The sequence below is a fragment of the Hermetia illucens genome, chromosome 4, assembly GCF_905115235.1.
Source record: "Hermetia illucens chromosome 4, iHerIll2.2.curated.20191125, whole genome shotgun sequence".
NCBI classification, from domain to species: Eukaryota; Metazoa; Arthropoda; class Insecta; order Diptera; family Stratiomyidae; genus Hermetia; species Hermetia illucens.
This window is the reverse complement of record NC_051852.1, coordinates 100,989,425-101,133,603: the sequence shown is the minus strand read 5'-3', so window position 1 is coordinate 101,133,603 and position 144,179 is coordinate 100,989,425. Positions and strand designations below refer to the sequence as shown.

General features: G+C 40.8%; 8 protein-coding genes and 1 long non-coding RNA gene across 9 annotated transcripts in view; 4 read left to right on the top strand and 5 right to left on the bottom strand.

Annotated features, from left to right (window-relative positions):
* The window catches only part of LOC119654314 (inositol-3-phosphate synthase), a 22,882-nt gene extending 17,366 nt beyond the window's left edge, over positions 1–5,516 (top strand). The window contains exons 5-9 of the mRNA XM_038059637.1: positions 295–478; positions 542–784; positions 4,285–4,548; positions 4,614–4,814; positions 4,977–5,516. Coding sequence (XP_037915565.1) covers positions 295–478; positions 542–784; positions 4,285–4,548; positions 4,614–4,814; positions 4,977–5,165 — 1,081 coding nt within the window. The 3' untranslated portion in view covers positions 5,166–5,516. The remainder of the gene's footprint in view (positions 1–294; positions 479–541; positions 785–4,284; positions 4,549–4,613; positions 4,815–4,976) is intronic.
* Positions 5,517–30,775: 25,259 nt separating this feature from the next.
* LOC119653587 (dihydroceramide fatty acyl 2-hydroxylase FAH2) lies at positions 30,776–73,043 on the top strand. Its single transcript, XM_038058336.1, has 5 exons — positions 30,776–31,267; positions 54,167–54,533; positions 71,915–72,121; positions 72,179–72,331; positions 72,391–73,043. Exons 2-5 carry the CDS (start codon positions 54,192–54,194, stop codon positions 72,718–72,720), a joined length of 1,032 nt encoding a protein of 343 aa, XP_037914264.1. The 5' UTR covers positions 30,776–31,267; positions 54,167–54,191; the 3' UTR covers positions 72,721–73,043.
* LOC119654010 lies at positions 33,057–42,763 on the bottom strand. The gene is made up of 3 exons (XM_038059173.1): positions 42,744–42,763; positions 33,317–33,442; positions 33,057–33,264 (listed from the first exon to the last, which is right to left on the bottom strand). Exons 1-3 carry the CDS (start codon positions 42,761–42,763, stop codon positions 33,057–33,059), a joined length of 354 nt encoding a protein of 117 aa, XP_037915101.1.
* On the bottom strand, positions 66,450–67,955 carry LOC119653588. The gene is made up of 6 exons (XM_038058338.1): positions 67,822–67,955; positions 67,437–67,761; positions 67,291–67,378; positions 66,967–67,159; positions 66,736–66,894; positions 66,450–66,683 (listed from the first exon to the last, which is right to left on the bottom strand). The coding sequence occupies exons 1-6, from the start codon at positions 67,868–67,870 to the stop codon at positions 66,523–66,525; spliced, it is 975 nt and encodes a 324-aa protein (XP_037914266.1). The 5' UTR covers positions 67,871–67,955; the 3' UTR covers positions 66,450–66,522.
* Positions 73,044–75,558: 2,515 nt separating the features above from the next.
* Positions 75,559–82,096, bottom strand: LOC119653589 (NF-kappa-B inhibitor-interacting Ras-like protein). Its single transcript, XM_038058339.1, has 3 exons — positions 81,807–82,096; positions 81,644–81,742; positions 75,559–76,166 (listed from the first exon to the last, which is right to left on the bottom strand). The coding sequence occupies exons 1-3, from the start codon at positions 81,918–81,920 to the stop codon at positions 75,732–75,734; spliced, it is 648 nt and encodes a 215-aa protein (XP_037914267.1). The 5' UTR covers positions 81,921–82,096; the 3' UTR covers positions 75,559–75,731.
* A 39-nt stretch (positions 82,097–82,135) lies between these two features.
* On the top strand, positions 82,136–89,687 carry LOC119653586 (nucleolar protein 9). Its single transcript, XM_038058335.1, has 3 exons — positions 82,136–82,479; positions 82,540–83,407; positions 88,623–89,687. Exons 1-3 carry the CDS (start codon positions 82,254–82,256, stop codon positions 89,482–89,484), a joined length of 1,956 nt encoding a protein of 651 aa, XP_037914263.1. The 5' UTR covers positions 82,136–82,253; the 3' UTR covers positions 89,485–89,687.
* LOC119653590 lies at positions 89,472–92,384 on the bottom strand. The gene is made up of 4 exons (XR_005249725.1): positions 92,268–92,384; positions 92,087–92,205; positions 89,704–89,931; positions 89,472–89,635 (listed from the first exon to the last, which is right to left on the bottom strand). It is a non-coding gene; the product is annotated as an uncharacterized LOC119653590 (long non-coding RNA).
* A 7,590-nt stretch (positions 92,385–99,974) lies between these two features.
* LOC119655878 (H/ACA ribonucleoprotein complex non-core subunit NAF1) lies at positions 99,975–105,905 on the bottom strand. Its single transcript, XM_038062013.1, has 2 exons — positions 105,371–105,905; positions 99,975–101,748 (listed from the first exon to the last, which is right to left on the bottom strand). Exons 1-2 carry the CDS (start codon positions 105,744–105,746, stop codon positions 100,199–100,201), a joined length of 1,926 nt encoding a protein of 641 aa, XP_037917941.1. The 5' UTR covers positions 105,747–105,905; the 3' UTR covers positions 99,975–100,198.
* Positions 105,906–106,409: 504 nt separating this feature from the next.
* On the top strand, positions 106,410–143,826 carry LOC119654213 (mitochondrial 2-oxoglutarate/malate carrier protein). Its single transcript, XM_038059425.1, has 5 exons — positions 106,410–106,724; positions 141,710–141,946; positions 142,006–142,285; positions 142,342–142,466; positions 142,543–143,826. Exons 1-5 carry the CDS (start codon positions 106,636–106,638, stop codon positions 142,769–142,771), a joined length of 960 nt encoding a protein of 319 aa, XP_037915353.1. The 5' UTR covers positions 106,410–106,635; the 3' UTR covers positions 142,772–143,826.
* The last annotated feature ends 353 nt before the right edge of the window (positions 143,827–144,179 follow it).

The following is a 144,179-nucleotide window of genomic DNA, read 5'->3' as shown; positions in this document are numbered from 1 at the left end:
GTTGGGTTTTTGCTGGTGTCCTACAAAGATTGACCGGATCTTTAGTTAAGGTCTTCTGGAAGCGCGTTCTTCCTTACAATGTCATCGATCATTTCCTCACGATTTCCGCACAAATCTGTCTATGATATGGAAGCAATGGCTTACGGCATTAAGTTAGGGCGAAAATTCAGCACTAGGTGCTTGCTACCTATGTATAACCTAATTTCGGTTATGTACTAACTTATATTAATTTGAATTAGTATTTTCTTTGCTTTAAATCTCGACTTTCAATTTCTCTACATTTTTTTCTTACAGAGACTTCAAGAACAAGTCAGGAGTAGATAAAGTCATTGTCCTCTGGACAGCCAATACCGAACGTTTCTGTGATGTTAAACCTGGATTAAATACTACTACTAATGAATTGGTTAAGTCACTTAAAGAGAACAGATCCGAGATTTCACCGTCAACTATCTTCGCAATGGCCAGTATTGCAGAAGGAGTAAGTCTTCAATCAATGCGTTTTCTATGACGGACATAATTAAATTATCGTGTATTTTTTCAGTGCACCTATATCAATGGATCGCCACAAAATACATTTGTTCCTGGTGTAATTGAAATGGCCGAACAACACAAAGTTCATATTGCCGGAGATGATTTCAAGTCCGGTCAAACCAAACTCAAGTCAGTATTAGTAGATTTCTTAGTTGGAGCTGGTATCAAACCAGTTTCGATTGTGAGCTACAACCATTTAGGCAATAATGATGGAAAGAACTTATCAGCGCCAAAGCAGTTCCGATCGAAGGAGGTAAGTATCTAAAATTGTACATACATATATTTTCAACAATATTATAGTAAGGGGAATTAAGATTGTAATAGGGAGTGGCAGCAGCAATACTCTATTTCGTTTGATTTCCGAAGTTATAGATTATAACAATTTTCATGTATTTCATTATATTCTATGCAATCTCATGATGAGCTTACTTCAACTGAGATGTCGACCAGTTATAGACTTCTAGATTACATCATCTCCAGACGAGTTGTGAGTTGTATAAAAGTCCGGTGAGACTCGATGCCTCCGCTTGAGCGCGCAATACAGAGAGAGAGAGAGAGAGCTAAGAGCCCCATCCGGCAATTTGCAGCCTTCATGAATTTGTTTAGGTGGCACAAAACACCACGGACTCCAATTGTTAGTGAAAGGACTCTGATGGTCGAGTCATTGTGGTGTTGTCGAAGGGCAGCGAAGAAAAAAGTTATTGAGTATTTCCTCAATGTTTCTGACTAGGCAACTTCTAACGGCCTTCCCAATGGATCCCCACATCTGATACAATGATTTGGTTGCCCTTTATTAGTATTAGATCGAGTTTGACGAGCGTTTCATCTGCTGCTCGTCCATTAGGCTCTTCTGGCACTCTCCATTCTTGTCTGCGACCCTCGATTACCGCTCGTCTCAGAATGTAATCGTGACGGGCAACCCGCTGCTAATGCATAGTCGGGCTGTAGAATATGGCATAGCGTCTCGTTTTCAAAGCATTCTGCACGACTCTGGATTAGACGGGATGCTTATGCATGGCGGCAGATTTAGTCGAAGATGGATTGCCCCCACAAACATGCTTGATGATCACCAGGTGAGGTCTATCCTGTCGTTTGAGTGTTTGTCATTTGTGATTTTGACGCAGACTATTTCCTGCGAAGGACCACGTTCATCTACTTATTCCGTAGATCACAACGGGAAGACAGGTTTAGCCAGACGATTTTATTGAACCAACCTTGGTTCGATGTAGCTCTTTCAGTCGTGTTGGTATATGTTGAGTTATTTCCCATTTTGAGTTTATTATCTTATGAATTTCCGTTAATAATTGGAGTATCTCCAGGCCACTGTGTATGGTGCATATATGGCGAGGTTGTGGCAATGCGAATGTAAGTGCAGGGCTTCCCTTACCGCCGGACAGTTTAGGATCTTAAGTTTTATTCCCGCGACGGTGAAACCTTGGACGAAGCAGGGAATCGAGTTTATTTTAATTATGCTAAATTGTTATTCGGGCTTTAAAAGGCTCTCATGGCCAATAAGCTTAAATTGTACAGTGATCCATGTCTCGTAATTCGCTCGTAGGTCTCCTTTATTGATAGCGGTTTATTTGGAATATGTTCTTTTTCCCTGGGACGTCGATGCAATTCTTTCTTGGGGAAAGTTAAAAGGATTTTGACATCTTTCCCGTTTTCGGCAAGCAGCATGATGTCATCGGCGTATCATCATCAGTATCATAATCAATTCGACAAGGCCATAATCGAAGAGAGGCAGTGATGTTGGATCCCCTTTTTCAGTGCTCTGCATGTGTTCCGTGACATGCAATCCCTTGAAGCATACTGTAATTGTGGCAGTCATTACATTGGGCATTAGCAATTGGTACCTGTCGACAATGCCCTTCCTATCGATGTTCCTTGATATAGCCGAGTGCAGTATAGTGTCAATGGCTTTTCTGAGGTCAATAGATACAACGGGGAATGGTCTGCTGCGCCCCGTTCTGGATTTCAGGAAGTTCCTCAGATATATGGTGTTTGTTCAGTAACCATCAATTTATGTGAAGCCTGTCCACAATTCATTAATGAGGATTTCGGCCAAGCTTGTCGCCAGAATTCTGTTAAAAAGAATGGTGATGTGTCACCAGTTGTTGATGTCACTCAGCTCCTCCTCCTTTTTTGGGATGAGGATCATCTTGTTTCGATTGAGTATTAGAGGAATTCTGTTAGTTTGCGCGTTGCATAGTATAGTACAACCACGCCGTGCTAAGCCGGCCAGATGATTTAGGCTATGCGGCTTTAGTGTGCGTAGTCTGTTGTTGTGGGACGTCATTCACCTTAATGTTTTTCCCGTACCGATTAATGAGTGTTGCTGCCCCAGTCTTCAAAGACAGCTGTCGCGTCCGCCAAAGATGTAATTGTTAAGGCGCAGCATATGTCTGCATTAAAGTCCGCGAGCTCGCCCTCATCCAGTACGGATTTGAGCAAATTGTTTTAGCGGTTTTATTTGTACAGGGTTCCGCTGGAAAAGGCGTCTGGACATTCTTCGTAGCCTATCGCACCATCCTGACCCTTGGTCGATGCGGTCGGTGTAGGTGTCTATGTGTAACGACCGACCGCCGTCTACTATAGGAACAGGAGGCGGCTCTCGCAGATTGATGTTAAAAGCCGCTGATACTCGGGCTACTTTCTCTTGTCTTTAATCCCTTCAGTGGAGCGGGATTCGCAAACCTGTCTGTGTAGCTAGCCTCAGCTGTTGCCATACGATGTAGTTCTGAGTAGGTCTTTACAGTTTTCAGTAGGATAAATCACCGTAATTTCGGATCGGATACTATCACTTTAATGATAGGTATTGTAGCACATTCCCGCGCAGGCAAGCTTGCAAAAAGCACGTCCCTATTGGTTGGCTGTCAGTAAGAGAGTATGGGTACTTGCGCGGATGCTAAGATAATGAAAATAGGGTGATACAAGAAGACTATACACAGGAGATTCAACTTCCAGCACATTCTTTGGAATTTTATGGAGACGGAAAAGTCTTGCACACATTCGACCGCGCATAAAAGTTGGCGTTAGTGTCGCGCATGTGATGCAGTGCATTAATGTGCGCCCACGTGGTTGCAAGCACATCCCGCTGGAATGTGGGAAGTCGCACCACCAAAGGCAGAACTTCTTTAAAGATTCTTTTCGGGTTAATGTAATGAATCTTCATGGAATTAGTGAGCGAATGATGCTTCAAAATTTCTCTATGGGAAGCCTGGTGGAAGCAAGCAATCGGAACATTCTCAGCAATAGATCCATGTTTGCTCTCCTAGGAAGTGAAGACGAAAAAAGTAGATGCATCCATCTACTTATTTTATCAAACAGATCAATCTTTCGGATGCATCCGTTTCATGCAGGGATAAGATGAAGAAACACGCACACAAGAAAATCATCTAGGCGACATCGATACACCGACATACTAATATCTACCTCGCTCCTACTCGAAAGGTGCACATCGAGATTTCGTGCCCCTATGCCGCTGCAATTTTTTCTCCTGTGTATAGTTTTCGTAGAGTGATAACATACTTTATCGACTCTCTGTTTTAACAAAACAAGGAATCGTCTACTTAATCGGTAACCTTTTCAAGTTAGCGCGAGAAGGATTCTCTATATGGATCGATGATATATAAATCCGCTGTTTCGAACCCGATATAATTGTTCTTCAGCAGGACTGAATTAATTCATTAGCTTTTTTCCGAAATAATCATTTCGTAGACGTAATAAAAATTTCGTTTTTTTCACTTTCAGATCTCAAAAAGCAACGTTGTTGACGACATGGTTGACTCGAATGATATTCTTTATAAGCCAAACGAACATCCGGATCATGTTGTTGTAATTAAATATGTGCCATACGTTGGTGATAGCAAGCGAGCAATGGATGAATACACAAGTGAAATTATGATGGGTGGTCACAATACGTTGGTCATCCACAACACTTGTGAGGACTCTTTGTTAGCCACACCACTGATTTTAGATTTAGTAATCTTGGGGGAGTTGTGCTCGCGAATTGAGGTAACCTAACGATTTACAATCCTTTATCAATCAAAATTGCTTAACATATTTTTTTCTACTTTTAGATTAAGAGAAATGAGGCTGAAACCGAATGGGTTTCATTCAAATCAGTACTATCGCTTCTAAGTTATTTATGCAAGGCTCCGCTCGTGCCGAAAGGTGCACAAGTTGTCAACTCTTTGTTCCGACAACGGGCAGCCATTGAAAATGTACTGCGTGCATGTATTGGTCTCCCACCGAATTCCCACCTCGCATTGGAGCAGAGAGTAAGTAAATTTTAAAAAAGACATGAGAAATATTAATCTTCTAGTTGGTTCAGATAAATTTTACCAACAAAAATTTTGATAGCTATACGAATTTTAATTGTCGATAATTGATCAGCCACTGTCCTAAGCAACGCATTTTACTAAGGACTCCTTCCTTTACAGTTCGACTTCACTAAAATCAGTTCAACCCCTGGCATGAAAATCAAATCGATAAATGGAGCCGTAATGAATGGTAGCATGCATGGTGCAATGAATGGAACCATCAATGGAACCGTGAACGGTTGTGCCAAGGGTAAGGAGCACAATGGAGTGAGCAACGGTGTGGCGAATGGTGTAGCAGTGGACCACTAATTTGTGAGATTCACTTGGTTATCCAACGAGAACATCCTAAATCATCTCATCATTCCTTATTCACACAAATGCAATGGACAGGAAGTATTTCTAATGAATGAGAAATGTACGTTGTAAGTTGTTTTATCCTAGCCCCATCACTGGCTTCATTATCCTTTGAAGCCTTTATACAAATCTCTCTGTATTCCATATTTGTTTAAGTGTACCGTATATATAAGGCACCCAACAAAGAAGAAATTATTGAAGAGAAATATATATTTGGAATAAATAACTATTATGTGATAAGTTAAGATAAAAGCAATGCTATGAAAAATTTTATTTTAATAAAGAAAAACTTGTGAAAAAGCTAAATCCTTTAAATCCTTTCTCCCTTTATTTGCTTTTTCGTGGATTCGATTGAGACCGTATAGTTAGTGTTAAAACTCATTATGTGAACCACGCATATTTGGATGGAACAAATATATATTTCGATTCGATTGCGTCCGAGTGAAGTAAGAGGAGATGGAATCAGTGTTAGTCTGAACGGCCCAACATTTTCAAATTCAACGAATCAATTGCTGGTCGTGCGGTTTAACAAAATAAGTAAGAGTTCAGAGAGCTCCGTACAGCCAGGACACCTGATACCACCTTGGACTTCAATTAGACAATGAGAAAATCCTAGAAAACGGATTATAAATGCAAAATAACAGGAAGAATGCGCTGTGATATACTGTGGGCTCTTACATGGCAGTTTCATGCTGAAACGACAAGGGCTGTTTTGTTTCCGATTAATAACACCGTTATACCCCAGGAACATTTTACAGTCGATTGAAATCAAGAATTTTTTAAAAAGATAAATTGAAAAATTTTAGTTGAGCAACTTCCCAATTGGTGTGAACTCACCTCTTGGAGTGGTTGAAAAGTGGAGACGTTCTAACAATATACCACAGTCCAGGTAACGCATGTAAGATCTCTACCAATGTCGACAGTTTAAATATTAGTCGACCTACTCGGCTCTCCTCTTCGGTTATTTGTTTTTCTTCACCTACCCAAATGTTCTTGCGGGGCATTAAACTGGCATTGCACCAGTCACCAGTCATCCAATCTACAATCAGAGATTTCCTTGAAGTTCTCAAAGAATTTACCTTGCGTTCGCAGCCTGGATAATAGTAAAAAAGTGCTGCTCGTCCCCTTCCCCCCCATGGCTTCGAGTATACAAAATGGAGGCTATGCCGAGTGTGGCGGCATAGTCTCTTATAGTCGAGTACCACGTGCAAATCACCGTAAATCTGTCAGATCCTCCTTGAATTAGCGTTGGTTGTGGGCCTTCTTCATCTCAAGCCAACAGGCGTCGCTATCGAGGTAACATCAACAGCCAAGTCCAAAGTGGTCAGTCTATTTGTCTGCTCATTTCCCTTGATGTTCCTATGACCGGGAACCGAGAGTTACTTTGAGCCTGTCGCCCAGGCTGTTCAGTGTGTCCCTGTTTGTACTGTTAGGCTAGGGGCTCGGAACATAGCATCTCGTACAACTCGGTCCTAGAATACTCTCGCTTTGACTTCACAGATCATCTACGCCATGAGGCAGGCCCGTCAACAACTGCGTGCCCATGGCTGACGAGGTCTCCCGTGACACGTTAATTCAGGCGGGTCAGCTGCAGGTCTGCTACATCATTAACAGCAACCGTTTCTAAGTTGGCAAAGGTAGTCGATACTTTGCGTTGTTTTTTTCAAAAATACCACAATATTACTACCGAGCGTAATCTCTCTACATCCGTTAAGCATTACATTATTGGCTTCTCTATCTTTTCCAAAGTGCGTCTATTACCACCGTAGAAACTTGCAGTTTGGCAGAAGGAGTTCGAAGAACTTTTTAAACATTGTCTTTCCAGACTTTCAGACAACTGCTGGTATGACGAATGGCGACCTTCTGGCGATTATAGACGTTTAAATGTCTAGACGATTTCGGACCGATACCGCCGTATTTTATAGACCATGGACTTAACCAAGGTTTATGATTAAATCCATGGAGCTCCCGAAGACATTCCGAAAACAGCAAAATGCACAACTTTTAGATACTTCGAGCTCACTAGGACTGTGCAATGCGACGAAAATCTTTTGGAGATTCATCCATTCTGTGCTCTGAAACTTCCACTATTGTTTCGTTTGTTTGGATGATGTTCTGGTCGCGTCTTCGTCTGAATCTGAGTATTTAAAGCAACTCGAGTGCTTTGCTTAGAAACAGAAGTCCTATAAAGCACCTCCTCGCCAACTTCGGTACTTGAGTTCTGTGAGGATAACGTAATTGCTGATTCATTGTCACATGTTCATAAAAATGAAGATCCCCGCTACTGTTGATTTCATGGTAATCGCAAATACGCAAATGGACGACTTCGAATACACATTTAGCTAGTTTCCTATCTGCGGTTCAACGGCTAGTATAGACTGCGAGAACCTCAAGCGAACGACCAAGACCATATATGTCGCCTGATTTCTGTAAGGAAGTAATTCACGCCGTTTACGATCTTGTGCACCCAGACGGACAACGAATCGGTTAGACGCCGCAAAGTATCTTTATGCGTCCATGAAGGATATTAATTCTTGGACCAGACAGTGTATCGCATGTCAAAAGTAGAAAACTGCAAAACATGTCAGCAAAAAAATAGGGGTGTTCCCTCGGCCCATTAAGCGCTTTTACAAAACCGACATAACCGGTCGGTTTCAAATATTGGACAGGTTCACACAATGGACTGAGGCGATATCTCTGAAAGACATGTTTGCACCATCTTCTGCCGAGGCCATCCTTAGAGAGTCGATTAGGGAACGCAGTTTGAGTCCTCCCTTTTCTCGGAGTTAAAAACTTCGGCTTCACCGAGCAACCGCTTCCTACCCGCTGTGCAATGAGCTGCCCCAAAAATGGGGCAGGACGTTGAAGGCCACAACAATGGCCCAAGATCCTTCTTGGTTGTAAATCCTACGACTCGTTCAACATGGCCTCCGGATAACTAATTGTGAAGAGTTTACTGTAAGCTTCGCTGATCTGGTATACAAGATGAACCTAAGACTTCCCGGTGACCCTGTAGTTGACATTGAGTCGAGCCTTAGCTCCATCATGTGTTCAAGGGCGCAGTACGGAAGCTGAAGCCGCCACCATGCGCTAACCCTGCGAAAAACGTGGCCAATGTGCCAAGGAATCTCAACTTCTGCATTAACGCAGCAATGAATAAATCTGCAGGGAGACCGTCAAGTCCAGCGACTTCATTCCGTTTAAGTGCATGGATGGCCAAGATGATTTCTCTTCTGCTTGGAGCAGTAGTCCGCATCCGCATCTTACTAGTCTAGTCTTTTCATTCACAAGAAGAGAAACTGGATATGACACGATTAAAAATTATGGTGAAGTGTTCTTTCCATTCCTCCAGTTGCTCGTCATCCCGGATGAGAAGTCGACCGTTAACGGTCTTTTCCAGGACCATTGAAAGCTTTGTGGTCACGTTCTTTTGTGATCTGGTAAACACTACTGAAATCATTGCGTTCTGCTGCATCTTGCGCTTCCCTGACCAGCGCAATAGAAAATTTCCTTTTATCACGGCACATGCTATGCTGAACTTCCCGGGATTTTACATCGTAACGCAGTTCAAGCGCGTCACACTCGCCATTATTCGCAGCGATTAATAGACTGTTCTCTGATATCACCTTGGCACTCAGGTCACCCATCATGAACACAATTGCATCTTTAGGAAACCTCTCGTGAACTGCGTGTAATTGTTCGTAGAAAGCATCCTTCTCTACTATATCGGAAATTTCTGTTGGTGCATAGTATTGCACAATTCTCATGCTCTATAACCTGGACCTGAATCTTACAGTCAGAATCAGAAACCGGCTCTAAGGTCAAGAAAGCTCGCCTTGCACAAGCCAGCAGAAGTAACCTGACACTGGATTCGCGTCTGGTACCACTCTGCTTTCCAGAATACATAAGTATGGCAAGAGAGAGCGGAATACTCTCCGCTTAGGCCCAGAATGTCTACGTTATATCGTTGAAATTGCCGTTCAAGTTGTAGAAAGCGGGCATTCTGAGTATTCTCGCTACCGTTGTCGAGGAGCGTCCGCACATTTTAGAAACCGCTGAGCGCTGAGGTCACTTCCCATCCGAGACGTTGTTCACGTTTCGGTAGCAATAGAATTTCAAAATTTATGTTTTTAGAACACAAATTTCTATTGCTTGGTCGCGCTAACGACAAGCAGGGGAGATGTTGCGTGTATTCTTAAGGCCCAACTCAAAAAACAACATTTAGTTAATAACTGCGATCAATACCGTGATTATTTTGGATCACTTTAAAAAAGAACTATGGAAAAGTTGGGAAAGTGTAGTCTATGATTACGCCTTCTAATATTTCTATTCCAATAGCCGCTAAACTCACCCTGTAACTATATGTAGAAAGAAAGTGTTGGGCACTACTGCTCAGAAGTATTACTCATTGTGGCTTCTAAATTTTTTCATTAGTGATACAATCTCAAACAAATAAAAGTCAAGCATTCCAATTTCTAGATATTTTTATAGTTTTCTATTAGAAACCGTTTTACCTGAATTCAATAAAATTTACAACCTCTAATCCAAACGCCTAACGATAACTGGGAACATTTGTAAGATACGATGTTGGTGCTGTTTTAATTGGGATATTTTTAATTGAATGATAGCCTTCGATAGGTTAGTGTAGCAATAAGATAAGAAAATCTAAAAACGACAATATATAGCTCCTTTATGATAACACTTCACATCTATCTTTACCAGAAATAACATCTAAACGAATTTATTTCACGGCTGTATGCACAACACGATGCGCGTAAAAAAGATAGCACACTTGAAAATTTCCGACTACTTTCTAATAATTTAGTTAGTTGGTAAACTTTTCTATAATTAATGTAGTTAGAAAAAGACACATGTCTCTTCACAAATAACGATAATAAAGATTGCAATATCTATGGTAGAAAAAGAAGACGAAGCAGGCCTTGCCTGAGATGGAGCGATACCATAGGTCAGGATGCCAGACAGTTTTTAGGCATATCGAACTGGTGGACTTCGGCGCAAAGCCGGGATGTCTGGAGTTCCTTAGGCAGGCCTAGACCGGATACCGGTTATTGTGCTGTTGATGATGATGATGAACTAACATTCGAGTGAAATATTAAAATTTCATTTATGAAAAATATACTTCACCCCAGCCCTTTTTAAGGTTTTATGTAAAATAAAGCCCTATTAAAATTGGTTTACTATCTGTTTGTCACACGCACTTTTCGTCTTGCGCATAATATTGTAATAGGTGTTGGATAAAATGCATTCACTTTTGCAATACGTTCTGATTATCGGATCCCCATGCATTTACTTGGAGACACAAAGTTATCCTCAAACGCAGAGAAAACAGGGGCGAATCAGAAGAATGCGTGGCAGAATGCACAACGATGGTTGCTATCAAACACTAGGAATAAGCTAGACGTCAAACTTTTCCTGTCAGAATCAAGCAAAAATGCCAAGTTTGACCTGTTGAAAACCAGAAAAACTTGCAAAAGTATAGTATATGGGTTGAGTACTTTGATGAACTACTGAACAACCAGAACATCGGCGAGTTGGAGGTCCCGCAAACTGAAGACGACGGGCAAATACGGCCACCACCAAGTATAGAAGAAACAGTCCGTGCAATTCATCCGCTTAAAAATCATAACTCGCCTGGAGCTGATAGAATTACAGCCGAATTGGTTAAATATGGAGGCGACCAATTACAGCAAGTGGTTCATCAATTTATACTCAAGGTGTGGGACAGCGAATCAATGCCTGACGACTGGCAAAGAGGCATTATCTGTTCCATACATAAAAAGGGAGATATCACGCAGTGCAGAAATTATAGAGGTATCACGTTGCTAAGTACCATCTATAAGATATTCTCCGCTATCTTGCTAGGCCGGATAGCCCCATACGCCCAGAACATGATTGGCCATACCAAAGAGGCTTCACTTCAGGCAAATCAGCAACAGATCAGATTTTCTCTCTGCAGCAAGCGATGGAAAAACTGTTGTAATATGGACATCACTTGCCATGAGAGAGTTCGGTATCCCAACGAAATTGATAAGACTGACTAGGCTGACCCTGACCAATGTGCGAGGCCAGATAAAAGCAACAGGATCACTCTTAAGACCATTCGACATCAACAACGGTCTAAGACAATGGAATGCTCTATCATGCTTTCTTTTTAACCTCGCCCTGGAAAAAGTGATCCGCGATACTGAGATAAATGCGAAGGGTACCATCCTCTTTAAGACCATCCAATTACTGGCCTATGCTGAAGATATCGACATCATGAGAAAAACGATCCGAGACGTGCAAACTGCTTTCATCCAGATCGAGCAGGCGGAGCAAGATTTGGGGCTGCACATCAATGAAGGCAAGACAAAATATGTAATGACAAAGTCAGCACCAAAAACCAACCAACTAATAACATCAAACCGCACTGGTCAAACGGGAAGAATAAGGATAGGAGACTAAAACTAAAAATATATGGTGGCAACGTCAGCACCGAAGACGAATCAACCAACAACATCAAATCGCACTGGTCAAACAGGAAGAATAGAGATAGGAGAATACAACTTTGAGACCGTTGATAATTTCTCCTATCTAGGGTCGAAAATCACAACCGATAACAGCTACGATGATGAAATCCGCGCACGGTTGTTAGCAGCTAACAGAGCCTATTTCAGCTTACAAAAACTGTTCCGTTCGAAACGTCTCACCATAGGATCAAAGCTCTTACTGTACAAGACAATGATTTTGCCAGTCCTCGGAAACTTGGGTTCTTAGCAAGAAAAATTGCAAACTCTTGGCCGCGTTCGCGAGAAGAATCCTCCGAAGAATTTTTGGCCCCCTACATGAGGATGGACGATTCCGTAGCCTACACAATGACGAAATCTATGAGCGATAACATGACCGTCCGGTTGTGGATAAAATCCGGCTCAATAGGCTACGTATGTATGAGGATGATCCAACACGAAAAGTCTATAAGGGCAATATCTATGGTAGAAAAAGAAGACGAGGCAGACCCTGCTTGAGATGGAACGATGGCGTAAGTCAGGATGCCAGGCAACTTTTAGGGATATTGAATTGGTGAACTACGGCGCAAAACCGGGATGTCTGGAGTTCCTTGTTAGGTCAGGCCTAGACCGGATACCGATTGTTGCGCCGTTGATGATGATGACAAGATGATACGTGTCCATCGTGTAATACACAAACAGACAATGGGAGTAGGATTGGTGTTAGTACTAGGTATATAATGCAGTGAATTGGTGTGCGCGGACGTGACACATAAGCTGAGAAAACACACATGAAAACCATCTAAACGCTATCGGCACATCGATACACCACACACCAATGCATTAACCACATACTTCAAACATACATAATGAAATTCTGCACCCATTTGCCGCCGGATTTTCTGGTCTTGTGTATAGTCTTCTTGCTTTAGATCAATCAATTAAAAACATTGTGCGGAAGGTACTAATTAAGCCCTCTCATTTCAAATCCCACATGACTATATCCTGCGAAAAAAATGTTAGATCCCTTTCACAGTTAGGGAGAGAGTTTAAAAATGTCCTCTATAATAGGATGACGGAGGAAAAGCCGAAGCCTGCTGACCGAACAGTCTCATATACGATTCAAATGATACTAAATCCCACGGCCAAATAACAGAGTGGCGAGACAGTGACGGGGAACTTCTAGAGGATCAACAGACACCTAAAAGGAAAAAGACATTCTGGTCGGTCCAATAAACGGAACTAAAAGTTCAGAACAGGGAAAGCATACGCCTTAAGTGCGAATGTCAACCGGTAAAGCGGGATTCAAAAGAAATAAAAACGGTGTACGGACCAAGGTCAAAAGCAGAAAAGAAAACAGGGGAATTCTATTGTACGCGAAGATACTAAAGAGGGTAAAAGCTGACCCCGATCCCGATGTGGGAAAAGTGGACGGCTTTCGCAACTAAGTTACAAATTCGTTTGGGAAGAATGTCGCGGTACTTTGCTAAAAACATAAGCTCCATATAGAATGCAAAGATTTTGATGAAGTGACATCTTAAAAAGAAATCTGCACTGTCTTGAACAACAATTAAAGTTGGAGCAATTTGGAAGAGAATCTATACTGAGTCTGAGAAAATCTCGTGGAGGTATCCAAAAGCCACAATGCGGAAGCCAGTGGACGCAGTGCAGCAGGCGTTGGTCATAGGAAAAGTTGGAATTGAATGAGTTGCTTGCCGACTAATAGCGCAGATCTCCCTAATGAGGTGTTTCAAACGCCTTATATTTGGATACTTTTTGAAGGCGTCCCGCAACGGCTTGATTGCTCCAATCAATACAGACATCCTGCCAAGGAATAGAATAGGAACCCCAAATGCATTTTATGTAAAGGAAAGGAAGATGAGATAACCGACATATCGCCGGAAGTTGTAAATGTTGTAAATGTGTAAGACAATCTTGTTTTTTATGCAAAGGGGCCAAGTTCAAGAGTGATGCAGGTGACTTTAATGCATGGCCCCTCAAGTGGGAAGCAAAGAGACAAACGCAAGGTGCGTTGTTTATTATAAGTATTTGTCCAGTTATCTATAGTATCGACTATTAAATGTTAAATGAATACCTGTCGAAAAGGATGGCCTGCTTGAATTGTAGATCTGACTTTTACCGGTTATGCGCTGAACCATAATATGTTTCAAGCGCTACCAGCGACCTCTGAATTTGGCAGCAATTCCGCGTGCCAACAAAGACGAGCTGTTGGAGATCTGTGGTAGAATAGGCGACAATAAAACAACGGATCTGGGCAGCATACCTATCGTATGTTCCTCAAGATCGGCGATAAATCCGGATCGGGCATATTCGCTGAGTTATTCGAGATGTGCATGTCCGAGGGGATATTTTCTGCACCATGGAAGCGGCAGAAGCTTGTACTTCTGCCTAAGGCTGGTAAACCTCCAGGTGGAACATCCTCCTATATCCCATGTGCTTTCTAGATACTATGGGGGAAATGTTAGAGTGGGAAATTTCCAATAGTTAACTCCCGGTTGTTGAGCGAGGGCGAACGAAAAGGGCACCACCACCACCCATTAGAATCGGGATTTATATTATCACTTCTAAGCCGGCCATCAAATACTTAGGAGGGAAGCCAGATGCAAAGCTCAGGTTTAATCAGCACATAGAGCAACCTCGGAGAAAAGCATCCACCACGAGTATGGCTCTGGCAAGAATGATGTCGAATTTAGGTGGGCGCAGCATACTTGCAAGCTGCTAATAGCCAGGGTGGTGAGTTCCATGCAGTGTATGCAGTGCATTCTATAGAAGAACCAAAGGTATATTCTCCCCCCGGAACTGCCTCAAATGATCCGACATTCGTCATCTCAGGAATGTTGCAGAATCAAATCCTGTTAGACGAGATAGCGTTTATATACATATGTATAACGTTAAGTCCATCTCTCTCTCTTTATCCGCATGGAAAAGGTTTGTAGGTAGATGGTAACAGCAATGGGATCGACTACTCAAAACACGGTTGTTAGACACACAGGTTGATCCATGCCATCAGGGAGTGACTGGAGAAAAGGCATAGGTAAATCAATTATGATCTGACCCAGTGTACAGTTTTAAAGTGGACATTTCACCTGATTTTCCAAACTGCGGTGGGATCCTGAAGGACCCAGTGCACGTCTTCTTTCATTGTCCGAAATTCGTTGAAGAAAGCAGAAACTTAGGAGGAATTCTAGGTGAAATTCCATCTTGCCCCGAGAATGCTAATATACGAGGAGGATTGCGAAGCGGTCGATGATCACATTGATCTAAAGTAAATTGTGAAAAATAGAGCAGGTTAGGAAGCCGCGGTTACGAAGGCGGTGCATAGAAGGAAGGAGAGCTAGCTCCAGGCGTATCCAGGCTAGTGTCTTTTGAAGATTTTCAAAAACAAAACAATATGGGCAGACATGGAACAGATTTTAATAAGGTTTTGTTTCACACAAAACCTTTAAAAAGAGAAAATGTGGATTCACCTCGAAGCGATCATCATTTTCAGCATGGACAGCGTGTCCTAGCCAGACATACTAAGATTAAGTATAAACTGTCCCGAACTTTAAATTTATTGGAAAATGTCGGCATGATCAGAAAGAGCCAAAAAGTGAGTTGATGCTGAAAGGTCCAGGGAGAGCAAAATCAAATGCTTCCGCAGTCAAGGGAAAAATTTATTTTGGTAGAACTTTATTATGCAGTGTAAGGCGAAGTCACTTCTCAGACAAAAATCAGCATTGGCTGCAGTTTAAGCTGGAACTCTTACAGGAGGCACTTGCCTACGACACCGGAGGCGGTGCACGAGATTTTGGGAAGATACTGGATGTCTTTTTGAAACGATATTTCAAACGCTTTCCATACATACAGTCAATCGGCTTTGTATCCATACAAATATATTCTTCCAAGCTTCATGTTGTATGGGTTCGAGGACATGTTGGACAGCTTGGTCTTGAACGCAAAAGGGCGGAAACAAAAAGTCATTGCTGGAGGCCCTAATGCGTGGGATATGGAATGAGAAATTTCGCTGACGAATACAATTAAGCACAGCTTTTACCGCAGTTATAATAGAAATCATATGGGGAAACGATGGTCAGATTAATATCTGATGGTAAGGGGGGTCCAGTTCGTTTGTAGACCTGAGTTCTCTTAGTTCTTCACTAGCTTAACGATATTCTCTGGAATGTCAGTGAACACCGCACGCACCTTGAACAATCCAAGCATTTGGGGACCTACGCGTCTAAGGTGAAGGAGCGTATCTGCAAGTCGGATCAACAAGCAAGCACAAGAAACCTCATGCTAGTTATACGGTAAAGCAAGAGGGACTGCTTCTAATAACTCTATGTAGAAGCAGATATGATAAACCCTTGGAAAACCACCTACAAGATTGCAATGGGAAGATACAAAAAGTCAGAGAGCTTCGCAACTTATATGTCCCGATCTTCTCCTGAAAATGATTGAGGGTGTATTTCTTCATAAGTGTGGTCTCCAGAGACCTTTGGACGTGGTAGCAATAACCGCAGCAACGACGAAAAAGTACTAAAAATTTGCACCGGCATACATACATATACACACCTGGCTCCAAGAACATAAGCAAAAATAAACATTATCCATACGTATAGTATATACCTGAATAGCTCACTGGTTGAATATTAGGCACATAGATGAATTCCTGCCGATCTTTCTAACCAATTGAAACCAGGTGGATAAGATCGATTGTGTAATTAATAAATACTAAATACTTTGTAAGAAACCTTTTTATCAAGTATTATCTATAATCACATATTCAGGTGTGTAATCCAAGGTTAGCGAACTAAAAAAAGAAAAACAAAACCAACTCATAAGTATAGCCCACACGTAGTCATCACACCTGTCCAGTATCAGGTATTTTTCGCACTTTTATATCTTTCAGTGTACACATCGTACTTATACATATGTATGGAGAAAGATTTCCTGTTTCTGAGTTGTAATTTTGAATAAGAAACATTAACCCGATAGGACTTCTATGCTTAAGTCAGCGCTTTTAATCACTTCGATTGATGGTAGGACCATGCGTACGAAGTATCCCCTATTGAGTCATTCACTATCTGTTGTCGAAAAAGTAATTCACCCACAATCCACAATGGGCTAAGATAATACCGGTTTTGATGTGCTCAATAAAGTGCTGGGATATGATTCACGCAAGCAGAGGTTCACATCATTTCACGAGCGATTAATCACCAACCAACCTGAGATAATGATAATGATGCTTACGTTCGATCCGCTGTATTGATAGGGTAGGCAATAAAATTACTCTAGTACTAGCTCTTCATGCTAGAATGCACGTACAGTGAACACCTTTTGATAGGGGAAACTGGTCAGTGACGGTTGGTTTTAGAATTTTATGGGGTTGCTTTTACGTGCTCAATCGATGACAAGTGACCAGACAGCTGTCGACAAAAACAGGTAGATCCTAAGGGCCTATTACCTAACCAAATATTCACTAGTTATTGGTGGCTTCACGGAAAGCATACTGCCAATCTGATATACTCCCTAGTCCCTCAGTAGCCGAGAGAAAAATGTCTTTCATACTCAATAAGGGGGATGTATGGATCTACTAGAATTTTCGCTCAAAACAGTTAGTTGCTAGCTTCTTTATACATTTTTATAAGGACCGGCTGGTTTCATTTATCGAATCTCTATCTAAATCTCATAAACTGATGTCCTTACAAGGTTGACTTGGAGTCTGTCGAAGTTCTTGGTAATGTGCATTCTCAGATGTTTTTAATTGATTTGACTGATAAATAAAATTACAATAGATTATGTTTAGTAATAAATTTATGATACTTACCCCCACCCCACCCAAAATTTGCGTTGTCTCGCTGGTAGTCGTGAATTACCCTATGCGTTACGAGACTCAAAATAGGTTTTTGTAATTCATGTAGATTGAATTGTTTGTTCAGTGTAGCAGCGCAGATTGTGCTACAAATATGACTTCTTCAAGGAACTTTACGATGTATAGTCTAAGAGCTGCTACATGAAAATTTACATGACTCGATGCATGAAAAATTTTAACTGGAAATGGTTGGAATGTTGTCGGCGAAGTAACAGCCGAACAGTCAGAAGGTCTACTGGAAGACTAAGGCTTGGGTGGACTGTCAAACTTGTCAAATTTTGGAATCAAATTGACTCCAGGACGGCAAAATTTTTGCATTCATATAGAGTGAAAACCCACAAATACAGAACAATAATATCAAAAGGCTAAGTGGAAGATAAAAGGCTGTCAGAAGGCTTAAAGTTGCAAGAAACGCGTAAAATTTGAATATTCAAAAGTACTTTGATAATTCGCATTTTGAAGGTGTTTCAAAATTACCAAACAAACTGTATTTCAACCGATTTCTCATGTAATTCTAAGCAAAAAAATATTGAGTTATTTTTTTTTCGATTTCTTAACCTTCTTCTTAAGCTTCCACAGGCATTTTAATTTCTAAAAAAAGTAGCCGTTGAGACTCGCTTGCTTACTTCCTTGCCAGTTAGTTCGGGAAAATAGTTCGGGCCCTTTGACACTTTGCTCCTTCATATTTCATGAGCCTTCACTCCAACGTATCTGAAGTTGCTTCGGGGAGGCCTCTACCACCCACCACCAATAAAACCGTCAAAGTCAATATAAAACGACAGAAGTTATATTTATAATTGGTTTAACATTACTGTTTCACCGTAGCCGGTACTAAGCTTGTTTGTGAAAGGCGGAGGGATGGATAGCTTCAATCTGAATGGCTGTAGGCCACCGCAACGTCTCAGGGGGTAGGTGAGGGAAGTGCAGGAACTCTGTAGTTTTGCACAGTACTCACTCACGAAGCTATCACTACAATTGGTAGTTAAGTATCAAATGCAAATCCATTCAATGAGAAGTGGGCTGAGAAAATGAAATCCTTTGTCATCCGCACTTACTACGAAATAACGGCAGGAGCCGAGTGAGGGTTGTTCGAAATACGCTAACATAACTCTGCAGTGGGTTGCAGACAATTACCGCTTTATTACTGGCAGCGACACAATCCGGGCCATTGTCAGGGAGTTTGTTTGACTTGAGGTCAACGTGGCAACTGGTGACCAAGAATCGATACGGCAGAGGCGGCGGCATCAGCAACACCACACCACACAGCAGGCAACAGTTTTAGTACTCACCGAAGCACTTTTCTTCACTGTCCGGCTAAAGTCTCCGGCTGAGGTTTGGGACGAATTCCAAAGAGGGTGTATAGAATTTTCGGAAATTGATCCTGTGCATGGACCAGGTATTCGCAGGATCTATGCATCTCTAGCAATTCCGAGAATTCTATTTCAAATCAATGATGAGTTTGCGCCTAGGCTGCTGCATCTACAATCACTGTGTATTGTAGTGCAATTATGGCTATCAGATGGCACAGTCAGAAGATACGTTTGCATGCTATTGGTTTTCGTGACCAAAGAGATCCACCATGGAAAATTCTTCTGGAACATCGGCGTGACTAATTATAGCAGGACATTGCTAGGCTAATTAAAATTACAATGAATCTCAACAGAGCGCCTAGACAGCGCAGTTTTCGGTAACGGAAGCGAAAAAATATTGAAGTGGACTTTGGGCGTTACCCGCCCAGCATACTGAGCATGCTGATTAGATTACTGATAAAGGCACCCTCGTGTAGCCACACCTGGCATGAATTTTGTGGATGTTACCGAAGAAGAGTTTCTTTGAGCGGCTCGAAGAACTGGAGGGGTTCAGGTCTGGATTGTATGCAGAATTTCTGGTATAAAAAGTTCAGTTTAGGCGCAATCACTGTCAGTGGCAGTGGCCTGCCCCGAATTGACCGATCTAAATATCTCGGGTCTATCTGCTATCAGGCAATGGAGAACTCCGTTATGAAATTGCTTCGCGCATTAGCTCAACCTGGATGAAATAGCGCTCCATAACTGGTGTTCTTTGTGATCGACGTGACAACGAACGTCTCAAATCTATAATAAAAACTGTATGGTTCTAAGTGTTGGCCGATTATCAACCCCACGGATATCATCGTAGTGAAGGTATTTCGAGAATATTTCAGATGTTCTAGTGAGTGTAGCCGCCAACGATAATATAAGACAATAATTCAAATCAGGGCTTTAGGAATGTGGAGACATTAACATTTGCATCGAAACAGCATATTTTTGGTAATAAGGAAAATCGCTATCAAATTGTTCACTAATCTTAATTACATCAAGAATAACCCGCTGTTCGGTGCGTCATCGGAGCATACTTCTTCAAAAATGTTCTTCACGAGGTATAATTCTGAATGGATTTTCACCCCAGGACAAGTGCCCTGAAATACCCGGAGCAGGTAATTGATCCATTCAGGAGAAGCTCATCAATTTGAAGATCGCTAATGCTAAAAACGGCAAAGAATAAAGCTCAGGGAAGTTTAACAAATGCTAGCAGCGAATAAAGCACTGATCCAGAAAAACTGCATTTCACAGAGCTTAGAGCAAAAATAGTTAAGCTGTCCGAGTTTATCAAGGAAAAGCACAACGTGCACTAAAATACCGTGAGAGCTATAAGGATCCTTTATAATTGATAGAAGGAAAGAGGTCAGAAGAAAAAGCGGAAACTTGCTGTCCGAGACAAAGAGGAGAACCCTCCAGAGAATCAACTGGCGCCTAAAAGTAGTATTAGTAGTTGGATCTAGGTGTTAATGAAACGATGATCTCATATTTGAAATGAAAAAACCAGTATGGGAAAAACAGACGAGATTTGGTAAGTAGGTTATAAACTCGCCTGGGGAGAATGTCACGGTATGTTCCAAAACATGTGATCCATATACAGTGCAACGATCTCGATGAGATGACATCCTGAGAAAAAATCTGCACTGCCTTGAAACAACAATTTGAGTTGGAGGAATTTGGAAAAGAATTCATTATGAGTCTGACAAAAATTTCAAAACGTTTTGGGCTTCTACTTCGCACGCAAAGGGACCAAAGTGATTGCCGCCGACTTTAATGCGTGACCCCTCGAGTGGGGGAGCAGAAAGACTAACTCAAGACTAACTGGTTGATTTGCACACACGAATGCTTGGATAGTGGAGTAGGGAAGTCAGGAAACAAATGAAAGAGGAAGAATTCTACTCTAGGTGATTTCCTGCTTCAACATCACCCTGCATCAATGCCGAAGAAATACCCCAAACAAAAAAATATCGAGTATAAACATACGTACATCACGAGAAGTAAAAAGTACTGCTTCAAGTTACTCTGTGATGAGGAAGGCTCTGATCCATGAGGAGATTCGTACAAGAGAGTTATGTCGGCAATAATAACCCTAGATTGCTGTGGGAGATGGTTTCGTCATTGTTTATCATGCATCTTTAAATACCAACAACACCAACGAGCGTCGAAGATATCCCACCAGTAACCGCAGACGGATTTCTGGGCGCAATGAAAAAGGTTCGGGATACCGCAGCCCGGGTATTTATAGAATTCCCAACCAGTACTAAAACAGGCAATTAGAATGACACCACGCACCACAAGTATACACAGGCTGCCTTAAGGGGATCATCCCGTGTTAACGCCGGTTTTTTTGGCTTTTTTTTAGAATTTTTTTGTGAAGAACTGGATAAAGATACAAATACGAATACGAATAATTTTTCCAGCCCGATCGCATAGTTCGTTATTGAAATACAGAGCAATTTATACACCCATCACCAAAAAAAGTCTGTTGCCACGCTAGAGGGCACTGCGATCATCTTAAAGAAAAAAGTAAACAGCATTTTAACTACAGCCCGCAAACTAGGATTATTAAAAAATATTAAGAGGTAAATTTTTGGGGCCGTGTTAAACTTTTTTTTGAGAATTTTGATGTTTTTCACGGCTTCTTCAATGAATAAAAAAAGCTACTGAATGAATTGCAATTATCCTAGTTTGCGGACCGTAGAAATATGTTCTGAATAAATCGTGAAAATTTCAAAACATTTCGTTGGATAGATTTTGGGCTATGGTGGCAGCCGATTTCAATTGCAGTTTCGAGAAAAACGCATTTAAAAAATTAAAATTAAATTTAAAACCTTAACTGATCACTAATCTGCTATGCCTAATCCATAAACTTTAGGTTTCTTGAAGAAACACATGTATAACCTTGACTTCATCTTGTCCTTTTAGCGAAGTCATTCGAACGTCATTCGGACCGATAAATACACGCTTTATTAGGGCGATCGACATAAATCTGGCATGTGACTTATCAACACACTTAACACTGTAATTTCCGAACAACTCCGAATATCAAAAAATCACTTTGTCCATATATTCTACACTATATCTAAATACAATTGATGCCAAAATTCGATTACACAGATCCGACACACGGGATGATCCCCTTAAAGAAGGGTCTTTCCCTGCAGAATGGAAATTACAAAAACTTGTATTCATCCTGAAGCCATTTACGCCGATTTGTGAACCAACATCCTATAGACCTATCTGTTTTCTGAATACAGTAGGCAAGATCCTCGATCGGATAATCTATAACCGACTATATCCAATAATTGATAGTTGAGATTATTTAGCAATAAGGATATAACGGCAGGAGTTCCGCACGGGTTTGTTTTGGCCCCTGCACTATGGAACTTAATGTATGATGACGTTCTAAGCAAGCCGTTCTTGTCGTAATTGCAGATAACGTCGGAGTATTCACAACAACCAATCGCCCCGACGATGTAGAGATTCATGCGAACGAGACTACATGGAAGCCTTGGCTTGTAGACTTCTGAAGTTTCTGAAAACACGACAGAATTGGTTGGAGCATGGAACCAGGCGAAAAATGGGGACACACAGGCTGATCCCAAGTATGTGAATTACGCGAAACTACGATGGGGCGAGATACGATTTCACTCAGTTTTTAACCGGGCGCGGTGAGTACATGAAGCATTTCTATAGGTTCGGTTACGATAAATTACTCGATTGTCCCATCTGAAGATGCAAAACACCTTTTCTTTATCTGCCCAAAATTTGAAAGTTTCGCCTACCTGAAAACAGAGCTACATATCGGTTTAACGGTGGAAAATCATTTGACGCGGTAATTGTAATGGTGAAACGGATCCACCAGCGGCTAAAAGATGCACAAGCGGACTGCAACCATTGAAGAGAACCTACCGCAAATAAGAACAGATAGGAACTAAACAGCCCCGCGAAGCAATACTAGAAAGATGGTCCCGCGGGGGAAGTACGGAGAAAATATGGGAGGTTTTAGTCGGTAAGAATCCTTCATACGGGTCCTAGATTCCAGATGATAGATTTCCGCAGGCTAGAAGGTGAACCCATTTTAATAATGTTTTGTTTTCAACAAAGCCTTAAAAACGAAGAACTTCATAAAACCGCAACCTTGGCAGCAATATTGACGATATTAAGGGCATGATGATGGGTATGATCATCACCAGGAACTTTAACTTTACCTTAATAGTAAAAGACTGGTGGTGAAGGGATTTTCGATGAGAGAGAACAACACGGAATCAGACCCTCCTGTGTCTAGTAATTTTTTCCTTCTTATTTTTTTGCCAGCGAAGAGTGCGTGTATACATATATGAAGTAGCATATTAAGTTTTTCATATTTCAGTTAACTATGTAGTTGTGAGCATTAAAGGGTTGGTGTCACAATAATGATAATTGTATTTCAATATCCATTGATGGGGTATACTATGTGTTTAAGTTTTCTATAGAATTGGCGGTACTTAAGCTTTACTGATCAGCAACCGTGTCTACATGATTGCTAATCAGTTTCATTTAATAATCTTATTTATGCAACAAATGCATAACTCTCTAGTCTAACAAGCGGTTAACCGTGAACCTCAACCTACACTTTTGCCATTGAATTTTCTTCTTAGTTTGAATTAAAACTCGTTTTTCCTCTGAATCGTTCGCTGGAAGTCATTAAATTTTGTTCGTTATGTACTATGGAAGTTGTGCCTTAATGACAAATTCTGAAAAACTAATAAATACTTTCCCCGAGTGATAATTTTTCAGGTGAGATAAGTTAATGTGCAATTGTACGTAGTTTTACTTCACTGCAGCGTGGGTCGAACAAATTTTTCAGAAGACAGGATGAATTTATCCTGTACCAAAACCCCCTTTTCAAGGAAGGACAACTTCTTTCCGATCTCATTTATCATCTTCGATGTTTTAATATATTTAGTTATGGTTGCAAAAAGAACCAGCTACATTTTATATAGTTCGTTTTTAATTTGGGTTTGGATTCATTGTATTTTCTGGGGAGCGTCAATATCAATAAACTATTTCTGATTTTTTAGTCCACGCTACGGAGTTACATATACGCTCTGTTATATGCAACATAATTGACGTTCTCAACTAAGAACACATATCTTGAGCCGATTACAGTAGACTATCATATTAGGCATTCCCGATTACGGGGCTGAAAATGAATTGATTAGGCACGAACTGCAAAACCTTTCAGTGATGGGGCAAGAAGTCACTTACGTGTTGCGCTGGCAGATGGGAATGTTGCTAGAGGAAACCTGGCGCCGGAGGTGTGGACCAGCGTTGAGGCCAGGCTATTGGAGATGGTCATCGAGCATCTCCTGGACGGCAAAGGGGAACAAGGGGGATTCATCCCCTGCTTCGATTCTTCTCCGTGGTTTCCATATTATAGCATGCGAGGACCAACTCTTCAGGGACTTTCTCGGTTTGTGCATCGTTATGATCAGCGATGCCTGGTAGGGCGTAAACTCCAAAGTCGTCCCGAGCGAGATCTACAATTCGATACTCCTAAAAACTTTCTGGCATCCTGGTCTACGCCAGCGCTCCATCTTAGGCAGGGTTGGCCTCGTCGTCTCTTCCAACCACAGATATTTCCCTTACAGACTTTCTGGACTGGATCATCCCCACCTATATGGATTAGGTGACCCGCCCGCCGACACTTGTTCAGGCAAATTTTATCCACAACCAAGCGGTCGTGGCATCGTTCATAAATTTCGTCGTTATGGAATCGTCCATCCACATGTAGGGGCCAAAAACTCTTTGAGGATTCTTCTTCTCTCGAGCGCGACCCAAGACTCCGCGGAATGCATAAGGATCATTTCTTTGCACAGTAAGAGTTTTGATTCTATGGTCAGACATTTCCAGTGGAACAGTTTTTGTAAGCTGAAATGGGCTCTGTTGGCTGCGAATAACCGTGCGTGGATTTCATCGCCGCAGCTGTCATCGGTTGTTATTTTCGACCCTAGTTACAGTTTCCTCCGGTCCCAAAGTTACCGTCTCCTATCTTTATTGTTCTTATTTGGCCAGTGCGATTTGATGTTGTCACTTTTTTGTTGTTTGGTACTGACCACCATGTGCTTTGTTTGGCCTCCATTGATGTGAAGCCCAAAATGTCGCGCCGTCTGCTTGATCTGGATGAAAGCAGCTTGTACTTCTCGGGTTGTTCTTTCCATGATATCAATATCGTCAGCATAGGCCAGTAGTTGGGTGGACTTGAAGAGGATGGTGCCTGGTGCATTTTTTTTTTTTTTTTTTTTTTTTTTTTTTTTTTTTTTTTTTTTTTTTTTGGGTAGGGTAGGTGAATGCATTTACGCACACAGTGCCTGGTGCATTAACATCACTTTTGATCACTTTTTCCAGGGTCAGGTTAAAGAGGACGAATGACAGGGTATCCCCTTGCTTAGATCATTGTTGATGTTGAATGAATGATTGGTCGTTGTTCTTTGTTGGTTGGTTGAATGAAGGTCATATTCCAACAGTTTTTCCATGCATTCCACAGAGAGAAAATCTAATGTTACTGATTTGCCTGGAGTGAAGCCTCTTTGGTAGCAGATAGGGAAAGCGCGATGACTTGTCAGACTGAGAACCTTGGTTTTGTTGAGGTTTATTTTCGGTCCAACTCGACTTGCTCCTCTTTCCAAATCCAGAGCCATTTGGTCAAGTTCCATGACCCGGTGAGAGAGCAAACAGATGTCATCATCGCAGTCAAGGTACTTTAGGAAAGATGTCATCGCCCATTGAATTCCTGTACGTCTTCCGGATAGGACAGCATGAAGACCGTCAACAATAACAAGAAGAAATAATATCAGTGGCAGGATGCAACCGTGGCTAGCTCCGCTTTGGACCTCAAAATCCTCCGAGATTTTACTTCGGAACAATACTTGACATTTTGCGCCATCATATGTCGTTCCGATAATAGCTATTAGCTTCTCCGGAATGCCTAGGTAGAACACTCCCGTTACACTTACTCACTCACTACATGCTATTCACGCTATAAAAAGCTTTCTCGAAATCGATTAAGAGCAGGTGCAGTGAAGAACTAGATTCCGCGCACTGTTTCAAAATAATCTGTAGGGTGTTGATGCGGTCGATGCAGGAGGATCCAGGGCGAAAACCAGCCTGCTCTCTATCTTTGCCACGCCAGGGAATTGGCAGATACCCCTCCAATTGTCACACTCTAAATGGGTCTCCTTTTTAGGGATCTTGACGATCATCCCCTTCTTTCACTCTCTAGGAAAGGTCTCGGATTCCCAAGATTTCTGTACGAGTAGGCTGGATCATCCACATCCATACAGATTAACACGGTAACCTAATGAGCCGGATTTTATCCACAACCGGACGGTCATGGTATCACTCATAGATTTCGTCGTTATGTAGGTTAAGGAATTGTCCATCCTCATGTAGGGGCCAAAAATTCTTCGGAGGATTCTTCTCTCGAACGCGGCCTAGTCGTGGCTGTTATCGGTTGGGATTTTCGACCCGAGATAGGAGAAATTATCAACGGTCTCAAAGTTGTAGTCTCCTATCTTTATTTTTCCCGTTTGACCAGTGCGGTTTGATGTTGGTTGGTTGGTTTTCGATGGTTGGTTGGTTGGTTTTCGGTGGTTGGTTGGTTTTCGGTGCTTGCTACCATATATTTTGTATTGCCTTCATTGATATGCAACCCAAGATCTCGCGCCGCCTGCTCGATCTGGATAAAAGCAGTTTATACGTCTCGGGTCGTTTTTCCCATGATATCGATATCATCAGCATAGGCGAGTAGTTGGGTGGACTTAAAGAGGATCATGCCCCTCGCAATTACCTCAGCATCACGGATCACTTTCTCGAGGGCCAGATTAAAGAGGACGCATGATAGAACATCCCCTTGTTTTAGACGATTGTTGATGTCGAATGGTCTAGAGAGTGATCCTGTTGTTTTTATCTGGCCTCGCACATTGATCAGAGTCAGCCTAGTCAGTCTTATCAATTTCGTCGGGATACCGAATTCTCTCATGGCCGAGTACAATTTTACCCTGGCTATTGTATCTTAAGCGGCTTTAAAGTCGATGAAGAGATGGTGCAATTGATGCTCATATTCCAACAGTTTCTCCATCGCTTGCCGCAGAGAGAAAATCTGATCTGTTGCTGATTTGCCTGGAGTGAAGCCTCTTTGGTATGGGCCAATGATGTTCTGGCCGTATGGGGCTATCCGACCTAGCAAGATATAGGAGTATATAAAAATAAAACTAGGTAGCTTGCTCCTACTACAATATATTTGAATAGTTAGTAAATACGTATTTCGAAAGCTACTTACTTTCTTCCTCAGTACTTAAGTACTTAAGTACTTATTTCGAAATACGTATTTAGTACTTAAGTACTTAAGTACTGAGGAAGAAAGTAAGTAGCTTTCGAAATACGTATTTACTAACTATTCAAATATATTGTAGTAGGAGCAAGCTACCTAGTTTTATTTTTATTTAGAAGAACGACAAGCATCGGAACGATAACTATTTTATAGGAGTATATCTTATAGATGGTACTAAGCAACGTGATACCTCTATAATTTCTGTACAGTGTGATGTCTCCCTTTTTATGTATGAGACAGATAAGGCATCTTTACCAGTCATCAAGCATTGATTCGCTGTCCCACAACTTGAGTTGATGAACCACTTGGTGTAATTGGTCGCCGATGTTCTGGTTGTTCAGTAGTCCATCAAAGTACTCAGCCCATCGCTCCAATATGCCCATTCTGTCGGAAATCAGATTTCCCTCTTTGTCTCGACAGGATGAGCGTTGAAGTGTGTAAGGCTTCATCCTGCTGATTTGCTGGTAAAATTTCCGCGCCTGGTGCGGTTGCTCCCTGTACTTCTCGAGTTCACAGACTTGTTGGTTCATCCAGACTTCCTTTTGCGTCTGCGAAGTCGCTTCTCCGCTCGCCGGAGTTCGTGATAAGTCTCCGCGCGTGCCCGCATCCCTTGAGAATTACTCGAGGAACATTACTCGGTATGCGGCATTCTTCCGTTCCGTTGCCTGCTTACATTCATCGTCAAACTAGCTATTCCGACACTTTTTGCGGGGGGTTAAGTATGTTTGTGGCCTTATTTATGATAATGTTCTTCAGGTGATTTTGAAGATCATTTGTTGATGCTTCATCTCCAGGATCTCTGTTGACTGCAGTTATTGTGGCATCCATTTTCCTTTTCGGTCATATCAACCAACTTTAATCCGCTTGATGCACTCAAGGCCGATGGCCAAGATGATTTCTCTTCTGCTTGGGGGAACAGTCCGTGTCATCCACAACAGGAGGCTTACTGGAAACAATACGGTTAAGAACCACGGTGAAGTGTTCTTCCCTTATATTCAGTTATTCATTATTGTAGATGAGGAGTCGACGGGGGACGTACTTCACAAGAAAGATTTACGACAACATGCAAATCCTTTCGTGATGCTGGATAATAATAATAATCGTTGGTGCAACAAACCAATTGGATCAGGGACTTGAAGTGTGTAAGAGCACTTCATTCAAGACCGTAATGGTACAGCATAGAAATCCAGTAGACTATAGAAGGCAATGTGGTCAGCATTGCGCTCGCCCGAGATTATTACCCTGATTTGACTCAGGTACTCATTCACAGCTGAGTGTCCGACTTCAAATCATCATACAAATCCCACTGCCACCAGGGAGATTTGAACCGCGACCTTCCGTTCGACAGCCTTGTGTTCTAATCACTCAGCTATCCGGACAGTGATGCGGTATACAGTTCTGAAATCATTGTGATCTGCGGCATCTTCCGCTTGCATGACCAGAGCAATAGCAAATTCTCTTTTGTCACGGCGTACGTTACACTGAACTTCTCGGGATTTCGCTCGGTATCAGTGTTCGAGTGCATCATGCCCGCCATCACTCACCATTAGCGATCAGTAGGTCCTTCAAGCCTTTCCGTTCATCAATCCGCTTCCACGGATGTAGGCGACGATCTGTGCAGCACCCAAGAAGAGCATTGTTGATGGCGGCCCAATACTCATCGATATTCTCAGGAGCGTTAATCATCTGTTCGATCAGCAAAATAGCTCTCCGACTGTCGAGCGACAGCTCGAACCGGCCCCCAAGTGGAGAGAGCGCGCCTTGTGGTAGCCGACAAAGGCTAATAACAAACCAGACACCGGATTCGCGTCTGCTATCACTTGGTTTTTAAGAGTACCAAAGCACATTGTCATAAGTATGACAAGCCGGAGAAGAGTACTTTCCAGAGTCGCACAATCTTACTTCGCTTAGGCCCAAAATGTGCAATTTATATCGCTGGAACTCCCCCCCAAGTTGGAGAAAGCGAGCATTCTTTACCGGGGAGCGTGCGCACATTGCAGAAACCAATCATAGTCCGTTTTCGATAGCCAAAAGTCATTGCCGTGAGCTCAGTCCCTATCCGAAGCGTTGTTGACATTTTCGTAACAGTAGAGTTTCAAAATGTACAGGTTGCTTGCCCACAAATTTCTATCTATTTAGTCGTCCCTTACGACAAACAGGAAAGGCTTTGACTGTACTCTTAAGCTATAACTCACAGGGCGGATATATAATATTATGTGAGAATAGCCACTTTTGGGTGATACTGAAATTCAAAGCCTTGAATTTGCACAGAGCTGACAACTTTGACCTATCATAACCTTGTTAGTAATATTGCACCAAACTTAGTAGGATTATGCTCCATATTATAGCCTACATTACTGCTAAATTTCTTGATACTAAGATTAACTAAAGACCTTGAACAGGAAAATTTAAAGACAATGGACTAACATGGTTGACTGGGAGAGCGTGACAGTGATTTACGTCTTAAACCAGCAATTGATTATTGGTACACTGACGGACTCCTCACAACAAAGGGATCGGGCCCAGAAGTCATAAGCATATAAGCATGTTCTAGGCGGAGATATATATATGCCACTTTCAACCTCCAAAGGAGCTATAGGGGGAAGAAGTGAACTCTAAATTGGTATCAAAATGCCTTAATAGAATATTCTCGGCTCTCACAATAAGGTCTGGAGCCCAGAGGAGTAGAGTATAAGGCAGCGGGTGAGCTGGCCAGGAAGGGAGCAAGAACGCTGCTCTACAGACCAGGACCCTTCTGTAAGGAGAGCATACAGCATATTTGCAAAGTAGGTTAAGGTACCTAGCAGAATACTTAATACCTAGATGCTAGGCTGAAACACGTAGAAGTAGAAAACATCTTGAAATTCCTCTCGGCTGTAGTGACCATTTAAGCAGCACAATAGTTCCTTTAGAATGTGGTGCAACTTCCCTAAATATTATTATTATGGGCTACTTTTTTCGATGTGCTAACATCGCTTTCCTTACCTTGATAGTAATTTGGAAATCTTTCCCGGGCATCCATTCATTACAATTTCTTAATCATTGATCAATCTGTAAATCCATTCATTACAATTTCTTAATCATTGATCAATCTGTAAAGACGGCCCAGAATTTTTATAGTCAGCTTCAAACCCATTTTTCTTAGGCCTCACTCCTCTATTTTAATTCAATTGCTATAGAAAGTGCGGTGACAATTGTTTTCGAATGAGCACTAAATAGTCTCCAAATTGCTCATACTATTCACTAATGACGAAAGCTCGGAGAGAATTCGTATAAGCAATTGATAAGCAAAGTACGTGAAAATCATAGTATTTCCGTTAACACACTACACCCAGGTCGCACCCCGACATTGCAGATACTTGAGACTTCCACCTGTCTGTAGCGAAAACTACACAGGTTCATCTGTTCTCAGCTGCTATTCTAGTAGAATCAATAGTCGCACAAAAAATATTACAATGATAGTTGCGTTTTGGTGCTTAAATAGCTGACAGGCACCGCTCACCCAAGCATCGCGCAATCCATTTCCCTATCTAACCCCATATATCAGTTGTTAGTAAATAGAAAATCTGTTATCATATTTGAATTTTTCACGGCCGATATGAACACGTTGATAAAGGTATTAAATCGTATATGGGATGACTTAATCAATGCCTGTATTCAGTCAAACGGTAACATTCACCGGCCGCGGTGTTCTGGCGCGAATTTTTGAATTACTCGACGCGTTTTCACAGTTATTAGATTAGCTTTCTGGGAGATTTTTGTGGTTTTCGTGGTGTCCAACCAGTGGAAAAAGGAGGATTAATAAATGTGTTGGGAACACCCGGAAATACAATAGAAATTGAATAAAGAAAGTGCTCTAAACTGGCTGATACTTTCCAGTTTTCGATGTTGGCTTTGTGAACTTCTTCAGATGTTACTGGCTCACACTATCTTTAAAAACTATACTCGATTGTACTGAACTTAAGGTACGTATGCATAGCGTTGGAAACACCCAGATCCAATGTCATTGCGCATGCAAATACTAATTGCAGAACTATCAGATTGCGAAATTCCCGATGCCTAGCCTCACGTAGAACTTACAAAGTCGTCTCCGTATCTGTAACACATCAGACCAGCTTAAAATCACTACCCACCCGTGTCGACAGTGGTCCGGATGCGTAGTACATAGTAAAGGCTAGTCAATTGAATTATAATAGAATCAATTCTATCGTCATATTAAAATTAACCCAATTCACACTTGATATCAGAAGGAATTCGATTACTCTTTATGAGTGCGCTCTAATTGACACGGGCCATAGTGCGTATTCTCACTTACGATGAATATTAGGAGAGACAAACGTCGCTATGAAAGAATTTCAAATGACGTAGAGATAAAATATTTTTGATTCAGGATAGAAGATCGGAACGTCCTGCAATTCGGAAGGTAGTAAGATCGCAGAAAATTGTTTGGTAAAAAATCGGAGAAGTACATTGTGGGTCGGAATCAAAAAGGGCGATGACCAGTGGAGTCGTTAAAAAGTAATTCCAGAGCAGGATCACACCCTTGAGAGCCCAATTCTAAAGAGGGGGAGACAATTGAAAGTAAGAAACCAAAAAAAAATTTGGGGAAATTATACGCTGTTAAACGACGTTTTATCTGCCGTGAAGCTGAAGAATGCGTGGAGTAAGTTCACCAGAATTAGTTATCTAGTTGAGACTAAGTGATGTAAAAGATACAGCCCAAACTGAATGGAATGCGATAAAAAATAGAGGGTGTAATTCGCGTATTACACAATGTAAATCATACATCAATGAAGTGAATCTAATCAACGTTTTGAGTTCGCAGAAAAATATCTTTTGAAAGATAAAACATTTATATTGCGGAAACTCAGCACAGAATTTGAACATAAAAGTCTAGAATTAACGATGGCGATGGCGGTAGAAGTGTGATGGTACATATAGGGTTATTGCAGGGTGACTGAATTGGGAAATTTGGTTTCAATTGGAGGTACTATGGATGCTGAAATGTATATCAACATCCTAAAAGATAAACTCAAAAATTGGACAAGCGACATACATTCAAGATGTGTCGTGGAAAATGACTCGAAGTGTGGACATGTGGTTACTTAGTAATTGCTTCAAAGTTTTGGATATCCCTCCACAATCCCCCGATTGCAATACTATCCAGAACCCCTGGGTTCTATTACGAGCCAGAAAGATTTATCGAAGAATGGGCTAAAATTCCAACCGAGTATATGCAATGTTTGGTTCAATCAATGTCAAGTAGGTTGAAGGTTATTTAGAGGTCAAGGGCTTACATACTAAGTACTAACTCTAGTCATTTTTGGAGACTTTTACGTTATTTTTAACATTTTTCTTCCTAACCGGATTTTAAATTTGCGAAGAAAATCCATCTTTTCAATATTTTGTTTGTTGTCGCGATTTACATTTGTTTTGATTTGATATTTTTCTTTTGGATATGTCTTCCTTGCAGTGCATTTTTTTCTTAATAAGATAAACTATGCAAAAATTGTTTAATTTCGCTCACTATACTCATTATACATACATAAAGAACCTCGTAGTATTATCTGAAAATGTGCGAAAATATAACGAAAGGAATTCCCAGAATGAATGGATTTTTGAAAGCCAAGCAAAATAAGATATTGCAGATGAAAAGTCGAAACAACCGCGAGATAAATATTTATTAGCAAAACAAACAAAGATATACGAATTTCAAAAATAGCCCGAGAAAATGCATAACCCGTCGAGAGCGATTTATATATTGGCTACGAAGTCGTCCTTCCTCCTGTAGGGAGCCAAAAATTCTTCAAAGGATTCTTCCTTAAATGCGGGCAAGAGTTCGCAATTTTTCTTGCTAAGAACCAAAGTTTCCGAGAAATTTGTGATGACTGGGAGGAACATTGCCTTGTACACTATGAGTTTTGATCTTATCGTAACGTCACGGGCGGAACAGTTTTTGTAGCTGAAAAGTATATCAGTTAGTATGTTTCGCTCAGATTTTCGACTTAACATACCAGAAATTATTAACGGTTCCAAAGATGAACTCTCTTATCCTTATCGCTTTGTGTTGATCAGTATGACTGGATGTTATGTCTGCCTTCGTTTTTGGTTTAACGTTGCCACCGTGTGTTTCGTGTTGCCTTCACTAATATGTAGTCTAAAATCCCGCACTAATCGCTGCCTGTTCGATCATGGTGAACATCTTCGGTTGCTCTTCTCATTTTGTCAATGGTGCCAATACGCCAGCGCCAGAACTTTAAGAGAATGGTGCATCGCGCATTAACATCAGCATCACGGATCATTTTTCCCAGGGCCAGGTTAAAAAGGATGCATGATAAGCCAACTCCCCCCCCCCCCCCCCCTATCTTACACCGTCGTTCATGGTGAAAGGTCTCGAGAGGGATCCTGCCATTTTTTTTGGCCTCGCACATCGGTCAGGGTCGATCTAGTCGATCACTTTAGTGGGGATACCGAATTCTCTCTTAGCCGCGTCCAATTTTACTCCGGCTTTGCCGGGAGTCTTGAACTCCATGAACCGATGGCCAATAGTTTTTTTTCGATTGTCACATGGAGAAAATCTGACTTGTCCCTGATTTACCTAGAGTGAAGGCTTTTTAATATGGCCGAATGGTATTCTGGATGCATCGAGTTATCTGAACTAGTAAGGTTGCGGAGAATATTTCATAGATGATACTCAGCAACGTGATACCCCTATATTGTTGCATTGGATTCTTTTTATGTTTAGGACAGGTAACATCAGATATTGATTCACTGTCCCATAAGTATAAGGTAATGACCTTTTCACTGTAATTTGTCGCCTACATATTTAACTGACATCCACGACCAATGGGAGTCAAACCTAGTCAACGAGATCGAGTTAGCTACCGTTTTTGTAGTTGCTGAGCAACTCATCAAAATATTCAATATATCGGTTGGAAATCGGAAATCTTTCTTCTCCATGCCTGCTTCGGTTACTTAATGTACTTCTCGAGCTCTCAAGTTTTATGGTTCGGTGAGAAAGCAAACAGATTTCACCAGCATCGCCGGGGAGGAAATATGACATCCATTGAACCGCTACACGCCTGCGTCATCCACAGAACCCTTACAAGTTCTTCAGTCGAAGTCAGTGAAGAACAGGTGAAGCAGACATTTAAACTCCGCACGCTGTTCTAAAGTGATCGGAAATGTATTGGTACGATTAGTGCAGGATTATCCAGGACAAAAACTAGTTTTAGCTTCTTTTTGGAGAAGCAGTCACGTAACATCCGAATACGGGCATGTTATAATAGCTTTTCATATTATCCATAAGAGATGGAACTCCCCGCAACCCCCCTCTTTTCCACCATGGGTTAATGCAATGGTGGAATTCGTTTAGCATGGCATCCACTACACTACGCCATCTTTTTCGGGCAAGTGCAATCCGTCGCGCTCATTCCCCCTATAGTTGTTAGCTTTTTACATTCATAGGTTCACCTTAAGAGTTTCGCAGTTAACCGTATTGTGGCGTCTTTTTGGGTCTCTGACGTTGACAGCTACCTCATGTAGCAGAGACCAATGCAGTTTTAATGATGGCCCGGGGTTCATCAATATCCTCGGGCAGTAAAATTTTCAAGGATTACAGTATTGTTATTGAACATAATTACTGAGAAATAAGCGGGCCTGAATAATTTTCCCCGTAGACACGTATAATTTTCTCCCCATCAAATAAAAAGTCTCGATTAATTCTTTTCAGAGCGGATATTTGTTTTGATATTGGAGTGCAGGAGTCCAAAAGGGGTTAATTACTTCAAGGACCCGTTTTCAGAAATAACACAACTGGAAAACTGAAAAAAATTATGGCAGTCTATGCACATGGTATCTAAGCCTTAAAATACTCTCCAAGGCAATATCTGCTCAAATCAAGTTAATAATAGTATATTATCATATTTTGAAAGTTTTCTGGGAACCCCTTTAAATTCGTCCTGGATCCCTAAAATAGCGGTAGCAAAGGTTTCATTAAGAACCATCTTACTGGAAAGTTTGGTGGAAATTTTAATATTATTAACAAAGCTCTAGTACGTCAAAATTGGCTCTATCTCGCCAAATTGCTACCCTCTAAGAGGTAAAATGTCAGTACCACATCGAAATGAACGTCAAGTATATATACATATGGTACAAGCTATGTATAAATGGAACCATCATGTCCTCAAATTTTCTTGCATAAAAAATCAAGAAAACCTTTCGTGCCTGAAGATGGACGGTTCCGTAGCCTATATAACGATGAAATTTATAAGCGATACCAGGTTGTGGATAAAATCGGGCTCAATAGGTTGCGATGGGCGGATTTCTTAATCCGCATGGATGAGAATGATCCAGCCCGGAAAGTCTTTAAGGGCAATATCTGTGGTAGAAAAAGAAGCCGAGGCTGACGCTACCTCAGATGGGGCAATAGCGTAGGTCAGGATACCCAACAGCTTTTAGGGATATCCAATTTGTGGGCCTTGGCGCAAAGCAGGATGTCAGTATCCTCACTTAGGCGGGCCTAGACCGGTTGTTGCCCCGTTGATGATGAAGTGAATTCTCGTTAGTGCGAATTGCATGACCATACCTCTCTCTCTCAAAATTAGCTTTGCTGTTAAATGCTAGGAAAGCATCATCTGCATAAAACACTATATAGGGCGCTGGACGTTGGATGTTCCGTGTGACAGCGCCCATAATAAGAATAAAGAGGAGTAGTGATAGTGCGCTTCCTTGATAAACACCGGCAGAGGTGTGACGCCGTTTTGAGATACCCGCCACACTTCGAACTTTTGGGATCGTGGTAGAGCGATTTAATTCAGCGCACGGATTCTTCTGGCACTAGTTGCTGCCGCAGAGAATACTAGACGAGCATATGTAGCACACGGTCAAGCGCCTTCTCTAGATCAAGAAGTGCAATGTAAAGATGGCGATACTTCTCACGATATTGCCTCAGTAGTTCGGCAGTTCTTGACAAACCAGGCTTGATTCAATGTTATTTGAACGATGTCACAAATACGGCTGTCATGGATATGTTGAAAAATATTCATAGTGAATGATATCATTTTACGTCGAATTTAAGGGGTTTGAATTTGAGGACCTTGCATTCTGGATAAAGCTAATAGATGAATTTCGGAAAGATCAACTAAATTAAATTTCTTCCGGGGAGATGAAATGAAAATATTGATTCATAGAATTTAAAAAACACCCAAATGAAGTAAAATCACACCCTTTACTTACAATACAAAAAGGATTATATTATTACATCCGAAATGACAATGAAACATAAAAAAGAATGAAGGAGCAACACCTCTTTTTTTAGATGAAACAAGAGGACGACGCATCCGAGATAAGAGATGAAGTAGTACAATTATCTGTTACAACAAATTCTTGATTAACCAAAGCTGTTACTCCCAATTCGGTGATTCGATTGATGTTTACAGAATATAAAAGTTGATTGCAATCTTAACAAGTCTTCCCGGACGATAAAATCGAACCTATATTATTACTACACCGGAAATTCTTTGTATATTAGCTTTACTCCATCCTATTGGAACGAGATAGGACAAAAAATAATGATAATAATAATCGTTGGCGCAACAATCCATATTGCATCAGGGCCTTGAAGTGTGTTAGAGCACTTCATTCAAGACCGTAGCGGTACACTACAGAACAGTGTAGGAGGCAATGTGGCGAGCATTGCGCTCGCCCGAGATTATTACCCTGATTTGACTCAGGTACTCATTCACAGCTGAGTCGACTGGTGTCCGACGTCAAGTCACGATACAAATCCCACTGCCACCAGCGAGATTTGAACCGCCGCCTTCCGTATGGCAACCCAGTGCTCTAACCACTGAGCTATCCGGACACCATAAAGATAGCACAAAGAAAAACATAAATATCCCTTCCCTTCACCCATTAAAAAGATGAATATGCTTATATCGTTGGTCCAGTTATTCGATTCAAAAGTGCTTTTGTATTATCTTGTACTCCGTAATTTCTAGTACTTAGTCTGAACTTATCTTGGTTCGTCCAACCTGCTCTGTCCCTCTTTGATCTGAATGGCGCACCGTATTATCGACTATTATCGTCTAAGCGCAGTTCTAGTAGAGGCGTTCTTCTTGCTGTTAGATCCCTTTCCCGTGTCGAATCCTTCTTTTCCTCCTTCACTCCCATTCAACGCTCAAATTTTCAGTCTCAACTCTCAACTCACTTTGAAACTTTACGAACTTCAGTAAGTTTGGTGATAACTAAGTATGGCCTGTGTTGAGATTGTCTTGATACACGAAAACTTCTACCCCTTCTGAGCTAACATGCATCAAGCCCTCTTCCCCTTTCATCAAGTTCATCAAGTGATTTCTAAGATTTTGTTGAAAGAAAAACCTTATTAAAATCGATTTACTGTTTGTCTGTCCACCTGTCTATCTGTCACACGGACTTTTTTTCATAAATTGCTACACCCATTGTCATAAAATTTGGTAAAAAAGTTGGAACTGTCAATCCTGCGCGGTGAATTACATTGTCCCTCGTTAAACTTAGTGGTGGGATAATGAAGTAAGAGTGTACGTATATACACTACGAGCTAAGTATAAAAGGGAAAATCGACAAAACCGTTCATTCCTGAAGTGCCAAGCTTCCAGTTTCTGACTTGTTTATGGTTTTATTCCCTCGTCCTCAGTGTACCACAAGGATCCCTTCTAAGTCTATTACTAACTTTATTCTTCATTAATCATCTTTCCTTCTTATTTTCTCCTCGTTGCTTGACGCCAACAACTTTAAGTTGAGACTACATTTCATCAAAGACCACTTGATGTACTACTTGCTTAAACCTTACCTCCCTCGTATCTTTTGGCGAACCTCATTCATCATATCTGATTACCATCAAAAATCTCAAAATAATCTTCAATAATAAGCTCCACTTCCGTAGGCAATGTTTTGCTTCCCTAAGAGGGTAGACAACTAACCTAATGTGGACTTCTCCTACTTCGAGGAGCTTGTAGGGAAGTCGTATAGTCTCCATCGTATCACACAAGATCATATCCAATAGATGCCTTTTGTAACGGCGTTCTATGGCTTGATTAAATTGGGCTCGGGCGCTAAATAGAACGCGCCTATAGTATCTGGCTGGAAATTGACATAAGGTAGATATTATTGACGCACAAGGCCCTATTTAAAAGTTTTCAACAAACTACTTACTTTAGCTTATATGTACTACTTAGTATATAATGAAAATAGTTCAGGAGGCAAAAGGTTTGCTTGGCCGATTACTATAACGATAACGAAACAAACGTTTACGCAGTTGATGACTTCATTTAAAATTTAACAATTTGCTGAAAGCCAACATTTCCTTACTTAAAGAAATCATTAAATTTCATTTTCTGTTTGCACACCGCATAATATGAAAATCATAAAATCAATTTGTTGCGTGCATTTTTGTAGGATGAGAATGAAACTACATATTTATTTATAAGCACAGGAAAATGAGCAACAATTTTAACCGGTCAAGGTAAACCATTTGCAACACAGGCAACAACTAGAGCCAGAATATACTTCTTAGCCATAAAAAATATAATCATAGTCTCATTAAGGAATTATCATTATTTACCATTGTTGGAATATGAAATTTAAGGAAGTCACGAAAAAGATTGTCAACAAGTAAACAGCACTATTCCATGGAGGGCATTCTTGGAGTCATTCTTCGTAGGTTCTTAATGATTCCGTGTGGAAGCCTCATGGGGAATTTTAAAGAGGAATTCAGTGGAACTTGCAGATACAAATTCATAATGATTGTTCATGCCATCATTCATTTTTGCTTTAGATAGTGTGAAATTAAGGTCGTAGAAAAGATATAAGCAGCATAACATTGGATTTTCTACTGTGCCAACTGAAAATGATAAAAGTAGATACTCTTATCGGGCAATTATGTATTGAGTTTAAAGTTCTACACTACATCGGTTTTACGATATCGGATTCTAGATATAAATAAGTGTAAAATTAAGTTGTCGTGTTTTCTTTGAAATTAAAAACATTTGTTAAATAGTCGGTCGTAACCTATATTTATTAAAAGTAATTTCCATTGAAAGTTGTTCATGTATTGCCTGCTGTCACACGGGCTTTTCTCATCTATTGAAACGAAATTTGGTGAAAAGATTGGAAATGTGAACCCTCATGCATCGAGTGAATAGCGACATCGTTCAATAATGAGCTTGGAGGAAGGCAGTCCCCTAAATATAATCATGGATATTAAATGAAGGGTCTCGATTGGTACCTTCTAGAGAATCAGCTGTAAATGGGGAAAGGAGAGGGGTTTAGAGAGTGATTACTTAAATCAAAGCCCATTCTCAGAAACGACCCATTGAAAACACTGAAAAAAAAAATCAGGGGGATCTCTGTGATTGAAAACACTAAAAAAAAATCAGGGGGATCTCTGTATATTATATCAATGGCGCAAAATGTTCTCTATCCCAATATTTGTTAAAATGATGTTAATGATATTATATTACCACATTTTGTAAACGTACTGGTTTTACGTCAATTTACTGCACTTTAAAGCATCATATTTAGACTGTCAGTATCATATTTAAATTAATAGGCGAATATGCTCAATGCATATATACTACGGACTATGTACAAACGAAAAATCTACAAAGTTGTTCATACCTATATATGGTTGCCATTTATTCTTGGGTGGGGTATAGTGCGTCAACCACATCTACGCATCATTGCTGAAATACGCTTCAGTTCCATCCAGAACTTCCCAAGATGTATGAACTCCCCCTTTACTGTTCTGCGCCAAGTGCCCTTGGGAGAGTGGGTTCCACTACTACAACGGGAGTTGTCACCCCTCCTTAATATATTACCTATCCACTGCCACTTCCACCTTCTGATCACATCGCGTACGGGTAACAGGTCTGTTCGCTGATTAAACTCTACATTTGAATATCAGTTTCAAACCAGCGCCCTTCGGTGATACGTCACAGACAGGTATTCATGAAACCGTAGAGCTTTCGAGTGACAAGGTGGTCATTGTCCATATGCTACTCCGCACAGAAAGAACACTAACAGAGAGCAGCCTCAATTTAATCTGGATATTGAGATAATTGCATTTCCAGATTTTAGACAAAGCAGCGAAAGTGGATCTAGCGCTGTTATCGCATCGGGTGACATTCTGTTCGTTGCCACCGTCGGCAGCATCCACACTCTCCAGATGTACAAATTGGTCGACACTTTCGCTGCTCTGCCCACTAATGCAGATAGAGAGAGTGCGATGACCTGTCAGACTGAAAACCTTGGTTGTTGAGGTTTATCTGAAGTCCAACTCTACTTGCCTCTCTTTACAATTCCAGAGTCATTTGGTCAAAGTCCATGACCCGATGAGAAGCATAAACAGATGTCATCAGCGAAGTCGAGGTATTTGTAACGTCCTTGTCCACTGAACTCCTCCATGTCCTTCGAACAAGGCAACAATCAGAACGTCACCGATAACAAAGAGAAATAATATCGGTGATAATATGCAACCCTGGCGGACTCCGCTTTGAACTTCATATTCCTCTGAGATTTTATCCGGTGCAGGACGTGATATTTTGCGCCATTATATAACATGTCGCTCTGATAATAGCTATTAGTTTCTCTGATATGCCCCCTACGTAGAGCACATGCAACACGCCCCATATTAACGCTGTCAAAACTATTCTGGAACTTAATGAAAAGCAAGTGAAGCAAGGATATAAACTCCGCGCACTGTTTGCAAATGATCCGAATAATGTTGATGCAATGCAGAAGGATCCGTTGCGGAAACTAGCCTTCCCTCTGCCGATCGAACTTTCGAGATGTTCTTTGATGCGTTTCAGTTTTATTATCTTTGCAACGATAGGGAGCATGCATGCATAGCCCTCCAATTGCCACACTCAAAACGGGTGCCCCTCTTTACACTCTTCCACTCTCTGCGATTTCTAGGATTTCCGTACGAGTGGAAGTAGCAGATCTGCAGTAACTGCAGGTGCAGCGATAAATAATTCTGCGGGGAGACCGTCAGGCTCAGTAGCTTTACTCCATTTGAGCTCACTGATAGCCGAAATGATTTCTCTCCTCCTTGGAAAGCCATTTCTTTCTCAAGAGGCGGAACTTCAACACCACCTCTTCAGCTGCTCCTCATCGTGGATCCTTCACCATGGGAAAGTTTATTACAATATATAAATTTTTCCCTGATGCGGTATACAATTCTGTATCAATCATCACGTTTTACGGCATCTCCGGCTTCCCAGACCAGCGCAATAAAAAATTTGTCACGGTGTACATAATGCTGAACTTTCCGAGATTTTGTTCGGTATTGGAGCTCGAACGCATCAGACCTCCCATCACTCGAAGCGGTCAATCATCATCATCATCATCATCATCAACCGGTATCGGGTCTAGGCCTGCCTTAATAAGGAACTCCAGACATCCCGGTTTTGCGCCCAGGGCCACCAATTCGACATCCCTAAAATCTGTCTGGCGGCCAATAGAGCCTTCAATCCCTTCCTTTCATCATCAGGTCAGCCAGATCTTTTCTCCTTTGAGATTTGAACCGCGACCTTCCGCTAGAACAGCTCAGCGCTCTAACCACTTGAGCCATCCGGACAGGCCCGGAATGCTCAGCTTATATCACTGGAATTCTCGCTCGAGCTTAAGAATGCAGGTGTTCTGGGAACCCTGAATACTTTTGTCGAGGATCATGCGTACATTCCAGAGGGAACTTATTAGCCACTTTCTATAATCAAAGGTCGTAGCCGTCAGGTCAGTTTCTATCCAAAGTATTGTTGACGTGTCGTTAGTAGTAAAGTTTGGAAATTTACGGGTGACTGCCCCACAAATTTCTGTCCCTTGACCTTTTACGAACCGCAGAGAATACTTTGATTGTATTCGTAAACCACAACTTACAGCTAATTCTTCCACCCAATGTACTGGCACTTCATAATTCTGAGGATGTAGGTTTTGAACATTGTCTCATCTAAAAAAGCACAGACTTATTGACCCACTCCTAAACCATCAGAAGCAAATACATTCTATTGTCATTTCTCGACTAGTTTTCTGTCGTAGTTGTACATAATGTAAATGTGTTTAATCAGTGAACTACAGTGAGCTTCATTACTCTTTTTGTATGCAATCAAATTCACAATTATCTTGGATCAAAAACTTATCCACGCATTGTCTAGTTATGGTTCTAGCTAAGGATATGATATTGTTCGCTATATCCCTTCATCTACTCAATATAATAATTTCAATGGCTTAGTTTCACTAGACATGTAAGAAACCTTACTCAAATTTGCTTTCCCCTGGATTAGTCCACGTTATCCACTGTCTTAACATTTTCAGATAACATTTGATATCCAACCAGCATTTCCTACATTAGTGGTTCATTTTCGACAGATTAAAAAGCTTATAAACATTATCTAGGCAGCATACCTGATAACATTATCTGCCATATTTCTAGCATGACGACGATAGCAATTGGGTATGTAATAATTAAAGAGTTTACGTAGTAGGTAAGTTCGAGAATACACTCCAGATGACTAACAGTTGAAAGTCTGTTAATAACTTTTGGAACGGAGCTAAAAAGAGGGCGGGTACTTATTTATGGGAAACCAGTACTAGTCAGATTTTTCTTTCATCTCATGTTAGTATAGTTCAGGATAAAAAATGTTCATGGTAGGGTAATGTAGATATCACTTACAGGCAGAGAGCATTGCATACTCGTATACATAGCGTGTGATAACATTCAATTACTAAATAACTTGTTGTCAATGGTCGTAGGAAACATTCTATCATATCCTGAACAAGTGACACTAATCAGAAAGTTTATCTTCAAGTGAGCTTTTCTCTGATAAGCGTTTTCTTTTCAATATAAGAAAGTGTGATTCATTTGGTTTTTACCAGTATGCTATCAAAAAGAATTCATGAATAAATATTTCAGAAGTGTCAAAATAATGGGATAATATGGAATGGCAAAATTATCAATCACCCTGGCTACAAGTTCTCTCGATGGCCCTGGAAATACTTAAATAAATACGATATGAAATCACTTCGATTACGATTAGATAGTTATCGATGTACTCTAGTGATTCTAGCACTTTTCCAATGTTCCTAATTGTGTTATCTTTAATGCGAATGACTTTGCAAGTTTGCGTACTACCTAGCAAGCAGACGGCGCCGTTCAGACCAAGGGTAATTTGATACGCTAACACCGCCCTATCAAACAATCAATATCCGCCCAATGCACTTGCTTGCATCACTGTTAATAACTTTGCAGCCTTTTATACAACCGGTGAATGTGCGTACTTAGAATGGCGGTATCATCTGCAAAGTTTGAATTTAGTTTGAGTCTAGGATACTACTTTTGAGAACTTCAAGCTATTATATTTCATACAGACTCTATTGGAACTAATGTTTACCATCAAAAAGGACTGATTTTATTTTAAAAACCAGTAATTTTTCAAAAATGTTTCATAGGCTAGTGAGTAGACTTATGGGCCTATGAGCCTGATCCTTTCGGTTTTTTTTAAAAAACAGCTATTGAGCTGACATTTAAGAAACGCTAATAAAAGAGATACACCAACCGGCAATTGAACCTTCTTGCTACCAAAACGCTAAGAACGATTGACTAACGACTACGATATCATAAATGGTATGTGCACGCTTCTCGACAACAGTATTGACCAGAGAAAGCTCTCTTTTCCCAAAGTGAGCAAGAACTCCAGCCATATACAAGTGTAATGATGAACTCTGAAGAGTACTCCCCTTCCTCTTGCGGTAGTATGATTTTGTACTCTGGAAAGCCCAGGGTAGACCCGAATCCGGTGTCTGCTATTGAAGACTACTGCACTTAGGAGTTAGCTCTTGGCAAGATCTTGGCTACTAACTTCCGACTTTAAAACCACCTATGATAGCATAGCCAGAGTAAAACTGTACAGGGCCATGAGGGAATTCGGTATCCCGACGAAATTGATAATACTTACTAGGCTGACCCTGAGCAATGTGCGAGGCCAGATAAAAGCAGCAGGATCACTCTCAAGACCATTCGACATCAACAATGGTCTACGACAAGGGGATGCGTCATGCGTCCTCTTTAACCTGGCCCTGGAGGAAGTGATCCGTGATGCTGAGGTAAATGCAAGAGGTACGATCCTCTTTAAGTCCATCCAACTACTGGCCTATGCTGACGATATCGACATCATGGGAAGAACCACCCGAGACGTATAAACTGCCTTCATCCAGATCGAGCAGGCGACAATTAACGCGAGATCTTGGGCTGCACATCAATGAAAGCAAGACAAAATATATGGTGGCAAAGTCAGCACCGAAAACCAACCAACCAATAATAAAGATAGGAGAATACAACTTTGAGACCGTGATTATTTCTCCTATCTAGGGTCGAAAATCATAACCGATAATAGCTACGATGAGGAAATTCGCACATGGTTGTTGTCAGCCAACAGAGCCTATTTCAACTTACAAAAACTGTTCCGCTCGAAACGTCTCACCATAGGGTCAAGGCTCTTACTGTACAAGACTATGATCTTGCCAGTCCTCATGTATTCCTCGAAGACTTGGGTTCTTAGCAACAAGAATTGCGAACTCTTGGCCGCGTTCGAGAGAAGAATCCTCCGACGAATTTTTGACCCCCTACATGAGGATGGACGATTTCGTAGCCTACATAACGACGAAATCTATGAGCGATACCCTGACCGTCCGGTTGTGGATGAAATCCGGCTTAATAGGTTACGGTGGGCGGGTCACTTAACCCGGAAAGTCTATAAGGGCAATATCTATGGTAGGTAAAAAAAAAGAAATGGTGGACCTTGGCGCAAAACCGGGATGTCTGGAGTACCTTATTAAGGCAGGCCTAGACCGGATACCGGTTGTTGCGCCGTTGATGATGATGAACTTCTGATCCAGACTAAGGAGCAGCACAATTGTGCAGTCCTAGGCCGCACCTACAGAGATTTTCGATATAGCGGAGAAGGATGCTTTTCTTGAACAATTACACGCAGTAGAGGCTTCCTAAGAATGAGATCGTGAAAGCGATGGGTGATCTGTGTTTATATATTTTTATACATTTCATAACCATCGTTGGCAATAGAGCCGGGAGTTGTCTTCCAAATGTGTAGAACAAAAAAGGTGCTATGTCAGCACCAAGGGGACCTTCAGCTAATGGTTGCTTACTTCACTGGTTACTACTCAAATTAAATGTAGACGGTCTCTATGATCCGACTGTCGCCCAGCAGTATGAAAATCCTTCATTTACGTAAACGATACCAACTCTAAGCAGTTGAACTGAGCTCTGCTGAATTTTAAATGGTGTCTTACTAATTGTATAATCGAAAACTTCTAGACGCAGAGTAGAGAACATTGTATTGCATGGGAAATTTCTCCACTTCCCTTTTGGTTTTTAAATAAATATTCATTTTTAGGTTCATTAGAATAAACTTTTACTTCGTCTCCTTTGTTCTACGGTACACTCGAGAAAGATAAAAAATGATTAGCAGCAATAGAAATGTTTGACCTAATAATTCGTCGCCAAGGATATACAGCCCATTTTGGGACTTGCTTTCAATATGTTCTTTCTTCAAATATCTCGATCCATCGATCACCTCCTCCAATTTTGAAACCCGAGTAGCGGTGCGTTGTGTTCGTCAACAAAATCTGTCTAGCTTTTAGCTCTTTGTACTTCTGTCTTCCCTTCGTCTTAAGTATCCGAGTGTCATCCATTCACTGGACATGGTCAGTCTATTGAAACTTCTGAAGTTTGATTAATTTGGAAATTTAATGGCGATTCGCCATCGTCATCCTCTCGTTTAGCTCCTATTATTCTCCTCAAGACCCTCCTTTCGCAGGTATTGACAAGTGTTTTGCAAGTTTGTTTTAGGGTCCATATTTCACATCCATTGCATAGTACAGGTCTCATTGTCGTTTTCGTATACTCGGAGCTTTACTGTCCTATGTATGCGGCTGGCTTTTAAAATCATTAGAACTCAGTAGGAGGGTTTGTTTCCGAGCTGAATTCGTCGTTTTATTTCGTCAAGTCCATTTCCGGCGATTTAGAGGACTTATAGAGCAACTTTCTTTTAAACTGCTCTAATACCAGATTGAATAGTAGATGTGCCAGCCCATCTCGCTTATTAATCCAACGTTTGTTTCAAACGCATATTTTGAACGACATTGAAGTTGAAAACCCCAGCATTTTTGTAGCACCTGTTTGACCGTAAATAGCGGGTCAATGGTCGGCATATAGTCTAATTCTTCTCTCTAGAACATTTTTGAAGATTTTATAGGACGTAGAATACAAATTAGTGAGATAGATTTGTAGATAGGTCACAGCACACTTTTTGACCATTTTTGGAGAGAATCGAAATATGGATAGCCTTAATGGTCCACGGGTCACCCGACTTGGTGAGTGCAGCTGGGATGATATCTATACCCGGCGCCTTCCTCATATTTTGATATTTAATTTGCGACTCTATTTACTCCAGTGTTGGCGGTTCAATATTTCGATTATTCTCGACCACAATCCTTGTGAATTCTGGTAAACCCGCTCCTTTCTTATGCGATTGACTTTCATCTCCAATAATTGATAGTTTTAGATTGATATTCACTCCTCAGCCTCTACTTTGTAGACTTGTCTTACGTTGCCGCTTGCTATGTTGTCGTCAATTTTCTTTAATTTTTTGGCAAAATGTTTTCGCTCGTTTTGCTCTAATACTCTATTAGCTGCTCGGAGATTTTCGTAATTTTCTCTCTACGTCCTTGTTTTTCTTTCTATATGGTGTCTGTATGCGTCGTTTCCCTTGTCAAGCGCTTCCCGGCATTCATCGTCAAACCAATCATTTCTCCGGCCCGTACCTGCATTCATATCTTCCGCTATTAATTTTATAGCGCGTTTTAAGTCATACGAAGTGTCATCTATAGGCTTCCCCTTGAGAGTTTTGAGAATGGGACATAATCGTTCTTCCAGTTTTGCCTTGTACTGTATCGCTGTTAAATTATTTTTTAGTTTTCTAATCTCAATTGGAAATGGGTTGGTCTTTATTTCGAGAGTCTTAGCAACTCACAAACTTCAAAGTCGACTAAATTATAAAGGAGTGTTATCGACGCCTCGAATAGAAATCTTTCGATAATGAACCTTTGGTTATTGAACACAGAGGATGATTGGTTTTTACAATGTGCGAACCCTCCTCAATCACAGCACACGATACCTCAACGTGAACTCCCGTGACCTGAGTACCGGTTAGGATAAGATTGTAACTACAAGATTTCGATTCAGATTAAAGAATATTATAATAGTACAGCGCTATATGCTTTATATTGGAAACGACAGAAAGACGAGGAAAGCCTTCCTAAAGATGAAATTTTGATCATGATGGATGCTCTAATAACACCTTGATCGAACATATGATGGAAACACATGACCGTGGTGATGCGGTGAAGCATCACTGGATTTAAATAACTCTCACCGCATCATTGTCTACACGAGATAGTTCCATCACAGATTTTGTCATAAGATTATGATGGTTCTTCTATTTGTCGTCGAGGCACTAGCCCTTGCTCCAACCATCTCGATCCATCGATTGCCTCCTCCCATTTTGAAATCCGAACAGTGATGCGCTGTCTTCGTCAACAGAGTCTGCCCAGCGCTTTCGAGATTTTCTACTATTTTTCGTCCTTCTGCCCTCCCTTCGAGTATCCGTTTAGGTATCCTAATGTCGCCCATACGCTGAACGCTTCTATTCTCTTTTGGCCAATTCAAACAGAAATCCCTGGCGATGATTAGTGTTCAAACCTATCTCACTGCCATTTTGAATAGCTACTTGCGAGAACGAATGCTCTGGTATGAAACCGATGATGGGCCTTATACTTCCAGTTCCGAAGGATGCCACGGTGGTAGAGTACGGCGTCGACATTGCACTGGTTGTGTTTGCATAGCGTCTCGAAAATGCTGAGTTGCACTCATGCGAAGTACCGCCGGCAGAGAAATCTAGCACGCATTAGAATTGGGAGTCATCCCACCACTTCCAAGTCGTCCATCCTATACTTTGTCGTGATGATAAATGCAAAACTCAATTTTAAGCAGCACGTGGAATATACTTGCGAAAAGACATTCAATGCCAGTATGGCTCTGACAAGAATGATACCGAAATCAGGCAGACCGAAGCATACTTGCAGGCTGCTTGTAGCCAAAGTGGGAAGTTCCACTTGCTTTATGCAGTCCCAATTTGAGGAACAGCGCAAAATATTCTATGTAACACACATAAACTGAGTGCAGTCTACAGAAGAACAGCCCTAAGTTTGCGTTCGGCCTTCCAGATCGTTTCAGATGATGTGGCGTTTGTGATCTCAGGAATGGTGCCGATTGACATTTTGGTAAACGAGATGTCGGATCGGAAACAAAAAAAAGTCGAAAGGGACACGTCTATTACCGTCTATTCTCAACCGCCATGGAGGATACCGTCAATACCTGTTCCAATTGGACACCTTACCTGATTGTCAAAACTGTGGTTCAAACGATGGTGTTCCGGAAACCCATCAAGTTCGAAAAGGAAGAAAAGGAGGAACTTAGAGGAAACTCCAGATGAAATGCTATCACCGGAAAATTTTTTCCGGAGAATGGTAGCTTGCCAGGAGGACTCCATGATTCCAACGATTCACGGTAAACTGCGAAAAGTGGAAAAGATCAGGAAGGCGCGATTAAAAACGCCGCGCATAATAGAACAGAAACCTAGCTAAAATAAGCCAACTGCGCCCCGTGATATAATGAGGCTCCACGGTTCAGGGGGAAGTCGGGGGTGGTTTTAGTGGGAAAAATGTCACAAAATCCCAGAACAGTGTCTTTTGAAGATTTCCACAGCCTTCAAAAAGAGATAGACCGATAGTCAGGCAGTGAACTGATTTTAATAAGGTTTTGTTGAAAACAGAAGTGATTACTGACTGACCCACTCGCTAATCACCTTTATTATGTGTTACATGAAGCATAACAATAACATTGAATGGTATACCCAGCAAGGTGATTAGCGAGTGAGTCGCCTTGAGAACATGCGGTCTAAAACAATGGAAGATGGCGCCACTTCAATAGGTTTGCATTCAAACTAATTACGAACCAAAGCATTGATGCACTAAGATGACATCAAGCTGAATGCTGGCGAGTCTCTTGGCACAAACTTTAAACAATCCGCCCTAGAATATTAAGGAGCACTTGGCTATCGTTAAAAGTGCCTTTGTTTCTAGTACGGGCGAAGTTGTCGGCCATGTCCCAAGAGGACGTTACAAGGCATTCCACAATTGCGCTGGTGATGGTAGCAGAAGCTTGCGTAGTTAGTAACGATTTCACCACCGTATTCCACATAACGAAAGAGCTCGAAAGGTGTCGTAGCATATGGATACGGACTGACCCTCAAAACAAGAATGAAGCTATTATATCAACGCCATCAACGCACTCAAATGGGGTATCTTGACAAAACTCTTCCGTGCAGTTCACAGTTGATTTCACTCATTTATAAATGTTGGGAATGTGATATTTTTCCCAGCGGATGGAAAAATGGGATAATTGTTAAGATTTTGAAAAAGGGCAACCGTTTTGTGTGCGATAACTGGCGGAGTATTTGTGTGTTCCGTGTTGTTGCGAAGACAATAACTGGAACACATCAAGGCACATTTCGAAAGCTTGATCGGCGGAAAGCAGGCGGGTTTTAGTTTTGGATCCTGCTGCGTTCAACACATCAACGCTCTGAAGATGATTTTGGACCAATGCTCGGAGTTCGGATCCCCGTTTCACGTGCTCCATATCAATTTTGAAAAGGCTTTTGACAGCGTGAGCAGGGAGTGCATTTTGAATGCTCTAAACCGGAAGAGCATTCCATGGAAACTGATAGATCGGACTAGTGACAACATAAAATATCTCGTATTGCATGGAAATAAAGTTTCAGAGATACTTGAAATCCAAAGCGCAGTCCACCAGGGTTGCATCCTGCCATGAATATTTTTTCTTTTATTATCGGTCCGGAGGACGTGGAGCGCTTCACCTTTTATCAAACACCTCGAATGCGCTGATAACATTTGTTTGTTATCTCACCGAGTCACAAAGATTAGCCAAATGGCTCTGAATTTGAAGCAGCGGGCAAATAGAATTAGACTGAAAATAAACACCCGCGAAACCAAGGTTTTTAGTTTGACGGATCATCGCACTTTTTCCTATTTGCATTAATGGGTCGAGCGTCGAAGGCATTGATCAATTTATATATTTCGAAAGCATTATTTCTGACGACGGGGGCACTGAACTTAATGTCACATTAACATTTTTTTGTTGCATAGAATCAGTGAATGCGTTTATGCACAGAGTATGGATACGTCGAACTAGCCTGGAATATTTTGGCACATTCCTTTGGGCTAGCCGTCCCGCTCTCCCACCTTAGAAAATCAGGGAATCCCTTTCACCAACGGGGAAGGAAGTTCAATGAACTCCCTACCATTCGACCCCTTTACCGATCGAGTTCTTCTTCTTCGCTACATGAAGAGTCCAAACGCAATATAGCTCCTCAGCGCCTCTTTGACAGTGTTGAAATTAGCGGCCGCCTTCTAGCGAGAAAAATGCCCTCTTCCAAATAAACTTTGAATATGCCCAGTAGTTGGTCTGACCTATTGTGGAACACCAGTTTGAATAACTCTGCCGGTTGCCAGTTTATAACCGAGTCCCCATGAATTCCCATTAACCTCGTCGATTAGGTCCTATCAGCAGCGAGCATTGCTTCTGTTAATTGCGCTACGGAGTTTCCTTTTAACTGATCTATACACTAACATTGTACCTTCACTCGATCGTTTGAACATTGTGTTAAACTCCGGAGCTTATACACTCAAATACGTAGAAGGTTTGCAACGTTTCGGTGCCTTCCTGTACATGGAAGCTCCGCAATTGGTCGTTACCAGGTTATAGTTGAATATTCGACAGTGTCAGCCGCGGCAGCACTACCCCCAGAGTGTCCTCCAGAGCGACTCCACCTGCTCCGAGAGCTGCGACGAATCTCGCGGTGCTCACCTCCTTAATGTGTGACCTATCTGTTGCAACTTCCGTCTTCGGATCACAGTGCGTATGAGTGCCTGTACGCCCACCAAGTTCTTCGTTTGAGAGAGTGTCAGGCCAGTGTACTCCGATAATACGACTCAGACTTGTATTGACGAAAACTTGGAACTCTTGAGTGACAGTGGAGTTCACTTTCTACGTACTACTCCCATATAGCAATATAGAAAGGACATTAGCACAGAACGGCCTCAACTTGATCTTGATTTAGACATAGCAGCGAAAGCCACTACGTCCAGTTCGGTGGTACCATGGGCCGAAACCACGCTTTCTAGATATACAAATTGATCGACGCCTTCGATGCTCTGCCTATTAATGCAGATGGAGCGAGCGCGAGGACCCGTCAGACTGACAACCTTAGTTTTGTTGATGTTTCGGTCCAACTAGCCTCTCTTTCCAAATCCATGTCCATGACCCGATGAGAGAGTACCTATATGTCATCAGCGTAGTCGTGGTGTTTGAGGAAAGATGTCATCTTCCTTTAAATTCCTCCACGTCCTATGGACAAGGGACATGAAGAATGTCATCGATAACAAAAAGTAATAATATCGGTGACAGGATTTAATCCTGACGAACTCCGCTTTGTACTTCATAATCCTCTGATCTTACCTCGGTGCAGCACACGACATTTCGCATCATCATATGTCACTCTGATAACAGCTATTAGTTTCTCTGGAATGTTCTTCTCGTATAGAGCATTCCAGATACACTCCAAGTTTACTTTAACGAAAGCTTTCTCAAAATCGATGAAAAGCAGCTGCAGTGAAGATCTAAACGCTGCGCAGTGTTCCAAAACGATCCGTGAAGTGTTGATGTGGTCAATGCAGGAGGATCTCGAAACGAAACCAACCTGCTCTCTGCCGGTCAAACTTTCGAGATGCTCTTTGATGCGTTCCAGAATTATTTTAGCTATTATCTTTGCAGTGGCAGGGAGCACGCAAATACCTCTCCAATTGTCACACTCAAAACGGGTCCTCTTGTTAGGTATCTTGACGATCATCCCCATTTTCCACTCTCTGGGAAAGGTTGCGGATTCCGAAGGTTTCTGTATGAGCGGAAGCAGTAGATCTACAGTAACTACACGTACAGCCATAAATAACTTTGTGAGGCGACTGCTTTACTCCGATTGAGAATGATTTCTCTTCTGCTTAGAGGAACAGTCCGTATGCGTATAAGTTACGGTAACTAGCCATTTCTTCCGCAAGAGAAGGAAGCTCATCGGATGTGATACGATTAAGAACCACGGTGAAGTGTTCTTTCCACTTCTTCAGTTCATTTTGAACGAGAAGTCGACCGCTCACGTCCTTCACAGGACCATCGAAAGATTTGCGACCACATGTAAGAACTTTCGTGATGTGCTTTTACACTACACTACACTTCTGAAATCATTGCGATCTGCGGCATCTTCCACTTCCTTGGCCAGTGCAATAGTAAATTCTCCCTTGACGCGGCATCGGAATCGAAATTCGAGCGCATCATGCCAGTCATTACTCGCAGCGGTCAGTAGAGCCTTCAGCCCCTTCCTTTCATCGGCAGACTCTGCGCTCGAACAATTTGCCATCAATGACGAGGCGGTGAAAGTTGCAGAAATCCAAGAACCACCCACCATTACCGTTGCGGTCGCCAAGACCGTGTTTCAGCACCACATGCCCCAGCAAAACGTTGTTAACGTTTTAAAATTTACACGTTGCTAGCCCAGAAACCTCTATCCCTTTCAGTCGCCTCTTACGACAAGCAGGGACTTTGAGTGTATTCTAAAGCCCGAACTCACAGGGCTGAATGCACTAGATCAACTTTTATCCCCTCAGCGAACTCCGCTAGCAACTTATGAGTAGATCGGTGCATGTTGATCTGTAAAATGCGGATTTCCAATTCTGCTCTGAAGAGTGAACACTGCGCAGTCGCACAATGATCCCTGTAGAGAACGAAATCCTCCGTTTCATTGCACGTCTTCGCCTTGTGACCTACCTACCGTAATGATCTTCTCTAACATGTACAAAATATCACAATATTCTTCCCCGGGCAAATTGATGCAAACAAGTCGCAATTGAGGGCACCTTCGATATCGCCTTCTTAATTTTTGCTGTTACCTTGTCTCCGTGACCGTGACCCTTGTCTAGTAGGTATAGGCACATAGAGAAATAGGTAGATTTACCGGATTTGGGAATAAAGATTGGAACATAAGCGTGCGGCGAATGCCAACTTAATTATTATCCCTTCAATATTTTGAAGATATGCAAAATCCACTAGCCTCACAGATATTGCTTGTTGCCTAATGTTAATTTGACGCTTCGGCCCAGCATACTAAGATACTTAGATTTGCCTAAAGTTATTCAATCTTCCTATCCTTAAATATAACTTCGGATCTATCAAATCTAATCAAAACGACTCATTTACAAATAATTCTCCAATAATAAATAAAAAGGGATACAACACTTGTTGATCAATTGATAAATTGTATATTACAAACTGATCAATATCGAGCGGGCATAGTATTCGATTATCGGCGAATTACTAAACAATTCCAAAATTGTTAGATAACATTCGCTGGCATTCGGGCTACGTGCTTGCATTCATGTTTATCACACTTAAAACCGCGAAAAAACCTTTAACGATTGAATAAAATTGCGAAAACTTCACACAAATTCCATTGCAATAAATCAAACGGTAATAAATCATCATATGCACTCCTGTACCGCATACTTCAAATTAAATGAGTACGGTATCACCTCGGGTAATTCTTACATTTGACTGTTTATTTCAGGATACACATACGTCGCCTTGGGACCATGAATGCCAAAATGGGGGACCAGTTTCTAGTGAAATATCGCAACGAAATGTACGACATCACTAACTTCGTACATAAGCATCCAGGCGGTGTGAACACTTTGAAAGGCTTGGAAAACCGAGATATGACTGAGAGATTCATGAAGGCTCCTCCACACTCAGACGCCGCCATGTACCTGATGAGGGAATATAAACGAACAGACTTGCAGCCAGCGAAAGGACACAACGGACATCGGAAATACACCGAGTACGTCAATGGAAACTGCAACGGATACAGTCCTGATCAAGATCAAATCGATGGCGTCGACCCGAGGAGGATCATTGCAACGGATGAAAGTATGGAGGTAAGTCGCTCGCATATTATTCTGCAGGAACAGTTCCTATATCGTCAGACAAAATGTTACTTGTGCTGAGTCCTATTACACAAGATCTACTGATTCACTCATTGCAACGGAATAAACTTTGTTACTCATCGATTGGGATCGAGTCCCACCTTCACCTATATGAACATGAATATGACCACTGTACGTAGATAATAATAGTTCGTATGTACCATATATATAGGTTAATTTAATCTCTTTTGCTACTAAGCACATGTCGTTACATAAGGAAAGCAATAAACATGTGCGTTAGCAACATTTCCTAGATAATGTTTACATTGGCTTCACACTCCACCTGATTAGATAGCGAAACCTCGATTGTTGCAGCCATTATGAGAATTTGTACCTGAGAAGTTGATGATTCCGAACTCATTTTCCAATGACAACGATAAATACTGTGAACTGCACACTGTGCGTATTTAAATAATCTTTTAGGGGAGCTTATGCAGTAGACGTAGGCGTGGGGAACGAAATCTGCAAATTCAACTAGCGTCTTCTTGATTAAACGAATGATTTTATTTCCATGCTGATAAGCAGAGAAGATGCATGAGTAGAAGGATTTCCGTATTATTCATGTGGATAAATATAATTCGCAGAATTATAATAAAACTATAAAGTCGTCTACTCAGGTATAAGTCGATAAAAAATAATAGTAATAAATAATACAACACGTGCGACAATTTTACTTTAGGAGACGTCAAAGGTCAGGATATCGGTATTGGGTAATGTTGCAAAAACTTTCAGACTAAAGAAAGGATTTAATAAGTAATTGCAGGCATCCGGAGGCTGCGTTATTAAAAACGTGCAAAGCTTATATGTACATATATCTAAAACTTATCGATAAGTCAGCTCTTGATTAGCTTCGCTAGCTAGTTTAGGGAGCGAGCCCATCCTATTCACATTCTTTCAGTGTTTCCCATAGTTCCAACTACTCTTGCGGAAATTTCGACATATATATAAATTGCAAACTTCGATTAGGAGAGGGAGGACTTCCTACGTTTGAAGGAGACCTCTTTGCTGAGTAAAAAAAATTTCATAGTACCAGTTGGGATGAAAAGCTCGTAGGCCAACACAGATGGCGCTACTCGTAATAAATCCATATGATTTTTAGTTAACCTTAACATTCAAAAGACGCGTGTAAATTTGAAAGCTGACAGCGAGCTGATAATCGTCCAAAAACAATAACGAGTTGACGATTCTGAACAGTGCTTGAGGCTCTTCCTCCGTAGAAAACCCGAATTTATGTGTTAATATGTTATAAAGGACGAAACATAGCTCCATTATTTCACATCAGAATCAAGATGATCGTCATCTGAGTGTAAACCGACTCCAAAGCGTGCCAAGACGCAACAGTCGGCTGGCAAGGCTATGGCATCAGCATTTTGGGATTCGAATGGTACTATATTCATGGACTATTATATAGCGTTATTGATGCATTTGAAGAATGAAATCGCGGAAAAACAGCACCATTTGAAGAAAAAGAAAGTGCCGTTTAATCAAGACAATGCACCGTGTTACATATCAATGAAAACAGCGGCAAAATTTCACGAATTGAAATTTAGTGTCAATGAAGAGGCAATCGCCGAAACTGAGGCCAATTTTGAGGCTAAAGGTGACAGTAGAGCAGTAAAGTTTAAGATATTTCGTGTTATTTAAGATGGAAAACCACTCTAGAACTTTCAGTATCTTAAAAACGCGTAGCAAAGTTTCATCAATCAAAAGCTGGAATTGCGAGTGTGTTTTTCGTTGTTCCATACGTATAAAGTTTAAGGGGGCCGCCCCTTTTCTTCCTACGGCTCCCGATCTTAATCTCTATTCTATTTTATAGTTTCTAAACTACCGAATCGATCGAACGTATTTTTATTTTATTTTGTTCATAACGATTTCCTAAATATTTTGGTATTAATTGATATTTAAATAGATTCGTTTAAACTCATAGAATATGCAAATATGTCTTAGAAAATTCGCTTTTCGGTATATTTTTCTCAGAAAGTGCCGCATGGGATTGATAGAAAGGCAAAGATTTTCTCGTGAGTTTATTCAATAAGTAAACTGGTTAAAAAAAATAATACAGTGTAAAAATTTGTGAAAAATTTCCACTTTTTTTCTCAAAATCTACTAGGATTTTCCAAAAAAGAGCCCAAGACAATCAACCATTAAAAAATGTAATTTTTCGGGAAAGGGTTTTTTAGTTCATGTTCATATTTTGCCGCCTTTTGTTATTCTATCGGTGGAAATCCATTGCTAGGTCTAGTAGAAGAGAGGGAATATTGTTACTTTGCAGAAATACCTTACTGATGTTGCCCATTGGTTAGTTTTCAGCGTTTCATTTCTGCTCCGGCCAAGTCGAAAAACCAGAAGCTGGATGTTTCAGATATGAATGGTTTTGTGTATTTCTTATATAAAAACATTTGAATGAACATTTGTATCGTTAATACCTAGCACGTTACGTATAGCATATATCATGTCAGAATATTCACTTTCGCGTGTTACTGACATTTAAACTCTTAGAATTTGCACTAAAGCGACAACTTGGACCTATTATAACTTTGTTAAGAATAGTGCGATTTTCACCAAACTTTGTTGGATTACGCTCTATATTATAGTCTACTATTACTGATTGTAGAATGTTAATTAGTAAAAATTGTAGTAATATACTATTATTAACTACCTTTGAGAAGATATCGGCATGGAAGGTACTTAGACGAATATCCATATAAAAGCAGCTTCTTCAAATTTTTCCGGTTGCGCATGGGTGAGTTTTAGAAATGGGCCCGTGAAAGAAATGACCACTTTTCAATACCCGACCTTCCCCCTTGTGCATTAAATGTCACAACTGAGACCAGCTTTGAAAAGTACTAATCGAGACCTTTCATTTGATCCTCCACATGACTATATTTAGTGAAAAATACCTCCTTTTGTATGTATGGAAACAAGTTTTACACAAAACCTTAAAACGGAAAACTTGCGCAAAAAAAGTGGAAAAGACCTTTACTTCATATAGTGCTGGAAAATTTTAATCTTTATATATTCATTACAAATTATAAAATTGTTGTATAATTACAGTTTTTTACTAACATAATAATCAACTATGTAAGTGTGAAGAGTCGAAAGCGCAAAATTATTTCTGAATTAATATGCTTACCAGCGTGGAAAGTAATGTGAGTCTGCTCTTTACCCTTTGGTTTCAAAGATACAGAACGAAAGGCTGAAAAGCGAGTACGCGATGGGGATGTTCGTGGATATTGAAGGGGCGTTTGGCGGAAGCTCCAGCTTCGGGTATAAAGGTTTTGTGTTCATCTTTGAAAGAAACTTAAACGCACATTTTTCTATCCGTATATAGCTCCAAATCCAACATAATCCTTCATAATTTTCTAAACTACAAGTAATACGTACATATTACAGACATAGAAATGATTCTCACCCTAAACAAATCAACTGCCTATTTCCGAATACTGGACATATATATGCACGTATATAAATCGTGCCCATATTTCCGATTCACTCACACTTGCGCAAAAAGCATAAATATGTGCATATATAGTACGTATATTAAATACGGCTGGTTTAATGTACAATAGTATCTATCTGAATTAGATACTACCCGCAAACTTCATTAGCACGCATGTACTATATACCTACATACATTCACACATGCCTGTTTGGAGTAATTGATATTCATATACAAATGACTAAAAAACTAAAACAAAATAATTCCTTACGACACCATTCATATAAACTCACTTCGTTGTGGTATTGACGAATTGATATGTGATGACGACGTCATGCACGCTGTAGGATGCACAAAATTCACAAAAAATGGCAAGGTTTCATCCGCTATAACTTTGTTAATAATATGATATGTATGTATATGTTAATATTATGATATGTACTTTTGATATGGACTTAAGGGGGGTTGCCGGTAAAATTTCTAAAATATGGAAATATACTATTATTAACTTTATTTGTGCAAATATTGGAAACCGGATGCATTTTGAGGCCTAGATTTCGTAGAGATGGACTACTGTGATTTTTTCAGATTTTTCGGTTGGATAGGTTCTGAGAACGAGACCTGTTATACTTTTTGATGCACATATTTTGAGCCCTCACTCCCCTATGTTTCCTCCGATATCAAATATGGAACCAGTTTCGAAAAGTACTAATTGAACCCTTTCATTTGATACACCACATGGCCACATTTTAAGAAAAAAAAATTTTGCACCCTCCATTCCCATGTATGGGGGTCCCCCTTAAACTTAATACAAAATGGCGCCACTTGCTGCATGTAAAGGGAACAGATCACGTTTTCGTAACAATCGGTCCAGCCACCTTAAAAAAGAAACACAATGTCATTATTTGCAAAAAAAGGAGGAAACTGAAGAGTCTGCCTTCCAAAGATGAGACATACAACCCTTAATATCTTCGAAGAAGCCAAATATATGGAAGTTATTATAGACAAAAAGCTTCTTTGGAACAAACATGTAGAGGTAACGATAAAACAAGGTCTCACAGCTTATAAGCTGTGTAAGCGGATCTTTGCCTCGACATGAGGACTTATGCCTCAGATAGTAATGTGGATAAATGTTGCTATCATTAGGCCGATGTTCGCTTATACATCCAGAATGTGGTGGGTTAAGGTGAAACCAAAGAGTTTTTGCCGTAAACTAGCCACACTGTCGAGAACTGTGTGTCTGAGTATTACCGGTGCCATGAGCACGGCATCTGGTGCACCTCTAAGTGCATTACTCAATTTACAGCCTTTGGATTTGTTTATTTGAAGCACTGCAATGAGAGCAGCTCATAAATTAACTCAATTAGATCTATGGGGAAACTAAGGGCGTGGGGGGCACAAAACTTTGGTGATTCTCATCAACAAGCCAGACAAACCTTTTTTCGACAGACTGATATGCCTTCTAAATAATACTTACAAATTATTTGAACGAATAATCTACAACCGATTACTTCCGGTTGACGAAAAGGAAGGAAGTATCTCTGAAAACCAGTTCGGATTCCGAAAGAAAAGGTCTACGACCGATGCGATTAACTTGGACACTAACATAGCCAAAGCCGCTCTCGAAGAGGACAAGTGCTGTGCATTGATAACACTTGACGAGCAGAATGTCTTCAATTCTGCAAGATGGAGCAAAATACTAGAGGCCCTAAATTAGGAGGGCCGAAGTGCCTGGTGCGAGTTATTGGCGACTTTTTAATTGATAAGCTGCTGTACTACGATTCAATTGAAGGATTTAAATTCTAAGTGTAATCTCGCGGTGTTTCTAGCGATTAAATTATTTGAAATAATTAGGACTCGCCCTTTCTTTTCGGTAGTACTAATTATTAATCTTGCAAATACCCATATTTCGGGAACCACCAACAATGCTACACCTTTCTATAAGGCTTCTAGCACTGATGAAGGGACCTAGCGCAAGTTTTGAGCTGATACGCAACTTATCGATTTGGGCATGACAAGTCACCATATTGTCCAATATGCCCGAGCATTGCAGAGGACGCAGAACAAGTGCTATTTTAATGCCCGAGGTTCGCAGTTAAAAAAAGCTGCATTGGAAGCTGAAGCTGGGGAGTACTTCACTACGGCAAACGTGATGAATCATATGTTGAAATCGAATGGGATATGGGCTGCAATCGATATGGAGAGTATTTTGAGACCTAAGTACCATGCGTGTCGACCAAAATATTTCTTTTCAGATATTTGGGTTGGGGAGTTTCTGAGAAACTGTGTCCGGATGGTTCAAGTGGTTGGAGTAATGGGCTGTCGTATTAAAAGGTCGCGGTTCAAATCACACTGGCAGAGGGATTTGTTATCGTGACTGGAAGTCGGATACCAGTCGACTGAGCTGTGAATGAGTACCTGAGTCAAATCAAATGCCTCCTACAGTGTATTGTAGTGTATCGTTACGGTATTGAAGGAAGTGCTCTACCATACTTCAAGACCTTGATCCAATATGGATTGTTGCGCCAAAGGTTATTATTATTGTTAGTTTAGTGGAACAAGAACAGGTCTTCGAAGTAACTCACACTTTTACGGACTTCCGGCCTTCTACTTTTTGCAACCAATGTCAAAACTAATATCGGCTTCGGAAAGTACTAACTATGATAAGACCTCTAATTTCATATCGCACATGATTATATTTGGTGAAGAAAAATTTAGACCCTCTGTTGCATGTGTTTGAGTAATGCAGAAAAGTAAAGTAGAGGAAATGGTCTTACAGTAGCTGAGTGGCGTTTTCATAAGCAGTTCCGGAAGTTCCTTTGAATTCTATGGAAAGTTCGTTGAGTTTCGAAGACGATAAATCTTAGAACTTGCAGATTTTGAAGGAGTAGAGTGCAACGAATGAGCAGATGATGTTCAGTCTCCACAGGGGTTGAATTCGTTTGTTCCAGAAAGAATAACAGAAATTTTCGAGAATATTATCCAGATGAGGTTCGACGGAAGTATAATTAAGTGGTCCCTGAAATTTAATGATGTTCCGCTTTAAAATAATTCCATAGGAAATCAGAGATACATAACATCTTCTCTAGTGCAATTGTTATGCACTGGGTTTTATTGCACTCCTGTTAGTTAACGTTGGGGATGGGAGAAAATGAAGATAGTCTCATCTACTGTTCAAAATACCAGGCTTGTAAAGAAAGTGCACTCGATTCGTGTAGGTTTCAAAAAACCTTTCAATTATTTAAAAAAACTACTTGGATACATTTGTACGTATGTATGTTATTTTTCAACATAGTCGCTATCCATTCCGACCTAGATGGTGAGGCGGAGGATAAATTTCTTGACACCACCTCGAAAAAAACTCCCGTCAGCTCTCTCTCTCACTCACATTTTCACCTCCCCCTTCACTTCTTCGTTCGTCAGAAACCTTTTTCCACCCATGTATACCAGGTAGTGAATAGATGGTAATCTGAAGATACGAAATCAAGGGAATGCAGAAGGTGGTTCAAAGCGTCCTATCTAAACGACTTTAGGAGCTGCCTCAACAATGTTTTCGTTCAGTCGGCTAAGTTTCAGGGGCAACTGGTGGCAACTCCATACCAACTGGCTTGATATATTGTTGCTATTTTGTGCAGATAACGCTGCTTGAATGTCAGACCAGATGCGAATTATGCGACCCCTCCCCAATTTTCTTGAAAACTTTCTTCTGATGGCAATAAAAGAGCATGTATTTCCACCGGGGATATGTACTAAAAATTTATTCCTTTCTTTGTTTGTTCGCTGTGGTTTTCGGGACAGACAAAGCACTAGAGATACTCTACTATATATTGAAAAATATTTTAAACACACTTTTAAGCACTTTAGAACAGTATAATAATGCAAAATATATGTTTTTCTAGGACTTAAAAACAAAACGTGCTTAGCAATAACAATTATTTTCCTTGCAAAGATGTGAAGTTAGCTTTGATTTACAATGTTCTTTGATACTCGGACTCAACTAACTAGTAGACTAGACGTAGACGTCTTTCAATTAACTATTTCGAGTCTATATTCACTTTGATAATACTCGGGTTTTCCGAGAAAATCCCTAATCCCGATCCGTCTTCCATGGGTGTCTCGCCGGTGAATATTATTAAGTTTGTAGTCCCAAGAAATTCGAGACCATTTAACCCACGATAAAATATCTCTTCTCGAAGACAAATCTGAAAACCATATGATTAGCAGGCATCAGAGCCAAGGGATTTTCAGATCGACGCATTACCGTATTAGGGGCTTGCCCACGCGCCAATGCTATCATATAAATGTGTCGTTAGCGGTTTTCTGTTTCACCTCCAAATAAATGGGTAGGTAGATTTAGGACAGCTTCGAGCCTTTGAGTTTGTGCTTGGAGTTGAAAAGTAGTCATAAATACTCGACTATTGGATTTCCAGCCCCTGATAACGTAGGTAGCGTGCAGCTGCCTGAGTCCGTCTTAAAAAGTCTAATATCTAGATTGTATATAGTTGGCAATAGTTATTGTAAAGTTTGAATAGACGAAACGCTGCTCGATATGCAAGTCATCGAATGTTTACCAAAATACGATAAAACACCACTTTAGAATATTACCGCTTATCTAGTAGAGATAAGATCTACAATTCGAATTAAATATTTTCTTTGATTATAGAAAGTTTATTGGATATGGAAAAGAGCTTTGAGAGTAAGCTATTTGCCCCTTGAGATGATGAGTCGACAGGTTTAATATCGAATGAATCAGCAATCCGGCAATGATTTAGCGGAATTGTTTCCTGTCTTGACGGCACAAAATCACGTTCGATAAAAGAATACTCGGTTATCACCAAAACAAATTCGTTTCCTTCTAGTCGGCCACAGTTCTAGATGCCCTTGATTTATCAATAAACATAAGAAATGAAGATACAAATTGGAACTTTGAGTGTGGTCGAGACACCCTTTAACTAGGCTACCATGGCGAACTGCGAGAAAGATAATGTTATGTGCGCCTGCATAAAGGGAATATTGATCTTATGTAGAGTCGTAGAAATTAAATTCTAGCCCGGAGTACAAACGGTACCCTCTCGACAGTCGTGTTAATGACCGTGTAGTTCATTTACCAAAGTTGCATTTTTTCGGATACGTACCGCATTCCTGGAGATGGGCGCCCGTGGTTTTTTTTTAGTGAAAGCGGCCATGAGTTCCCAAAGGCCTTTCGACGAATCTGCCGTTTGAAAGATCCTAGAGCGCGTTCTGGATATCCACTATCGCTGCACTACATCCCAGCTGCCTACCTGAATACAAAGGGAGCAGTCAACAACGTTTGTACCAAGACCATCAAGGATAACACCCACACTGAGGAAGAGAACAAGTTGTTCCCGAAATATCGATATATGCGAAATTAAAAATACTGCTAGCGATGGACACGGTGTTGCGTTTTTATCCATTAAGGAACCTCTAACCAAACTAAGATTGGAGGGTTGTCTTGCGCATTGCTAAGAATCGGAATAATCCAATCTGATCTGGGAAATTGCCACTTCACCAGATCTGTGAGCTTAGGGACGACATCTCTCCGGTGCTCCAGGTAATAATGAAGGACGAAATACTATATATATTGGACAAGAGTGGAATGAAGGTGGAGACGTAGGCAAAGTGTGCGTGTATGTCGAAAGACGCAAACCCAACATAAATCCAACCAAACCGAAGCTGATGCTATTTACCACCAAGACAAGGATAGCCGAATGCCAATTCCGGTGGCTAAATGAACAAACTTTGAATCAATCCGCTAGTATAAAGTATTTAGGTGTGATCCTAGATCCTAAGTTAAATTGGAGATTGGACATAGAACTGACGGTTAAAGAAGGCATGTGTAGCATTTTACGTCTGCAAGAGGTACTATGCGAAGAAATGGGGTCTTCGACCCAGAGTCGTCCTCTGGATGTACACAACTGTGGTTCGTACCATCTTAACGTACTGTTCTATTGTGTGGTAGGAGACGCTGAGCATAAAGTATAATAGAACCTGAAGCATCCTCCAGGTTGTTAGGGGAGTGCAAGAACGCGCTGAACAACCTGGGGGGCTCGCTACCTTCCTCTGGCAATAGGAGCGTAGAGGCGAATTAACGGATTGGCGAAGTGGAGCTTGGCAGTCCCTCGAGGGGTATCGTCTGCGGCCCGATGGCGACTCTCAAAGGCGGCATATTCTCGTACCAATTAGCAGTCGCTGACTTCAGATGGCAAAGGCTCACCACCTGCACCGGCCATCTTGGGAGAATGGATTCTACTGCATGACATAGCCCGCAATGGAATTGGCGTCCCTTCTTAATGTGTGATCTATCCACTGCCACTTCCGCCTTCCAATCACACCGCCTGCGGCCTGTGCGCCGAGCAAATTCTCCGTTTGAAATAGTTTCAAGCCAGCGTACGCCGATGATATGTCGCAGACAGCCGTCCACTTGAAACACTTGAAGCTTTCCAGTGACAGTGAAGAGTCATTTTGCATGTGCTATTCCCATATAGCAACACAGGAGGGACATGAGCACAGAACACATGATTGACCTTGGTGTTGAGATAATTGCTTTTCCAGATTTTAGGCAAGGCGGTGAAAACAAATTTGTTTCTACTGAGTTGGGCGAGAGGGCAAATAGATGTCATCCGCGTAGTCGAGGTGTTTGTGAAAAGAATGCAACATGAAGAAAGTCAACAATAACAAAAAGAAATTATTTCGGTGAAAAGATGCAGCCCAGGTGAATTCCGCTTGGAATTTCAAATTCCTCTGAGATTTTATCTCGATGCGGCACGTGACATTTCGCGCCATCATATGTCGTTCTGATAATAATCATTCGTTACTCCGGAATGCCCCTCCTGCGCAGATCACACCAGATAGACTCCCTGTTCACACTGTCGAAAGCTTTTTTGAAATCGACAGCAGATAAAACGAAGATCCAAATTCCGCGCACTGTTCCAAAATGATATGTAGGGTGTTGATGTGGTCACTGCAGGGGATCTGGAGCGGAAACTTGCCTTCTCTCCAGCAGCCACGCGTTTAAACGGTTTTTTGATACTTTCCAAGATGATTTTAGCTATTATCTTTGCGACGGCAGGGAGCACGCAGAAATCCTTCCAATTGTCACACTCGCAGTTCCCCGGTGAACGCAGCACACAAGCGGACGTAAGCGATTATCCGATGGTGATTTTTTTGAGGCCGATGTCAGTACCCCTCTTGTCACACATGCCCAGGAGGCAGCTTTTAAATATGCTACTAATTGTAAAGTCGTCACTCCGATTACTCGTACAGTATCGGTCAGTTGAAACCTAACTGACCCTATGGAATGTGCCAACAATGAGGAGGCGGTGGAAGTGGTAGAAATTTATGAACCTCCCGACATTATGGTCCCCATCACATATTCGAGCAAGGTGTTGTCAGATCCCACGTTGTCATTCAAATCACCTATCACCTCCCCTGAACTGCGTTTAATTGTTCGTAGAAAGCATCCTTCTCTACCTTATCAGAAACTCTCCGTTGGTGTATAGCATTGTACAATTGCGATGCTCCTTAACCTAGACCGGAATCTTGCACTTGGAAGTCTGTCAGAAACCGGCTTCCAGGTGAAGAGAGTGCGAATTGCGGTAGCCGTTAGAAGCAACTCGACACCGGATTCGCGTCTCGCACCACTTGACTTTCCAGTGTACAAAAGCACATTACCATAAGTGTAACAAGAGGGATTACTCCGCTTAAGCTCAGAATGTCCAGCGAGCATTTGGAGGGCCCTCGCTAGCGTTGCCGAGGAACGTGCGGGCATTCCAGGAACCAATCATTGTCGGTTTTCGATAACAATGGGTGTTCGACGTAAGGTCAGTCCCTATCCGAGTCTCGAAATTTGCAAGTTGGGGATGGAGTAGTGACCTACCCCGTTCAGTGTTTTTTTACGGCAAGCAGATTAGACTTTAGAGTATATTTTTAGGCCCAAACTCACAGGCCACAAAGAAGAAGTAGGGATTATTTAAACAGGTATAATTTCAGTTGCGTTGCTTCATCGCAAGATGTTTTGTGAAAAAATGCAAGGTCGACGACGGTTTTATTATAGACATTAGCCATAAACTAAACAATGCTCTTTTAGCGGCGTCCACATGAATAATTTTAAGAACTAATGAGAAAGAACGAAATCTTCTCTACTCACCGGTACGCCTGCCAAAGTAGTCACCATATCTGAACGCAAGCTGCAAGTAAAAACCAATAACTGCCTAGCGGTCTCACGAATAGCCCACATATTGCTTTCTCTTCCTGGCGATGTCCCCACCAGTCACCAAATTAGAAGTCAATGCATGCTCTTGAGCAGCATCTAGGGTTTAATGTTAGATTTGAAAGTTTTTGCTCTTTATTCTGTTATTTGTCACTTAGCAGACTCAAATAAAAAGTTCTCACTTAAGGTAACAAGGGTGTGAAGTGCGATAAAACAATTTTATATTTCCATTAAAACTCTAGAGCAATAAAACCCAAATAGACATAAAACACTCATTTCTCGTCTTTCACGTACACCTTCGATTTAGAGAAGTTTCGTATTGTGTTCTCCAAATCGATCAAAGCCTTTTCAATTTCCATTTTTCTGTTACGTATTCGCAGTGTTTCCCCACTCATCGGCATCCGATTGAGCTCGTTGACAAGCTGTCGGAATTCTGAAAATGGAGACTTAGCAAGCGAATAAAAACAAGACAAATGACCACTTACTATTTTCAGCTGCTGTAAGCGCAGCTTTCCGATCATCCTCGCTGAGGACATAGTGTCCGGCGGGGCAGTTGGGGTCTTTCTCCATTTCACGTATTCGCTGTAATTCTTTCTCGCGTTTTTCACGTTCGAGATATTTTGGAATTCGGATTTCCCTACGACCTGGAAAGGGGTACATGCCCAAATATTAGTCTCAGCAAAAGAACGAAATGTGCTGGAGAAACGTGAACTCACTTCGTAGATCTGATCGGTTGGAGATCCTTTGTTGGCCTTTGTTATTATTGCCGTCGTCGAGAAGCTTCTCGTCCAAATCGTGCCTTGAGTGCGATTTACGTAAAATGGGCTCCTGCGTTTCCGACAAATGATTGTCATCGTTTATTTGCGATAAGTCTACGTTCAGGTTGTTTTCGTAGGATAGGGTCATGCGCTGAATTGGAAGAAAGCAAGTAGTTTTGAATTGTTATTAAACTTTCAAAGGATCTAACACGTTGTGATACCAAACAAATCGTAAAGGTGGATATGACACGAGAAGCGAAAGCTCTGTCTTCATATTCTTACCTCGAGATGAGGAATATCATCAATGGTGTCGCTAATAAAGTTCCCGTTTCCTAGGTCTCCGTGGTCCCTTTGGTTTCTAGTCGAGCACCTGTCCGAACAGAAAACGTTAGAAGATCATTCCCCAAGCAAATCGTTCTGGGACTCACCGTCTCAAGGCATCAGCAAGGAATGCTTCGTCGTCAATATCATCAGTTTGAATGCTTTTATCACAATTCACAGATCTTCTCCGGGATGGAGGTTGCACACTAGCCATTGAGCTTTCTGTCTGCTTCGAGGCGCAAGAACATCCTGAGGGGATGCGATGAGCAGGTATCGAACGCGAACGCACCGGCGCTTGTGGCTGCCGCACATGCGAGCGCCTTGTACCAAATTCATCTTGTTCACTATTTTCTCCCCGTGGACATGAAAATCTCTGCACGGCTCTTAACTTTTGCTTATTTTCCCTGATAAAATCACGTTTTGGAGGTGGCTCTACAACGAATCGGTTACAAATGGGAATGTAGATCTCAGATTGAATGATTTGGAACTTACTCGGCAATGGAAACACTCCCTTTAGGGTGGGTAGGTTTTTGATTGACATCACAGATTGCAAATCGAAATTACATTGGTCAAAATTAAGGCACAGAAGTAAACTTTATTGAGCAAAGAATGCACATTCGTCACAAGTAGTCCATAAACAATACAACTTGACGGAAAGTAAACAAATCGTTTTCTTATCAAATTTGTATTCGTTCAATGCTGAGACATAAATTAGGGTGCGTACTGAAATAAGAAGATGTCGGTTAAATGATAAATTTGAATAGATTTGTTTGCCGGGTATAATGCAAATAATCTTTTCATATGTTACATAAAAACATAAAAGACATTAATTAATAGTTCATTTTTGCCTGGTCGCACATACAAGAGTATGGATGGCTGTGTATCCAGAAAACTTATTGCTTCAAACCAGACTCCCATGGAAAAGCTACTCATGGTTGCATTGCTGCTGTTTAATTGTAAAAATAAAATTCAAGTATGAGCTCTTCGAAAGTTTCCTCATTTATCACTAAGGAGCAGTAGAGATGTATTGATGGCATTTCTAATGCTATTCAATAAAACATTACCTTTGTTGCAGATGCATGACTGATATATAATTTGTGCACGTTTAAATAAATCTTTGTATTTGTATATTAATTACTTATTTTACATTTTTGTTATTTTTACAAAAATAATACGCCGCACATAGGGGTGTTTGTCCCAAAATTCCGGACAAAATTATTTTCTGATCTAAAATAACTTATAACTACAAATAATTGTATTGAGGCAAATACAACAAAGAAAGATACAAAGCTCTCAAATAAAATGACAGTTTTTACGAAAATTTGTTTATTTTCCATTTTAAATAAGAAAAAACTGTATTTTACAAGAAAAAAATTTTAAATAAGAAAAAATCATATTCCAATACAATTATTATTATTATTTCGATGGCGATAACTACAGTGCATCCGAAGATTCTTTTACGAGGTCTTCAACAACATCATCATCTACTTTTTCACTCTGCGCTTTAGTGGGCAAAAGCAAGGTTTTGTCCTTTTCAAGTGCAAGCCTCAGCAGCCTCTTCCGACATCATACCAATGAGTAACAAAGCTTTTTCAATCACAATGGGTTTAGTAATATTATATGGAGAGTAGGCGCCATTGGATGCCAAGGATATAGTTCCACATACAATTTACTTGTGTCTGAACAAAAGGATGCGAATTTTTCACTGCTCATTTTGTGACGCTTGATATAGATTCTAAAATCGCTCCGCTTAAATCTTGTTTGCTGCAATCCACCACTACCCCGCTTGTACATTAAAATAAATTTGTTATTTTTTTCACCAACTAAGGGGTGGATGATATCTATCAAAAGCAGTCGCTGAGCAGTATTTTTTAATACATCCTGAAGATTACTTTCTGCACAAGTTACTGTAACTCTATAAAATTTTTCGATGATAGCAATCTTTTTTAACTTTTCGCCAAATTGAATAACATGGATAATAATCAGTGTTTTTATTAAAGCTTCGAATGATTTTGCGGCGGCACATCGAGGCATGAACCACGCCTGCATTGCCGTGGTGAATTCGCCTCCACCGACGCACTCTACTGCCGCTTCCATGGCTAGCGGCTTGATACGAGGCCGGCGCGCACCTCAACTGTTGAATCTTTTCTATAAATAGGCCATTATAGACGGTTGGTTGAGGAGAAGAATATGATCAGTATAATGGTATGTTTTTTAGTGCTTTACTCCTTTTAAGGAGATGGAAGATGACAGAAAGCATAGCAAAGAAAGCTGATTAGAACCAATGTAGCTGGGTCAAACAAGTTGAAGTCTCCAATAACAAATCTCATTGTTTTCAACGGATAATTTACCAACCCGTCGATGATACGAAAAACAAGTGGTCATAGATGACAGCGGATATTTTTACAAGTTAGTTAATCGGTGAGGACAAGAATCATCATCATCAACGGGGCAACAACCGGTATCCGGTCTAGGACTGCCTTAATAAGGAACTCCAGATATCCCGGTTTTGCGCCGAGGTCCACCAATTCGATATCCCTAAAAGCTGTCTGTCGTCCTGGCCTACGCCATCGCTCCATTTTAGGCAAGGTCTGCCTCGTCTTCTTTTTCTACCATAGATATTGCCCTTATAGACTTTCCGGGCGGGATCATCCTCATCCATACGGATTAAATGACCCGCCCACCGTAACCTATTGAGCCGGATTTTATCCACAACCTGACGGTCATGGTATCGTGTGTAGGCTACGGAATCGTCCATTCTCATGTAGGGGGCCAAAAATTCTTCGGAGGATTCTTCTCTCGAACGCGGCCAAGAGTTCGCAATTTTTCTTACTAAAAACCCAAGTTTCCAAGGAATACATGAGGACTGGCAAGATCATAAGTCTTGTACAGTAAGAGCTTTGACCCTATGGTGAGACGTTTCGAGCGGAACAGTTTTTGTAAGCTGAAATAGGCTCCGTTGGCTGACAACAACCGTGCGCGGATTTCATCATCGGAGCTGTTATCGGTTGTGATTTTCGACCTTAGATAGGAGAAATTGAGGACAAGAATATGATGGGTAAACTTCAATCAAAGACTCATGGGAATTATCAGAACTTCTAAATGCCTTACCAAAAGCGTAGGTTAAAAAAGTTCTGTAACTTTTGGAAAGTCAAAAAAATTGGAGCCGGTACTCAAGTTGTCACGCCTATCATAATTACAAATTATTGCATTCGAGAAATTTGAGTGGTATGGCTTACTGTACTGTACTGCGTCCAGATTGAAGACAATCCCTGATAACTAATATTCTTAGTGTTCCCTGTTCACCCCTTGGTGAAGTATAGAGCATCCACACAGTCAGATTGTGCTTCAATTCCACCATCATCGCACTCAACGTCGTACAAGTAATAGGCTATGAAAATTTCATAGATACAAAAAAAAAAGAAAAAAAACTTAATGGCGCAAGGTAACAGAATAGTAAAAATAAAAATATTTCTTTAGTTATTATATGAATCTACTGCATGCACCTTAATTTGTCCATACATTTTGAATTTGGCAGTTTTGGAGGCTTTTCAACAGAGCGTTACCGATTTCTGCCGTGTTTCTCATTGGAAAAGAGCTAACAAATTTCCAAAATTAAATGTATTCGTCTAATTTTAGGTGAATACAGTAGATAATTATACCATAAGTGTGAAAACAAAGAGCATAATATTTACGTCTGTAATACGGCACGTATATCTTTTAGTTTGAAAACAATATGGAGACATATTTTGGGTTTTTAGCCATATTCGAATATAAAAATGTGCGTAGGAAGTTTCTCATAAATATGAAAACAAAACCTTTATACCTGAAGCACCAACTTTCGGTATTTCGACTTCTTTGTATCTATTATAGGTTGCCTTCTCTATATTTGTTGATAATATTGAACTCCTAGTGTGAAGCATATGAGGTTGACTGCTATCAAAAAAGTGCTTTTCAGATCAAATTATTTGGGTAAAAATATAGAGGGCAATTGAATTTTTAACTATGTACACACGGAACTGTCATGTACTTATCATTCCTCACATAGGAAAACCTTTTACACGTGAACCGTCTTCACGCTTCCGCTTCCGGTTTCCAGACTCGTTATATTTATTATTCTTGTTCTAATCATGGGTGTGAAAGATTTAGAAATAACTAAGAATGTCAAGCTAAATAATTTAGAGCTTGTCAGAAAACTTTCACCATATATTGTATATTAGAACTTTTAATATGTTAGACTTTCAACTTCAATTTGACACGACATCATATGACCTCTTGGCGCGCAATAAATTCACATAAAAATGACAATTTTGATTTTCCATAACTTTGATACTGGCGGTAGTCGTCAGTACAGGAAAGGAGCCTTAGGTAAGCTATCTCCACCTCTTTTTATAATACATTATGGAGGTGGTCCCACGAAGAAAGGAAAAGAGGGGAGAGTGGTTTTAAATAATACGATCAAAAGGGCGTATGAGGATGAAAAATTTGGAACTGTTTATGGGAGTCCACGTAACATTTCATATAAAGATATGATTCCCTTAATTACAAACAATTCAGCTCATTTAGAATTTTTGTTTCGTTTCAGCACCTTGTGGATTGGTCCAAACCTATGTTAGCGCAGATTGGCAGTCTCAAAGATAAGTATTCAGACTGGGTGAATAAACCAGTAGACAGACCATTGAGATTATTCGGCCCGTGGTATTTAGAAATTCTAACAAAAACACCATGGTGGGTGGTGCCATCATTCTGGGTTCCAGTTATTTTATATATACTCTACAACGAAACAGCAGATGTAAGCTACCATAAGTTTGCAATTGTTTTTTTCAACTCACCTACTGATTTCTGCTAGTTTCAAACCAAAGCCATAAATACAATCATAGGAGCCTTTATTTGGACACTTCTGGAGTACTCGCTTCACCGATGGGTGTTCCACGTGGAGACCAGAAATGCAGGTCGATGGCTGTGTACGTTTCATTTTTTGATGCATGGTCTTCATCATAAGGTAAGTTATTACAATGGTAAACATGATGAATTTTAAATTTATCAAAAATTTCCTTTCAGACGCCTTTCGACCCATATCGGCTAGTCTTCCCTCCATTTCCTGCTCTCATTATAGCCATGATAATTTATGCACCGATATCTGTTATTGCAACTTACCCGCGAGTATTACTTGCTGGCGGTCTACTGGGGTATCTTGCCTACGATATGATTCATTATTACTTACATTACGGCAATCCACGCCTTTGGCACTTGTACCAAATGAAGAGGTATCATTACCAACATCACTTCGTGCATCATCAACTCGGATTTGGCATTAGCAGTCCGCTATGGGATTTTATTTTTGGGACACCAATCCACTTGAGGAAATTGAAATATCTTCTGAAATGGTAGAACCTTTAGTGAAAATACATACACAATAAAAGATCAGCATATTTTACCTCCATGACAAAAAACAAGCTTGAGTTTATGGAGTTTTTTTAATGTAGGATAAGGATTTGTACATGCTTCAAAAACTATTTTTAATTTATTCTAAGTATTTTGGATTCCGTGTAAACTGTGAATAGGCGCTATGTTACCTGACAACACACTAAAAGTATTTTTGTATGTATTTATATACGTGGACAGAGTCCATTGAATTGATGTGCATAAAGCTAGTCCGAGCTCAAATGGTAACTTGCTTGCATAAAAAGAAAATAAAATTTTCAGAAGGATTACTGCTTTGCCTTTTATTTTAATTGAATCTTACAGAAAACATCCTGATCCTTACAATATTATGCGGTTTGTCAGGTTCGAACATTTCTGAAAATATTTTTTTTAGGGGGAAATTTCCATTGGTTGATGAGATAGAGGTAATAATAATGTGGCTACAATATTACCCATAAATTTGCACTCGGTATTTGCCGTTTTCAAAATTATTTTATCACTTGCCTCTATATTATTCCTAAAACTAGAGGACAGCAAAACTCAAACCCAACAGAGCTGAAAAGGATTTTTTGTTTCCCATATATCGATATATCGAGGACTAGTTGTCGTTTTCCTTAGTGAATCTTAGTCTCACTTACTTGCATTATAGCTTGTCCTTTAAATACTTTAATCTTAATTATTTATTTATTTATTTTCTTATAGTCCAAGAGCTGGCTACATGAAAACTAATATGACTCGTTGCACGGGCGCTCTGTTAAATATGTCAAATTTTCGTCAAAAAACTAACTTCTAGCACGGTGGAATTTTTGCGTATTCGGCAACAACGGAGTCAAGAAAAAAGGGAGCAGCGTAGATTACAATATGAGAGGAGAATGCTCTCAAATCCGGACTCAGCCAGGAGATAATTCCGTGTAGGTCAAAAGTAGGAGCCTGAATTACAGGTTTGACAGCATGTGCGCAGGGGGAAACCATAGAGAGATATTTCGGAGGATACATTGGGTGGAAGCCCCATCGAGATGCCTGAAGAAGCCCAGGACACTTTAGAGGTTGAAAGGACAGGCCCGAACAGAACTTCTCAGGAAACGACACCCGAATCCCACCGGAATTAGTTGACAGACTGGCTTAATTATGCGAGACCAAGGTGCTTCTCCATGGCTGAAATGGCGGATACTAGCCAAGGTACAAAAATGCACAAATAAAGTGTAGGAACGCGATTAAGGAAACAAAACGAAACAGCTCTACGGAATTCTGTGAAGAGATTGAACAAACTATAGGAGCATTCAGGTTAGCCTGGAGTGAAAGACGGCAATATATTCTATCTGTCTGGTGAAGGAAGATGGTACATTTATCGAGAATGAGGAGAATATTGTACATCTGCTTCTCAGAACACATTTCCTAACCTATTCCTGCCTGAAACCCCAAGAACAAATACAACGGGAAACAAGTCGGAATACCGGAAGTTGGTGCTTCGGGTATTAAGGTTTTGTGTTCATCTTTGTGAGAAACTTTCTACGCACACTCGTATATCGTTAAAAACCCGAAATATTTCCTCATATTCAAACTACAAGTCATACGTACATATTGCAGACGTAAAAATTATGCTCTCTAAATAAACAAATATTGCCTATTACCGAATACTGTATTTATACATGCACATATATAAATTGATCGTACACATATTTCCGATTTACTTCGTGCACAAAAGCTTACATATGACAAATACAGTACGTATACTAAATACCCCTGGTTTAATGTGCAAATATATCTATCTGAATTAGGAACTACCCCAGGGCTTTATTAGCATATGCATAAGTACATATAAACACATCCAAAATGTTTCCCTGCGAATGACCAGTGAATATTCCCACTATAATCCGGAAGCTCTTCTTGGTGATCTAGTCGGGCCAAATACCTGGGATACCTGGGAAAAGGCATTTGGACGGACAGATGACCAGAGCAAGAACTTTACTCTGGCTTTTAAACAAGCACTCTATTCTTAAATTGGGACATATAGGATCCAGTTATGGAGTTCTGTGAGCATATCTAATATAGAGCTATTGGAACAGGCGCAATCCAGAATTCTGCGTACAATTACAGCGGCGTCTTGGTTTGAAAAATAACCAGCTTCACAGAGAACTGCAGACTTTTTCCAATCATATCTGGGAACTTTGGTGCACTGGTAATCTGTAAATGAGCCTCTTTAAACTCTGTAGTCTTAGAAAACCAACTGAATTCCTAATTAGAAACAATCTTGTTAGCAGTGAAACAAATCCGGTAAAGTATTACCAAATCATCACAACGAGCATTATTAAAACTTCATAAGCCGCTTATGAAACCCCACAGGAATTTTAAAAGCACAATCTATGATGGGCCGACTTATATATCTTTTAAAGATAAGCTTAGAACTTCGGATCCTCGGCACTGTTGATTTGATAGTGAGCTTGAAAAGCACACAGCAGAAATATTGCATCACACATATTTTATTTATGAAACTCAAATCATTTTATTACAAAGGGATTTAAAACGTAAACTCCACAAAATATGACGAGAATATTGAAACTCCTTTAAAGATCAGATGAGGATTACAACACTTGGCAAAACGAAAGTATTCCTTTTCCTCGCTAAAGTCGTTAAGTCGAATAATCCATAATAGTTGGATGAAAAGCCAGTTTCTTTGAACTTGGAAAACAGCAGCATGGTGTACGGAAAATATTAGCGTGTAATTGCTTGTACAGAATTTTGGTTGGTAGTGGTTAATAGATTGGAAAATAAAAAGTACAAGTGGATCACAAATTCGAAAGACAATTTAAATAATTCGTATTATATTAATGCGTATTAATAAGCGATTAAATATAGTTTTAAGTACATTTGATAAATGAATAATGCACAATAATTTATATTTGTTTGAGTAAAATGTTTAGGAATAAAATGATACGTAATTAAGTACATATTGTTTAGTATCTTCAATATTGGAATTCCTAACTATCACTTTTCTGACTTTTTTGCATAACTTGACGTAATTGCGGAAACGCGCTTTTTGTTTGTGGAGGATGCAGACGTGCAGTTAGACTTATGAATGGTTCATAGAGAGATGCTCGCTCCATCGCATTTACTGTGTAGTGTTTTATCCGTTCACGAGCACACCAGTTATTGGCACGACTCAGAACGACTTCTACAGGATCCGGTTGATTAGTAGCTACTGGTGAAGTCACTGGAGATTCGGGTTTCTTCGTAGCGGCTTTCGATCGCATATTAGCCAGGACAATAATACAAACTTCTTTCTTTTCTTTGTTTTTATCGATGTCAGCCTTGATATCTGCAAGCATGTCTAGACTAGATGTATCGGTCGGATCGTAAACAAGGATGTATCCATCGGGGAAGTAGAGATAGTGACGCGGTAGTTGTGCTTTGCCCTGCGATAAGATTATAGAATAATGATATGATTTCTGAATCTTACCCTAAAATAAAATTTTAATGAAAAAAAAACAAATATCATATAATAAACCTCTCCTGTGCGAGTGAAATTTTCGGCCACGTCCCAAACGGACGTTACAAAATTTTCGTAATCGATAAGCTTAAGCAGTTGGGATATCTGTCGATCGCTGCGAGCGGGGGTTGGACACAATGCATTGGAGTTTCGTTACTATGATAAAGTATGAAGTAGCAATTCTGCTATTGTATTGGTCAGGGAAGTAGAAGCTGTCACAAATAGCAACGATTGCTCTACTGTATACCTCATCACGAAAAAACTTGCAGGTTGCCGTAAGCTTTCGATGGTGCCGCAAGGCACGATAACGGTAAGCTTCTCATTCACGATGAAAAACAGCTGAAAAGACGGAAGGAGCACTTCACCCCCATTCTCAACCATATAACATCCGTTGAAAACCCAAAGTTGTGAATAGTATGCCAACCCACTGTAGCACGCGGATAGAGCTTGTTCCTCCAAGCGAAAGCGAAATTTTCAGAGTAAAACCGTCGGTCTTGACGGTCTCCTTGCAGAAATTTTTCATGCAGTTCGTTTTTGGAAGGAACCGTTAAGCCTTTTCTCTTTTGTTTTCATTGGGATGTGGTCCATGAACGAGGGCTCTGCGCATATAAGTGGCACAGCAAGTTGCTCTGCACTAAAGGCAGTCCATGCAAATTGATGATGGGCTTAGCACTCCACAAATCCCCTAATAAAATAAATCCAAATTTAATTTCGGATAATTGCATTAAAGGCAGGAAGAGATTGCAAGTTGTCAAAGCGAAGTAGAAAGTACTTCGCCTGTTCAATCGACTTGAGAAGACGCCGAGGTTCAAACAGAGTAAGTTAATATTCGGGCGAAAGTACGTTTGTTTCGCTAATTTTCCATGGATTTAGTTTTCAAAGTGATGAATCATTGATGCAAAAACCAAGCACTACCACAAAGGCCCACTGTGATGTACCTAGCTGTGTTTCACACGCTCCGTGCTGGATAGGCTACGCTTATTGCTTTTAAATATGAATATTTACATAGTGAATATTATTGTGTCTGACACGCCCCGTGTTGGACACGTTACATACTGATAAAGACGAATAACTTTTGCCTATGTTGTGTCCGACTGGGTCCGTGTTGGGCACTCTACATGCTGATAAGTATGAATATAGCTTTTTAGTTAAACCAAATTCAAATCAATCGAAAATTGCAGCCAGTTCAAGGAATATTTTGAGTGGCTCATGGGGGGAGTTCATGGGACCGATAAACTGAACAATACAGAAAAATATTAACTATTGAATTCTGTGACCAGTGACGTAGTTAAATTTTTGAAGCGTTTATGATCAGTGACGACAACTACCATCAATCTTAAATAGTGGAAGTGATCCATAGTTCTCATAATGTATTCAAGGCACAGCAACCAACTCTGGGTCTGCACAACGCGTCTGCAAGTGAATCCGTCTTGCATGACAGACTCCAACAGTGACTTAAGGACACTGGCTGACACATTACGTAAATTTTGGGAAACGGAAGAAGTAACTATGACCAAAAACTGACTATCATTTGAAGAACAGGAATTCAGACGTCGTGTGACTTCCGTTGTGTCGATTGAATGCCGCCACCTCTCAGTCTTGATGAATGTCAGAACATATAAGGGGGCATTATCTCGTTGGCATAGTGTTCCGGACTCAAATAACAACACCATCTTGAATGCACTCTGAGAATCAGGTGAGAGTGAACATTGAAGCCATCCACAACAAAGCGGGAGAAATGGATGCCGCAATAACCGCAATTAACAGATGTCATGAAGCATTAACAAGTGATCTTCACAACCACGTGAAGAGCGTTATCATTGACACGGCCACAAACATACTTGGCCTCAGTCGCAAAAAATTTCGGCCCGACTGCATACCGGGCAATGCTGCACTCTTGGCCGCAGAGAGCTATCATGAACTCGTGGAGAAGCGACTTCACAAGACAGAAAAAAGAAAGTCTGAGAGAACCAATAAGCCTGTGAACTCGAGAAGTTCAGGGAGCAACCGCATCAGGCGCGATGCGCGTTGTTTTACCAACATGTCAGCAGAATGAAATCTTATAGGTATACACCCCGATGGTCTTCCTACTGTGATAAAGAGGAAATGGGCATATTAGAGCGGGGGGCGTTGAGTACTTTGATGAACTGCTCAGCAACCAAAATATCGGTAAATTGGAGGTCCTGCCAACTGGAGACGACAGGCAAATGCTGCCGCCACCAACCATGGAAGAAACAGTCCGTGCAATTCATCGGTTTGCAAAATCATTTAAAAGTCCATAGGAGCTGAATTGGTTATATATGGACACAACCAACACTACACGGACTGATGCTCAAAATGTGGGACAGCGAATCAATGTGATGATCGGCAACGAGGCATTATCTGTCCCATATATAAAAAGGGGGATATCACATAGTGCAGCAATTATAACGATTAGTAATGGGAAGTATGACCCTTTTCGATGAGTTAACTCATTTTGACTCATTCACTTAGCTGAGTTAACTCAAAAAAATAAGCATTATTTTCACTTCGCCTAAAGCACTATGAGGAAAATTTCGTATTGAAAACTTAAAACTCAGCTTAAAATGCATCTAAATTAATTTCAGAACAAACAGTTTGCCTAACATTTTGTGATTTCTGTTTCCTGGGATTCAGAAATTACAAAGTCTTGAAAAACAATAGATTTATTTTTTGAATAAATTTATAAAAGTCCGGGTGTCTGGAGTTATATAGAACTTAACACATTCCTATCTCGGCCCCAATAGATACACTCTTCAAGTCAGCACTTACTCATAACTCACCCCATAAAGTCAAGAAGCGCACATCCCTCAATTCCCAGAGTAATATTTCCTAATTCTACCGACATACATACAATCACTCGATCTAATTCCATACTCCAAAGACGAATTTGGAGATTTTTACGGCGATCGAATACCGTCTAGGGTATCAAATTTGCCTAAAATGCAACATTTATGTGGGGAACGAACTATTTAAACGCACACCTGTACATTATCGCTGCGGGATAATATTTGAATTAACAAGGGAAATTGTAATTAGTTGCATACAAACCGTGAATAAGAAAAGATTCAATTCAAAAGTGGTAGCAGACGCGAATCCGGTGTCGGGTTGCTTCACAATTGTACAATGCTACGCACCAACGGAGAATTCCGATATAGTGGAGCTTTCTACGAGCAATTAAACGCAGTTTAGGGGAGGCTTCCTAAAGGTGAAATTGTGATCGTGATGGGTGATCGGAATGCCAAGGTAGGATCTGACAACACCTTGCTCGGATGTGATGGGAAATGGGATTTCTGCAACTTCTTTCGCCTTGTCTTTGGTGGCAAATAGTTCGAGCACAGAGCCTCCCATAAGGCCATTCGGGTTTCAACTGACCGACGTCGTACGAGCAATCAAATCGACCACTTCGCGAGCAGTAGTAGATTTTGTAGTTGTTTGTTGGAAGTGCGTAACAAGAGAGGCGCTGACATCGGGTTCGAAAGGGATCACCATCTGATGATCGCTTACGTTCGCTTGCTTCCGCTACTTCCTACAGAGTTGGAGAGCTGCGGTCCACTAAGTTCAACATCGACTACTTGTATGGCCTAACTGATCGAAAGGCAATTATACTGAGTAACCCACCTGAGAATATCGATGACCCACTATTAAAAGTGCTCTTTTTTCGGCGCCGCAGTCATAATGATTTTAGGAATGTATACTGCATCACAAAAGAGCTCGTTCGATGGTCCTGTGAAGGATGTCAACAGTCGACTTCTCATTCACAATGATGAACAACTGAATATGTGGAAAGAACACTTCACCGTGGTTCTTAACTGTATTACTTCTGGCGAGCCTTCTCTTGTGGATGAAACAACTACTCACCGTAAAATGAGGATATGGATTGTTCCTCCAAGCAGAACAAAAATCATTTCGGCCATCAATGCACTCAAACGAAGTAAAGCCGGTGGGCTTGACGGTTTCTCCACAGAGTTATTTACCGCTGCACCTGCAGTTACTACCGACTCGCTGCTTCCACTCGTATAGAAATCTTGGGAATCCGAGACCTTTTCCAGAGAGTGGAAAAAGGGAATGATCATGAAGCTCCCAAAGGAGACCCGTTTTGAATTTGACAATTGGAGGGGTACCTACGTGCTCCTTGCCGTCCTGTGCTCTACACAGGAGAGACATTCCAGAGAAACTAATAGCTATTATCAGAGCATCATATGATGGTGCAAAGTGTGATTTTGAAGTTCAAATGCGAATCTGCCGGTGTTGCACCCTGTCACGGATATTGTTTCTTCTTGTTATCGTTGACGTTCTTCATGCTGCCTTGTCCGAAGGACGTGGAGGAGTTGGATGGATTATTACATTTCGACTTGGACCTTGGCGCAAGTAGAGTTGGACTAAAAATAAACACGAGCAAAACCAAGGTTCTCAGTCTAATGGGGTATCGCACTCTCCATATCTGCATTAATGGGCAGAGCATCTAAAGCGTCGATCAATTTATATATCTGGGAAGCGTGGTATTTGCCGATGGTGGCATCGAGCTAGATGTTGCGCGAATCATTAACAGTGCTAGATCCGTTTTCGCTGCCCTGTCTAAAGTCTGGAAATGTAATTATCTCAACACAAAGATCAAGTTGAGATTGTACTGTGCAGAAAGAACACTATTCTTTCTGTGTTGCTGTATGGAAGTAGCACATGGAAAGTGAAATCCATTGTTACCCAAAAACTCCAAACTTTCGTCAATATCCGTCTGGATCATGCCATCGGAGGGCGTTTGCCTGACACTCTGGTCGGCGCACAAGATGCGTTCTATGTATTGTGATGACAATGCCAACTTTTCTGAGCGGCTATAATCGGCGCCTAATAGACAAACCCTACTATCTCTACAAAATACATCGACAAATACGCCACTCAGAAAAAATCAAACAGGAGATGAAACCAGTGTATCTGATCCAGTGTATCACAAAGTTCCTTACACCTGAGTTTTATGAATCTTCTGGCTGTCTTAAATAGGAATTTACCATTCCGACGGTCACATAAGTAGAAGTTAAAGCAAGCAATGAAAAATCAGTAACTTATTGCGCTCGAAGCAGAAACTTGATGAGTTCGACAAAGACGTAATGGAATTCTCCTTATTCTCAATTACGGGCGTTTTATGAGGTGGAAGAAATACTTCATAATGCGGATAATATCAGATACAGTTTCACATATGGTGCATAAATTGGCAAGCCTCCGTAACACGCCAATACGAACTACTTCTCCAAGTAAATTCTTCTCGGACATTGAGGCACCCAAGCAAAGTAAAGCCAAAAGGTTTGGCGCTTTCATTTGGATTCTGGATTTTGTTCCATTCGCCCTTTTGGGCGTTCATTTTTCCTTTGGGCACCCAATCGCACATACCTGCAATCCTGCTGTATCGTAAATTCTCAGTGTCTCCCGCGATCCCCTTCCTGTATCAACACTGGCAACATAAATATCCTCAATCGTTGAATGGATTTCCTGTTGAATAGAACAAAAATAGATTCATTGCTTGTTTGCATCACCACAGCTACCGCAAATTTACCGATTCGGGAGTAATATGACCATGAATAAGTTGCTCCAGCAATGCTGTCTTTCCGACTCCTTTCATCCCACAAATCAACACTTTACCAACTTTCCCTACTTTGGACGTTAGCATCTTAGGAAATGAGTGTTTATTATTAGGCAAAATCGGTCTCGAATAACGCTTGAATGTTCACATGCAAACAAAAATCATTGATTTGTCTTGTAAACAAAAGCAACGTCAACAAGTTGTGCAAAAGAAGCATTTGTCAATGTTGATTAGCTTTTTATGCATATGCAACATCGCTGGAGCACTAGAATCCTGGTACAAATGTCAATTTGACTTTGACATGTTGCTAGCATGTGCGTGGTGTGCATGAGAAGTGAGAGATTGTAAACACGTTGGTTGGGGTGGCAAGTACGATCAACTCGAAGGAAGATTATTAACTGAAGAATATATTGTGAAGCGATGGCCGAAGCAGCAGTAATATCCGCTCCAAAGGAGGGTGGAGGCGGGCGCAATAAATTTAGATCAAAGCGTCGAAATAAGGATTCACGGTTCTTATCAAACGCAAGAGGTTTCGGTAAGAAAGGCATCTACGGACGGGGAACCCAAATTGAGCAGGAATCCTTCTCATATTTTATAAATATCTCGGATGCCATAAGGCAAGGTTTCGAGAATTTAGAAGATAAAGGTAACATTTCCATGTGCTACTCTTTTAAAATAAAATTGAAAATATCCGCTTCTGTTTCAGTCACTATGGCTAACAATGTATTCGAACAGACCCATGACCAGGAAGTTCATCTTTCTTCGAACCAAGTCGTATCCAAAGTCATAGAAAACTTAATTGCCTTCGCGGAACCTGAACATTTCGAACGGTTTATGAAAGCATTCGCTGAGAATTTCCGCCCGATATGCTCTGATAGTTTTGCCTCGCATGTGCTGCAGAAAATGGTCGAAGTTAGTTTCCTGCGCGCGGAATATTACAAGAAAGCAACGAACAAACAAGATCCTGGCGATGAACCTGTGACGAAACGAAGAAAGGAGGACAAATTATCCGAGGAAGTTTACAACACAACAAACAAATTCTCCGAGGATCACCGCAAGAACTGTTCCGAATTTGTTTTGAAAATTGGCAAGTTCCTGTTGAATAATTTGGAAGATTTCGTGTGGGATCCGTGCGCAAATCACATAATCAGAACAAGTATCTTAGTTTTGGCCGGCATTCGTAAGAGGAAAGTGGCGTTTGAAAGGAACACACAAATCGAAAAGCAAGAAAAGGCGGTGGAAGTCCCGAATGAATGGAGTGAGGTAGTGACGGAGTACATAGATCGGTTGCAGATGTGGCCTCAATTCTCAGAATTTGCCTATAATATGCTCGCTGCTCAGATGCTGGCGCACATTATGATGTCATTACGGGCAGTTGATAAAAGTAAACTGAAACATGTGGGGAAGAAAATTCTAATGGAGTCCTTCTTGAAAGTCGACGAGGAGGATGAGAAGAAGGAAAAGGTGGTGATAATTGACGATGACAATGATGCGAAGACGAGTAAGAATAAGGAGAATATGGAAAATGATGTAGTTGCGTTGCCTAAGGTTTTCACGCAGACGGCTTCAGCTAGGTAAGTGCAGTGTTGCGTGAATTATCAAAAATATTTTATTCGTCGTTGAATTGCGTCAAATATTAGGGCAGCTTTAGCGGAATTCATATAGATCATCATATATATTATCGTCAATAGCGCAACAGCCGGTATTCCGCTTAGGCCTGTCTTAGTAAGGAACTCCAGACATCCCGGTTTTCCGCCGAGGTTCACCAGCTCGATATCCTTAAAAGCTGTCCGGACCTACACCATAGTGTCAATATCGTGAGCATAGACCAGTAATTGGGTGGACACTAAGAGGCAGTGTCTTTCTCATTTACATCAGCATCGCGAATCACTTTTTCAAGGATGCATGGTGGGCCACTCCTTTGCTTTAGACCATTGTTGATATTGAATGGTCTCGAGATATATCGTGCTGCTTTAATTTGGCCTTGCACATTGGTCCGAGTCAGTCTAGTCGGTAACTATACTATCATAGGCAGGTAGGTTCTTGGGCATGTTAAACTTCCGATCGGCGTTCGGCGGGATCCAAATACTGATTTAGGGAGTTTTCTTCCGCTCAATGTCGAATATATAACGCCAGAACTCAGAAAAGGGACCAAAGCTATATAATTCACCCATTTCCGTAAGGAAGTATTCCACGTCGTTCACGATCTTTCATACCCAGACGTAGGAATGACGAATCTGCTAATCACCGCAAAATATTCCGGGCAGTTCATGCACAAAGGCATTAATTGTTGGGCCACTGCATCGCATGTCAGAAGTATAAAACAACAAAAACATATTTTACCTTTCACACAATTCACCCTGGCATAACCGGCCTTTGCGAGATTCACACGATTTTAATTACTGTTTCACAATCATCGATATCTCTGAAAAACACAATCTCAAGAGCCTCTGTTGACAGTGGAATCACGGAGCAGGAAAGACAGTTCGAGTTCTCTTCCTATTTTGGGAGTTAGGCAAACTAGTCGACTTCTAACGCCGCCGGACAACCACGTATTACCTGTAGTCCATTGTAATGCTTGAAAGGTGGCATAGCACTCTGAAAGCCGCTATTAACCTAAGCACTTGAAAAACATGCCAAAAACGTGGTCAGCATGCCTAGAGAGCTTAGCTCCTGCACGCATGTTCTAGTCCTAATTAGAAGGGACGGATATCGCGGAAGTCACCTTATGAGGTTCTCCAGCGGGGCCCCCACCATTTAAGCTTCGACATCGAAGGTGCGCCCAAGAGGAAGCCACGCGTCTGGTTTCTCACTGGAAACTTTTTGGCTCCAACTGAGGGTGGTGTGTTGCGCCCTTCCAAATATTGGACGCAACCCTTTGGCATCTAACGGACTTGTAGAAGCCTGTCTCAGTCCTAGCTTGGATGTGGAGGTCAGCAATGCTATGTTCGGCATGGGGCTCGTGATGACCTTTGCAGATGACTTGGATTCGACACTTGGCCAATCCAAATTCCATCCGAATATCACGACTAAACATGTCTGCTATTCGCAACATACTCCTAAGTACCAGGTCGGTACGTAGATCGGCGTATTTTATTGCAAAACATTCAGTAGCCATGAAGGGGGCCCAGTGCCATGCAAAACCAATGGGGACTCAACGAATGCCCCTCCTCCCCTGAGGTGTTTGTACCCTCAGATGAACGCATGTTTCTCGAAATTGGACAATCTGCTCATCAATGCAAAGATTTTCTTCTATTTCCACTTCGAGGCACCGTTTTTTAATGACATCGTGCAATCTATCGAACGAATGTTAAAAAATCTATCTCTTGACAGATCATTGAACAGGTCAATACTTTATCCTTTCTTCCAGAAGAGACATACCGTTGCGAGCTTTAGACTCCCAATAGGTATGTATAAACCAAATAATGCTTTGATCTCTGATACACTGAACGGTTTGAAGTCAGCATCCTGCTGAAACATATACAAATTTGTGTAGCTGCCCATGCCTTCGAATTGCATTTCGCCAATATAGCTCTCAAAATAGATAAGTGGACTAAGGGATTTCAAATGTTCAGGTTCGTCTGCATGTTATAAAATGATTTCAAATACAAAAATAATAAAAAGTAATATCGTTACACGATGACGTTTCAGACTAATTGTGCATAATTATGCAGATAACACCCCAATCTACTGTTATATTAAAATGCAAAATCACAATGAAGCGCAATTAATTCATTACTTTATTACAAAAATGCTAATTTCTATTAAATTTTTATTAACAACTCAAAAAGTTACAAGTAATTGACAGCTAACGGTAGAATTGCTGCTCAATTCATCAGAAACGTTGCAAATGCGATGCAAGCAGCTAAATCTTGGCCTAAAGATTATGTTCATTACTATGCAGGGACTGAAGGGTTTAAGAAAGCCGCCCAGTACCTCTTAAATTTTTTTTGAAGAAAGATTTATTTATACATTATGTCCTTTTCACACAAGAAAGTATACATATTGAACTATGAAGATGTTATGGCTGTCTAAAAAAATCATTTTTTAATTGATTGACATAACATCTTTTTCTTTACCCTTTGTCCCATTCACAAGCAGAGTCGGCTCGTGATCGATTTCGCCATTTTGCTCTATCAAAGGGCTGATCTGGATGCAGTCTCAAGGCTTTCAAATTCGCATCCAGTGTATCAAACCACCGTAGTTTCGGACGGCATTTTGGTCGCTCACCATCGACTTCGATGTTCAGATCAGCGCGAGTCACATGACCATATCATCGAAGACACCCCTCTCGCAATTTTTCCACGATGGATGCAACGATGTGATCAAGGCATGTCGCGCCACTAGTCCAACGCAACATCTACGTCTACGTTGGCGCAAAAAACTGTTCATTGTTTTTTATAGTCGACCAACACTGAGAACCAGGCCACAAGGCGGACGATATGGTGGTAAATTTTAGATTTGAGACATTTGTTGATATGTGGATCTCAAAGAACGCTTGTTGTAGAAGTCCACTTCATTCAAGTTGCATTGATACGCGTACCCAATCAAGCTTTGATACTGGCAGTGAAGACTAAGGAGTACATTGTTACAGCCGGGGTATCACAGGGATCGGTACTTGGTCCCCTGTTGTGGAATATCATGTATAATGTGGTGCTTGCTGTTCCCGTCCCAGAGGGGACTACGATTGTCGGTTTTTGCTGATGACCTAGCTGTGGTTGTTGCAGCAAAACATCCAGAAGATGTGGAGGTCTACGTGAAGAAAACGGTGAGAGCGATAAAGTCGTGGCTAGAAAGGGCCGGGCTAACATTGGCGGACGCAAAAACCGGAGCGGCGTTAATAACGAACCGCAGGAAAAATAACACTGTGAAAGTGGAGGTCGGTGAATATACAGTCGTATCAAAGTCGGCCATCAAATACCTGGGGGTAATAATTGACACCAAATTGAGCTTTAGGGAACACTTAGAATATGCATGCCAAAACACAGCCAGTGCCACCACGGCATTTGCAAAAATGTTGCCAAATATTGGTGAAACAATGCCAGTCATTGGTGCTAGCCGGAGTGGGGCGCTCCATTCTGCTCTACTCGTCACCTGTGTAGGCAGAGGCGCTTGCAAACTCTCAGAGACGGAAGCAGGTGAACTCGGTTTACCGGCTGATGGCATTGAGGGTTTGCAGTGATTTTAGAACCACATTAGATGAAGCAGTATTGGTGGTGTCAGGCATGATCCCTGTCGACATTCTGGCCAAATAAATGAGTGTGTTGTACCATGCAAGACGTATGGAGGAGCACGCACAGGTCAGAGTCGCATGATCTCTGGCAAGACAGATGGGACGAGTCTACGAAAGGTCGGTGGCCGCACAGGCTCATTCCCAACATTAGGGTGTGGCTTGAGCGGAAACATGGGGAGACCAACTACCACATTACCTAGTTCCTCACGGGACACGGTGGTTGCTACAGGCAGTATCTGCACCGCTTTGGGTTGGATGATTCTACGAATTCTCCCAGATACGATGGCATACCGGAGAATGCAGAGCATGTGATGTTTCACTGCCCAAGATTTGCAATGGAGAGGAGGAGCTTAAACCAGGTGCTGGGCAGAAGCGTGACCCCGGAGTGCTTGGTTGCGGAGATGCTGAAGTCCTAGGAGAAGTGGCATATGGTTTGCTCCACAATCATCCAAATGCAGGAGGAGGAGTTGCTGAAGGAACCAAAGAAGGAGGAAAGCCGCAAATAGGAGAAGGACGATTGCCTAAGGGCAAACGTACCCCGTGAAGTAATACCTAAATTGTGGTCCCGCGGAGCTGGGGCTGGAGATACCGGGGTTGCCAATCTCACACCCGCCCGCTGTAGCTCCGGCGGTTAGACGACGGACTGGGGTGGACGTGTCTTTCTAAGATTTTCCACCTCCGTGTACGAACACAAAAAAAAGTACTTGTCTTATATATAATATAAGCATATGCTTGATTAAGCCATAATAAACATCGGCAACAAGTGATTGCTTATCTTTTACTTGGCATCAGTTGAAAGTGCATATTACTTTAACGATAAATAATATATGGTAATGCCATGTTTCTTTTTTGAGGCTTTGTGTAAAACAAAACCTTATTAAAATCGGTTTACTGTCTGTCTGTCCGTCACATGCATTTTTCTCGGAGACGGTTATAGCCATTGACACTAAATTTGGTGGAAAGGTGGGAACTGTAAACGCTCACGTAAACGGTGTAGTTACATCTTTTTACGTCGAATTTAAGGGGGGGGGGGGAGGGGTCCCCATACATGCAAAAGGGGGTGTAAATTTTTTTCACCAAATATAGTCAGACTTTTTTCAAAAAGTGATGTGATATTACCTACTCAGATAATGTTTTGCGCATCTCTATAATCGCCGCTCGGGCAACACTTTCTTTGTTTCCTGATTGCAATCTTGTAAATTTGCCATTTGGCCAGTGCTTTATTGACCAGAAATTTATGGTAGAGACGTCTTCTCCTCACGAATCTTCATTTGCACATTGTCATTTAAAGCGAATAGTTTAACATATTATATGCATATTCATTGGTAGCTACGTTCAAATAGAGCAATGGTGAACTCAATTATTATTTCGTAAGAAATACAGAAAACTCCTACCTGAAACGCTAAGCGGCCGAGTTCGAATTGTTTTTCAATTAGAATTTCGAAATTTAATTACTTGCTTCTTTTTCTTAGTCTGTGAAGGTACATATTCTCAACCTTAAACAGATTTTGCTGGTACAAACATTTTATTTACGTTTTTTTTTTTCTTTTTTGCAGCTTACTCGAAACATTGCTGACAGTGGCAGGCCCCAAGTTGTTTACCCAGTTGAATGCAATGCTTTTTACTGGTCGGATAAAGTTACTGGCATTAAATAAGCTCTCAAATTTCGCAGTGCAAAAACTGATCGAGAATGTTAAAGAAAAAGTCGAATTTGAATCAATCTTTGACGAATTAAATACGAGTATAGAAGAACTGTTGAAAGTAGGACATACCGGAGTAGTCGAGGCTCTAGCAAGAAGTTGTATACGCCTTTCGACGAAGCAAGGATCCTTTGTCTCATCACTTTTAACAGCACTACACATTTCTGGCACCAAGGAGAGGTTTGATTCACTAGTCATCTGCATCCTGAAGCTGAAGCCTTATGAAATTGCTATAGAAGACAAATCACAATACATGCACGTCCACGGTTCGTTGATCTTGCAACACATGCTTGAATTCAGTAAACCTATTAAATTAGTACAAAGTATACTCGAAATGCCATCGAATGATCTAGCGACAATATTTTGCTCACCAGGAGGTTCATATATTGCAGATGCGTTTATAAAAAGCAAAACAATTGGAGAAAAGTCGCGAGAAAAATTACTAAAACATTTGGAAAGAAACTATTTAGATATGGCCGTTACTAAATTTGGTTCAAGGGTGGTCGAAAACCTATTTGATATTGCAAATGATGGACAGAAAGTTCGTATTGCCAAGGAATTAGCAGATAAAGTGAATCAATTAAATGGGACGATGTTTGGGAGCGTTATTCATCAGAAATTGCGTATTCAAACGTTTCAACTGAGCGTATCACAATGGAGGGCTGCTTTCAACAGAGCGAAGAAAGCTGAAACTTTATTCAAAGATATAATAAATTAGTTTATTGATTCAGAATTTTGTGTATAAAACGGTATTTGTTTAATGTTGAATAATTTTATATATATAAAAAGTTTTAATAAATATAAAACCTTAGCTAATAATGCGTTTATATTTGAATAATTTAGCATTGTTTCGAATGGCGACATGCATCCTGTAATTATATCAACGCAATTGAACCAATTAAACCGAATAGAAAAATGAAAGTTTGTTTCAACATACAGTTTTTTCACTAAATAGATGAAGGAAGCCAATTAGTTGCCAGAGAATTTTGGCACCAAGGTATATTGGATGCTTCCGTTGTTATAAATTCTGGAACGCTATTTCTTGAATTTTGAATGCTGACTAAACGTAACTCACATCGCTTATCGGTAGTTTGAAATTCAAGCGTTTCTTGATTTGCAGATGATAGCTCTTGTTTGGTGGTTACCGTTGGTTGGAAATAGCGACCTATTCGATAAATTATACCTATTTCTATAATTTGTAGTGACCGCGGCTGCGCGACGGGAGCGGAATTTCATTCGGCTCTTTCTTAATTAATTTGCTTAAACAATGCATTTAATAGTGTGCAATTGCCTTAATGTTCGCCGCAGATTGCACATTATTCAATGCATTCGAGCGAATTGATCTTGATAGGAGGCGAATGATTTGCCGCATCTGCAGGCGCATGCGCATGTTGCCGCAACATTGCCGAGTGAGAAAGGCTATGTAGCGGGAATAGAAGCGGTGCACGAACAAAGGACAGGGGGAATGTTGCTGGGTGAGTGTAGGAGAACGGGAGTGAGGCTTTGTCTTGGAGAGGTTGGTCTGGTGGACGTGGAGAAGGAAGGTGCCGCTAGGACGTAGAAGGAAAGGAGACGAGAAGAAAAAGAGGAACGTGAGTGAGTCTTTGTCTTGGAGAGGTTGGTCTGGTGGACGTGGAGAAGGAAGGTGCCGCTAGGACGTAGAAGGAAAGGAGACGAGAAGAAAAAGAGGAACGTGAGTGAGTCTTTGTCTTGGGGAAGTTGGTCTGGTGGACGTGGAGAAGGAAGGTGCCGCTAGGACGTAGGAGGAAAGGAGACGAGAAGAAAAAGGGGGAACTGGATTCGGTGTTGAAAGAGGAGATAGGTTTTTGGGTTGCTTTTGCGTGAAAATAGAGAAAGAGGAACTAAAAGTGAATCATTGATCCGAGAAGGTGAAGATTTTCGCGAGCGAAGAAAAAAAAAGAGTTCAATTAAGAAATCTAACACCAGTTCGTGCTAAACTCTAACGCGCGAATAAGTTAAAATCATGGACGAATCGTTCAGTCGTTAATAAATGATAAATGCCCAGGGATTGAGAGCAAAAAGAAAAGTGGAAATACAATGGAAAAGACCGATAATCGAAATACCAAATGAGTGAAATTAATATTTAGCGGCATAAGTAAAGTGTCGGAATTCCCGCACTGTGTATAAACCATCACAAACACCTGACAGTGAAGTACGGAATTATAGGATAGAAAGTGAATTAACGTTAATTTTTCTCTAAGGACTATATACGAGTATAATAGTTTGGTTATTATTAATATATTGAATTGAAAGAAAAAAGAGAAATAGGTACCCGAAGGATCGGTCCGAGCTCGGAGTGACATCTGGGTAAGTGGTTTGTTTATTTTCTTTTCTTTTTTTTCTTCTTTTTTATGATTTTTAGTTTATTTCCATTCTCGTCTGTAAATTTTACATTTTGGTTATTTATTTTTTTTTCTCTTATTTTATTTTCATTTTTTTTTCTTAAACTTACATTTTAGTTAACTTTATTTTAATTTCTTTTTGTTTGTAATAATTTTTTTGTATTATGTATTGAAACTTGAAAAAGTACATTAATGACTGAATAATTTGAAGTAGTTTGAGGACTTCCTCCCCTTAGTTCCTCCTTACTCCCGCGGAATTCATATATAAGGGACATCCTCTAAACGAATAACTGGCCGGAGGATGTCGAGGAAGGGTGGGAACCTCACAGGCCGCGCCTCGTACAAGATCTGAGGCGGAAGAGACGGCAATCGAGACGGTGATCCGTCGTGGATCTTCCCCTCCTTGATCGCGGCACTCGGGTCCGGAGACTTACGGCTCCACGCGCGCGGTCGAGCCGGTTTTTTTTTATTTTCCAATTTAGCTCGCGTTCTGGTTTTCATTCGATAGGCCGTCGCGAAATCCTACTTAAAATCGATTTTAAAATCCGGTGCGGACCCACGCATCGGAAAAGGCACGTTGTTTTAAGTAATGAAGCGTGAGGGATCAAAGCGCTCAAAGGACCCCCCCACATTCCCGAGCCTGGCTAGCACAGAGGCGTGCAAGAACGTGTCGACCGAGCACTTTGATGGAGCTTCAATCTTTGTGGGCAGACCTTCACGGTCAATTTTGCCAATTTGTTAGCTTTTTCAGATAGCTCTGCCCTCTAGGTCGTTATCGGCCACTCAGGATGATCGACTTGATCTCCTATCTCCACTCTTATCATTACAAATTGATTAGAACCAAATACGATTTGAGAGACGAAGCTAGCTCATAAAATATTGGTGTTGGTGAATGGATTGCATAATCTATTGTTGGTTCTTGGCGACAGTAATCACGAATATACTGTTTTTACTTACCAATGAAATGAATGAAAGCGACCACTGAATAACATTCCTAGGCAACAATTTTATTGGCATGAAACTGCACATAATCTATCAAACCAGCACACAATACTGTCAACAGTAAAGTGTTTTACCTGATAACGAGAAAACTGTATAGTGTTAAATCTTCAGTTTGGAAGAGTTTGAATTAATTTACGTGAAATGTTTTTCGCAGCGCTATAACCTGTCTCAGCCTCACATCTTTTTCTCTGTTTTCTGACTTTTCTGACTCCTTCTGTCAATTTTCCCCGCCATCGTCGATTTTATGAGTCGGACAAGTTTCGCTCAAATGTCCACTTTTAGCAACATTTTATACAGTGCCAAATCGCTAATGCTGTAAGCTTGCTTGAACTACTAACAAATATCTGGTAGGCGTCTACATTATACTTCCAAAATTTCTCACCTTCATCGTGAATAGTTGATCTGATGCAGATCGCCGAATCCTAAAGCCACCTTAATATTCGCCAATTAGGTTTTCAGGGTAAGGTTTGAACCTCTTCTCCAAGATTTTGGCGAATACTTTGCAGGCAGTGCATAGTATCGAGCCGACTCTGTCACTCATGCCAATTTGTTGCATGTTTGTGGGCAGGATGAATGATGCTTTTATACCAGTCATCTAGTAGTTTCTCTTCGTTCCATATTTGTTGGATCAGCAAAGCCTAATCTTTATACTTTACCGCGCAACTACGGCCACTTTTCAGGAATTCCGGTGCTTTATTTGGTTTCAAACTTCTGACAGGAGCATCTGTCTCTCCTAAGGACGGGGGGACCAATTTCAGGGATGAAGTATTCACATTCCAAATAAAATTTCTCCATTGCTGCGGATGAATTAAGAGGGTCCAGGGATTCCGAGAAACGGATCCGCTTTTTTGTTTATCAATTTACTCCCACTGATTTTGCTTACTCCGTCAGATTGTGTAAATAACATTCTGGTCCCAAGCCCAGGCAATGGAGGATGGTTTGAGCCAACGTATGTAGTACTATCCTTAGTAAAAGAACCAGTAATCAGGGAAAGTTAGAAAAAGTAGAGGTGGACGCCCAGCTTAGTTGAGATAACTTGTAGTGTATCTGTAATGATATTTATGGAGATAAGAGATCAGTCGATCCCTTGAGTGGCCGATAACGACCTAGAGGGCAGAGCTATCCCAAAAAAACTAAACAATTTGGCAAAATTTGACCGTGAAGGTCCGCCCACGAAGATTGCAGCTCTATCAAAGCTCTCGGTCGACACGTTCTTGCACGCCTCTGTGCTAGCCAGGCTCGGGAATGTGGGGGGGTCCTTTGAGCGCTTTGATCCCTCACGCTTCATTACTAAAAATAACGTGTCTCTACCGGTGCGTGGGTCCGCACCGGATTTTAAAATCGAATTTCACGTAAGAATTCGCGACGGCCTATCGAATAAAACCAGAACACGAGCTAAATTGGAAAATAAAAAAAACGGCTCGACCGCGCGCGTGGAGCCGTTTGTCTCCGGACCCGAGTGCCGCGATCAAGTATTGGAAAATCTACGACGGATCACCTTCCCGATTGCCGTCCCTTCCGCCTCAGATCTTGAACGAGGCGCGGCCGGTGAGGTTCCCACCCTTCCTCGACATCCTCCGGCCAGTTATTCTTTTAGAGGATGTCCCTTCTGTAAGAATTCCGCGGGAGAAAAGGAGGAACTAAGGAGAGGGAGTCCTCAAACTACTTCCGATTACGAAAAATTCATTATTTAATATAAAATTCTAAGATATTATCTATCAACACAAAGGTGACAATAAAATAATTAATTATACCAATTCAAAAAAAAAAAAGAGATAATATGGCAAATGAAAAATATTAAACATAAATAAAAAAAAAGAAAATAAAATAAAATAAAAGAGAAAAAAAACAAAATCCAACCACTTACGTACTCTAGTCGTCACGCCGAGCTCGGTTAACGGCTGGTATACAGGTTCTAAAAGAAAAACAATAAATTATGTCACGTATGCAATGACAATATGATAATTACAGTTTTTCTGTTTCACTATTTTTTTTTTTAGTTCCGACTATAGGTACAACTTTTTCAAAGATTTCTTAAATAAATGTATTTATTTTGCTCGTCTGATCACACCATTAGCGAAACACTTCACTGATTTCTTAAATAGAGGCACTTATATTGCTCGTCTGATCAAATCATTAGCGAATCGCTTCACTGATCTTTTCCCTAAGTCAATTATGGGTTATTACCTTTCCAATTTTTGCTTTCGGGTGAAAATTTATCCAGTGCCTATTGCTTCTTTATTGTGAATCTATTGTCATTACTTCACCTTCCTTCGCTAAGTTCTCAAGCTCCAAAAACTTCCTCCTTCACCTCCTAAACTCTTTCGCCCAAGAAAAAAAAACTCGCTGCTGCCTTTTTCTCCTTCTTCCACTCCAATCTTCAAAATCCAATTCCCGAATCTCATCCAACCACTCGCCTCTAGATTTCACACAAAAACTCCAAATCAATTCCCGAATCTCATCCAACCACTCGCCTCTAGATCTATATCTTTCAACCAAAAAACTCCAAAACCCCTCTCGAATCTCATTCAACCGCTCGCCTCTAGATCTCAAATCCAACTCCCGCGTTTTTTTCTTCCCGCAGAACTCTCGGATGACCAAAATGCCATCCCAACCTCATAAATTTTTTTCACATCTGTGTGCAGAAAACTTCCACACACAGTGTTTTTTATCATGAAGAGACAACAATCGAGTTGCTCCCCGTCACAGAATATTAAATAAAAGAACAAGCAAAAAGGGAACGCGAGAATTCAATCTTCCTCGTCTGGAGTCAGAGAACAAAGTGAAGATGAATCATTGAGGACGGAATGGCACAGCATATAGCCGACTACCTCCGTATTCCATCAAGGATCCATCTCACCCGTCACTTCATCCCTACAAAGAAGAAAGAATATTTAATTTTCTTCAAATCTGAATCGAAGAGATAGCCGTTTCACATAAAGGTAGGGAAGGACACTCCTCAGAAGCTCGGACGGCAATACCTTTCAGCTTATAGCCGCAAAGGCCCGTAGATCCAGAGGCTTCTGGGAGGCAATCACCTACGAGACGTTAAGTCTCAAGACAAACACAACAAACGACTAGCTCTTTTGGTATTCTACCAAGGATAGGGCAGGAAACTCTACGTTACAAGGTGGGAAAGGAAATTGAGGCTTAGGAACACTTGCTTCGGGGAAAAAGGCGTGAAACCTAAAACTAGAAATCTGAAGACAAGTGTACGTGGAGCCTAGTCGGGAACAATATTGAGAATCTATTGATTCTCTATCCGACACCACCAAACGAAGTTGTGAGCCGGAATAGGCTATCTTCCACATGATTCAGGAAACCTGTAAATAATAAATTATGCCTGAATCCAGGAAATGTTGGGCCCCACGTTGGGCGCCATTTGTAATGATAGATAATATCTTAGAATTTTATATTAAATAATGAATTTTTCGTAATCGGAAGTAGTTTGAGGACTCCCTCTCCTTAGTTCCTCCTTTTCTCCCGCGGAATTCTTACAGAAGGGACATCCTCTAAAAGAATAACTGGCCGGAGGATGTCGAGGAAGGGTGGGAACCTCACCGGCCGCGCCTCGTTCAAGATCTGAGGCGGAAGGGACGGCAATCGGGAAGGTGATCCGTCGTAGATTTTCCAATACTTGATCGCGGCACTCGGGTCCGGAGACAAACGGCTCCACGCGCGCGGTCGAGCCGTTTTTTTTATTTTCCAATTTAGCTCGTGTTCTGGTTTTATTCGATAGGCCGTCGCGAATTCTTACGTGAAATTCGATTTTAAAATCCGGTGCGGACCCACGCACCGGTAGAGACACGTTATTTTTAGTAATGAAGCGTGAGGGATCAAAGCGCTCAAAGGACCCCCCCACATTCCCGAGCCTGGCTAGCACAGAGGCGTGCAAGAACGTGTCGACCGAGAGCTTTGATAGAGCTGCAATCTTCGTGGGCGGACCTTCACGGTCAAATTTTGCCAAATTGTTTAGTTTTTTTGGGATAGCTCTGCCCTCTAGGTCGTTATCGGCCACTCAAGGGATCGACTGATCTCTTATCTCCATAAATATCATTACATATCCTATCCTTGGTCAAGAGAATCTAACTCAACTGAGCTGGTGATCCAGGTTCTGGGTTCGGAGCGGTAGGTCTACAACCCACCATCCACCAAAAAATCAAATATCATGTATAGAACCAGGATGAACAGCCTCAGACAGGATTGATACTACGGAAACGACTACGATCTTGGATCCTAGACTGTTGGGTTACTAAACAAATCTAGTGCTGTCAAAGATCTACTTTAATAAGCCAGCAAGTATAATACAAAGTCAGGGTTTTAGAAGTCCAGGAAGCGAATTGAAATGGTTGCGAAATAATCGACATGTGGTCTCACACAATCTTCAAAAGTGAGAAGTTATCAGGGAAACGTGAGTTTGAAGTCATTTCTGTCGTGGATAAGGACTTCAAAGCAAATGTTGTCATCGTAATTTTACGATAGCCTGGAAAGACATTTCCTACGGATGACGTCAAGATATTGCTCGGGGGTTTCAACGACAAGGTTGGGAACGAGGAGATACATTGAGGAGCGACCAGAGGACAGAGTCTCCATGATATATCAAATGACAACGGCCAACGCCTCATTGACTTTGCAAGTAGCAGAAATTTAGTTATATTTTTAAATCGACATGCTTTCCACACAAGCGTATTAACAAAATGACATGGGCATCGCCAGATGGCATCACCTCGTCATTTAGCATCCTCGACGTGAGATCATATCAGCGAGGAAACTATGCTCCCCTGCTAATAGAATATGTTATTAAGGCGAAAGAGGTGAAAATATTCGGACGATGAATTGAAAAAAATTGACAACATTACGACTAACAACACAAGACAAGCCTACAAAGTAGTGAAGAGCATGAGGGGTGAATATCAATATCCAAAACCATCCTTTGTAAAAACAACAGGTCGGAAAATCGAAAAGTAGGGGTTTCAGGTACCTTTCATACCTGATGTTGATTTTTTATGTAAAAATATTTGGCCACACGATGGTTACACTTATATATGGCTGGTAGTGAATACGCGTTAAATATGTCCGATATTCAATATGACGTGGTACTGACATTTTATCTCGTGGGGAGTAGTAATTTAACGAGAAAGGGGCAAATTGTGTCCTACTATAACTTTAGTAATAATAGTAGGAAAAAGAAGACGAGGCAGACCCTGCCTAAGATGGAGCGATGGCGTAGGTCAGGACGCTAGACAGCTTTTAAAGATATCGAATTGGTGGACCTCGGCGCAAAACCAGGATGTCTGGAGTTCCTTATTAAGGCAGGCCTAGACCGGATACCGGTTGTTGCTCCGTAGATGATGATGAATAATAGTAGGATATTTACCAAACTTCCTAGTATGATACTTCCTGTTAAAGTCCATATTATTATAAAATTTTATTTATCTAGGCTGAACTCAAGCGCAGTAAATTTTTAAAATATAATATACTATTATTAAATTTATTTGAATAGATATTATAACGGAGAGCATTTTGAGGCCTAGTTACCATGTGCCACCATGATTTTTTCAATTTTTTTGGTGGGGTAGTTTCTGAGAATGGGTCCTTAAAATAATTCACCAATTTCACACTCCTCCCCTAACCAGCATCAAAGTAATATCTGCTTCAAAAAGTACTAATCGAGGCCCCTCATTTGATGCCCCAGATGGCTATATTCGGTGAAAAAAAATTTACACCCACCTTAATCTCAACGTAGAATAATGCAACTGGATTGACAGTTGCAACCGTTTCTGACAAAATGGGTGTGACAACCAGATAGACAGACGCACGGACAGTTCAATGGGTTTGAAGGCAATAACTATAAACCAAAATTATAAATGCCACTACAAACACCATACAAAACATAATATAATATGGATTTTTGGATCGAAGTACCTGTATTAATAAATCTTTAGCAATATTGCGTGTTGTGCTCGGCGTGTTTGCATTGACAGAATTCATGCCTAAAAATAGACAAACTTCTTTTAAAGTTAATGAGGCTCTTATGATTCTCCGAATACGTAGTTCGGCAGCCATTTGCTGCCTTCATTGACTTAAAAGGAAATTTGTTTATTTTTTGAAATGAATCTTTAGTGTCAATTTTTTTTTATACAGGAAAGAAGTTTACATTTTCTTCTGGTTCCACATTTTAGGTAAAAAGAAATTATGCATATTTTTCTATAGCCACCTCGATATCGAGGGCAAGCAGAGTCGAGTCTGTAATAAAACTCATCTAAAGTGGCTCTTGCGACGAAGATTCACCGGAGGGTACTTGGTACCATAGAAGCCGGTATGGTCCTCTGAGAGCATACGTTCCAGGAGAATTCCTGGGGAATGTGATTTCGGCCCGGTTATCTCCGGTTGGTCGCCTTATGGGAGTTCCGTGGTGGTTTTTTAATTCAGATCTCTCAATCCTCTAGTCTTAATATCCCGGCCGTAATCTACCGCCACTACCCATCGAAGTATTTTTTTTCACTGGCCATCCTTCTTTAACGACTAAATCAACTTTTTTTCTTTACTGGGCTACAACGATAACTTTTTTTTCTGCATCAAGCGTGGGATGTTCACTATCGAAAAAATAGGCTGCGTCTACTTTTTCACCCGTAACCCTGCATCACATGAATTTCATGACATTAGTTTTCTTTCCAATCATGAGCTACATTTACAAAATCCTCTTCAATATCATCATTTTCTGTCATATATTTAATTGCCATCAATTTATTAATGTTACCATCAAATTCGTTGTTGTTGTCAGTAATTATGACGAAATTTTTTGCACAGGAATTGCATCCTCTTAAACATATTTGATGTAATTGAAGTTTCGTCTTTATCATATATGCACCCACACACAATTTTCAAAAGCGTGTATAATACTTGCAAAAGCTGGCGAGCCTCTTGCGTACGGCCGTTTGTAAGGCATATTCGGACTGATTTCACTTAACTTCAAGGTTCTATCAGCCAATTCCCTGGGTGGGGTAAAGTCAGACTAGAAGATAACTCTTTGCGGAAATGGAGGGATTTACTTGTTTATAGAAAGTTGATAATCAAAGAGCGGGGTACATTAGGGACGTGTAACCATCTCAATTCTGGCTGCACTGCTATAGCAGCGGTGCAACACACGGATAGGCATAATGCTGTATGCAAGGTGATTCATAAGAGCCTTGCATACAAGCCTGGGAGGATCACGGGAGCATGACCGGTTTAGTTGTGATATATACCATATATTATGAAAGGCAAGATTCGACTGATCACTTCATTCCCCACAATAAGACTGACAAGACGGTTCGGTGTACTATGAATCACTGGCTCCGGAAATCAAAGAATTTCGGCGTTTCTTATTAGCTGATTTGAAATCTGTTAATATACAACTTCTTAAAGAGGACCAAGAAGGCAGTATACCTGAGATTCAATTCCCAGCGCATTGTTCGAAATTTTATGATGAAGAAAAATCATAGCGTATGTACACCCGACGATGGTTAATACGCGTGAAAAATTTCGCAAATAAGGTTTGGTGTATGCCGTGTATGTGATGTAGTGCATTGATGTGCGGCCACGTGGTTGACAGTCCCTTTTTTCTGGCTAGGAATGATTCAATTTAGACGGCGCAGATGATTTCTGGCACTATTATCACGATTTGTGGAAGCAGTCCTTAATACTAGCACCGGTAGAGTCATGATATGGGCTGCAATTGGATTCTATGGAAAACGTGTGTTCGTAACACGGATTGAATTACATTATTCTCTAGTAGCTAAAACACCATGTGCCCTATTAGTTTTGATCTTTTCCACTTGTTTTTAAAATTGCTTACGTTTATACTAGTGTCTATTGAAGTCGAAAATTCAAATCTAATAAAGAAAATAAATTCTTACTATTTTGATGTCAGAAGTTTTACACAAACAACACAAATTTCATTTACGTTCTGTATTTATTTTTAACATATATATATATTATATCTACTACATTATGATAAAACCAAAATCGACTCTCATTTTAATTTTACTTCGATCTAATGAAGAAGTGAAAATGGAACGCATGGAATCACTGGGGCGGTGGTGGCGGCGGCGGAAACAGCGACTGCTGCATTGCATCCGGCGGTGGTACAAATGGCATTCGTTGGTAATGTGGATTGAAAGGATATGGGTATGTATTTGCAGGATGTTGAGGAGGTGGTTGATTGAAGTTTGCATGCCAACTAGCATTTGTAGGGCCGTAAGCGAATGGTGGTGGAAATTGTGTTGGTAGGTACGGTCGTGGATTATAATTTGGATAATTGAATCCTTGGTTGAAATCGCCTCCCGGTGGACCCTCGGATCGATATCGAGGTCGTGGTCTTTGGTAATGAGCGCGCGGTGAGAAACGATTGCTTGGATATTGGTGATGGTGAGGCGATGGCGATGGAGACGGTGAAGGTGACTGCGCCGGGCGTTGTCTTTTACTTGGGTCTGTTTCTTCGCCACCTCGATCACGATTGCGTAGTGCTCGTCTTGCATTACGCTCTTCTTCATCATCCGAATAGTCTAAATGCTTCTCGGATGGTTCTATATCATTTTCCCAGCTGGCATCGGAACCTCGTAGCTTCATCATATCTTTCAATATAACAAAATACGTGTGCTCCGTCCTTGGGGCTATATATACAGTTTGTCCCACTTCTACGCCTCTTTCCTTTATTTGCTTGCATGAATTAAAACGTACACAATACAATGGCGAAGTAACCTGTCCGAGAACATCAAAAACTTCACCAAGTACTTTTTGTCCTTTATCCAAAAATAGCACTGTGTCTAAATTCAGCGCAGCTGTTCCGGGAATGGAGTCAACCAGAACTAATTGATCGACTATTGAATGTATTTTCCCCAGTTCGACACATTCTGTTTCAGGGACAGTTATATGTAGATCTTGAATGGGTGGTAAATCTTCTAAAAGCATTTCTCCTTTAACGCGCATTGGTCCCCTAGACTTACTTCCTGTAATTTCTTCATCGTCTTCATTCATGTCTACGTCAATGATTTTCTCCAACTCCTTTGTTTGACTTATGAATTCGATATCTGAATCAGGTGAATCCGACTCTGAATCAGATTCGGAGTTTATTTCTATCACTCCAGTGCGATAGGGCCCACTCACATCGGGATTCAGTGGTACTTCTCGAACGCTTTCTTCACTATCACTCTCATCGTCACTACTAGGAGAGGAATTTTCATTTTCGCTTGATGAGGAATCATACTGAGACGCTAGTAAACCCAGTCCGGAACTAGGTAATTTAGGAGTAACAGTAACCGGCAGTGTATGAATATCTTTAGCGCCCAGATTAAGTATTGAAGCAGTTGTTAGTTCTAGTTGTTGGATTTCGCGAGCTGCTATTTCTGCGATTGCTGCTGGTATTGTAAACTGTGAATTATCTGTTGAAGTTACATTATTGTTTTCTGTCTGCATGGCTGTTGAGCTTGCCACGTCTTGACAAATGGTAGGCGACGATGAGGTAGACATTTTATCAGAAATATTCTTATTAGTATCATGATCACCTGCAACAGGTGGTGAAATTGTGATGGGGGCGACTCTATTAACGCTGAGCTCCGTATCAGTACCGGCAGTTCCTGTAACAAATGAAAATTTCTGGTTAAAAGAATCGAATTTGATTTTTATGGTTTGGTAAATTTGGAAACAGAAATATTTTTACTGATATCATATTGGAGCAGGGCATAGACATAACGAAATTTCGCTGGAAATTATTTCTATAATCATCAGAGTATCCAAAACCCATCTACAAGAGCAGCATTTTGGTGAAGGGCAGAGCAATGTGTAAGGCATCGACGAATACGGCAAGGGACAAAGGGCAATACCAGAAGTGTAGCTTCCACCAGCTATTGCTTGGCGGTCTCAAACACAGTTTCTTGAACCTAGACAAATAGGTGTTGAGGACCGATTGATGGTGGGAAGATTTGGGCAAGAAACAACGTTACATGCTTAACATGTTCAAGAACCTTTTCAGATCCTTAGCTCTTTTCGGAAAGCGGAAAGCTCGAAAATTGCACTTCGACTGGGTTCGGTTGTATGCCATGAGGGGTGGTCAGGTGGCGATTTGAATAAGAATTTGCAGTTCCCAACGGTGGGTACTAGACAGGTTTCAAGGAGACATTGAAATAGGCACTTGAGATACTCTAAACGCTCAGCACTCGCAACCAGAATATCATCCAAATAAACAAAATAAAAGTAAAGGTTTCATAGTACAGAGTGGATGAATCTTTGAAAGGATTGTAGTCGAAAGGTCATTCTAGTCAACTCGAGGAGTTCGACAGGTGTGAAATTGCAGTTTTACCGTGCATCTGATGATCTGCCTTGACAAAATCCAAGTTCGAGCAAACGAAAGTTTGCAATAGAGTACGCAAAATTGTTGATGAGTGATCAGTACCCCATGTATTAGTCCGAAATCCTCTGTCTTTAATAGCCACTAGTCCTCTATTCGCCATTGGGTGTAGCGACCACGTAAAGTGGCGAAGACCAACATCTGTCTGAGGGTTGGTCTGGAGTTCTTCGAATTCTCCTTCGGCAACTGCGAACTTCCGCGATGGTAATGGATGCACCATAAAAAAGAAAAGGAGGCCAGTAATCTTGATGTTAGAGGGAGAGACTACGCTCAGTAGAACCATATTTTTGAAGAAGTGCGCGAATACGTGAATAGGCAACGATGGAAACAGTGTTGAACGTACAGATCGAGATTATTGCTGTTCACTCAAGGGAGGCTGTGAAGTCAATTAGAGATTTCGGATTTGGATTTTATCGGCAGTGGCGGCTATCGTGTCCAGAGACCCTGTATCTCCACATGCCAGGATAGCAGATGGAAGTCTCTGGAGCCAAATAGACTGTAGCAAATCGGTTTTTGTCACCACTCAACTGGTTCATCTCGCACAGCAGTTGGCTTGGCGCACGGTTTTCAAGCATTAGGTCTGTCAGTAAGTGATTTAGCTAAGCTCTCTAAATCACTGACAGGCGTTTAATACGTTGTTCATTCAGTCTTTTGTAGGATCAACCCTCAAGCACATCGGAGTGGAGAACTATCCCAAAACCTAAAAAGAAAAGAAAGTTGGGAAAGTTGGTCGTGAAGGTGAATTGAATTTCAAGTGAAAACGATCAGATCAAACTACTGTGGGATCACACTATTTCCATCAACTGCACAGTGTTAATCACAATAGACCCGTGCTTCATAATCGATGTAGCCGTACCGTTGGACTGGAACACATCTGAAACACAGCAAGAAAAAATCCGGAAATATGGCCTCTTGGCGGACATTATAAAGCAGACTACAAAGGATCGAAGTAGTCCCAATCGTACTTTCAGTGACGGGATAGTTCCGTAAAATTTACATACAGCGCTGAAGCCCCGCGATCTCACTACAGATACGGACTATACATGGAGGTGTAAAAAGCGATCATCCTTGCAACCTGTTTTATAGCCCGAAGAGTTCTGTCTTGCAACCTGTTTTATAGCCCGAAGAGTTCTGTCCGGTAACAGTTGGACCTAGTGGGCGTCAGACTTGATTCGCACTGTCTTCCTTTGAAGATCTATATGTCTCTGCAGATTAGAACCGCTGCGTCCACTGCTTGAACTATTTGCGACAATCGGGATGTAGCAATACATTTTCGCATGGTCACACAGACTTATCGTTGAAACGTGCTATCGCTGTGATGCGGATCTTTGGATGTAGATTTCGGCCCATGGTAAGGTTGGTCGCGTATCGGTCTGGTTGTGGGCTTTTTTAACTATATATATATATATGGTTGCCATTTACCACTTGATATATAGCATGTAAATCATACCTAGGCGCCATCGCCCGTGGTTAAGTGAAATGCGCTTCAGCTTCCTCTACGAGTGTCGCTTGCACTCCTCCTTCATTGTTCTGCGCCCAATGATCCCACTCGTCGACCATCTTGAAGGAGTGGATTCTACTGCATGGCGTAGCCAGCAATGCAATTGTCGCCCCTGTTTAATCTATGGTTTATCCACTGCTATTTCCGCCTTCCGATACGGGTGTCAGGCCTGCGCGTCGATCAAGTTCTTCGTTTGTAATAAGATCAAACCCACGTGCTCAATTGATACGTCATTAACGAAGGCTTGGAGCCTATGAGTGACAGTGAGGGTCACTTTCCATGTGCTACTCCCATATAGCAACACATAGAGAACACTCGCAGAATTGGGTCGCAACTCGATGTTGGTGTTGAGATAAGTGTATTTCCAAATTTTAGAAAAGAGCGAAAGCGGATCTATTGCTGGTAATGCGTCGGGTTTCATAGATACATAAATTTATCAACGCTTTCGATACTCTGCTAATTAATGCAGAAATGAAGAGTACGATGAATCGTCAGACTAAGAATTTTGTCCAAGTGCAACTCTACCTGCTCCTCTTTCTAAATCCAGAGCCATTTAGCCAAGGGCTATGACCCGGCGAGAGAGCAAATAGATATCATCAGCGAAGTGGATCTGTTTCAGGGTAAAATGACACAATTAGTTCCTCCGGTAACAGACAGGCAGCATTAAAAACGTTACCGGCAACAAGGAGAAATGAAATTAGTGTCACGATTTCACCTCGGTGCAACACGTGACATTTTGCGCCATTATATGCCGTTCTGATAATAGCTGTTAGTTTTTCCAGAATGCTCCTCCTTTATAGAGCCCGCCAGATACACGTTATCCGAAGCTTTCTCGAAATTGATGAAGAGTGGGTGAAAGCGGAGATCTAAATTCCGTATACTGCCCCAAAATGATTCGTGAGGTGTATATGTGGTAAATGAAGTAGGATCCAGACTGAAAGCCAGCCTGCTCTCTAAAGATTGTTTTGGAGGTGTTCTTTGGTTATTTTAGCTATTATCTTTACGGGGGCAAGCAGCACGCAGATACCCCTCTAATAGTCACACTCAAAAAGGATGTCCTTCTTTTGAATCTTAATGATCATCCCTTTCTTCCACTCTCTGGAAAGGATCTCGGATTCCTAAGATTTCCGTACGAGTGGAAGTAGCAGATCTACATGAAATGCAGGCGCAGCGATGAATAAATCTAGGCTTCTCATGGGAATAGAGAAAACAGTAGTGGAAGTGGCGGGGAAATGCAACCTACCAGTGAATTTCGAACCATATGCTTGCAATCAATTTTTCTGCAATTATTGTCGTATTCGATATCAAAAACACAAAGGAACTACGAAATAAGAATACACGCTGCACTTACCTTCTTCAATGGCTCTGCTGTCCTTCGTTTCTGTTGGAGCTGTTGCATCGTTTGCGACCCCCGTGGTGTCCATCTCTACTTCTTCAGGTTGATTTATACCATTCGGAGAAGCCTTCACGGTTGAGTCAGGTGGCGTCACTTCACCCACGGTTTCACTCGCTCCCGGACACTTTGAAGGCATATTCTTTGGTTGCTCGGCAGATCTTTCCACGGAAGTGCCCTTATCCAACTCGTTTTTGGTGCCTATGCTATCATTTGCCGTACCTTCCTCATCAGTACTTGTAACGTCACTCCGCATTTTTTGTTCAGGCGGAACTTCCACAATTTCCTGCCCTGATTTAACGTTTGGATCCCCGAGCGGCGAATTATCGGACATGACTTTCAATATCACGAAATAATTAAGCAATCTTCACGACCTTTCACGTTCGCACTGCAGTTAAATTGTGTTTGCTTCAGAATACGTTGAATTCCACTCGGAAGCCTAACGTAAATGACTTAATTCAAGTGCCGCCACACATTGTTTGTATTTTGACGTTTCTCACACGTGCTTCTTCGCATAGAACTGTCCTTTATATGGATTGGCAAAGTCACCTGGGTGGCCAGTAAGCTGTGGCTTTTCGATTTGAATTAAAAACGTGAGTCTAGTTAATTATTGTGGATCAGATATTAACACATTCCAACGATTTAAAGCCTCTGAATTTCATTGCGACAAATTTCGTTCGTAGTTAGCGTTTCCTCAATTTTATAATTATTTGAAGCATATCACGACACTTCCTAAATTGACAAAAGTTTAAAATAACTCGTAGAAAGTAAATATTCATCAAAAGTTGATGTGCATAACCTTTCCTTTCACAAAGGTGTCTCCAAAAATTTCTAAGTCGGACCCTCTCCCGAAAAATCAGCTGTTGGGACAAAAACAATTGAAAGGAATCTTTCCAATCAGCTGTTAGGATTTCAAGTCGATTTTCTCTATACGCCCAATAAGGATAGCGACAGATTACCTTCTCGCTCTGATGGTATGATTCGAGTTGGATTCTAGTAGTCGCTAAGTAGAAGTCGAGCTGACAGTTGTCGTTAGTCGGTCGTCGGTGTGGGGTGTGAGGATATTTGGGTCCCGTTTGGTGGGAAGGCGCTTATTTGCAGTTCAATTTTGTTTTTATTTTATTTGACGAGAAGATAAGTGAAAAACCAGTTTTTCGTCGAAATTACATTCGGACCTTCTAATCTCAGTGTGTGATACAAGTGGTAGCTAGACTTCAGTCAAGATGAGCAAACCAGAACAGGAAACGTCGCCTCCTCCTCCAGCCCAGAAGTCCTCCAGCTTGAACAAATTTATCTTCGCCGGATTGGCGGGGTAAGTCCTCTAATATGTGGTGATTGCTATTTCATTGTCAATGCCGGTCGCGAGAGTCGGCAGCTCATCCAGTTGCGTTAAAATTATGCGCCCGCGAATTGAAGAGCGCGAGATAAAAATATTCGAGCAAGCGGTAGTTGGCAGCGGTCACCTGTCGCTGTTTTCTAGGTCATTATCATCTCGTCTGCCAGCCGCACGATGCGATGCTGCGATCAGGAAGTATATTGATGTGGATAGAATCTATTTCTGTTACATAAATTGCTTCCGTCACACGAAGCCAAACCAGCGGCGCCCGAGGTCGATAAGTGAAGCGAGCACCGAATTTGAGATTAAACAGCATATTTGCCTCTGATAAATTGTAAAAGTGATAATGGGGTGGTACAAGGTAAAAATCAGTGTGATGAACAAATAAATAAGGGTTTAGAAGTGCTAGCACTTAAGGGGGGTGACCTCGTTTTGTGCTGTTACCCCCATCATAAACTTTCCTTTTAACGAGCGTCCTAATCATAGTCCCATGCAATGTTTCACAATACAAGTCGGCAATTGAGCTCTGAGCCCAATCGACAAGTGTGCTTAAATGATAACTTGTTCATGCAGTTGAACCGAACAGATGCAGGGTCCATGGGTTCAATGGCCAACTGAAAGTGTGCCAAAATACAATATGAACCATGAACATTAATTCGCCTTGAGTGCTTACACTTCACAATCTCTGTCTTTACAGAGTAGACCAACCGGTTTACAGCTTTGCGCTGCACTCAACGCAATCATGTACTTTCGATAATAGCCCAGTTTTGCTTATTTGCCGGCTATTGAATATGCAAGCGATGATAATGGCTTCACAGTTATTAAAAGTGTTTTATATTCGCAACACAGAGGCTAAAGTTACTGTGATTTTCTCCAAGTTTTCTGTGACCTCTAGAAAATAATAGCTCTCTCGACTTTATCGATAATGCTGCATTAAATTCGGTCACGCCTCGCTGTATTCTCACTTTCAACTAGTCACTATGTGATACCATTTTAATGGTTTTCTGGTTGAAGCAAAATTATGTAGTGTTGTCGACTTATCTTGTAGTAGACTAGACTCGCGATAAGCTCATATTTGATTATAGCTCGAATGGAGGGTAAGTTGAAATATGAAAATTATAGTTGTGGGTATGCAATCTACCTTTTCGCAATCATCTAAGTCCCTTGTTTTTTCTCCGTATATCTAACGAAATTTCCACCTTGGCAATTTGACTTTGGGAAAGTAATGTTTTTATCAGTATTAAGAACCATTGCCCATTGGGTATCTATACCGTCGTACATGCAATATAATAGCATGTACGGCAATAAACATTGTTAACATGGACGTTAGCTGTAGCTAGGTTGGTAGGTAAATTGAGGAAATCGGGCCAGTTGTAGTTTCAAGAACTTAGGCATTATGTTTCAGACCCTTTGGGTTAACGTTTGTTAAGTCTATTTAGACAGTTTTCTGTCTGAGCGTTTGTAGACATTCGTGGATCTAAGGGCGCCTAGTAAAGGCAGATGGCATATTAGGAAACTTTTTTCCCAAATAAAATCTAGTATAGATGCGGCCAACTTAGGTCTGAGTTTTATCAGGCGGTTTTGTCCTGAATATAATTTATAGACATGTCTTGTTTTTGAATTTATATAAGGGAGCGAATACCACCCTGAAGCCATTTCGGTTAGGCGGCTACCAGGGCAGAAGTAATGCAGCGTCTGATGAGTTGCCTCTGCCCTGGAGGAAACCGCAAGTCTAGAAACTTTGTTCCTACTGAAACGTCAACAGCGCCTTGGATGATTTTTTATTGCTTTCTGGAATGTGCTCATGCTTCCTGACAACAATATCGATAACCCCAGAATGTTCGCTTTTGAGCGAGGATTCCGGCGATATATGCCGGACATTCTAGGCCTATGCGAAGTGATACGGTGGAGTTTTGGACGATACCCCTCTTTTTGTTGTCATACTGTTATTAACGGCTACTGATGAGACTTTGCTAGCAAGATTTCGGTTCAGATTAGAAGCATCACAATTGTGCAGCACTACCTATAAACGAAGATACATCGATTGACCTACAATGAACTGGCAATGAGATCAGCCATAAAGGAATGACAAGTAGATTTATGAGTTGTGTTGCAAAAGTGCGCAACAAAGAGGTGCTGATTTAGTGAAATACTATTCCTTCGTTAAATCACTTTAAAATGTCTTTATTCTTTTATTAGTTTAAGAATTTTAGTTAGATATGATTAAAAAACCTGCTATTGTGCGGAAATGTAGTTTTGCTTGAGAAATATTTGCAACACCTACTTCAATGCATACGGGTAAGAAAATTAAAAAAAGAACTCAATTTCCTATACGTGCCAGTGCTAATTGATTAGAAAAAATAAAACTCTGAAACTAATTGTATTTCATTTTATCACGGTCAACTATTAAAGTTTAGCTCGGTATTTTGTAAAACGTAAAACTCTCTGTCGGGTATCACCCTGCCCGTCCCGCTTTTCCACCGGCCACATGGCTGCCTGCTCCCTTTCCGGCCATTGGCATGCCCGTCTGGCACCTAGCATCGCTCTGTTGCAGCACTCCGCTTCCAGCTGAAACCGAGGGGTTTCATCGAAAGAACCAGGAGCTCACGCTTCCTTCCAGTGCCGTCACCACAACGTAGGTGCAGACTCCAAGCTTCCAAGGGTATGGATCGCTGGCTGCGCGTGATGAGATGGTGGAGACGACTTTAATTTGGGAATGGCCTCCTGTATCAAGTTCAATGATCTGGTCTTTTCAAACCCGTCTCTCTTGTAGACAACTAGGTTGCCGGGAAGTCGTATGTTCTCCTCGTACACCAGGTCAGCAGGGCTGGCAGCAAACGCAGCAATGTTCTAGCATCACATTGGATTGAGGATGGTATGCGGTTGTTCGCTTTCGGTTGAATCCAAGGAGCTTTCAGATCTTTGAGAAAAGAGTATATTCGAAGTGCATACCTTGACCTATGGTGATTATAGCAGGAACATCAAAGCGCAGCTTAGAGCCCCAGCATATGGCTGTGCTGTAATTTCCTCCAGAATTGCCTCAGGCCACCGCGTAAACTGATCAATGATCGTGAGGCAATACTTGTCGCCATGCAAGTCCCGCAAGGGGCTTACAATGTCGAGGTGTATGGTGTAGAAGCATTTTGTTGACTTAGGGAATACACATACTAGCTTCCTAGTATGTCCAGTGACCTTACAATGTTTGCATGCGATGTACTCTCTGGCCCAAGAATTCAAGTCCTTGGTCATGAATGGCCAGAAATATTTATTGGAGGCTAGTGGGTTCTTTGTCCGAATGCGGGGATGCAAGGGCGTGCACCGGACAAAACACTTACTTATGCAAAGTGACCAGAATGTCTTCCCTAAGTCCCTTTTTGTAGATCTCGAAGCAGATAGAGGAAGGTGAGCTGAAAATTGGGTACTGCTTACTCTTGTATTCCTTCTGAGCGATTGCCGAAAAATCCACTGTGGCTGGGATGTTGTTCTCGGAGATCTGAGACAAAGCGCCAGCAGTTAAGTTGTCTTTACCGGACACACGTCGAATTTCCAAAGTAACCTGGTCGGTATAGGCTAACTGCCGAAGTTGGGAGACGTTCTGTCGGGCCCCCGCTTAAGGTAAAAGTTAGAGGTTTATAGTCCGTGAATATAGTGAACCACCTGCCTTCAAGGGCAGGCGATTGGATGTCTTCTGGAAGCCACACAACCTCCCGCAATTTTTTGGTCTTAGGGCCAGACAGGAATACATGGGTCGGCAACGTCTTTAAAGATGATGGAAAGCGTGTTGTTTGGGCAGGTTGAAATTTTCCATGACTACCTAAGAAAGATTGTGGGATCTATCTGTATACTGTAGCCCATAGTTACACAGGAAGTCTGCATCTAATATGGGGACACTGGTGTCAGCTAAAATGAAGCGACACGAAAAGTGCTACCCCAGCGAAGACTTACGCCTACTTGCTTGTTGGGTCTTGAAACGGGGAGGATTGAGACTTCTACTCCCGTTTCTATCCGATAGTTACTACTATGGGGGTTGTATACTATAGGGTCGCGTCGCCGCGTCCCCCAGAGAACTCAGTTTTGTGGAGTCGCGCTGCATGGGCTGGTACATTTACTGGCCGGATCTTCAAAGCTACGATGGTACCACTGGAGCTCGATGCGGATCGCAACGGGCATTTGTCGTGGTGGACCTTGAACGAGTTCGCGACCGCTCTCTCGCTTCCGGGTTCCGACGCAAAATCGTGGCACCTTAACCGAAATGACGGTTAGGCCCGTAGAAAGCCCCGCGGCCTCCTTATTTTCAGGCGACATCCTTCTTAATATAACTAGATAACTAAATGCAGCGACAACACCATATCAATGGCAAATACATACACTCTCCTCACAAATCCACTTTTTGTTAACTCAAGTTCCGAATTATCCTTAATGTGTAATAACAAATTACCAAGTTGTGAGTTTTCTAGGTCACTTACTTGTGGTTCAGGAGGGCACGAACGGCACAAACTCTAAACACTGAGCACTGCGTCGTTATTAAAAGTGCCTTCGTCTCTGGTGCGGGTGAAGCTGTCGGCGGCGCCCCAAAAGGATGTTATAAAACCTGGCTGATTGCGGAAACGTCGAGATAGATCGATAAGCGTATGAAGCTGAGAGCTCTGTTGATGACTGTGAACGGTGTGAGCGTGACGTGCTGAAGTTCCATTGCTATGAACTTTTACCTGCATCCCCTGGTATCTCTGCAGAGTTCCCACTCCTATTCATTTGTAAATGTAGGGAGTCTGAAATTTTACCCAGAGAGTGAGAGAGTCACAGAGATATTAACTAAAATTATCCTGGTACGCATTAAGGAACACCCTGAAAGTTTGATTGACAGAATTCAGACTGGTTTTTGCATTGGATCCTTTTGTATTGACCACATTGACACTCTTCAAATAATTGTGGAGCGTTATGTGGAGTTTCGATTTTTGCTCCATTTGCTTTTTGTCGATTTCGAGAAAGCTTTCGTCATTGTGAATAGAGAGTTTATCCGGGATGCTCTATGGAAGAAGGACATTCCGGAGAAACTGACGTGGAGGGCTTCAATGTTACAGTTTCTCCAACAATACGACTACTGCTCTTCTTGCTCTGTCATCTATTTATGGAACTTGGCCAAATGGTTTTAGATTTGGAAAATGATGCAAGCTGTTTTGGAATGAAGACAAACACTAACCAAACCGAGGTTCTCAACTGTACACAGGCTAGCTACAAATATTTTCAACGGCGCTGCCTAACTAAATTATGCCGTATGGAAAGCGGTAACAGTGTTGCCGCTCGCCATACACATTCGGCCGCGCATAGTAGCAATCGACACGGTGGAGTGAAATTTGAATCACGTTCGCGTAACTATTGTTGGTTTGTTAAAGGCGGGACATCGCGTCATTACAGTCGTTGTTATGCCCGCTTAAAGTGAAGGAACGGCTGATTTTTCTGTTAAGCAACGTTACGAAGGACTAGGCGATGCCGTTGATCGGCCTAGAGCCGGTCGGATGTGTTCTGCTCGTACAGAAAAGGTGGTTGAGGTGGTGGGGTCGAGAATTAATCGGAACCCATAAAAATCATAGCCTCTGATATAAATTTAGCACCAGGAACCGTTTCTCGCATTCAGGGCAATTCCCTGCGAACACAAGCTTTCAAACGATATACTGGGCACTTTCTTACTCCGCGATTGAAGCGTCCCAGAATCAAAAGATTGAAAAAGGCAAAGTTAAACAAAAATGTTCAAGAAATGTTTATGATTGAAAAAAATAAATGCAAGCCGAACCCGTGGTCATTATTTTACGCCAAAGACAGAGCCCCAAGGGTTCGACGAGCTTACCATCCCTTGTTCGTAATAGTTCGGTGGGAAGTCTCCTGAAAAGTTGCCACTTCTTTCAACCATTTCTGAACCACTGGAGTCAAAACCACCCTAAAATTTACGAAGAAACTGTCAAGCCACTCAATGATCCTTTTTTCGCCGGTGAACATTGGATCTTCTAACAAGACTCTGCGCTGGCGCATAAGTCGAAACGTTGTCAAAAATGGCTAACGGACAATGTTTCAGAATTTATTCGTGCTGAAGACTGTACATCGGCAAGCGCAAACCTGAACCCGCTGGATTCCGAATTATGGGACATTTTGGATTCGGAATGCATGCCAAGTTTGAATCGTTCATAGGAAGTATCGTCGCAGAAACCAAAAATGCCATTAGATACTGGGCGCATATGTATCACTAAGCGACCCCAGCGTTTACGGCTCTGTATCAATAATAAACGCGGTCAATTTGAAGATGCACAGCTCATTGGAATTGTTTTCTTCCTCATTCGAGAAATGAAAAAAGCATTTTTCGTTCAACGTTATGCCATTTCAAATTACTAACCGTATTTATGCCTACATTGTGTATATCTTCGAAATATCGTTTCTGCCAACCGTGGCACTAAACTTGATGTCGCTCGACGCTAAATGCATTTTCCTTGTTTTGGGAGTTGAACTATCTCAACACCAACATCAAGTTCAGTCTGTTTCGTGCTAATGTTCTCTCTGTGCTACTATGAATGTAGGAGCAGTGCCTGCAAAATGACCGGCACTGTTATTGAATTTATGTCTGCGAAGTAGTTGTGAATAGCATTGAGGAAGGACGACAATTCCATCCTAGTTTATGTCATGCAGTGGAACCTACTATCCCAGGAAGGCCGATGAGTGGGTTGCCCTAGAGTTGTGTGGCGAGTGCAAGCTTTTGGGAAAATCGTGGGGGGAGCTGAAGGATATTGACAGCGATGGCGTGGAAGTTTGGATAATGCACTACGCATAAGGGATTACTGCCGCCATATATACACCACTGTGTTGGGTTGCGAAGTCTGATTATAGGCCGGGCAGACGAAAACCTTTCATCTGCGCAATAACCGAGGAAAGAGTCTGCCTTTGTGAAAGAGCGTGTTGTAAAAATATTAGGCCTCTTTAGTCTAGCTTAAGTAAATGCAACCTGTTTGAATCTAATAGGAAGGAGTATGCCTGGAGGTAAATTGACATGGACCATTAACCGTCAACGATCGAGTGTGGTATTTTGGGGGCTCTTAGGCAACCAGAGTGAGTATATTGTTAGAACATGAAAAGGTAGTATACTTTCATGGGCTGTATCCTAATTTGTTGCAAAATGGCACCTTAGGGATAGAATAACTGCTTGTCTACCAGCCGAACGGCGACACCAAATGCACTTTCTTCTCGGTACGAGAATGGCTATTGTATAATGCCACATGCCGACACTGTTTGCATGATGTGACAATAAACCAAGGATTTTATTGTAGTAATGGTAGGAATAGGTTGATTCCCTATTGATATATCTAGGTGCTTCTTCGGTCCAGTCCGGTTTAAAGTGCTTGTTGATGAAGAAAGTGTTAAGTTTGTGCAGGTATTTATTCATCAGAACCTATATGTTGGAAATACTATATTATTTCCTTTAGCCTAACTGAGCAGTCACTAGCATAGCTTATGCTTCCAGGTCTTTCAATTTGTATCTATCAAAGCCCCTACATCGCTTTGATAGATACAGATTGAATAGGATCCGCATTAATACTCCTTCTTTGGGGACATCCTGTTTAATTCTACGAATTTGGAACTAATTATATCTAAACTACTCAAAGAATGGTCGGCCAAGCAGGTATTTGGCGGTCCATTTGTGCGAGGGCGATATACGGCTTATTATAATTCATGGTGAGTGTTAATCTCGCGAACCATAAGACGAAATGAATTTCTAATAGACGGGACAGCTGGATATTGGTGGTATGTGTAGATAGAAAATTTCGAGCTTAACATTTCTGGATTGAATATATGGAGCCAGTGCTTCGGGCCGTCCTCGTCAATTTCAGGTAGTAGTTGCCTTGTTTGGCAAATTGTCCTCCACCAGCGTTAAAAGTGTGCCTTTTTTGGAATATGTGGTAACATAAAAGTTAAGGAACCAGTTGATGTAGAGCTTCGTGTCCTGTGTTGCTGCAATTGAGATACAGTGTTTGTCCATGAACTCAGTAATTTCTGTACGTTCTTGTGTTGGTGGTCAAAAGGGAATTTCACAGTAATGACTGAGGTTCGAGCAGTTTTTTTTCATTTTACTGAGATGACCTTCGGCTGCGAAATTTGAAATTGAAAGTCATAACCCACATTCTCCACTCCACAATGTAAACATCACAGTTGATCAACCGCGGTCTGCTGTCTTACTGCACCACCCGCTGCGAACTATGTAGAGCATAAAGTACATCGATATGCAAGAACCTAAAGCGTATTACCTTTCAGATATTGTCTTCTCAATTTTTGCTATCAGTTTGTGGAATGCCCTCTCCTTGGATTTGCGTTTATGGAAGGCGTGCTGCCTGCAATGAAATGACAACTTGGGAATGTATATATTACTTGGATTTATTAATCTTTCCTTTCAAGATAGGTAGATTTCTTAAGTTTGAGAATTAATATCATCTTCATGTCCTTAAGCTTATTATTATTATGCTGAGGGTGTGGCTGTGCGCAAAATAAAAAACCAGCCGTTGATTTGAATAACAGTTGGTGTCACAGGCATGGTAAAGATGTAACGAGCTCACAGAGCTTATGGGGTATACAAGTAGACCTTTGCCTCGACAGTGAGATTCAGGCCTCATTTGGTAAAGTGGATATACGTTGCTATCATTAGGCAGGTCTTCACTTATGCGTCCGTATTGTAGTGGGTTAAGGTGAGACAAAAAACTTTTCACTGTAAACTAGTCGCATTGCAATGCCGCTGTCATGAGTACAACATCTGGCGAAGTTCCAGATGCATTACTCATTATTTATAAAAAGCACCGCAATGAGAGCAGATCATAGACTAATTTATTTATACATATCTATGGGAAACAACGAAAGGGAAGGGGCAACCGAATCGAGTTCTTACAATGCTTTCGGATTCTCGGGTCCACATACATCTGTTTGGTAGAAGATATGAAGTTATCCTGAAACATAGAAAACACTTAGAAATCTCAGAGAAATTGGTAGCGTCTTCTACACTGATGGCTAAAAAACAGAATAGAAAGGTTCTGAAGCAGGATTTTACCTCTCGAGTAAAAACGAGAAGTGAACTTTTCCTTTGGGACAATATGCAATGGTTTTTCAGGCTGAAGTGTATGCGATCCTAAGGAGGCAACCTGGGCGATTGACAGGCTGTATTGACGGCGTTGAGTAGTCCTTTGATCATCCGAAAATCGTTCAGGAATGTAGAAACTAATTGAACTCTATTTCTAGATTCAATACGGTCACTGCTATGTAGAGGGAAATGAAATTTCAGATGCCCTAGCAAAAGTGGGTTCAATTTCCTCCAAATCGGACCGGAACCAGTAATTGGAGTGTCTGTCGCATTGGCTAAGATTGTCTCCAAAAACTAGGAACAAACTTCTCATAATAAGAGGGGATAGAACCTAAATGCTACTAGACACATTACACTTTTCCTGTTGGAACCTAACAAGCGTATTCCAAAGTTTATCCTGTCGAAAATCAGGAAGACTTGCATAAGTATTGTGAGCATTCTGAAAGCTCGCTATCCACGTTCAGTTCGGCCTCTCAGGTACGTCTGAAGAGTCCGCATTTGTTTAGGTTGTGAGCGAGAATTTTATGGCCATCTTTATAGCTGGTGAATATTTGTAATAAATGCTTACGTACAAAACTATCTCCGATCCTCGTCTCAAGGTCCTCCATGTCCAGAGTTGAACTAATGATGTTGCGACTTGCCGGTACGTGGATGGTGTAGTCAGCTCGGACTAAAGGTGGATGAGCTTCAAAAATCGCAGTTTTCCCCCCGGAATTCATTAATTCAACATCCGTGGCAACGGCCTGCTGTCCAGTCAGTCCTACGTTATCGCTTTCCCTGGGGCAGGGTTTGCGACGTTTGCTTTTTTCCATAGATATTACTTTTATAGACTTTCCGGACTCGATCATCTTCACCTTTATGGATTAGATGACACGCCCATCTCAGCTTATTATACCAGATTTTACTTAAAGCTTAACGGTCGCAGGATTTCTCATAGATTTCTTCGATCGAACATTTTACCGGGGATTTCCCCTCAAACGCGGATAAAAGCTACAAATTTTGCTTGCTGACTACCCATCTCCAAGAATATATCAGGACTACCAAGCTCATTGGCTTGCAGTTAGTGCTTTGATCCTATCGTAGGATGTTTCGAGCGAAATAGTTTTTGTAAATTGACAAAGGCTCCATCTACTTTTTAGCCTAGTAGAGTTGATTATTACAAAGTACGCAGAGCCCCCATCCAGGTTTTGGTATATTTTGCTGCAGCAACATTATTCAAAGGCGATATAAAATATTGCGCTGTTTCGATGCATTTGTTGTTTTCGATGCACATGAATTTTCGTTTCAGCGCCAAACCTGCATTATCTGCTTCGTAGCTGATATCTTTCGGGAATTTATCTTGTCTGATCTGCTTAAGTTCAATGTTGGACCAAATTCTTCTCACCTTGAGTGTATATTTCACAGTACAATCTTCAATCTTTGTTATGCTTTTCGTTTTTGTTTGTGGAATGTTCATGTTCTTAACATTGTTGTTTATTCTTTATTGTTGTTTCAATGTTCCGGATTGTTTCTCCTATTTCGACAGCAAAAAACAGTAACGGAAAAGTCCTCACTCATCTGAGAGTAACTCTAGGAGTCGAATTCAACATTTGCAGATTTCTGCCTTAATTCCACACATGAATTCCAATCCAATAGAAGTTAATAAGGAGCACGTAGTAGAGATATTTTACGTGCATCTAATATTATAAATAAAACATCTGCCGGAATACTTTCTTCCAAATGCACGAAGATGGCCTTTCTTTCTCCCGAATTTGCTTCGGGAGCAAAATGAATTGATAAATATTTTGAACTAAATCTATCATCTCGATCTTGGCACTTTTTCAATGAAATGTGGCTTCAACTTCCGTAGATTAGAATAGTTTTGTTTACTCATGCCCAGTGTTGAGCTGCAGTGGATTCGATTTTCATAAGGGGATACAGGACCTAACCAATGAAAAATGTATATGCAGGTCAGTGAGACGCGATCCCCCAGCGGGAATCTTATGCAAAAAGTGCAATAGACTATTTTAAATCTCGAATTCAAGACAGTATTATTTTTACTTTTATTTTGGTTTCTAGAATTCCATAGGGTGTCAATGTGTGCAGTATAAAAAGGTTTTCTGATGCGACCAATGCTGTAGTTTATCGGCTGTAAAACTGCGGGCGTTTCTTGTTTATTTTATCCTCCTTTTATAAGAGTTGGTTTTGCCTTTCTGCCTTCGAGTTCCTGAGAACTGATTCAGGATGGTTGTAGTTAGATGGATTTTTAAATCGTTCTTTTTCAACTTGGCGTTATTTGTTTAATTGTCGAATGGTGAGTTGGCTCAGATTTTGAGCCAGAGCCTTGCTTGTTGTCTGAGTGCAGGGGAGAAATAGACATTTTTGACTGAAAATCTATATTGTATCCCATGGTTTGAAAGATATTATGCCACAATTTTCAGAACACTTGTAAAATCTGTATATAGTTACAATCATTACTACGTTACCAATCTTGTATTTTGTGATGTAAGGCCAGATAGTCATTATATTTCCTGATGATAATTTCCCAAAAAAATAGCAAGATTATGAGTTTTCAGCATAATATCTCAAAAATCAAGCTACATGTTTATAATAAGGTCGACCGGGGTCGTGAGGTGCTTCTTCCAATGGTCTGGTTTAAATCCGGTTGCAACGGAAGGTCCCAGTTTAAGGGGGTCATTCTCTGTCTCGGATCCGCAGAATCGAATTTTTTTTGGCATCAGTTGTATCTAGATATAGTGTAAAATATGTAGGTGGTAACTTTTTGATATTCGGAGTCGTTCGGAAATTATAGTGATAAGTTAAATGCCAGTTTTATGAAGATCACCGTTTTATCGGTCCGAATGACGTTCGAATGACCTCGCTAAAAGGACAAGAATTAAAGCCAAGGCTGAAAATGTGTTTCTTGAAGAAACCTAAGGTTTATGGATTATGTATAGTAGATTAATGGTCAGTTAAGGTTTTATGGCTAAAAACTGCATGATGAAAATCGGCTGCTACCATAGCCCAACGAAATTCTTTGAAATTTTCACAACTTATTCAGAACATATTTCTGCGGTCCGCAAACTAGTATAATTGCGATTCATTCAATAGTTTTTTTTATTCAATGAAGAAGCCGTAAAAAAACACCAAAATTCAGAAAAAAAAGTTTAACAAGGCACCAAAAGTTTAGCTTTTTTTTGGAGATGGGTGTATAAATTGCTCTGTATTTCAATAACGAACTATACGATCGGGCTGAAAAAATTACTACGTATGCTCGAGACATTAATAAATCTAATCACAAAAAGTTTCTAAAAAAGCCAAAAAAACGACCTTCACACGGGATGACCCCCTTAAATCTCATTGGATACCAGTCTGCTGTGAATGAGTCAGATTGGAATAATAATCATGAGCGAATGCAGTGCTGACCACATTGCCTCCTAGTGTACTGTTGTGTTGATTCAGGCCTGGATCCTGTTCGATTTTTGTAATATTCTACTTGTCGCTGCAGTCGAATTGGTCCTTTTGTTACTTCTTCAACCGGGAGTTGCTTCGATTACAGCGCCTGTAATTCAAGGACAAATTACTTACAAGGTTTGGTATGTGATCGGGTTGATTGTGTTGCAGGACCCCTAGATAATCTTTGGTTTTAATCTCCCTTTCTTATTATACAGATTTTTATAAATCTATGCACCAGTTTTCGGTCTTGGGATATGATACTTGACCTCTGATGAAAATGGAATGGTAGTATGGTTTAAAGTAGGTGATTGAATGTTCCCTCACTAGTTACGTGTAAATGGAATCGTCATGTAATTAAATATTCTCATATGTGAAATACACAAAACATTTCATATCGCTCCACTTCCCGAGATACCCGCACTTCTCTTCTACTGTTCTGTACCAAGTGCTCTTGACCGACCAGTGGGTCGCCCACCTTGGGAGAGTAGATTCCACTGCATGGCGTAGAGAGCAACGGGGTTGGCACCGCTCCTTAATGTGTAACCTATCCACTGTCCCTTTCGCCTTACAATCGCATCGCATGGACGACAGGCCAGTGCACCAACGAAGTTCTTCATTAAAAATATTATCAGGCCAGCGTACTCCGATGGTACATTGCACACAAGTGCTTTCGAATGGCATTGGTGGTCACATTCTTTCTGCTTCTCCTATATAGTAACACAGAAAGAATACTAGCACAGAACAATCTCAATTTGATCTTAGTGTTGAGGTAACTGCATTGCCATTCTGATCCCCAAAGCCGGTTGTTCGCTGTTTAAAACCTATCCTCATCTGTTTCATTGTGCTAAATATACTCGTACGTCGTTTGTCTTCAAGCTGTCGTCAAGTATTAACATTTTGTCGTTATTGAACTTTCGTTGTTCTCGTCTGCAGACGTTCATAGCGTACCGCCTTAGTGTTTTCTGATCACTCCTTGGGGGAGTGTAGGGCATCCACACTGTCAGATTTTGCTTCATTTTCGCTATCAGCACACCTAATGCTCTGCAAGTGATAAGCTCATAGCAACGAGACAAACACAAGACGAACACACCCACCCATGACGACTGGGATTCGAAATCAGAGCAGCGAGAATCGGAGGCTGACACTCTACTCTCTCAACCATCGCCTTAGTTCGTGATATTTGGCTTCTCTGGCTCGGGTTCGTGTTTCGATTAATAGTCGATAAGCTTCAATTTTCTTATTAATCGCTTCCAGGCATTGAGCTATTCGTTGCAGTTCCTCTGTTCTACATGCCCAAGGGTGTCACCACTACTTTCTCCAGGACTCGCTTGAGGTAGTGCGTCGGAGTGTGTCTTGATTGTAGACATGTAAGCAACTTCGACCGGAAATGGTCCGATTCATAGTGAGCATCCCGTAGCGTCTTCACGTCTAATATATTTGATGTGCCTGTTTTTTCCGACGATTGAATATCTGTCCGTCTGGTGATCCCCACGTCATTTTATGCATGTTCTTATGAGGGAAGCAAGTGCAGCTTACGATTAAATCGCTGCTGGCGAATTCGATGAATCTTTGGCCATTATCGTTTGTTTCATCATGGAGATTCTGCTCTCCTGTTTTGCCTCTATGGAATAGTTCGTTGCTAATTTTAACGTTAAAGTCGCCCAATAATTTTTGATATTATTGGAGGGCAATCTTTTTCCTCTGTTGGTGCATGGCAGCTGAGCGGATTAAGCAGATTCGTCCATGAATCGGTTTGAAAGCAGTTACCACCTAAATGTGTTGTTTATGACCAAAGCGACACACTCGCTCTTTGTCGCTGGTAAATATTGTGTAAGGTCCTCAAAAATTTACTTCGCTCTCGAGCCATTCCGTTTCTTGGAGCGTGAGAATGCTAATATTGTTACGGGATACTTTCTGGAGAAGCTCCCTCAGTGCACCCGTCCGAAAAAGGGATCGCACATTCCGAGAAAAAGGGTAGGTCATGATACGTTGCGAAGTCGATGCCGTTTGATTCATTCCGAACCGAAGCTGTATCCTGAGTTCCTGCACGCGCTGATATTTTCCGAGAAAGCGTTGTCAGCGCCTCGCTCAACCCCTACCAGGAGGCCTGCCTAGATAGTTTGAAACGTCCATTTTTTGATTCCCTTATGTCTCTAGAAAGAGCTTGGTCAATTTTTTATACAGATGATTTGAAAATGAGGTGGAGGAAATTTTCTTCGAAAAATTATTTTGAGGCTGAGCAGTAGTGCTTGTTGGCTTGGGTTCACACGATATTTTGGAATTTTAAAACAAAAATGAATTTCAAAATGTGATTCCCAAACTTCGCACTGAACATATTAAGCGAACACAGTTGCCAGGGGCTTTGTGTGTTTCAATATGCCTAATTTTGTATTTAATTACTGGTGAACCTTTAAATTAAATAAAGAGATATATGTAATAGGTCGAGAAGAGTTCAATAATATGAAATGCAATGCAGATAAGAGAATATGCTCATATATTTTTTTCCTGTATGGTACTGTCGGCATTGCAAATGGCATAACCTTTATGCTTATCACATGTGATTAGTTGGTGAAGTTTAAAACTGTTGCAAATCTAAGCTGTATCTATTAACAAAATTTGAATTTAGAGATTTTAATAAAGTCTTATGATTACAAACAGAAATTCCAATCGTTTCCTTTATTAAATATTTTTTTATAAATATACATATTTCGGCGACCGGTTGTCGCCTCCTTCAGTGCTGGGGTTGCGCTAGGTGCTTACGGTATGTTTTTTCACTGGATACGGGACCTCCGACATTAGACATCAATCGGCAAATTGCACTGTCTGCGGTGTTGCGAATTTGCTCGAAGAAATTGATCTTCGTGTCTAGCATGATGCTGGGGTATTTCACTGCTCGCTTCGACAAGGCCACGGTTTCACCAACCTAAGTAGGGAGGACTGTGAGAACCCACTTAGTCAGGACAACGACTTCGGTTTTCTAAGGGGAAACCGTATTCAACCATATATCTGCTAACTGGCCGCGTCAACATTCCACTTTCCCAATGTGCGCTGAGCTTATTGAATTTTGCGTGCGGCAACCAGTGCCGCAATATCATCGGCGTATCGGACCAGTTGCGATTCACGAGGCATTGAGAGTCATAGAAGACTATCGTATAAGGCATTCTAAAGGCCCGGACCAAGGGTAGATCTGCTAGAGAGAGCTGCTATCAATGTGAACTTCATTTTTTGCTGTCCTTCCTATATCTCGTAGGGCGATAGTTCATTAACATCTACGAAAGGTAACCTGGAGTATGGAAATGACCTTCGAGCGCCTCAAGCATCTGGCACCACCTCGTCCCCTCTATCTTCACTGATTCCTTAGGAAAGAGTGATCGATGGGCACCGAGTTTTTTGGTAACCGGCTTATACCCGAGGCACCATGGCTATCTATCAACTTTGCTGATTAACTCGTGCCAGTAGTATTTTTTCTGTCTGTTGATTTCATGGTGGGGTGCCTTTTTGCGCCTCTTATCTACTGCGGATCTAAAGGCTACCACATCTTGGCCACTTGCACTTGAGGCAGCTCCTTTGTAAACTTACCATTTCAGCGGTCCACCAGTGCACGGATAACTTCTCGTGACGGAGTTCCCTTTTGGACGCAGATGCATCGCAAGCTGCGGTGATGAGGTTCATTGTTAACGATTCCGTCGCAGTTTGGACTTTTTGGCTTATTTAAACCTCTTGAGAGAGTTTCGGCAAATTTACCAATGTCCCGAATGGAAAAATGGAAAAACCGTCAGTCGCTTGATACGATGGTTGGTTATCTGAAAGCCTTGCGACTACATCCAGATCAAGCCTTTAACAGGATAAAACGGCGCATCCGATCAAGATGAGCGATGAACGGGACAAACGCGTACGTGGCGGAAGGTTTATTTCGAAAAGTGAACGTATGGTGTATGGTAAACGCTGAAAAGAGTTGGAATTGCCCTTCACCTTATCCTGCAATTGAACGCTGTCTTGTCACGGACAGTGATAATGGCTAATTTTTATCTTCTGGATTTGGACAGATGTAACTCTCACCTTGCGGTTGCTCAAATCGTTTCATCCAGCTCTTCCGTGTTCGTGAGGTAATCCAAATCCCTTATTTTAATAATGTACATGGGATCTAAGCTCACAACCACTGCTTTCGTGTCTAGAATGCTCTGGACTGCTTCGCACTCTCCATGTCGCCTTTGGACCCAGGCTTGACAAGTATATCGCTGCTTTGAGTCCGCCGGATAGATTTTACGTCTATCCCAGCGTCTTCTGGTTAGGCGTTGTTCTGCACTTTGCGGAGAACTTCGCAATCTTCCTTTGTTGGTGGCTAAGTGAAAATGGTTTCTGACCATAGTTCGCTTGCTCTCTTTTTTTTTGGCGCTGATATTCGTCGTAATCGTCTCCGACTTTGCTACAGTGAAGCGACTACCCTCGTTATTCAATTTTGTTGTAATTGAATTTTGTCCTTTTTTCGACGCTCCTTGGGCCCTTTGGTTACCACCTCGCGGAATTCTTTTTGCAGTGTCCTTGGTGGCAGATGCCCTCACTTCTTTTTATCGACTTTTTGTTCCTTTCTGGCGGGTTGAGGGCACCGCGTTTTGTGCAACTAGTGGCTGCGCTAGCGATGTGTTTTTTCCTCAGCTCTTGTTCGGCTGTCTTCCAGACGACTCGGTAGTGTGTAATAAGGGTCAGCAGTTCTTTCATCCCCATTGTGCCATTTTTGAAATCCATTGAGATGTTTCGTTAGACGATGGTATGAAACCACGCACTTCTTGAGCACCCTTTCTTTCTCTATCCTTATCTTTCGAATAAGGGTTGGTTATTCGACAAAATGGTGCCACGCAGCTTGGAGCTTTCCAACTCTTCTCGTGGCCCTTTTTCCAACTTGAACCCGATGTCGTTTCCCCTTTTTGGGCGCTAGGATTCCTAACCTCCGCAGTGTCACTTTTTTTCACTACTAGTCACATCCTCCGTTGGGACAGTGAGCCCTTCTACTTTTTTAGTAGGTGACCGTCGTAATTACGCGGAAAATGGATTTATACTGAAATCTCCCATTTTAGCTGCCAGAAGCGGTGAGCGTGGTTTATTGCTGCTCCTTCTAAAAATTTCGACTATTGTCAGTTGTGTTATTGTAGTGTGATATTGGAGTGTGATATTGGAGTCTATTATTTATAATAGAGGTCAAATTGTCATCATTCTCATTATTCTATTTCATGTACTTTCCACAAAATGACAAAAACTTGAAATTCGCATCATTCAACGCCGAATAGTTGCTTCAATTCTTGTTCTTTCAGTCAGTTTGTCAATTATCTATTCAAACTCGCAAATATTTATACTCCTACGTGTATGTCAGTCATGGTATGATGAAACTGCAAATAGTATTACGAGAAGCGGATAGATTAGAAAGTCGTGAATTTCATAATTCAGAATTTGGTGCTGGTTCGGGCAAAGAAACAAGTTGATCTGGTGCCAAACTTGTTGTCTAACATGCAATGAATGAGTGATACAATTTTTAAACAAGAATGCTACTATAAACGATTTGGAATGCAAGATTCTATCCTATTATATGATATTATTTAATGTTTACTCTCAGTAAATGAGTAAAAGTGGAAATATCTTCTATTGATGGGTAACAATAATTCCAAACAGCTTGCAGCATTAGTGAATCCCCTTACCAATGCAGACTAGGAATCCCAAGGATTGCGTAAAGAGATCATTCACTGACAATGGAAATTTCAATGTGTGCTTTTCTTTTCTTAAGAAAACTGAACTAAAAACTGAAAATGAATGAAAACTAAAGAATCTGAATATTACAAATTAAAATCTTTTTATCAAAAAACAGCAACCTTATCCTAATAAAAAGTTTATGTTCTTTAAAAGGTGTCTTGAACCAATCTTTGTGGGTGCCTGGTCACACGTGCCAATTGTCTTTAATTATATTCTTCAGTTAAATAATACATCGGAAAAGCACATGACACTTTCTTGGAAAATGGACATAAGTTCACCCAAAAAAGTTATTAAAAATAGCGTTCATGAACGTGAACCAAAACATCTAAATTTTTCAAGTTTATGTAACTTTCGGTACACGACTTCTATTTTTAATCCTTAAAAAGATAATTGCCTTTTGGGGCACAGCAAAGCAGTGAGTGGTCTGATTGGTGATAATGAGCTATACATTTATTACATTATTATTGAGTTTTCGCTGATAAACTTTAAAGTCTAAACTTGCAGTCAGAATGTTGATTGCTTCAATTAACAGCTCCACACATCGCAGTCAGAAAAATGATACCATTATTTGCATAAGGCAAATGTTACAGACTTGAGTAACTTCTCGCCAATTTAAAATTGAAAAAGGTGCAAATTTATACCATCGGCTGCATGGCAACCTTTTGAGAGAGCAAATATTTATAGTATTATAAGTCGTCCGATTTTCTGGTACCAAGGCGTAAACAGTAAGGTTATCATATCGTTGGTAAAAGTGCGAAACTGACCTTGTCCCGCTGGTAGATAGACCAAATGATAATTGATGGGTGTGTTGGGGGCAATCAAAAAATTATCAAATATATTTCAATATGTATCATGCCATTCTGTCGCGTCTCAATTCGAGCTAATAAAAGCAAATAATAAAATAAATGAGTATGTAGAACGATGTACCCCTAGAAATGTTTAAAGAAATCGAAAGGGTACTCCAGTAATTGATTGCACTTTTATTCGTAGTAGTAAGGCAATTGTTGTAAATGGATGGGTGCAATAAATTAAACCCTGATATAAACTCTCGCTGACTTGAATATCAAATTGATTGATTGTAACAAAACAAGAAACAAACAAAAGAGACCAATTGAAAGAAAACAAATGAGAATGAGATCGAAATCAATTTTAATTGATTTTCGATTTATTATCTTAATCAAGTCTTTATAAGCTGAACATATCTTTTGATAAGCGCATGTTGTCAATGTATCAAACGAGGACAATTGACTTACTTTCATTTGAAATTGGACTTGTAACTTGGGCAAAGGTTGAATTTTCAACCTCATCCTCGGAAGTGTGAGGAGTTAATGGTGGGGGGTCAAGTCCTCCTCGGAAAGGAGGGTATGAAGAGAGAAGCGGGAGGTCCTTTCTCTCGAAGTTGGAAAATCGGATAGGGGGGTCGGGGTTTGGTTATGAATCCTTCTTTACCCGTGCGAGGAGAGGGTTCAACTACAGTCGAACCTGGATATAAGGAACTTGGATATAAGGAAAACTTCTTTAAATGGAACATTTTTTCGTGCACCTTCAATTTTCAAAGAAAAAATAACATTTTTCAATTTTTCGAACTTCTATATATGGAATAGAAAACCTCTTTATAAGGAATTCATTTTTTTTCCGGAGCCTCTATAAATGGAAATTTTTATGTTATTCAGTTGTCATGACCTCTATATATGGAATTTTCCCCTGAACGACAAAAAGGGAAGGTCTTTTTTTTTTCTTAGAATCGTGCAATTTTCTATTGTGACACGTTTTGAAATTTTTTGTTTATTCAAAGTTTAATTTGAAACTCGGTGATAGTGGTGACGATTCTTTCACTTGCAAATTAAACCTTTTACTGTTCCTTTGCCGCTATAACTTTTGTTTCTTTTAATAATAAAAGGCTGTCATGTCCGAAAACAAGAGAAAAAATTTAAGTTTAAGTGAGAAATTGAAATTGATAAAGGAGTTTGAAAACGGAAAAACTCGGAATGCAATATCCGCGGAATATTTCGTGCCGCTGTCGACATTGTGTCGTATTTTAAAAGAAAGCGACAAAATCAAACAAGAGTGTTCTGAAGGACATGGCAAAATAAAAAGAAATCGTAATTCGGAATATCCGAATCTGGAACAGTGTTTAGTGGAGTGGTTGAAACAGTGCCAAAGCAAGAATGTACCTGTAAATGGACCGATTTTGAAAGAAAAAGCTGAAGAATTTGCTAGGAAGTTGACGATTGGAGGTTTTTCCGCCAGCAACGGTTGGTTGGATGGCTTTAAAAAAAGAAATGATCTTATTTTTAAAAAAATTTCTGGTGAAAGTGGTGCTGTAGACATCAACGCATGTAGCCAGTGGATAAACGATCTTCCCGCTTTGCTGGGAGATTATTCTCCTAACGACATTTTCAATGCAGACGAAACAGGGCTCTTTTTTAAATGCTTGCCAGATAAGACCTTTACCTTTAAGGGAATTTCGTGTCATGGTGGGAAGTACAGCAAGGAACGTGTCACTATTCTTTTATGTGCGAACATGACTGGCACTGAGAAATTACCCGTTTTTCTTATCGGCAAGTCAAGGAAACCCAGATGTTTTGCAGGTGAGTAAAAGATTCTTCGTTCGCTGTTACTGTATAAATGACATTAACAGAATAAAGGTTATGAGTCGATAGTTAAAATACTATAGATTTTTTTCTGTTTTAGGCGTGATAACTCTTCCTGTTGAATACAAAAACAATAGCAAAGCATGGATGACTGCAGCACTTTTTTCGGAATGGCTTAAGAAAATCGATATTCAGATGCGCCTCGAAAATAGGAAAATTTTACTTTTTATCGATAATTGTACTGCCCATTACAGCTCAGATGAACTACAACACATAAAAGTTGTCTACCTACCTCCAAACTCCACCAGCAAGCTGCAGCCCCTAGATCAGGGAGTGATTCAAAATTTTAAAATTAATTATCGTCGGGAGGTTGTTCGCCATATTTTAACAAATCTCGAAAGCAACGGTAGCTTGGAAATAAACGTTCTCATCGCAATGAGATTTGTGAAAAAAGCATGGTTATCTGTAACCCAGACCACTATAGCTAACTGTTTTAGGAAAGCAGGGTTCAGGATAAATGGTTTACAAGAGCCCCAATATTCCGAATGGGACTCTTCACATGAGGAGTTACGGCCTTCATTCCAAGAGTGGTCTGAATTAACTTCCAATGCCGGTGAGAGGGTACCTAGCTTCGAAGATTATGTAAACGTCGATGAAAATATCGAGGTTACAGGAGAGCAAACAGTCGACGACATTGTGAGCACCCTCCAAATGTGTGACACCAATGAAAACGATAGTGATGAAGATCACGGCGATACTCTTGAAATAAAACTTGTAAAGAAGAGGGAAGCGTTAGAGGCACTGCATACTTTAACAAAATTTTTTGAACAGCGTGAAACCGAACCAAAGATATTCGAAAATATTATCGCTCTTGAAAGAAACGTTGAAAATGTGGTCACTGATAAACAAACAAAAATATTTGATTTTTTCAAAACTTAATATCTATGAGATAGACACTCATTCCATTTATGTATTCGACTGATTACAGTGACGACTTATGAAATAAAGAATCTTTGATATTGATATACTCTTTTTAATTTTATTTATCATGCGGATTATTTATTTGTATTTAAATGAAAACTCAAAGTTGCTGTAATACTAAATACACCAGGTGATTTTAAAAACCTGGATAAAAGGAATTTTTTGCTGAAAGCCTCTGTATAAGGAAAACTGGATAAATGGAAAACTTGTTTATAAGGAATTTAAGTGAGTTTCCCTTGCAATTCCTTATATCCAGGTTCGACTGTATATCGTTTTGTCATTAAAATAGTCTTAATTTGAGGCGCTATGGGTTTTTAAGTGGAGATGATCATCGTAATTCTTTAACGGAATTACAAAGGGGTAGCCTCCTTTTTAAGGTTTTGCGTAAAACAATACCTTACTAAAATCGGTTTACTGTCTGTCTGTCTGTATGTCGGTCACACGCATTTTTTTCGGAGGCTGTAGCAGCGATTGACACCAAATTTGGTGGAAAGGTGGGAACTGTGAACGCTCACGCATACAGTGAGTTACATCCTGTTACGTCGAATTTAAGGGGGTGTAATTTTTTTTTCACCAAATATAGTCATGTGGTGTGCCAAATGAAAGGCTTCGGTTAGTTCTTTCCGAAGCTGGTCTTAGTTTTGACATTTGTTGGAACGGCGGGAAGCGCAGGGGGTCGAAAGTGATCATTTATTTAACGGGGCCATTCTCGGAAACTACCCAACCGAAAAATCTGAAAAAAATCAAGAGGCTACCACTATATGGTGGCTAGGCATCGAAACACCTTCCATACCTTTATCCCTGCAAATAAAGCTAATAATAGTATATTACTATAATTTTCAGTAACTGGGTGCAGAACCCCCATTAAGTTCATCCTAGCACCACAAAATTTTGCAACAATATAGGCTATAATATAGAGCTTGATCCTACCAAGTTTAGTATTACTAACAAAGTTATAATAGGTCAAAGTTGTCACTTCCTTGGAAATTCAAGATTTTGAATGTCAGCATCACCCGAAAGTGGATATTCTCACATAATATATGCGCATATTACGTGTTACGTACTAATGGGACAAATTCACACACAGTTGTCTTTATAAACGAAAACCTTTCATACCTGAAGCGTCCAGCTTCCGGTTTCCCGACTTATTTCATTTACATAAAACGAACGTGCTATCTTTTGGTTAGAGCACAAGGCTGTGTACGCGGTTCAAATCTCACTGGTGGCAGTGGGATTTGTATCGTGATTTGACGTCAGATACCAGTCGACTTAGCTGTGAATGAGTACCTGAGTCAAATCAGGGTAATAATCTCGGCTGAGCGCAATGCTGACCACATTGTCTCCTATAATATACCGTTACGGTCTTGAATGAAGTGCTCTAAAACACTTCAAGGCCCTGATCCAATATGGATTGTTGCGCCAACGATTATTATTATTATTCTCATATGATGACATAATTTTCAACAATTGGTGAGAATCACGTGAGTCCAAATCCGTGGATATAAATACTTTCAATAAAATCCCGGTCATCAACTCTTCTGGACAGCAACTGATGTTCTGCTTGAGCGTTTTTCCCAGACTAAAGAGTGCAGTGCCCAGAACGACTGTCCGTTTTTTAACGTCCTTGTACATTGACGTTGTTTTTAAAGCTCAAGGCTTGATGTTTTCAACGATACTGCCCGCGAGAATAACGAATGTGAGACTACACGCATCTTTGATGATGATGATGATCGTCAGAAGTTATTGAACCTTGGATGGGATGTGCATGCTCGTCTGGCCTTGCGTCGTTAAAATAATGTTTGTTTTACTCTCTTTCAAAACTCTTCGAACTATGAATGGGAAATTATAGTTCACTGAAAGATGGGGAAAAGGAATATATGACATTAAAAAAGAACAACAACCAAGACTTGATTCAACACAATACATGCTGAATATGTTAAGATGACGTGGCGAATTTTCATGACACGAAGCTTTACTACGCTGGCATGTTAAGCACGTGACAGTTGCACCGTGTCTAGTATCTTTCTTCGCTGATAGACGCGACTAATAGGATCTGTTCAATTGTGAAACAACTCAAATACTTTCTTTCGAGACTTCTTTGGTATGTAAGGAAGAACGATGGAGCTGACATGATTGTTTTATCAAGGGTTTTTTTTTATCTGTCCGAATGACTCAAGGGGTTAGAGCACTGAACTGTCATAGCGGAAGGTCGCGATTCAAATCTCACTAATGGCAGAGGGATTTGTTATCGTGACTGGATGTCGGACATCAGTCGACTCAGCTGTGAATGAGTACCTGAGTCAACTCAAGGTAATAATCTCGGGCGAGCGCAATGCTGACCACATTGCCTCCTACAGCGTGTTGTAGTGTACCGCTACGGTCTTGAATGAAGTGCTCTAACACTAGATTGTTGCGCCAACGATTATTATTATTATGATTTGCTGTGAAGGAGCTTGTTTCCACCGATAAAACGACGGAGGTAGCGCCTGTCCTATTAGACTACGGGGATCGCATAATAATAAACCGTGGATGACAGGGGGTAGTAGTGTTGTCTGAAATGGTTATCACATTGATATGTCTGTAGCCCTCACATATGCGTCGCTCGCTCACTTTTTTTTTTAACCATGTATAATGGGCTCGCGAAATGATTGTTAGATGGTCGACAAATAACACGCTCGATCACTTCTTGAAATGCCTGTCTACATTGTCGTTCTGCAACAGGAGGTCCACAGACTAGAATCTGTTGCTGCATATTATGTTGGTTATTCCTGACATACTTGTTGGGTCTGCTGATGTCCTTATACTCATTAAAAAGCTACTAAAATCTGTGCAACAACACGAAATGTAAAATCGCCTTACCACTTGCAAACTGAAGCTCCAAGCTTCCTATCGTAAAAACAAGCTCGATCATTCTGCCTGAACCAGCTATTATAGCATTGTCTTTAACGGTCGCCTCCAAAGCTATGAATCTTTCGCCTGGTTTCACATTCGTCCCGTCTGCGACTTCGTTGATACTTGTTTGATTTAAAACTGTCAATCCACCCATTTTGAATGCAATTTGGATAAGATTTGGTAATTCAATGCTGAAAGACGAGAAAATTGTTGAAGGTTTTAAAAGTAGAAGCGAACAATTGTAACATTTAATCGTCTTAGGTAATAAGTAAACAGAGAGTCTAGGCGCAAGAGTACAATAGATGGTATCAAATCCAACGTACCCATTATTTCAGTGAGAAAGTGACGTTTTCGATGAGGTGAGCCCATCACATCATCAAAATCGAATGAAACTAAAGTTAGAATTACACATTATTTACGTTTCGGATGAGGATGAACCTTTGGTAACCCTGTAAATCAGGGGGCTCCTCATGGGAATCATAATGTAATTATAAATAAATTCTTTCACAGTACCTAAAAAAACAAAACATTTTCCTTTGTTTCTGATATGTCAGTCTAAGTATTGTAACTTGAAGGCAAAGAAACCTCATAAACGGGAATTGACGAATATTGATCGTCAGCAAATGTGTATTTATTTACCTCTTGGTCGGGTATAGCACGTCAACCACACCTACGCGCCATCCTTCGCGGTTACTTAAAAGCGGTTACTAAAGCTGTTTTAAATACATCGGGCAAGACCCAATTTGATGCCACCATTGGCAGAAATCTCACTCCCTAGATACACAAATTGATCAACGGCTTCTATGCTCCGCCCATTAATGTAGATAGGGAGAGTACGATGACCCGTCAGTCTGAGAACCTTGGTTTTCTTGGTGTTTATCTTCAGTGCAACCCTACTTGCTTCTCTTTCCCCATCCGGAGCCATTTGTTTTTATTATTAGCCGAAATGATTCCTCTACACTTGGAGGGAAACGGTCCGTACTGGCATGTTATGGTGACCAGCTATTTCATTCCATCAGTTTCGAAACCTTACCGAATGTGATACGTTAAGAACCGTGGTAAAGTGTTCTTTCCTCCTCTTCAGTTGAGAGTGACAGTCACTGTTACTGGGAAATTCCAAGTTCTAACCAACACATGCCTACGCCGTGTTCGCAGGATATTCTGGCCGGAGTGGATAAGTAATAAAGAACGTGGTGGGTCGTATTTACCAGAAGGCGGAAGTGACAGTGAAGGCCGTTGCTACGAACCGACCGCGATAGCGGCCAGGTGTGGTTGACGTGCTGTGCCTCATATAGGGGCAATCATATAAAACTGAGTTTAATAAAACTTTTACCAAACAAATTTTTTTTTCTTAATATCTCTTAAAATGGAATCGCGAAATGGGACATTGTTCATAAGCCACATCTACCCAACATCGTTGCCGGTTCGCTAAAATGTTCTTCAATTCTCTCCAAATCTTTCCTAGCAGCTTGCATTTCTCAACTGTTCTGTCCTCCTTTCTAGTTCGATCCACCCGTCGGCTACATTAGAGCCCCTTTTGCCTTTTTGCAAAGTGTGATCTATTCACTGTCATTTCAGCCTCCCAATCTACTCTCTACCAGCAGATGTTTGGTTAGAGTACCCCGATGACAAGTCGCAGACAGGTGTTAACAAAGGCTTTGAGTTTTCGAGTAACAGTGACAGTGGCTTTCCTCAACTTAATTTGGGGTATCTACATTTTCAGATTTTGAACAAAACAACTTAAGTGGAAGATTCGATGCCATCATCAACAGAAACAACGCCGCAATCGATCGATGCCATTAATGTGCTTCTCATTAATATAGATAGGAAGAGAGCGATAGCCAAGCAAAGTGAAACCTTGGTTTTGTTGGTATTTGGTATAGCTTGAGTCCTACTCTACTAATTTCCTTCTCCAGCATGGAATTCGGCGAAAATAAACTTCCCAAAACTTTCAATGGGCTCAATGGTATCTACTGGCAATTTTCAGAATTATTGAAATCATTGTTGCCGGAAGCGCGAAAATTATAGTACTAAAAAATGTGCAAAAAGTGCTAAATACTACTTTTATATGGGCGTACCTAGGCTGAAGCAAAAAGGAAAGATTTTCGCTTCTTCGGTTGTTGTATTTTGTGTCATATCCGTGAAAATCATAATATTGTTGGTACATTGTTTTAGGAGACAGGAGGCTGAAGAGCGCACATTCAGACATCCAACGAGACGATCCAACAAGAATAGAAAACCAACAAAATTCGTACTTCAATTTAAATTTTATGTACGCAATTACGATTATAAAATAACAATGCATCGAATTGGAATCACATCGGGGGAAATTTAATTCCTAGCTTCCTAGAGTACTTTCTTGAAATCATTTTTGGATGAAATGTGCCGTGTATGAACCTAGATATCGAGCAAATGGTCAACCAGGTTAAAATTTACCAATTGGGGACGCATATAGAATCGGCATGGAACGTTATACAATAATCATTCTCATATCGAGAAGGAAGTGCACTTGGGGTTGTTATCTTTATACTTTTTCTACTAAAGAGTCAACACTAATTGAAATGAATTTCTCGATGATTTCAATGCATAATGTACAAAAATATAGTTTTGAGTCTTAGTTTTTATTTTCAAACCATTGCTGAGCTCTATTTTGCAAAAAAAAATATTTTTCCAAGAATTTGTGAGTTCGAAAATGGTCATTTGGAGTTTTCTCTTTTTGACAGTTCAGTTCATGATTGCTGAAGACAATTTGTCAAACCCTATGTCGATGCCATTAACTTTGATGCTTCTTACCTCTCGTCAATATAATCCAACTTTCAATAGTATTAGTTGAGACCTTTATTCCAACGGATACTACTCATTATCGTATTCTGACCAAGGAAATATTCTACACCCTTCCATTTATCGAAAATCGCTTCCCCGTTGAACTCTATGCAAAATTATGTTATTCGCTGTGAGCCTGGGGTATATAGACTCCTTTCACCCACTTTTTCAAGTAAATTGCGTGTTGCAGGTACATGAATAGACAAATGAAAAAACATTCAGCAATTTAATGTTAATGGTTTTTATATATTTATAACCTTTCAAAAGAATTCTTCCTAGAAAATCCTTATTGGAGGTGATCAGTAGACTGCTTAAGTACTACTGGGCATTCGCTAGTCGCACGTACTTTCAAAGGCTTTTAACCTTCGGGTACTCTGTTATTGGTGTGAACAGCAGAGAATTATTTATTATTATTTCAAAGGCACGGAGGTATTCAGTATACTTTGAGTGCACCATCAATTTAACAATCGATTTATAACACTGAAAGCAAATTCTTAATTAACAGCTCCCACGAAAGACGTTGAGGCTATTTACTGAGTTGTAGTCTTACTACCGAGCTTTTAGCTATGGCTAGCCTCTCTTTCTACTTTTACTTTTCCATGTATTTAGTTTGCACTATGTCTCTAAAAGTATACTATTGGATGCATGACTAAATAATGCACCGTTATGCAAAGGGATGACTACTTCTAGTGTTTCTGGTTGTTCTTGTTTCGAAATTGGTCGGTTGGTTTCAGATGTAGACAATTAATATTCTTCCAAGCTTCTGTAGTGTTCGCTTTTCATCGAAAGCATTACCTTGCTGGCAGTTAATCCTGCCTGTACGTAGGTGGGATTGACGCACTATTCCCTACTTTTTGGTCACCATATATTTCGGTAACGGAAGGCTCACGTCTTCGTGATTATTTTAACTTCTTCCCATACAATACTCGTCTATTGTGTTCACTTTTACCGATTGACGCAACTTCTTGGTGAAAATAATTCAAATTGCTGAATTTCAGCAAAAAATTATCACTTTCAATCAAGGTAATTCTTTTTTAAATGGGGCTGTGAACAAAATAAAATAAATTAATTCGCGAGGTACTTTTTCGCGACCAATGACTAATTTCGCTAGAATTTGCTTTGAAAAATATTGTATTTAACTATTCCTCTTTGAAGATGAGCAGTCGTAGCCATCAAGGGAGGCCGTTATCGGCCCGTGATAACGATTCCTTTATTCCAGTTCTTATTGATAAAGGAATGGACAACGTTTAGCTCCAACGAGACAGCGCCATAGCTCATACACTTGGAGTCACGATCGGTTTGTTTTTCAGCTTCCTTGATTGCTTGACTTAGTGATTCCCGCTCCTGTGGGGGTTATTTGAAATTCAAAGCTACTGTCGATTAGTCACTGGACCTTTAGACCTTTGAAAGGAATGAGGATTATCCGACGGAAAACAGTCGGCAGTTTGGCCCGAAAGAATTGTGATGGAAATTGTAAAAAAATGTGTTTCTTGCTTCATCAACGTATTTTTTAGAATTTTTACCAAAATATTCGAATGTTTGAATGGACCATCCACTAGTAAATTATTCCGTGATCTGAAACTGAAATATGGTGGAGATTGGGCTGAGCCATGATTTATACCACCGGCAGAAGGGCTTCCAATTTTTGATCATTTTAGTTTCGTGTTTTTCCTATGATTGAAATATATTACATAGCGAAGAAGCTACAGAAGAAAAAGAAGACGAGGCAGACCCTGCCTGAGATGGAGCGATGGCGTAGGTTAGGACGCCAGACAGCTTTTAGGGACATCGAATTGGTGGACCTTGGCGCAAAACCGGGGTGTCTGGAGTTCGCTATTAAGGCAGGCCTAGACCGGATACCGGTTGCGCCGTTGATGATGAAGAAGCGATATGCTATATTTTTTGTAATGCATAGTAAATTAAGGGCGCATGGGTTTACACAATGCATTAAGACGGCCGTCGATAATTCGGCAGCCCTGCCACTTACGTCTGAAAAGTCCGGCTTTTAGACTGAAAATAGCATCCACGTGCCGGTAAACCGGACGGCAGAATCTGTTTAATTCTGGCCGTGAAAGGCGTTGAATTTGAAATATTTTTGTGTTTAAGTCTTTATAAAAAATGTTCTCAATGCAGATCAGCCGGATTAACTATGGGCTCTTCAGGCCTCACTGACAGATCTGCCGGATCGTGGACGACAGACATGAACGCTGATCTATACAAAGAAAACGTTTGCTGAAATTATAACAATAATTAAAGTTACCGAGCGAAACGTGTATGTGCTTCACTTCATTAAAGTCGATGTTGTGAAATATTATTCCATATCGACTTTATGGAAAACCTGAAAATAATGAAAGCTCGCTGCATCCTCATCTGCGAACGGGGAGGAGGTGGCGTAGTAATCGTTTCAAAGTTGAGGCAGTTCGTGCGTGAATAATTGAGGTACATGGTTGGGGTAAGTGGGGACGTAATACGTAATACGCATAGTTTTCACGATTACCCTTTGATGTATTGCGCAATCAAACGAATTTATCCAGCGTTTTATTTGAATTGTTGTAGTGGCAATCATAACTCAACGAACGGTGTATTGTGTACTGGTTTGGGATGATTGTCTTTGTTGACGGTTGACATAAATCGCTATGGGTTATAGCGCATCAAACATGGTGTGCTTCAACTGAATCCACGATTTTCCGAGAAGCGTTCACTCCACTGTTTGACGACACGTAATTCTTGGGGCGGGCCAGTGCCACTTTCGCATTCTGATCATCACTTCCACGTCCGTATGGCGAAGTTCTTTATTATTTATTGTCTCAAGGAAGAATACACCGCTGTTAATGCATCGAGTGGCATCATATTCGGCGCCATCTTGGCCAAAAACAACGTCAATTCATCAATGCATTCGATACTCTGCCCATTAATGCAAATAGGATGAACACGAAGGTCCTCTGCCTAAGGTCCATGACTCGGTGAGAGAGTAAGATATCATCAGCATGGTGGATGTGTTTAAGGAACGTTGTACAACATCTCCACATCCCCAGCCAATATAGCATGAAGAACGTCACCGACAATGGGAAGAAAAATTTTTACCTCGATGCAGCATATCCATTCAGTTGTCGCAATCAGGACGGGTGCTCTTCTTCCGATCATCGGATTGCAGCTTCAAGTAGTAATTCTGCAAAGACTACCGGAGCTTCAGTGAAAAATTCCACAGGGAGACCGTCGAACCCAGTCTTAATCTTAAATGACTCGACAGACTAAACCGCTCTTTCGCGTCTAAAACACTGGGTTCTGGTCCACTTGGTTCGTTGAATACATTTTCTAGTTGAATAGTCTCAGAAGCGAACCCTTAAGTAGTGCTCCTTAGTCCATTGTGTTTCGATATTTCAGAAAGTTGTACATTAAAACTTTTTTCGCAAAATGCATCTTGTCTATTGCCTTTTAAGATTTGTCTAAGAACGTTAATGTTGTATTCATACAGTATACAGTGACGGACATAAAAATGTTAACATCTGAAAAAATCAAAGGAAAGCGTTTTTATACGGAAATTAGTGAAAATATATAATTACCGTTGAAAACATGTAAAAATATTTTTAATATAATAGACATTTTTTTAATGCCGTCTACTTTAGAAACAAGTCGGGAAACCCGAAGCTGGACGCTTCAGGTATGAAAGGTTTTGTGTATTTCTTATATAAGGAAATTTAAGTGTGCATTTGCCCCAATAGTAAGTCGCACGTAATATATGCATATATTATGAAAGAGTACCCACTTTCGGGTGATATTGACATTCAAAGTCTTGATTTGCAAAGAAGCGACAACTTTAACCTATTATAACTTTGTTAGTAATAGTGCGATTTCCACCAAATTTGATAAGATCATACTCTATCCTATAATCTACGTTACTGCAATTTCGTGGTGCTCGGATGAACTTAAGGAGAGTTTTGCAGTCAATTACTAAACATTATAGTATTATGCTACTATTATTAACTTTATTTGAAAGGATATTGGTATACAGGGTATTTCGGAGCCTAGGCATCATATAGTGGCAGTCTCTTGATTTTCTTCGGATTTTTCGGTTCGGTTCGGAATGGGTCCGTTAAAGAGATGTTCATTTTCGACTTCCCACACTCCGCACCTTTCCAACAAATGTCAAAACTAATACCGGCTTCGGAAAGCACTTATCAAGATCTTTCATTTGATACCCACATGACTCTATTTGGTGAAAAAAAATTTACATTTGCCTTTTGCATGTATGGCGACCCCGCCTTAAATTCGACGTAAAAGGATGTAACTCACTTTATGCGTGAGCGTCCACAGTTCCCACCAAATTTGGTGTCAATCGTTATAACCGTCTCGGAGAAAAATGCGTATGACGGGCAGACAGACAGACAGTAAACCGATTTTAATAAGGTTTTGTTTTACACAAATTTTCATATACCATACATCTTCAATTGTTTGTTCATTAAATGCATCGGGTCGTTTTTTTGACAATAGAACCCTTCTATTGATGAAATTAGATGGTTCTCTAGAATTTCTTTGTAAAAATTTCCGTTTACCAATCCTTCTATCAGTGTCAATTGTTCAACAGCAAAAAAGCTAAAGCATTCTCAAATTATTCGGGTCTCCCTGTCGGTTCTTATAACGCAACTCCTCGAAAAACTGCCTTCATCCAGATGGAGCAGGCGGCGCGGGATCTTGGGCTGCACACCAATGAAGACAAGACGAAATATATGATGGCAACATCAGCACCAAAAACCAACCAACATCAAATCGCACTGGTCAAACGAGAATTCTCCTACCTAGGATCAAAAATCACAACTGACAACAGCTACGACGATGAAATCTGCGCACGGTTGTGGTGCAGCCAACAGAGCCTATTTCAGCTTACAAAAAATGTCCCGCTCGAAACGTCTCATCATAGGGTCAAAGTTCCTACTGTATAAAAAAAAAATTATCTTTCCAGTCCTCATGTATTCCTCGGAGATTTGGGTTGTTAGTAAGAAAAATTGCGAACCGTCGAGAGAAAAATAGTCCGAAGAATTTTTGGCCCCCTACATGAGGATGGACGATTCCGTAGCCTACACAAAGACGAAATCTATTAACGACACTATAACAGGTTGTGGATAAAATTCGGCTCAATAAGTTACGGTGGGCGGGTCACTTAATCCGCATGGATGAGGATGATTCTGCAAGGGCAATATCTATGGTAGAAAAAGAAGACGACGCAGACCCTGCTTGAGATAGAATGATGGTGTGGGTCAGTACGCCAGACAGCTTTTAGGGACATCGAATTGGTGGACCTCGGCGCGAAAACCGAGATGCTTCGAGTTCCCTATTAAGGCGGGCCTAGACCGGATATCGATTGTTGCGCCGTTGACGATGATGAAGTGTCACAACTGGTCAACTGGATTTAGATCGGGTAATTGAGGGGGTGTGCAAAGCTGCTTTGGGACATTGTAGAGCAAACAAAACATATTTAAGTCATCGGTGTGCTTGGGGTCATTATCTTACTGAAAGTAAAAGACATTCCCGTAATTTCTTTCAGGGCTTTGCTTAACATTGCCTTTTAAGATATTCAGATATCCATGCTTGTCCATCGTCGGCTCGATAAAAACTAGTCGTCCCACTCCGCTATCTGTCATACAACCCCAAACCATCACACCATCGCGACCATGTTTGTTTTTGGAGATCAAACATCGAACACTTTATTCTGTGTTCCTTTTTCTCCAAACTAATTTGCCTCCTTTTATGCCAAATAGACAAAATTTACTTTCATCTGAAAAAAGGACATCTTCACAGATTTCTTTTGGCATGTTGACATGAGCTTTTGCAAATTCCATTTTTTCAGGCGATTTTCAACTGAAATGAATGGTTTCTTGCGAATTGTACGAACTGTATTATCGCATTTTATTTTCTCTATTTCTCTTTCATTTCTTTTTTGTATTTCTCTTTCATTTCTTGAGTTTGGCAGTATTTAAAATACTTCGACGTCAACGTACTGTATGTTTAGGTGGACGCCCTGGTCGATATGGTGAAATCAAAAACCGGCTGATTTGTAGTTAACTTAGTTATCTCTTTGCACCGAGGCACCCATTTCTTCCAACTTGATTCGCGATTTCACGGAAACTTTTTTTCGCAAATTTCGCCATAATTAAGGATACTTTTTAGTTCACACAAAATCAATAAAGTATTTTGCACAGTAGACCTACTATAGGCAGTATCCACACTAAAATGACTCGACTTGCGAATTGTCTACAGAAGCTTATCTGTACACATCAGAGACGCTAAAGAAGGACAAGGCATAATCTTCGTCAAATCGTATTGATAAGAGAGAGATGAAAAGAATATGTCAGCCATGGCACTAATGCGTGCTCACCCATATATCCAAACGTAGTTTCACGTATTCACTTCTCCATAGACAAAAACGTGCCAATTTCACCAACACATTGGCAAGTCCGGGCGGCATGTCAAACATAGCTGATCGGATTTTCGTTACATCTCGCTCATGCTCAAGGGCAAAACAATTTGAAATCGTGCGTACTCGCACTGACTTCCCCCCTTGAGGGGCAAGGGGGAGTGTGGTAGCTGTCTAGTATCTAACTGTGGTATTTTGTTAATAGTGACAAGATGCACAAATCAACTGGAAAATTATGCATTACCACTGGACATTCAGGGGAATCTCCGAAGTTTGTAATCTGTACGCAGAATTTGTTGCATTTGCTGATGCAATGATGAAAATCTTCATATCTTTTTTTATTGTGACAGGTTTTTCATCGAAACTGTTTTTATGCACTCCCAAGATGTACCCTTTCAGAATGTTTAAAGCAAGGACATTTCATGATTCATATACTTTTCTAAAGATTTAGTATTTACTTGTAAGGTGTACGCAGACTTTTTTGGGTATGTCTCTACGAATGGGAAAACGTGGATAGGAAATTTCTCCCACAGGATAAACACAAAACCTTTACATCCGGGGCGTTCAGCTTCTGGTATTCCAACTTGTTTTGATTGCACAACGTTCTTCGTTAATCGGATTGATGCTATGTAAAGACTTAGAAATCTTTGTTTGTCTCACTGATTCCCATTAGTAACGATTTTGTGGATTTCGCAATTGAGCCAATTGATTTCCTTAATGCAGGGTTGTGTCCGTTGTTGAAGTCTGATTTGAGATTCAACTGTGATGTATCACCGTGGCCCCATGGTAGACGAAAGTGAACAACGGAAGGCAGGTCTTTCAACCACCAATGAACCAGGCTCACTATACTCCCTAAATAAGCCGGCGCTAAAAAAATCTGAATTTTTAATTAATTTTATAATCGAAAAGTTTGCAAATATTATCCAGCCTGTGATATGTATGACACTTGCACTTTTTTTCACATATTTTTTTTTAGAATGGGGGCAACATGTGTAGTTCAACCTCTTGATTTGGTCAAGACTAGAATGCAAATCTCAGGAGTTGGAGGAGCGAGTAAAGAGTATGCAAATTCATTCGATTGCATAAAGAAAGTCATAAGGAATGAAGGACCATTTGCATTATATACAGGACTTAGTGCCGCTTTATTGCGTCAAGCAACATATACAACTACACGGTTAGGTGTTTATACGGTGTTGAATGATCTTTACAAAGGGTAAGTCCAATAGATAACTAAATCACCACCGCTTTAACCTATAAAATATGTAATTGAAGAGATACAAATCGTCAACCAAACCTTTTAATGCGAATGGGTATGGGAATGTCAGCCGGTGCATGTGGAGCTTTTGTAGGAACTCCTGCAGAAGTAGCGTTAATTAGAATGACAGCAGATGGCCGACTTCCGCCTGCGGAACGACGAAATTATTCGAACGTGGTCAATGCTCTTACGCGGATAACGAGAGAAGAAGGTCTTCTAGCTCTCTGGAGAGGCTGTATTCCAACTATTGGACGAGCTATGGTTGTGAATATGGCCCAGCTGGCTTCATATTCACAAGTAAGTTTCTTACATTTAAACCATTTATATTGATCATCACCGACTTGTTTTCTCAGGCAAAAGACTTCTTCGTACAAAGCATGGCCTTCGAAGAGGGCATCGGCTTGCATTTCTGTGCCAGTATGATATCTGGATTGTTGACTACGTTGACTTCTATGCCTGTAGACATTGCTAAGACCAGGTAAGGCCAGCTCGCTGTGACAACAATCAAAGATATTTCTTTGCATATAAACCCCTCATTATTTCTTCAATTGCAGAATCCAAAACATGAAGATTGTTGATGGCGTCCCCGAGTACAAGGGCACTGTAGACGTACTGTTGAAGGTTGCACGTCAAGAAGGCGTATTTGCGTTATGGAAAGGATTCACACCTTACTACTGTCGACTGGGACCACATACAGTGCTCACTTTCATTATCCTTGAACAAATCAATATATTCTACAATAAATACGTTTTGGGAAAATCAGGAGGCAGCTCCGGTCTGTAAACTGCAAATAATACATATAAACACCAAATCGTACCAACGCAAATGAAATAAATATGTAAAGAGCAAGAATCACTTTTTTAAGATTCATCGAAAATTGCGTTATTCTAATACAAAACTGTAAACATGGCACACGTTACCACAATAAGCTAACTTTAATAAACTGGGGTTACTGAGTAGAGCCTGGAAGCGGTGGTAGTATCAGATTGATCTGGTAATTTCTCTAACTTGGAAACTTCTTAGCTTCCCCGGATGCTTCATTTGTATAGTGTTTCACTTTTATGTTTCGGCCTAGTTAGGGCAAAATTTTACCTCTCAGCACATTCAATCCACATACCATTCAAAATGGTCATTTTTATAGAGATTTAGCGAATTATCTGTAAATAGTATGGACCCTTCACTCTTAGAAGAAATATATTTTTCGTTCGACGAAGCGAAATTAAAATAGAGAAATCAATTTAAATAAAATTTTTAATTTTATTTTGTTATTTTGTTTTACTGATGGCCAAGCTATTTTGTTATTATACGCACCAGTTCTTTAGAACGTGATTTGAATATTCCAATTAACGCTTTCACGAGCTTTCATTGCATTCGTAGCGGTTTCATTGCCTTTTTAAATATGAAAAACTGGACGCAATCGTGCAAAGCAAAGAACTTACACAAAAATGAATCGTTTTAAACGGAAAAACATTTAAATCAAACGAAACTATGTATGTAGATGGTTCTAAGGTTAACCTTTTATCTGATCAAAGATCATCGAAATGAATTAGAGTTTTATACAGCGAATCACAGAACCATATTTTTATAAAAGTCTTATATTCGTAGAGTTTAAGATTAATCATAACACAATCAAAAACCAGCCGCCTGTAAAAATTGTAATATGTAGTCTGCGATATTATTAAATGATATTTAAAAAGCGGGACACTTGCGATAAAAAATATATAGCTAGGGTTTAAATGTGATCGGCCGAGTAATATTTGAAAATGATTTTGTAGAAGAAAATTAAAAATATATGAAGAATATAATATGTACGGGCAACAATAAAAAATTGGATTTAATTCAGCTTTTCAATTACATAGTATCCTACCATTCCCTGGGCCTTAAGTAAAATTCCCTTGCCGCACTTCTTCGGTGTGGTTTTTTCTAAACTTTACCACGGTTGGGTGTTAACAGGGAGAGTAAGATAATTTCAAATGATTTCTGCATAACAGAAAATTTAATGATTTAAAAGTATGATCGCATCTACGATACGCGACGCGACATTACATTCAGCTCATCTGCCGTGACGCGTTGCTCATATTTCAATAGTGCGGCAATCAATTGCACTTAGACATTTTAACAGATAGATACACACCAAAAATGGCAAAATTGAAGCAGTGCACTGACTCCACTACATAGAACTCACAAATGA

Bases quoted from the DNA above. Each gene is read 5' to 3' on its own strand.
- LOC119654010 (XM_038059173.1), bottom strand. From the start codon at position 42,763: ATGGCAGATAATGTTATCAG. The intron at 33,443-42,743 runs GTATGCTGCCTA...ATATTAGTGAAG, and splicing joins ATGGCAGATAATGTTATCAG to GCAACACGAAACACACGGTG. The intron at 33,265-33,316 runs GTATGTTAAGTC...TATACTTTTCAG, and splicing joins GGAACCGTTAATAATTTCTG to CTACAAAAACTGTTCCGCCC.
- LOC119653587 (XM_038058336.1), top strand. From the start codon at position 54,192: ATGAATGCCAAAATGGGGGACCAGTTTCTAGTGAAATATCGCAACGAA. The intron at 54,534-71,914 runs GTAAGTCGCTCG...GTTTCGTTTCAG, and splicing joins CAACGGATGAAAGTATGGAG to CACCTTGTGGATTGGTCCAA. The intron at 72,122-72,178 runs GTAAGCTACCAT...GATTTCTGCTAG, and splicing joins TCTACAACGAAACAGCAGAT to TTTCAAACCAAAGCCATAAA.
- LOC119653588 (XM_038058338.1), bottom strand. From the start codon at position 67,870: ATGTCAATCAAAAACCTACCCACCCTAAAGGGAGTGTTTCCATTGCCG. The intron at 66,895-66,966 runs GTGAGTTCACGT...ACCCCTTTCCAG, and splicing joins CAACCGATCAGATCTACGAA to GTCGTAGGGAAATCCGAATT. The intron at 66,684-66,735 runs GTAAGTGGTCAT...CTCCATTTTCAG, and splicing joins GCTTACAGCAGCTGAAAATA to AATTCCGACAGCTTGTCAAC.
- LOC119653589 (XM_038058339.1), bottom strand. From the start codon at position 81,920: ATGCTAACGTCCAAAGTAGGGAAAGTTGGTAAAGTGTTGATTTGTGGG. The intron at 81,743-81,806 runs GTAAATTTGCGG...TCTATTCAACAG, and splicing joins GTCATATTACTCCCGAATCG to GAAATCCATTCAACGATTGA. The intron at 76,167-81,643 runs GTATGTGCGATT...ATCTTATCGCAG, and splicing joins ACGATACAGCAGGATTGCAG to GGCAAAGCACAACTACCGCG.
- LOC119653586 (XM_038058335.1), top strand. From the start codon at position 82,254: ATGGCCGAAGCAGCAGTAATATCCGCTCCAAAGGAGGGTGGAGGCGGG. The intron at 82,480-82,539 runs GTAACATTTCCA...CTTCTGTTTCAG, and splicing joins CGAGAATTTAGAAGATAAAG to TCACTATGGCTAACAATGTA. The intron at 83,408-88,622 runs GTAAGTGCAGTG...TCTTTTTTGCAG, and splicing joins ACGCAGACGGCTTCAGCTAG to CTTACTCGAAACATTGCTGA.
- LOC119655878 (XM_038062013.1), bottom strand. From the start codon at position 105,746: ATGTCCGATAATTCGCCGCTCGGGGATCCAAACGTTAAATCAGGGCAG. The intron at 101,749-105,370 runs GTAAGTGCAGCG...CATTTGTTACAG, and splicing joins CAGCAGAGCCATTGAAGAAG to GAACTGCCGGTACTGATACG.
- LOC119654213 (XM_038059425.1), top strand. From the start codon at position 106,636: ATGAGCAAACCAGAACAGGAAACGTCGCCTCCTCCTCCAGCCCAGAAG. The intron at 141,947-142,005 runs GTAAGTCCAATA...ATGTAATTGAAG, and splicing joins TTGAATGATCTTTACAAAGG to AGATACAAATCGTCAACCAA. The intron at 142,467-142,542 runs GTAAGGCCAGCT...CTTCAATTGCAG, and splicing joins GTAGACATTGCTAAGACCAG to AATCCAAAACATGAAGATTG.